Here is a 111,772-nt window from a genome sequence, read left to right as displayed (position 1 = left end):
AGGCAGTAGAAAACATCTCAAACCTTTGCAATTCCTGCATTTGTCCTGTGAAAAAGCTTTAAAATTAACACCATGGCTTAATGCTCTCTTTTCAGCCCTGTTTTGGCTTTTCAAAGAGATGCTGTCAGCCTAATCCTCTTGTGCTTACCCTTAGCATATTGACATAAAACAGACAAATGAAAGCAAAGCAGAGTGAGGTCCCTTTGTCAGCCTGCAGAGATTTGTGGGACCATGGCTACTTATCAGAGCAGCTGGCTTTTTTGCTTTGTCCCTACACCTGACTGTGTACACAGGTGCACTGTTGCATGTGCCAGGATAAGGCTTCCCAGGCTGTAAGAAGAGTACATTCTTATGATGTGATTCCAAAATACCTTACAGATTATGTGCAAAAAGTCATTTATTCACTAAGAGGCTGGAGCCAATATGGTGAATGTGTAAGCCCCCAGGCAGTCTTATTTTGCATCATCTCATGCCCCCTCAGGATATCGCATTATTTGCATTTATGCTGCAGCTTCCAGCAGTCACTTACAAAGGGTGGCTGCTCCCAGAGCTTCCATTTAGACAGAGGAGGATATAGTAAAATTTAGAACTTTTTGGAAATTCTGGTCTCATTTAGGTCTGATATCAGACAGGCTTAAAAACTAGCAACATGCCCCTTGACACTCTGTCTGGGTCTTCCAACAGGACATTTAATTATTGTGCTGAGAGACCACAAAGGACCTTCCAGTAATAAACCCCACCCTGCTGCTCACTGTTGTCCAAACTCAGCCTGCTCAAATTCTGTGCCATTTTGTCATCCTTTAAACAAAAATCCACCCTTTCCTGTTTACAACAAATATACGTTACAATTAACTACTTGTGCTATCAGTTTATAGCCGGGGAAATGAGTAATAATTTATTTGGTCAAAACTGCAGAGTGATTAGTCCTGCAATACATGAACATCCAGCTGGAGCCATGCCAGGGCACAAGGATTAAAAGCAGCTCTTTTTGCTAACTCTAGTGAAAAGGATGCATGGGACACGAATGACATGAATAACATGAAGGTTTAGTTCTATGAATACAGGTAAGAAGGTGAGAACCTGTCCTCCCTGAAAGCACTACACCCCCAGACATTGGGGAAGTGGCTCCTGTTTTTCTCCTCGTTCTGCCTTCCCTAATCAGCAGCACTCCAGCTGCTTAAAGGAGGTTGAAAAAGACTGGAGATTAATTTCTCCTGAGCTGCCTCCAAGGCACAGGGTCCTGGTTAACTCTTTCCCTGTTTGTAAGACCCCCTGTGTCCCTCCATGGGAGCAGTGAGAAGGAAAGGTCACACTACGATCATCAGTGATTGAAGATGGGAGGCTGAATCTCCTGCAGCACCTGAAAAAAGTCTCTCACCACAACCACTTCTAAGACAGCGTTTCTTTATTACCCGTACTATTTGCACACTAAGAAAACACACTTAAGGTTGTACATTAAAAGAGCCTGATGGTTCTTGTCATTGCAGTATGACAGCACTGATAAAGGTAATACACAGAACTAGCCCATATTTGTGTGTCAGCTCTATTTCACACCTTTGTCTCAGGTGTGCTGTGTACAGAGCGTGGGAGGTGCATGTTCAGAACACCTCAGCACGGATTTCCCTTCCCAAACGTCGCTTCTTGGAAACATGAGCAGTTCCCCTGGCAGCACTGGAAGGCTTTAGTGCAGTTATACAGTGTGAGCCACAGCCAGCCAACAGTAAGGACTGAGCAGGATCTTACTACTTGTAGCTCCTCCTTTTACTCAGAAATCCTGCTCTTCCAGAGAAAAACATCCTCTTTCCTATCAGAAGGGCACCAGGAGGAACCATGGAAATTGTGATGCTGATGGTCTGTAGGTGACTCAGAGCACTTTTCCTGCCTGGGATTTTTCCAGCGAAATTTGTGCAATAAAAAGACATTCAGAGTAACCGCCTCATCCCAAGAGATGAAAGACCATGGACAAGTACAGACCTTCCCTATGCTGCAAGGTTTGGGGGCTGCATCACAGCTGCAGTATCATATCTTGTGCTTAAAATGTCCGAGTCACATACAGAAACAGCCTCGAAGACAAAAGGGGAAAGGGCACTAACAACAATCTCACTTAATCCCAAGGTTCTGAGAGCCACTGAGCTGCAAACCAGAAAGCATCACACCCCAGAAGCTCCATGCCCAGGCACACAGCAGCTTTGACAACAGGAGCACTTTTGGGGACAGCTCCCACCTCTGCCCGTGCCCCTCGTTGCCCTGCTTTGCCCCAACCCTTCGTGACAAGAAGGCCCCTTTCCAATGGGAACAGGTTTAGTTCAGCTCTTTCTCATGCCCTTCACCAGTAAAGTGAGGCTGTTGTGGCTGTTGTTCAAGGTCTCTGCAAGAGGAAAAGGTACATTTCACACAGGCAGCTGCCTTGTACTTCTAGCCCACAGGCAGTTGAAAGCACTCTGGCGGGATCTTTCATGACAGTGGATAAGGCTGTTCCAAGTTTCTGGAGATTCTTCAGGAAAGGATAAGAGAATGGGAGGAAACAGGCAGCATTCAGCCTTAAAACAGGCTATATATGGCTCCCCTGGGAGCCCCTGCAATGGGCTATGAATCAGCAGCACATGCCAGCGCCTGCGGGTCCCAGGGCAGCTGCTGTGCTCTGTAAACATCCACTAGGACAATGGAAAGGTCCATAAGGGTGACAAAGCCATGAAAGCCATTGGGATGACTTGTTCATACTATAATCACATATGGAATCTGTTAGCTACAATATTAACAAGTCCAAACAAATCCTGCGGTAAATCCAGATGCAGATCTTGTAGGAGGTGGTAGAAGCATTCTCACTCACCACAGCAGGCTCTCAGCTGAGCACTGCTGCTGCAGAACCAAGAAGAGATGCTTCTCTCTCAGACAGATGGATCACTAATTAGAGCTAGTCCAAATTTAAAATAATTTCTTTCTCTCTTACATGGAAATTCTATTTAATACAGACCCACTGTGTTCTCCTATCTCTGCTGCTAGGCCACTTCTTTGCCAGAAAGAACAGGAGCAAAACTTCATCCCTTTACAGGGAACCAACATCTCCAAACAGAGGGCCCTGCTAGCTAAGACCAGCCAAATTCCCCCAAAGAAGCAGAAGCCTCGAGATACCAGGGTTGCATGCAGACTTGTGAAGTAGAACAGTGCAGATAATATGCACATTTTGGCCTGATTTATGCCTCAGATTCACAGACTGGGAAAAGCTGCACCTTCCCCAAGTCTCTAGAGAGCTGATACCATCAGATTCAGCTTGCTTGAAAGGAACCCCCAGCTTCATGATACAGCATTGGCACATGTCTCTCACTGACACATTGGTGTGCTTTATGTGCAGCACCCTTTCCTCCTGCTGATATCCTCCAGCTGCAGGGCATTCTCCCTCTGCCTGTCTTCTTGTGCTGTCAGCAACCTGGAAAGAACAGCACAGATCAAGAACACAGTCAGTTACTGAGCTCTTCCTGCCAAAGATTTGCCTCTGCCCTTTGCTCTCCACCAGCCATTTAGGATTTACATTTAGGATGGCAAGAAGCAACAGGCCCAAAGACTGGACTTTTCTGGAAGTTGGGCTAGATAAACCACACACAGAGAATAAGCATGGATTTCCAGGGAACAGGGAAAAAAACTGGACACATATGAGGTGGGAGGTTACCATGGCTTAGTACCAGTGTGAGTGGCCTGTGCCTTATTCCCAAGATCCCCCATGTCAGCATCCTGGGTTGTTTGCTCCCGCTGCCTGGGCCATCTTGGGCAGCACCATGGTAATAAAGCATGCTGAAGGCACGTGCTATGGGAGATATGATTCACCTAGCTGATAAATCCTCCCAGTTAATGAACAGCTATGTCCTGCTGTGGCTTTAACAGAGATAACGCAGGAGGAGGTGAAGAGATGAAAGAAAACAAAACGATAGTTTTCTTGTGAGATTTGAAATACATTTTTCCAAAAACTACTTGTTTGGGGTTTTTTTAGCTAAAATTTTTAGAGAAAAATTCTTTCAGCTGAACAATATCTTACCTCCTTTTAATACTACTGCCACTGAAATAGCTCAGTCTGTACAGTGCTTATTAAGACAGATATTAAGAACCCTTAGAGCTGCATGAAGACTTCAAATTGAAAACACCATTGTAAAATCTGGGACAGTATGCTAGGTTTTTGTGATTAAATACTCAAATTAAACTCCTAGTCTTGCAACAGCCAGTTCTACCAGGTGAAGCTTTCTGTGCAAAGAGTCCAGTCTACACTTGGTGCTCTCCAGGCACAGAAGACCTGGAGTCAGGTCTCTTTTGGGATGTGACAGGAAGTGAGTCTCTGACAACCCCTTTTCTTGCCCATTGCCCAGGAGAGCCCACACCAGTCACCTCCAGCTGGGGAAGTGTCCCAGTGACTGCTGCTGTTCACTGACCTGGCCATGTGCAGCATGGGCTCCATGATGTTGTAGCCGGTCATCGCGCTGCACTCGTAGAACACAGCCTTGTACTCCTGCCAGAGAGCACAACAAGCACCCACGGTGACTGCCAGCTCTCCACCATCCCCATTCACCCACAGCCTTGGGAGCTGGCCCACCCTCACCCCAGGAACCCTGCCAAGGGCCACTGCAGTCAGGAAGGTGGCTGCTACCCTGCTGGGGTGCACACCCTGCTCACCAATCCAGAAGGAGATGCTTTTTCAGCACCGGGGGCCAAGCCATAGCATCCAAATGGGAGCGCTGGGGGAGTTGTTTGGGAAAACATCTATCCAGGGTACCTTGATTCCCTTATCTTTTTGTTGTGAGTCCAGAAGTCAGGAAACACCTTTGAAACCCTGTTTCCCCCCACCCAGGGGCCAAGGTGCCAGCAGGAAGGCAGACAAGGGAGTGAGAAAAGAGGCAGGATGATGTTGCGTTAGGGAGCCCTCAAACAGGAAATCAGCCATGCATGTTCCCCTCAGAAAGATTGTAATGAGACATCAATCCCAAGAGAAATACATTAGCCTGCTCAAGGGCCATTGTCTGCTACATACAGGCCACCACCTCGTCCTCCCTTGTACCAGAGGGACCTGGGTACATGCCCACACTGGAGAAACCGGAGATGGGAGGGAGAGAGAAGGTACCATACTGAGAAATGGCTCCAAGAAGGGCTTTCTGCCAGCCAGACTGCCCTGCTCAAAGCTGGGGGGTGGCTGCAGAGCAGGTCAAGCAGCAGAGCACCGAGTCACACCTTTGCCAGCCTTTCCCCCTCCGTCCTGGGCACGTTCCGGGTCTCTCTCTGCACAGCATCCAATTTATTTCCAAGCAAAAAGACCACAGCTCCGTCCTCTATACCTTCCTGCAAAAGAAATAAAGACCCCTAGAGACCACTGGCCACTCAGAGCAGATCCATCCAGCTCAAGCAAACAAAACATTCAGTGGCAGCAGGACCAGGCTCATTAGATCGTTAAAGGGCCATTCCTTCAATAGTCCCAGGGATTTGTGAAAGGAAGCTTGAACTAGGGAAACGTTCCAAATGTTTGGTGTGTTCAGCTGGGATGGTGAGAGAGGGGAGACAGGATATAAGTGCCCCTCAGGAAAATAAGAAGCCTAAAAAAAAAGCATCTTGCCCCATAGGCACTTTGGAATTCGTGATCTGGTAGATCTTCTTAATAAGCTCAGTAATTTTTGTATGTGCAGTCCTGTGTCTAATGTGCAGTCCTAAACTCAATGATTCCTTGCTGAAAATTCACTGGCCGAGCAAGCTGAGCAACCTTCAGCCTTGTAAGCTGTCTCTATTGGAACTGTTATTCCTAGGCAATTCCTGGAGCCCCTTACCTCTGGTCAAACTCTCTATAGTTCCACTGGCTCACTAGAACATGGTCAGAGTAAGAACAGGGCTCAAAGTTTTCTCCCCACTGAAGTGCCCTGGATGACATACAGAACCTGAACAGCTTCAAAACAAAATAAATACACAGATGGGGAGAGGAAAAAGAGACTAAAATATGCAGATTTCATGTGGTTTGATTTTCTGTGTGCTCAGTTTAACCTTCTTCCTGAAAGGAACCTTCTTTTCAGAGGCTGGTTAGGTTTTGAAGATCTTAACCTTTGATCTTTCACGACATAAGTGGTTGTTTGTTTTTCCCCCACAGGCTTGTGGAAAATAACAATATTAGAATCCTCCAACCCATACTTATTCATTCCACTGAGATCTTGGTTTTTTTCAGACTCAGCACAATCAAAACAAAACTGCCCTTGAAAATTTCCCTTCACCTCGTGATCATCTACACACAACTAATTTAAATTATAAAGAGAGGTATTTTTGTATCCCCAAGAAAATATAAGCACAGATAAATGTTCTTAGTGTTGGGAAATAAAATATAGGGGGAAATTCAACAGTATTAATATATTGTTACCAAATTTTAAAATAAAAAAGGAAATAAAAAGGACCACCTCCCTTTCCTGTGCCAGACACCAGGAGATCTCCCTGCCTGAGCACAGGTGGGATGTGACCAAGTTTAGGAGATGCACACAGTGCACATGAGTTGCTTACAAACCCACACTACTGTTTTGGCAGGTTCTGCCACAGAAACAGCCCTCCCTGATGGGCTACCACTGGCTTTGTTACCTTCAACACAAAGCTCTGGTTCCAAACTCACCACCACAGGCATCTGCTTTGATTATTCCGTTCACAAGGTCAGTAGGATTTCCTGACTGAAAAATGTCTCCTGCAGACAGACTGTTGGAGCTGATGTGGAGCAAGGGAGCACCCAGGCCCTGCTCTCACCTGGATGCTGCTCATCCAGTTCCGCACCGCCACGAAGGAGCACTCGGCCGTGATGTCGTACATCACCAGGATCCCGTCTGCCTTCCGGAAGTACTGCTTGGTGATGCTCCGAAACCTGAGCCCAGACACAACCAAAGCATTGTCAGAACCTCAGCTGTGCAGTGGGAAGGGACAGAGTGGGATTATCTGTCTGTCAGTGCAGGCTCTCTGCATGGCCTGGCATGATGTGTCCCTCTGGGCTGGTGTCTGCACACAGATCCCTGCACCTCTGAGACAGGCCAGGCAGCTGTGGGTAAGCAGGAATCTTGACAAATGCATGGTGCTGGGAAAGCAAGAAAGAAGACCTTTGCAGGTCAGGAAGAGAGAAGCAGAAGAATCTATTTGGGTGGGATAAGAAAAGGTAATTTCCTATTAAAAGGGAAACTGATGCAGAAAACATGATCTTTCTCTATAGTCTGGAAGAATCTACAGACTAAGCTGTACCACAGTACAAACTAGGCACGCATAATGTTTGCCCCAGGGCTGCCAAAACAGCAATTAAGAACTCAGCATCAGTACAGTCTGTTTCCACTATTGAATCTATAAATCAATGCCATTATACATAAAAAATCAGGAGCTAGACTCAATTTCCAAGAAAAGCTCCTGCCAGACTTTTTCCTGTCTGTACCATTTAAAACCACAGGCTTGTATTTTGTGAATAGATTCCAACCAAAGCCCATCAAACAATGAACCCAAACGTTAGAATTTGTAAGTACTTTGTGACAGAGCCATGATATAAGCCCCTGATTTCAAACTGATGGAATTAACAATGTAATTTGGGAATTAATAAATGTAGCAAAAGTCCTGAGATCTCAGTGGCGAGCTGTGTATTTCCTGCACAGGATAACAAACTCTCCTATTGCAAGCCAAGAAAACCTACAGCTGTTATCCTCCTGTACTCTTCAGATAGTTGCCTGAAGCTGTTCTTTCTCACTACAATAAGGACACAATATTCTGGCACCTACCCAACTGAGTAAGCACAGAATGTATCTTTGGCAGTCAAGGTGCACCTCTGGAACTGCCAGCCAGGCAAGATGCTCCAGAAGAAACATCATAGATATCATGCATCAGTCTCAGGAAAGTCACCAAGGAGTTCTCCTTGCATGCTCCAAGGGGTTCTTCCATCTCTTCCTTAGATATTTACAGTTGGACACCTCTAGTTAGAAGTCATTACTATTCCTCCAGAAGAAAAAAAGGCTTTTGTTTTTTCCCAGGTCTCCTGTTTGGTATCAGCACTGAGCCAAGCTCTCTCTTGTGGTCACACATCTAAGACCTGCAAGTGCTGCAGGAGCCTGTGCTAAAGGTCCTTCTGCAGAGACAGTTTGGCCTCTGAATTGTGATTTGGCCTCTGCTGCAATCTAGCCTCAATAAAATGTCACCTTTTATGTCACAGCAACTTCCCTTACTGCTCAGTTTCAGCATCAAAATAACCACAGGAGTCCCCTCAGAAATAATTATTTCTTCAGCATGAAGCCTAATTTTGGAAGGGAGAGTTGCTTTTTAATACATACTCCTACTTAGTACATTCCTACCAGCTCTGCATGGTCTAGAGACAGACAGCATCATTGGCACAGTTTAGGATTAGAATATTCCCATGACCTTGGCTGCCCCCTGAAGGCCAGCCTCCAGAACATATTTAGCTCAAAATACCCAGTGCTTATTTTTGTCAGGCCCTTGAGGTTCATGGCCCTCTTGAAATAGCTTTTCATCTTAAGCTTCAAATTATATTCCACATAAAATATAATTCACATGGAGGCAGTGATGGGCCTTCATCTCTAGTAGCAGATGAGGGTCAAATGTATCCTCTACTACTCTGATCCTCACCAACACTGCTGGTAACGTCTAGAGATATCCCATGTTTTTGATGGGGAACCAGTGTTCAGCGTCACTAAAAACTGCAAAATCTCTCTACCAAGGATTATCACTTCCACAAGTCTGTCAGCAGAAGGGGCAGTGAAAAGGGCCAATAACCTCACTGACAGAGTCCAGCAGGGTAGTTCAAATCATCTTCCCCACAAGTCATGCTAATTCAGCTGGCTTTGACTGCTTGGAGCCACAAGCATGCAGGTCAGACATGGAAAACTCCTTTTCTGTCAACCCTCAGAGTGATCTCTCCAGGCTCTGCTTCACAGTCACAGCTTCTGGAAACCCCTGGAACATCCCTTTGCTGCAGGTTCAGCACTGGAATAGCTGTCATGACCTGTCTGGTCCTTCAGAAGCTGATAGTTTCCCCAGGGACAGAAACCAGCTGCATGCACCCTTTCCTCCACTGAGCCTGGCAGGAAGTGCTTACCTCTCTTGTCCAGCTGTATCCCACAGCTGTAAGGCAACCTGGGTGTTATCCACCATTAGACTCTTCACCTGATAATCAATACCTGTCAGGAAGGTGACAATGATTATGAGGTAGCATGGGGAGAGCAGCTTGCCATTATCATGGCCAGACCAGCTCCACTTAATTCAGGGAAATTGCAAGATTGATTCAATACTGGGAGAGGGATCATCTTTACCTCTAGCTGGGCTATAATACAGGCAAAAAAGCATTTGCCCAGTCTGACTTTCCCACCTTCCTTATCCAGGGGAGCCAGGCACCCTATTACTTACCAATGGTTGCATTGAGCTCAGCCAAGAACCTGTCATAGCAGAAGCGGTGGATGAAGGAACTCTTCCCAACACCAGAATTCCCTACAAACACCACTTTAAAGATGCGATCTGGGGAACAGCTGGCTGGTTCCAGTGCTTGGAGCTACAATGGAAGAAAGGCATGAGGTTTTAAGAGCCCAGCTGCAGGCAGTGCTTTGATGTAGGGATTAGGCCCCTGCACTGTAAATCTGTGGAGCTGGAGATGGTGGGAAGAGTGTCAGACTCTCAAGTCCCCAGCAGGTGTTTGAGGAATAACCCCAGGTAACTGCACTCACCCTGGTTTCAGTGCCAACAGGCTGGGCTCGAGGAGGCAGGGGAGCAGCAGCTAAGCCATCTGCATTTTTTCTGCAGTCAGAGTCACCCTTCAAAGTCACCTTAAACCACTCAGGATCTGCTGCCAAGGGCCATCTCTCCTCATCTCTGCTGTTCTCTCCAAAGTTTGTGCTGTCTCCTTCTCCTGTCTTCATCCATACCCCATTGCCTGGGAAGTATTTACAGTTCTTTCTGTTGGGTTCTTCCACTGCCACATCCACTGGGAAGGTGAAGGGAAGGTCCGCAGAAGCCAGTTGTCTGCATTAAAGTCCACAAGCAGCACAGACAGGGTGGGAGAGGGTGAGGAGATAGGGAAAGGAGGTGGTTGCAAATTCCCAATCAACAAATGCAGTCCAATTAGTGTATATGAAGCTCTTGCAGGAACTCTATATATTCACTCCCCACACTCCCTGTGACTAAAGCATCAGTGGCTCCCCTAGGGAAAGAGAGAGTTCACCAGAGCTGTGCTGTACTCATATGTGCTGACAAATATTTCATTAATTTTAATAAAAATTGCCACTTCATTTTTTCAGGAATTCTTTGCCTACTGCTACCCCCAGCAGTGAAAAAATGAGGCAAAACATATGAGAGGTTTTTTAAACAAAAACAAAACAAACAAAAAAGAGCAGTAATAATTACCTCTGTATTTTTATTACTAAATACCTTAAAAATAAATAACAGATTGTGCCCACACGAGACCAGCTTGATGCACTGGGGGCAGAGCTGATGTGGTAGTTGGAAGAACAACTTTCAAGAGAACACCTAAAATAACCAATTTAAACTACTGGAATCACTGCTGAGGGGCAAGGCAACGTCACTGGTTTTCTATGGTTAAAGAACTAAAGCAGCAAGAAGACCTAGTATTAAGCTGAAGATATTTATCTACCACAGATGTCTCCACAGCAGACTGCGTTTGGAAGCAAACTGGAGTGACCAGAGTGCACTACAGTCAGTCTCTTCAGAGGCAGGACATCCCACCCCACTCTGCAACATTTTTCTTTCTATAAGTGCAAGAATCCAAACAATTCTTCTTTCTCACTCCAGCAAGTACACTTCATCTGGGTTGCAAAATTCACTTGCTGCCATGCCTACACTTTTTTCTATGAAAGGGAGCTCACATTCCTGGTTGCCCTCCCTGCATTTGCCTCAAATGCCAGTCCAGAGCCAAGCCAGCTGGAACTTCTCCCTCTTAAAAATGGGCACATACTCTCAGTCTCAGGCTCTTGGGAATGGTGCCCATCTCCCAAGGCTGATAAAATCACAAAATGAGAGATCTCAAGACCCTCTTTAGTGGGAGCAAAGGGGCAAACACAAAACTCTGAACAGTGACCCAGATCTAATGGATTTCTTTTCATGTTTCTCAAGCGACATGGTGTGACACACCACTGGGACAGAGACAGGGCCAACAACTACTTCCCTTCTCTCATCACCTTCATTGCCAAACTTCTCCAACTGTTAAGCCTTTCTAGGAGGTCTATTCCAGCAGCAGCTAGAAGCATCTTTGCAAGAAATAATTGGGGAAGGAGATGTGAGAACTTGGTTATCTGATTCAATGTATAGAAAGTGGCAATCACACACCCATGAAAGAGCTCTACCTCAGAGCTCTGGGCTCAAGAATCAGCCTTCCTGCACAGTCTACCACAATCCATGAGCCAAGGAGCCTCGAGCTAAATCCTTAAATGCTACTACCAGAATTGCAAGCATTAAGGGTAAATTGAAGCTGGAAGAATCTATGCCTAGACCTATGTCTCTGGCTGGCACCAGGAGAAACTGGGGAACAATGAAACTTCGCAGAGACCTGGTAAGAAATAGGGGAGCACACTGCCTTTAAAACTTGTTTGGGGTCAGCAGTTGCAGGTGAGATCCAGCTCCAAGCCAGGTCACTGTATATTCTGCTTGTAGAGTGGGAAAAAAAAGAAAGGGCCTTGGCCACACAGATGTGCTGCCTGCCCTGGCTGAAGGGAGGTCTGGTGTGCCAGGTGAGCATCTGCATAGGTGTAGAGGGAGATGAGCAGGCTGAACCCACCTGGAGCCAGGCCCTCTCCTCGAGGCTTTCAGCTGCCAGAAAGAACCCAACCCTTGTGCAATTTCTGCCCTCTCCCATGCCCCAGGGATATGGACTCTGGCATGAGGCACCAGTGGACAGGATTTGTGCCTGAGGATGAACTGTCACTCTTGGGAGTTGATCCAGTCCTTTCAAAAGAACTGTCTGACTCAGAAAGAGGCAGCCTTTGTGACTCCCATCCCATTAACAGTCCCAGACCTTCTGGTTGATATTTAGATTTCTCCCCCATTGCTGCAGGCAGAAGCAGCAGCAGGGCCACCTCCCTATGGAAATTAGTGAACAGTATCCTCAGCTTCATGCTGAGCCAACGCCACCTGATGCCAAGAGACAGCTAGAGCCATAAAAAAGCTGCCCCCCACCACGCTCCCAAAACCAGCCAGTACCAAGGTGGGAGAACCAGACACAGGACACAGCTTGACTGACAGGGTACTGCGGTGGGCACAGACTGACACCATGGACACGACACAGACACCCATCTAACCGTTTGACAGGCTTGTCCTCCAGCAGGCAACTGCCTAGCACTGACCCTTTCTTCAACAGGGGCTTTGTGTTCTGAGGCACCTGGAAGTTGAAAAGAGAAGGAATGAAGGATGTGATTACAGCCCAGTTCAACCACTCCCCACCTCTGTAGAGCACTTTGGGGAGGCAAGGCTGGAGCCCTGGCAGCCCCACACCATGCAGTGGTATTGCCTTACTAGAAGGCTCAAAGAGATGAGCACAGGGCTTGCTTTTCTCAGTTCAAATAATTTAATTCCTGCAATAAGCCATCACTGTTGCTGCTTTCTCCTTCACTTTAAAATCCGTCAAAGTGCTGAGGTCTCAAACTGATGTCCCAAGCTGCCCCAAACTCCAGTCAGCCAGAGTCTTTATTTCTGTGGTTTGTTCTCCACTTGGTCTTACAGCTGATTCTCTCTTTCCCCACCTGCATCTTTCTTATGCTGATGTTTTGTGGGACAGACCAATTGCCCCTTCCTCAGAAGAAACTAGTATCCTTCCCTGACCTGTACTCACCTAGAGCTGCCCATGAAGCACAGGAAAGGAAGGAGGCAGCTCAAGAAAGGGCGATGTCCATGCTCTGCCTTACACCAACATCCCTTTCTGTGCTTTCCTCCCGCTTACCACAGAGACTGAACACTTCCTACAGCCAATATTTACCAGCTCCTCAGAGAAGGAGGAAGCGAGACAACATCTCTCCCAACCCTCTTCCCTCCATACAGCAGCTTTGCCATTCCCAGCAGTCACTGCTCTGGCCACACAACAAAAAGTGAAGTGAGAGACAGCATGGAAAGGTGCCCATCACATCAGCACTGGGGGAATATCCCATGGATAGTGGGAGATGTATTCAGTCTGTGAATCTGAGGATTTCTAACACGTCCTTACAAGTTATTTCTGGGGAAAAGGTGGAGGAAGAAGGGTTTGCAGTCTGCCAGATCTGCTTCTCACAGCAGATTCGAACTGACCAAACACCTGCAGGCAGCTCTGGACAGGCCTTCCTTCATGCTTTTCAGAGCCTGGAGGACTACGAAGATTATTTCTTCAATAATCTTTATTGAAGACTTATTTAAAAGGTGAAAAAATTAAGAAGCTGTTCTGTTGGTCAGAACTTCCAGAACACCTTTAATGCAATGTAGTCTAACAAAAGGAGACAATCTGGACTCCACAGAGGGCCTGACCCAACTAGGAACTTTGTAGGGAAAAAAACCAAAATATTTTTTACATATAAAACTGATGTTCAAGAGAACCTCCAGCTACAGAAACAATCCAGCACTGAGAGGCTCACAATTGTGGAGTATAAATCTTCCAAGGCAAATGACCCCCAAGTACATAACATTCCTGTCAACACACCCAGGCTGTGCTACAGACTACCAGTGGCTCTCCAGCAGGGACAGAAGGGGAAGTTTTCAGTGTTTGAGCAGCTTCACTCGAGGGCACCCTCTAGCCCCACAAAGAAGGAAATTGTGTTACAGGCCACTGGAGCTGAGTCACAACCTTCAAGTCACCTGCAGAGCAAAAGGACTCCCCCACATTCTGCTCTGCCACCACCTTACCTGGAGAGGGAACAGCACATACTTGGGTAAGAAAGGAGGAACAATGGGGCATGTTTTGCCATTGGTTCTGCCATGCTTTATTGGCCTGCCAGGTTTGTGTAACATTTGGCTTTTCACCAGGATGATAAAGGGATAGATGCAACATCACAACGTGTAAAACATGATGACAAGGATTCCACAACAACACATGTACAAGCATTTTGAATGGGAAAGATTCTGGTTTACCAGTGAAATAAAAATACATGTCAGATATAGTCAAAGTACCAAAACACTCTTCTCAATGAACAGACATGAAATTTGCTCTGTCAGCATAAAGCATGCAAGCATAACTCCATAGCCAGATGGGTCATGGGTGTAAAACTGAACCTGCAACCCCTGGGTCTTAAAAATACCCATCAGTGGTTTGCATATAGACAGAAATAGCCACATGTGACCCAGCCTCTCTTGCCTGGGACAAGAGAGTGCCCCACAGTGCAGTGAAGCCAGGGTCTGCCCACTGTGGCAAGGCCAGAAACTCTTATGAAGAGCAAGGTATTAAGCTGGGAATTGAGAAGAGCAAAGGAGCAGCGACTGGGTTGCTATCAGCCACATACAGCCCAACTCCTCCTTCCAACCACTTCAAAATCTTTGCTATGAAAGAATCTCTGTTCACCACACCTTCATTTCATGGAAATAACTCTTCCCATCACTAAGAGAGGATATTAAGGCCTTGGGTTTCTTTTTATCCTGTAATAGTCTCTGTCAGAGAGTGTGCTGCACACTAGGGATCCCCATCAGAAGGCTGGACTCTCGATTTTGCTTCTGCAAGAAAGTACTGCCATTTTCTCTCCCCCTTACTGTGAGATAGGCTGGGGAGCAGACCTTCTGCAGGTATGTACATGATGATACCAGCATCTCTGCAAGCCCTTGGAACCCTGCTTCCCTGTGGACTGAAATGAGTGCAGCCAAAGGAAAAAACCTTACTCCAGTACAGGTTTCAACTGCCCAGCAAGATGAGCCTTGCTAGATGAGCAATGGTGGTAGGAGGAGCTCACCCTGTGCCTCATTCCCTCCTGCCAGTGCTGGTAGAAGGGAGAAAGCAGCCCCTCTGTGCTGTGACTCTCTCTGCTGGGGTCTGTCTTGGGTCCACCTGCAGCAGCAGGTCTTAGCAGGGGAGCAGAACAAGAGAATAGAGGAGAAGCAGACAAGCTTTGCACACACAGAAGTACATACCTGAGCTGTGGTTTCCACAGGCCACCTGCCCACCCATAGGAACCCACAAGCTGATGAAGCACAACACATGGAAAAAAGAGAAGAAACCATTTTCTTTGCCTGCTTGCACTGGACTCTGCTACAGAGTGACTGTGTTTATGGCTTTTCCAAGAGGGAGCAGGAAGCTCTGGTGTACGTCCACATAGTTAGCAGCTTTAAAAATGAAGATTGAATAAAAAAAAAATCTTCCTGATTTTAGAAACACACATACCTCACCTCTATCCAAAATTGTTACTGACATTATTTTATACCAATAAAGTTCTCCAAGTTCTCTCCACCTGGAGAACTCCAACCTCTGGATCAAGCAGGGCATTTTGTCTCCTATATGGGCACAATCCCTGTGTTTCCTTCCAGAATCCTTTACACACCAGTCAGAAAGGCTCTCACAGCCTTTCCTCCCTGCATATCACCTACTTCCAGACCTTCAGGTGGAGCATGATGGCAGAGCAGGCAAAGACATGGTGGCAGGAATGGGTCCAAGAGGGCAGAACAGCTGTGTAAGTGACATTTGGGAAAACAAACTTTTAAATGAAAATATAATAAGAATTATAAATAGACCACGTATCTGTGCTTATCTTGGCGACTGGGAAAGGCCAGAGATTGGCAGTTCCAGATGAGGGAGATCCTGCTTTCTGCTAATTCTCTGATACAAGGCTCACTGCTGCACCCAGCAGAGTTCACAGGAATGGGGAGCTCCCCAGAGCAACCTCTGAAAACATCTGCTACAAACTCAGGGAGTCCAAAAAACTCCAAAACCTTCCCGTGTCACTCCACGCCCAGTCAGCCAGCAGCACATCTGAGAATCCATCTTCTTCCTCACCACCCAGCTCCAGGATGCATCCAGCTTCTCTCCCCTCCTTGCATGTGCCCAGTGCCTGGCACAACGCACAGACCCCACATGTGCAGCAGGCAGCTCCCACTGCAGCCCTGCACAGGGCTGTGTGACAGTCCCCAGCCAGCGTGCCTTGGGTTAAACCCAGGCAGTTGGCAGCAGCAACCAGCAGAGCTTGCCTCCAGCATGGACTCAGAGGTGCTGCAAAGTCTGTATTAAGCACAACACCAGGCCCTGAGAGCTTTTGTCATTGTCCCCCGTGGAAGTGACAGGCCCCCGAGCGGTGACAGCAACAGCAGCAGATGAAAGGAGGGTGGTTGGGAATTAAGGTTTTCTTTCTTAGACTAACCAGCTTCTTGGCTTCAAAAGCATCTCGCTCATCTCGAAGTTTCTTGTTCATTTCTCTGCTCCAAAGGAAGACATAGGAAAGACACAATGAGATTCTTGTCAAAAAATAAGTGAACCCCAATATTTGAAAGTGAGAATAGAAAGAGAGCTTGGGAACAGAGATAAAGATGTTGTTTATAGCCAGACACATTGGGATTTCTATGTATCCCAGCTGAGGTCATGGGCTCTACATGGTTGCCTTAGCCAGCAGGAAAGACTAAATTCCTCCAGAGGACGGATTACCTCATGAAATAACACAGCCTGCAGTGTGCCAGAGCTGGCACAACTCTGTCTGGACCTAGAAAAACAAGCAGAGTCTAAACACTGCTTGAATACAATCCTGTAGCTTTCCATGGGAGAAATGAGCACAGTGCTGAAACCTCAGGCTTTACATGCATAAGAGCTCAGCATTTCCCTCCAGCCTTCACCAGTTCTCACCTGAGGAGCTCCAGCTGCCGAAGGAGGCTTTGTTTCTCTTTCTGCATGTTCTTGGAGACTCTAAACACATCCCTGGGCAAAAGGTATTTTAAAATAAGGTACTTTAATATTAATTTTAATAAATTAATGGGAGAGAAAACACAAACATCCCTCTCTCAGGGGCACTCATGGTATTCTCAAATACAAGGGCCTGCCTTATGCTAAGAGAATTCAGCAGAAGCAGCACTCTTCTGGGAGCTGGGATGGTTGGGTTGTACCAGAGCTCTCCTCCAGCATGAGAGCAGGCAACTCATCCTCTCTACTTCCTCAGCTGCTAGAAATGGGAAGGATGCTTCACTGCCATCTGGATCTGAAACCTCTCAATGTTTTATATAGGTATCATTAGATTTAACCCAGAAATGGGAACAGAATTGATTAGAAGAGGATCTTTAAAGAAAGCATTATAGAGGGGATAGTGAACTGGAAAATACATGGAGAAGCCTCCTTTAGGCTGAGGAACATCTGTATTTTTATACTCATTTTCTAGAACATACTCCTTTCCCACAAAAGTTAGGCAAGAGGTAGCAATATCACTCACTGTTTAGGCCCATAAAACCATTGGGATGTTTCTTCTTTTCCTCAAAAAGAGATGAGCAATCTTCTAATGAGACCAAGGCTCCTAACTAACTAGGGATACTTTTTCTTTAACTGCTTGTCCACCTTTCCTTCTCTATCCATGTCTTTGCCCTAACACCCTCCCCTTCCTGTTTTTTCCCACCTGTCCTTCTGCTCTTGCTCAAGCTGAGCCTCTTTCTGGAGCTTCTGTAATTGCCCCTTCACTGCCTCTAGCTCCCATTTGCTTTTCTCCAGCTCTTCCAGCAGGTTTTCATTCAGGTGCCGGAGTCTTTCGTTCTGCACACGGGTCTCCAGCTGCTCCGAGTTCAGTGACTGTAGCTGATGTTCCAGCTGCAGTGGGAGAGGAGGAGGAGGGGTTAAACACAGAGGAAAGGTTTTGTGCTACAATCACAACTGTAAAAACAAGCTGAAAAAGCAGATGTAAACAATGAGGCAGAAGGGTGAACTGGAAGGAATTCTCTCTCATCATGCCAGCACTGAGGAACCAAGCAATGCAATTAGGCACAGCTGAGGAAGTGCTTCAGGGAGCATGAGGAGCCTGATGCTGGCAGGCATTGTAGGAATCAGAGTGCAAATAGGGGTCAAAGGAGGACTGGAAAAATTTGGGTGGAAGCAGGGTTGTGTCTGTCAGGATTTATTAAGCAGAGTTGTTGAAATGCATCCTCCAGTTTAGGGGATTCCTGAGCCCATGGCAGCTGAAGGGAGGATATGCTGAGGTGCTAGGAGCATCTCACACTACACCTAGAAAGTGGGTGGCCTTTACTCCTATTAGAGACAGGGCCTGGGGCTAGAGATGTCATTTAAATGCCACCGGGCACAGCTGCACTCTAGGCAGCACTAGAGCACAAGCCCCCAGCACAACTAACAAGCCTGATTTGGGAAGTTCAAAGCCTGCTGCCATGTACTCAGCCAGCAACTCAATTCCTTACAAATGGCTGGCATAGTCTGGGAAGGAGTCACAGACAGATGCAGCCCCAAAGCTGCCCATCTCAGATGACAAGCAGGGCATTCCAAGAGGGATCATAGTGGCACTGCAGTATCCAGTCAGCCCCACCAGCTAACCAGGGCCCTCTGCTGAAGCTGCTGCTACACAGAAACTGAACTTACAGCCCAAAATAAAAGCATGCAATCCATGTTTATAACTAGAAACACCAGGAATCAGGTCTGATAATGGTAGCAGGTGGCAGAGTCAGCCTCCACATTTACACCTCCAGCTTGCCTTTTCTCTCAGCCTACTTTCTCCTTCTCTCATAAAAAACCACAAAGCAACACACTATAGCAGAAGATAAAATGCTTTTTTTCTTGCTACCCTCCTCTCTGCCAGCACACGTGTAGAAGTGTCAAGAGCAGGAATGAATAGATTTGACCTTCCCTAGACTCCTTGAAACACAAGTCTCACCTCTCTCCTGAGGTTGGAAGGGCAAGCCACACTCAGCTTTGCCAGGATTCCTCCAGTCCTGTGGACACTGGGGAATATTTCAGCACGACTGCATATGCTGAGCAGTGGAGTTTAGACTGAAAACCAGCAACTACTGCTTACAGGATCAGATATTTTAAAAAGCCAAGGAACTGGCATTAAATAAAGCACAGCTGTCCCTCAGAAACCTCCATCATGCACAACTCTCCGGTTTATGAGGTCTGCCCATGGAAGCAATGCTGGGGAACAGCACCATCACAGTACTGGTCTTAGGCCACAAGAGGGACCCGATTATCCACACAGCTCAGTACAAGCCTCACAGTTAGGAGCACCAGAACTATTTGAGTTACAGAAGTGTCCATGCAGCCCAAGTATTCTGCTCTCACCCTCAGCAAGAGCAGATGCTACCTAGGAAGAGCATGCCTGAGCTCCTAACTATGGTCCATTCCCCTCACATACCCTTCCCATCTATGATCCCTGGACTAGGGATGCTGGAGGCCACATCTCTGACTATTCCTATAAATGAATATTTACAAGCTTATAGTCCATTTGTTTGTCCAATTCATTTCTGAACTGTGGATATTGCCTGCCTCTTGGGGCCAAAAGTCCAGCACTAATCTCTGTATAAAGAAGTGTGTTCTTCTAAATAAAATTCATACTGAGTGTCCCTCACCTTTGCTGTTGCAGGACTTGGGGAATAACGACTTTGTGTGGACCTTATTCATCACTTTTCTGAGCTCATAAAGCTCATTGTATCTTCCCTCAGTCTCCTTCTCCCCAAAACCTCAAAGTCTAGACTTTCCTGGTTTCTCTTCCTAAGGCAAATTTTCCATTTTCTTAATAATATTAGCACTCTGTACCTTCATACTCGAGAAGGACACAGTGGAATTAGAGGAGACCAGAACTGCACATACTGGGGCACATCAAAGATGTGGGCAGCAGGAAAAACACATGCTCTGTCTTATTCTCAATATCCTTCCTGATGGCACCTCAGTTGTGCTGGCTTTTCCAGCTGCTGGACAACGAGCTGGTGATTTCAGAGAAGTGCTGTTTCATCCACATCACAGCTAGGTATCCAACTGGGATACCCACCTAGTCTCCAGCATCTTGCAGGTACCTGCCATGACTTGTTACTGCAGGGTCACATCTCAGTTCTTCAGACACCAAGGAAAAAGCCATCTGGAATGGACCATCCCATACAAATGTCCATGCTGGGGAAGGCAGGCTAAAGGAAAGTTTGTGCTTTGATCTTTTATGTGACTGACTAATCAGTATGTCAAGTGCCCAAATGCAAGTATACAATATGTACCTCTGTAAGTGTCACAGGGCTGTTCACTCTGGGTCATTTTGGAGTAGCCAGAATACAAAAACTAGAGAAATCTGGCTGTTTTATGTCCATACACATCCTCCTTATACACCACAAAAAGCTTCAAACTCACAACTTTCAATTTTTTACCCCATCTTCCTTGCCAGCATTGCAAAATTGATAGGAAGATTGTGCCAAGAGAACACCAAGCAGGTAAGAGAATGCATGAACAAAACAGAACAGCATTACAGCTGAAGACAAACCAATGATTTGACAAACCATCTCAACACCTTCAGAGACAGGAGACTTCACTAGCTAGAGCCAAATTATCTAGTGCCAAACCCTCAGCATCTGAACACCGTTTTCCATCAGAAAATGCCTGAGCAGAAAGACAGCAGAGGGGGATGTTCTTTGTCAGAAAGGATTTGGATCCCATTACCTTCTTCTGGCGGTAGAGGATTTTCTCCAGCTCCTGCTCTTTGTTGTGCAATTCCTTCTGGAGCAGGTTACTCCTGTCATGCCTCAGTGCTTCCTGCAGAAGTAAAGATACACAGCTGTGCACAACACTAAGCACAGTAAGAGCTGTTCCTTGGCCAGACAAGCCACTATCTCTACTTCAGAACAAAGGAAGGTTGCCCTCAAGCCAAGAGAGAGAGAGAAGGTACCTGGCAGACCAGCCTCTCCCTTTCTGCTTTGATCTGTTGCTCCATTTCTTCATAAAGGCATCTGACTTCTCGATCATGATCTGACTCCTTCCTACAAAACACAGGTGCATGCAGTCAGGAGAGAAAAAGAAACTACTGAAGGAAAGAGGAGCATGGAAAGAGATTCCTGCTAACAGCTGTGTGGCACTGAGTGGGATTTGAACCAGACTGAATGTTATGGGTGAGAACTGCTGTAGAGCAAACCCATGGGAACAGACCAAGAAAGAGTCATTTTATTACAGCAAGAAATATCTTTTTTACTGGTGCATCCTGTAACCCTGTCTCTCCTTGCATCTGAGGCAGGATCCAAGCATCAGCTGGCTGCTGGCAGCAAATGGCCATGATGTTCTCCTTACCTCTTCAATGCTTGTTCCATAGACTCCTTCTCATGATTCACCTCCTTTATGTACGATGAAACACGCAACAGAAACTCCTCAAAATTGGATAAGAGCTCTGGACGCTCCTTTCGTAGGCGAGCCCAGAGCTCACGAATCTCATGTGGGCTGGAGCAAGGATACAAGAGAGAAGGAAAACAAAAAAGTTACTGTGTCATCTTACGGACTGCTATTCCAACTCCAACATGCACTCAGGACAAACTGCCCTTCTCCTGTGACAATCTCTGTTACACCATTACAGCAGAGAGGGAAATTGGACAGTGACAGAGCATGCATGTGGAGTGGGATCTGTTGGGAGGTCAAAATAAAGGAAGTCATCTGAAAGAAGGAAAGAAAAATAATCTAGGAAGCAAACAGAATTATTGCTTTTCAAAGTATGTATCGATCACATATTTGGTGTTTGCATCAAGACTTGGAGAAATGAATATTCAGCAAACCTGCTGTGTGTTATGGTCAAACTGCTATAGTACACAGAGTTTAGCAAACATCACACATCATTGGTGTTTTTCTTCCACTCAGACTGTACTAGTGGCTGCTACAGTCCTCATTTTTTTACAGGTTTGGAAACCACAGCACAAAAAAAGATGCAAATTTGTTCAAGTGTCACATCAGGATAATAATAGAGGAAGCCCTGGAAAAGCAAAAACATCTTTTTCTAAACCTGCAATAACAATTACACTGTTTTGACATTTAACTCATTGTAACTTGAACATAGCACTTACAAATTTCATTCCCAAAGTGTCTTGTAAGCCTGCAGACATCACTTCATGTTTCTTTGTTTCTTTTTAGGTAAGAGCTTTTCAAATTTTTTTTTAAATCATAAAACACTTGGGGGAAAAGTGTTTCTGCCTTGCAAGATAGAGAATAATTATACCAATAGTCAGTATCCAAATAGCTATTTTTCTTTGCCTATGTATTTTTCTCCCTTAGTATTCTTTGGGGAAACATACAAGCAAAACAAACCAACCAAAAAGCTTTTGATTTCCTCTGCCAGTATTATATTTCAACCTTCTTTTCCTGTCCCAAGTTTAAAAAGTTATAGCACTTCATCAGATCTTCATATTTGAAATAAAAGAACATACTGAGTCCTGTTAGGAAATGAAACCATTTCTTTCTAGAGAACGCAGTGAAAATATTTCAGATTCCTGCTCTCACCTCAATTAGCTTCTGCTTGATATTACTGCTTTACAACAGCTGTTTTGGCACAAAGATGTGACATGAAGTAGCTACTGAACACATTGCATAAAACTGCCAGTAAGTGGTCAAAATTAAACATAAGACAATTCCACTTTGGCACTTCTGCTTCTCAAAGCAGAGTTATAAACAGTAGACTCTTTTCCCAGAATGGTAATATGGCCTTTCTCAGTGTCTGTTTTGGCCTGTTTTTTGAAGCATAACAGCTTTCCAGTTGTTTTTTTTTTTTTTTTTTCCCAGACATAAGTTGTTTATCACTAAAACATGCAGGTGCTTTGCATCACAACGAAAATGAGGAAAAAAAAAACGTCTGTTTTGTGACAGCTGTGCCTCTGAAAGCAGCAAACTCCATCACTCTCAGCTTCTGTCTCCAATCCTGTCTGCCTCTTTTTCTAACCTGGACTGCTCCTTGCAAAATGGCAATACAGAGTACAAAGCCTGAAAAGGAGGACAGCCACAGATGCAGTTGGGGACCCCAGGCCCTGCAGGTGTGCATCAGTAAGAACCAGCTATACAAAATGCCTCATGTTGGAAAGCCTGAAAAAAGGCTGGATGGCACTGGGACCAGCAGACTCTACTGGGGCTACATGCAAGGGCATTATTACCAAGTTTCAAGGCTCACAGGAGCACCCCTTTGCCCAGTTTAGTCCAGCACACTCTTCAAGATCATCACAGTGTCAAGCAGCTCCTTGAACACATCCTTCACAGAGACTCTTAGAACTGATTGTCTGAAAATATATGAACAGTCACACACCATTTTGGAACAGAGAACATTCATCCTCCTTACCTCATCCTCCTTACCTCATCTAACCCTCACACGCTTCTTTTCATTTGCTGCCTGTGCTGGACTTGTATGCCACCAGCTGTTCCATTTTACAGCTGTGTTATGAACTTGAATTTGGGAAATTGTGAAAAGCACTGAGCTAAAAGTAATTGGTACCCGATGAGAAAACCCAGACCACACCACATTTGCTACCAAGCATATGAAAATCCAAGGCAGCAGTACAGAGAGGCCAAGCAGTGCTTCAGAGAACAAGCAGGTTGGTTCACCTTCTTGGTCTTTTCTGGTACTTTGAAGTTTTGGTAGTGCAAGATCAAAACGGGGTAGAAGCAATGCCATGCGACTCCCTTACTTACTCTTCAAATAACTGGGCTGCTCCAAGCTGCTCCATCATGGAACAGAATCGTTTCTCTTCATCATCATCATCTGCAGGGTCCAAGTCATCTGACCAGCCTGACTCAAAGGTCTCCTCGTGTCTGGAGTGATCCATTCTCCCAGGCCCTTGACACAATTCAATCCCTATTAACTTTCCTGGTGGAAGGTGAAGAGAAGAAGAATAAATAAAGTCAAATTGGACGTCATTGAATGAGCTGCTATCTACTTGGCAGCCTGACAGAGCTCCACGAGAAGCCTCGTGCATGCTGCTGCTGTAGGATACAGCTCCTGGTCAGCGAAGAGCCTCCGTCCTGACGTCCCGAGTGATGTCAGTGTCCGTTCCGCAGTGCTGGGACTGAAACTGGCTCCCAGCCCAGCCACAGGCGGCCAGGGCTCTGCTCACATGTGTGCAGATGAGCCCCCACCCACGGCCTTGGGCTGCCAGCACGGAAAGTGTGGCATGAGGTCACTGCACTCCCACAGAGCTCCGGCTCCAGCCGCCAATGATCCCGCACGCTCTCTCCGGGACTGTGTGCTCCATGCTGCAGTGCCTCCGCTTAAAACATGGAGAGGAGGGGCTCATTAGCCCTCCCTCCTCATGTGTTCCCTCTGTTCTGAGTCAAGCCCTGTACAGCAAGGACTGCCTCTTGCTAGCATTGTGTAGAAGAGAATGAACTCGCCCTCCAAGCACCTCCTCCTGCCCCGTCCCACGTACAGATGGATTCCAGCTCTCTGGATTCTGTTTCATGCTGAGACACTAATGCCACAAGAACCTTCTGCTATGCAAGGCATGTGACAAATACTGGTGCTGGGAACAAATCCTTCTCAAAGCAACAAATCAAACAATCCTAGCCAAAACACTGCCCCTCATCTGTATACAGAGGTCAGGCCTTCAGCAGCAGCTCCTCATCCTTTCCAAAATGCATCTGCTTGGTTCAAAAGGCAGAAATGACATCCCAACTACAAGACCAGGAGTCAAGGATGTTCACAGAGCACAGATGAGAACACGAAGCTACTCTAAGGAGAAAAATATCCATCATTATTATACTTCAAAGGGCTCAACTTTACCTCTTCTTACCTCCATAAATACAGAATTTAGCTGCTTCTCTCCACTTTTAAAATGTGCTGTAAAAGACTTGCAATGTGGAAGTCCAGGCCCTACTTAGTTAAAACCTGATGAACAGACAGTTAATTAAAGAGAATCATCTAGATTAGGCACTTTTGATGTCTGCTTTTGAGAAAGGGTCATTATGCCTCATTATGTCTCTTTTACAGATGGGAAAATTGAGGTAGAGAATGATCTGAAGATTGTTTTGATTTCCTAGAAGGAGCAAGGAGCCCTCTCAAGAAGCAGACTTGATTGCAGCTTGAACTACTTTTCCTTGATTTGCTCCTGCACACTTCATAAGAAAGACAGCCAGGCCAAATTCTTGAGTTAGGGGCAAAGTCTGAAAAGGATTTCAGTGATGCCAGACAGAGAATAACCATAAAGAAAAGAAATGCAGAAATCAAGTGTTTTGCCTAGACTGAAGCAAGTGCCATGGAGAGAGGCTGCCAACACAGGGTGGTTCCTGACACAAAGAGAAAACTTGCCTACCTCTCCCAGCAATGGCCATCTGAGGCTGTGCCCATGGGACAAATATGTGCCTCATACAACAAGATTTGGGAGTAACCAAGTCATAACACAGAGGGCACTGTGGATGCCAATATGCCAAATGGTGCCCATTCACCTGCTACATACAGTGCTGGACTGGAAAGCTCCCACTCCTGACAGGACTTTTGTTTCTCCCAAAGAAGTGGAACAAGACAACAAGGACAGAGACACAGGGCATGAACAGGTGTAGTCAGCAGGCACTCAGTGGGATAAAACAGTCCCTGTACAGGCTGGCACAATACATAATTTACTGGTTTTATTTAGGGGAAATCTTTGCAACTTCTCCTCTCACAGTGGCTGTTTCTGACCTTTCACATTGCAGCATTAAAAAGCCCTCTCTCCCAAGTTGTGAGAAATCCAGGAGCAAACACAATCTGGGCAATCAGGACAGCAAAACTCAGGAGCCTTTTCCACCACTTCTGAAAACCCTAGACCACCTGTGTTCCCTTGCTTTGACCTGCTCCACTTAGCACCTCTGCATGTCCAAGGAAGGTGCTGACAGGTGCAGATTTTCTGAGACAGGTTAGATTTTCTGAGAAGGTAACTGAGTACCTGTGCTGCTGGGTGAGGACTCTGGTCAATGATTAGCATTCTCCTACTGTCTGGGAAAGACAGCAGTAAGAAGGCAACAAAGGCTTATTTGCCAGTGTTCTAGCCTACCAACAAGACTCCTGTTAATGCCCTTGAACTGCACTGCTACCAGCTGGGAACAGTTGCCAAGGGGCATATTTCTGTGCAGATGAACAACTGATCAGATAGCCAGGCACAGTTTGCTGCATGTACCCTCTCGAGCAGGAAATGTTCTGTGGCTGGCTCTACCAGGTGGGCAGAGAACAGTTGGAGAAGGCAGCACAAGGACTCCAGGAGTGGGATACACACCCACCTTCTCCAGTGATGTCCACATGAGCATGGGGCATTGTTCTGCATAGTAGGTGCAGCTTCAGCAAAACCACTGCACTTTCTTACCAACAAAAACCATCCTGTCACAGGTGGGCTTTTTCCTTCCTCTGCTTCTGTGCAGTCCTTACCTAGACCCATGCTGAACTCCACAGGTGTCAGGTATCCTTTATTATTCTGTTCCAAGCTGTCAAAAACAGTCTCCAGCTGCTCAGGGGTTAGTGGGAGTTCACTCTGGAGCCTCTGCAAATACAAAAGAACAAACAAACTTGAGGCAAAGCTCAAGTCTTCCTTGTATCCCTGCCATCCTCAGCTCTGGCCCACAGCAATGTACCCTTTCAGCACTGCATCCTGCCCAGGGTGTGACAGTCTGCCAGCAGAGCTGAGTGATGACACAAATACCTGTGTGGAGACATTGATATGTTGATTTTTTCCATTACTGGATTATTCAACCAGGACTTCAGAGAGGGAATGTCAGGTTACTTTGTTTGCAGAAAGTTCAACCTGCTTTCTCCCCCACTACAGAAGCACAGTCTCTAGCTCACTGCCTGCCTCCCTCCATTCCTGCTCAGAGGTGGCACTGCCAGCCTCCAGTGACCACTGCTGCTCCAGGAGACCTCTGGGCACACCAGGAGCAAGCTCCAGCTCTTTAGCCAGGGAGGGAGGTCAGACTTGTGAGTATCTGGATGCAGTTCCAAGCTCTTGCAGATCCTAAAGGAAATGTTCAGTTCATAACAGTGAGTTAGCTTTCCTCTGTCACGTTCTGCCTGCTGGGACTGTATCACTACTCCCACAACATGGACAAGCAGCAAAGCAATTCCCCTTCATAATATACATCCAGAGCACCTAGTGTGGAGGGGCACCCAAAGAAACAAAGGGGTGTAGACTAAAACCTCAGCTGTCCATTAAACATGCAGCTTTAGATAAAAACTTTATAAAAATTTGTTAATATAACTGCAAAAACTAGGCATCACACAACCCAAAGCAAAGTGAGTCAATATTTAAAGTGGCATGGACCTGCCAAGTGGTTTTTGTAGCTGTGGGGAAAGATGGGGCAGGAGAAAAGCAATTCACATGTAACCTTCCTGATAAACCTTTGAAACAAAACTCTAAGAACTACAGAGATTTTGTTAACAAGTACTTTTTTAACAGAAAGCAGCAAAACACATTTGTAGAACAAATTATAGTTCAGGTCTAGGGTGAGTTTTTGAATCAGGCTTTAGCTATGATTGTATCACTTTGTTGTCTCAACTTTTTTTTGAGAGGCTGATGGATCATTCATCATGTAGGTTTTTTGGGAGGGGTCTTGTTTTGGGTTTGTTTAAATTTGAACAAAGATTTTTTTTCCCCTCCAGATTTCCCATCCACTTCATGCTTGATGTTTGTAAGAACAGGCACAACTTTTTTTATTTTACTCATTCCTTAGAAATTTTGAATTGCAGTCCCACTTGTCTCAGGAATTCCCTGGAGACACGAGGCCCTCCTGGGAGTTTCAGTTCCTAGCAGCTGTCTGTGCCAGTGTCTGGTTATTAGAAATCTGAATAAGACATAGGCCATATGCACACTTGCCAAGAGTGAAGGCATGCCACATTGTCCCCTGTTTCTGCCACTCATGACTTTACAGATCCTCCCAGGACAGAGGAAGAATTTTTTTCCCCTCACCTGCATGTCCACCTTGGTGATAAAACCCTTCTCATCCTTGTCACACAGCTGAAAGAGCTCCCTTGCCTTCTCAAGCATCTCCACCTGCACATCTTCCAGTCTGTTCATTTGGCTGGGAGGAGAAACACAAGGAGCCACTGCATCCTCCTCGCCCCCTTCCTCTTTTCCTTCCCAGTGGACATATCCCAAGAGCACGCCACTCTGGTTCTCCATCTTCTCAAAGTCTTTTTCCCCAGGGCAGGGCCAAACAGAAGAGCTGTAGGGCAAGAAACATAGAAAACCCAGTCAAACATGACCCTCCGCTTCCAATCCACACATGGTATAGTTAAACACCTTGATGGTTGAAAGAACAGCATCCATTCAGCATCCATATCTGGACACAATAACCTTTGTAGTCCCCCACAACTCAAAATATTCCATGTTTCTATGAACTGAGCAGAGGGGGGAAAGGGAGTTTGTGTCAGAGACACACCACATATAAGTAAACCCTGTACACAAGATGGGTGTAGCTAAGCTTTCACACAGCTGTAACCCTCCACCCTGTACCCAGCACAGGGGGCTCTGCTGCCATCTCTCCTCCTCTGCCTCAGACCCACAGTCCAGTCCCGGTTCTTTGCTTGTGAAAGCCCAGTGCCAAGGGAAGGTTTCAGCAGAGACAAGAGGGTGGGAAGGAAGTATTAAAGAACATAGGTAAATCTGCATGGGAGCACAGTGATAGTTCCACATTGGCTAAGACAGGGCTGAAACACTGTGAGCTGCTCCTCTCTGGTCTTGGTTCCTCTGGGAATAACATGTACTTTTCCTTCTCTTGTTGCTTTTCTGCACCACGCCTTTGAGCGCCAAACCTGCATTAAAACTGCAAAAACCCAGAGTGGGATGGAAGCAGATAGGAGGATGATCTGTGCAAGTGACAGAAGAAAGAGAGGAAGAAATGTCACTCCCAGCCAGTTCCCCTGTCTGGCCTTCCACCTCTGACATTTTCTTGTTAACGCTTTCCAAATAGTAGCTCCATATTTATTTTTTTTTTTTATCCTGTTACAGTACAAAGAAAGGTCAGACAATTCCTACACTGGGAAAAATTTAATAAGCTGGGCACTCCTGACCCCTTGCCTTCAAGCCTCTGTTTTGAGAACTCATGAGCTGCCAAACAGAATTTTAATCTGAAACATTCACCTTCAAAGGAAGGAAACCACAAAACTATGGAGACATTTCAGAGGCCAAAGAAAATATTTCCCATCACTTACAAGTACCTAAAGCAAAAAGGAATGGGAGCACCCATTTAAGCTTAGCACTGTGCCTGTAAAAATGCCTGCAATGCATCCCTACACCAAGCAACCTTCTGACTTACTGATCTCATGGAATCAGACACGTTCTCCAGACAGCTCCTCTTCAGCAAAGCCACCACATTTTTGAAGCCTTGTTGCACTGATTGCTTTAGATTTCTCCGTCTGCAGACCTGTTTTCTGCATTGCAGGGCAGAAGTGAGCTGTGCAAGCAGGCTGAGAGCAGATTTAAACGGCGCTGGACAAAGAGGGCTTGAGGGTTGGGTCGCTTGGGTTTTTTTAACCTCCAAGAAATTAAAAGCCACGTACCGATGCCATGATAACAAACTAATTCTGTTTGCACTCTTGGGACAATGGGAGGATAAAGAGCACGATGGCCAGGAAGAATGTCACATGTGAGAACGATATGAAGCTGACACAAAAGGAGAAGGCAATTACGCCCCACGCTCTTTGACTCCGTTTATTACTGCTGCTCCACGAGCCAGCGGGTGGTTCTGCTTCACAGAACAAGCAGAACGCTTCATTCCCCCTTTCAAATCGGTGTTTTTCCAAGGCACCTCTGTTTCAAATAAATATCTGCTCAAGTGACACTAAACTCTGCAGAAAACTACCTATAAATGGGTACTATTATATGGTTCTAGTCAAGTAAACATCTCTGGCAAACAATAGGCACAGAGTTGGACCCAAGCTTTGTGGAATACAGCAGAGGAAAGAAAGGGAGAAAGCAGCAAAAATAAGAAGGCAGACCATGTTTTTCCCTCTTGCTCTTTCTCAAACAAACCCTCCTACCAAAAATTTTATGTGTTGTGGAGCCAACACAGCAAAATTTGGAGACTACAGTTAGATTCCATGGGTTAGCTGGACAGTCAGTTTGCTTCTGATGACAAGCCTGTGTATGTAAGTAGTAAAGAAGTCAGAAAGAACACCAGCTTACTTTTCATATTCAAGTAAAAGTGGCAAATCTGACCTTGAAAGAAAAGCAAAAAGGACTCAAATATCTTATGTTTCCCAGATTTTACAGGTGATTATGGTGAGGAATAACAGCCACACTGGTGAATGATAATTACTGGATTCTACAGGCCACCTTCCTGAAGGCTTTTTCCAGACCCATTCCTTTTACAAAGATACAGCCTCAGCGCAAGCAGCACCCTGTTCCAGACAGCAGCGGGGGGGGAAAGCAAAAGGGATTTCAAAGCAAGAGCCGTGACAGGATTGTAGAAAATAGCCAGAATAAGAAAGGGCACAAGTAAGAAGTGTTTTCTAAAATATCCCTCTAGCTGCCCAGGACCCCAGAAGTAAAGATGACCTTACTTTCTTCTTATCAGCTTCATCAGTTCTAGAGCAGCCCACACAGTTGACGTCTCCTCAGCTTTGCGGCAGCAAACAAAAGGTGGTGCAAGGAGGATGTTCTGTTCTCTCTCAGAGATATTTTTTTGAAGCTGAAATCCAACCCATTACATCCCTACCTCTAGCATTTCCTCATTTTATCAAAAGCCCAGCTGCATTGCAGCTCCCAAACGCTGGCTGAGTTAAAAGCCTCTTAATTAGAAGAGCTGGGAGCCTGACATGGACAAAAGTCTGAAAGGATTTCACTCATGTAAAAGACCAAGCCCATTAATTCAATGTTCAGAGCAGGAAGTCTCTTGTCCAAGCTGCTTCAAGTGGCTTCAAGCCAGATGTGGCTTTTTCAATGGTGAGACAGCACTTGCAGAGGAACAAAGCAGCAAATAAGAGAGCCCCAGGAAGCAAAATACATGGCAGTTTTAATGGACTTCTCTCCCAGAAGCCTGTGACTGAGAAATTCTTCCTCTCTGTCCCTGTTTGTAAGGCACTGCATGGTGCAGGTGGGGCAAAAAGCAGATCTCAGTCTAACAAGTGCTGTCATACCTTCCCTAGTTACTGCAAAGGACTGGGGCAGCATCTTCATCAGCACGAAGCACAACATCACAGAAGAACCGCTTTGAAAGAGGCTGAGGTCTTTGGAGTGCCAGAGCTGTGGACTAGTATCCAGTGAGGCAAGCAGAGCTGGCTTAAGTGCAGGAAGATCAGCTTGGGAAGAACCATGCTTTCCTAACACAAGGGGCAAAGCAGAGAAGATATGTACAGGCAGCTAATGATTTTGGTCAGGCAGACCTGCCAGGTTCTGCTGGAGAGATGAAGTCAAGCCATCTCCAGGGACAAAGTCACTGGTTGTTACCAAATCTCGTTCTCAACAATTGGTTTTTCCAGGTCCCTTCTTTTGGGAAAGGTAAGAGTCAATTTCCACACCTAACCTGCAGTCAGGACAATCTCTGCATCTTGAGCTGTTGATTTTCGTCATAAAAAGGTGTGCAGTGGGTCACAGCAGAGCTTGTGTAGCCCAGCATCCTGCCCTCAAACACTGGCTGTGAATGGCTGGTGAAGGAAGAGTTACAGCAGGGCAAACAAAGATTTCCTGAAGACATCTGCCAACTAATAGCCACTGTCAGCCTGAGGCAATTCCTGAGCCACGTGGTTCCTTCCTTATCTTCCAAGACACTTGTCCAGCCTCCCTGTGAAACGATGTGAAAACATCCACTGTTCCCATGAGCATGGATAGAAACAGGGTGCCTGTTACAGCCAGTGGGTGCTGACAAAGCTTCATGGGTCTATTTTCAGGGTAAATAGTTTGACTAGCATCAACTTCACAAGAGATGGAGTCCCAGCTTCAGTTCAAACAAATTCTTAGCCACTTTCACCCCTGGGAACTGTGCTGGAGATCAAAAACTCCTTTCCCATGGCCTGGGAGATCTAATGGGAGGATGGAAGTGCCAGAGATCTAGAGGGCTCCAATACAACATGCTCAAATCACCCTGGCATGTAAAGTTTTTCTTCAGCCCTATCTTCCCCCACCCCACAGGTTTGGCTGCTTATGCTCAAGGTCAGCTCTGGTACCACACAGTCCAGGTTAGGGCAGTGTCCAACACCTGAAAAACCCGATACAGAGCCATGGATTACACCAGATAACTCCTGCCATGTATGTGCTGGGGCTTAGTGAGCAAACAGTTCACCTGCTCCTGCAAGACAACTTTCCCAGAGCCTGGAAAGCAAACACAGATCTTCTCAGACACAGATCAGAACAGGAGATTGCCTGCCATAAAGACAGCTAGCACCAGCTCCTGGATTTCTACACTGAGGAAACTCAGACCAGTCTTACATGACTATTTTAACTAGGTTTGACCCGTGCAAAGCTGTGGCAGAAAGTCAGCTGGCTCTCATGGGCTTGGCATTGTCTAGGAAACTCATAAGACTTGAATTTTAATCCTGACTCAGCTGGCCATATGGCCGTGGGTAAGTCACATCACCTGCTATGCCTATAGACTATCAGCTCCTCCAGTTTGGTTTCTGATGCTTGTGACAGCTGGGACTTTAGGACTCAATATCTAGAGACTGATAATTACATGTCAAACTCAAGCATCCAAATAGTTTCAAAGGTTCAAAGCTGAAGAATTAAAAACTTGAACAGAGAAACTGCAAATTACAACAAACAGAAAGAACAGATAGAAGTTGCTTTTCCTAGAAAAGGGAGGTACTGCTTTCAAGGTAGCATTACAGGGTCATCATTTCCTATTTATTGCCTAAAAAAGCTTCTCCTCTTGTAGCAGTGTTAAAGAGGTACAGAAAAGTCACAGATAAAATGCTATCAACAGCCAAACCCTTATCTAGGTGACCCTGACCACCATGTGCACATGACAACTTTGGGTTGTTTTTTTTCTTTTTTTCCACAGTCCAATGACAAGGAGTAAAGGAAAGTGAGGAGTGCAGCCAAATTTCCACAGCTGGTCCTTAGATGACCCTAGTTACTGCAGGGCTTTGTGCATGCACTGAAAACGATGCATTCCTAGCAGTCATCCCCAGTGCAAGGCAATGAATCAACAGTTAATGAAGGAAGGAAAAACTAAGCACAACTGGCTGAGCAGTTTACCCAGGATTACAGAACAAGGCCAATATTTGGGTCCTGTAGAGGGAATTTATAAGGGAAAGCTTTCCTGTACCACTGAATTTTTGGTGACAGATTGGCAGAAGGGAATATTAAAGAAGAATCTTTATAGGTGTACCACAAACTGCAGTGCTCAGATACTTGCTGAGAGGTTTCCCAAAAGACAGCCTCCTTTATCTCTGCCTAAGACAATATTATTAGAAACAACAAAGCCACCCCCATACTAAAGCTAAATATTTAAGCCATTTATTTAAACAAATCAGAAGAACACACACCCTTTCCTTTCTACTCCTGATGCAGAAAAATAAGTCTTCCAACTTCAAAGGAAGGAATTCTCCAGGTGTTTAGGCACACAGTGATCACACTCCTGGTGCATATGCTGGACAAGCCAGGTTTGATTCCCATACATGAGAAGATTCTACACAAAGAGGAGAATGAAGGGCTGGGTAAGGGATCACTGCAGCAGAAAGCTCTTGCTCCAGCACATTACAAATGCACAACCAAAGCAGGCCAAGATGCAGGAGGTACAAAGTATTTGTTGCTTGGTCTTGCAATGGAAGCATCACTCAGGAGCAGGTGAGCAACAGGCAAGTTTTACAAGAAAAGAGCAATAAAAACTTCAGAGGTCTTTATACCATTTTACATCAAACATATGTCAATTGCTGTTTGTTCTACCTACCTTTTGCTCCCAAGGTTTTGAAAGGTAGCTATTGCTATAAGAAGTGCTGGTTGTAGGTCACAGTCACATCTATACATCCCAGATTTTATAGTACTTTAAAATTCAGTGATCAAATATAGGTATTTACAATTATTATCCTAGTTACAGGCAAAAAGCACATATGCATTGACAAAAATCACAGCCATACAAAACTGACCAGGTGAAGGCAGAGCAGAGATCTTGCCAGGGAAAGACACTGACCCCTGTGACAAACCGGCTTCCACAGATGCTAAAAAAGCAAAAGCTGTTCAAAGGAACTGGGTACTCACTTGGCAAAAATTATTTTAAAAGACTCTGCCAAGGCTCAGCCTGAAAAGGCTGCAAGAAGGGCAAAAAGAAAGTAGTTATTTCTCTAGTGTACTTTGTTCAAAATTAATTTTGCTCTTTCCCTTCTATAGGAAATTTATTTCCGCTGTTTGGAATTTGTTTGGGTGGTTGTTGGGTTCTCCCTTCCCAAAGGGAATGGCAGGAAAAGAAATACACTGAAAAATGAGGAAAAACATCAATTGTTTTGTGAAAGTTTTTTCTTTAAAAAAACCTAAGAAACCCATACACACCCTGGGCACAAAGCCTGAAATCAGGTGTTCATATCTAGAGCTACACTTTACTCTCTCTCTTTTAATTGCCTGTACTTGACTGTATGCCTTTAAGGAAACAGGAACAAATCCAGGAACCTTTGTGTTGTTTATTCAGCAGGGGATTAGCTCAGCCTGATAGCCCTGAGCTAACCCGTGCTGCCGTATCGTGGATGACTTCATCATGGGATATGCCAGTAGGATACAGAGGTATATCCCAGAAACACTGACAGGTCCAAGAGCCTTCATCATTCTGAGGAGCAGCTTCAAAAGAGGCTCTGCTGCAATTCACTGTTTCCAAGAGGAATTTACCATTATCAACTTCTTGATCTTGCTAAAAAAATATCTTGACATTGGGAAAGTCGTTTGATTTAGACTCTATGGTCCTATCACCAAGCAACCTGAGAGTGGTAATGGTTTTATTTTTCCATTTCAAGAGGTGAACAAATAAACCTGTTAAATCTGCACTCACTCATGCTTCCTGATTCAACAGCACAACAGAAACCACCAACTGTGCCAATAACTATCAACATAAGAAGTCTGCAACACAGATAGGTATCTACTGAGTCCCAAAACATCATCCTTCACCCCAGAAACTGCCACAAATCCTCCATCACACCCTCGTGCTGCTCCCCAGCTCTGGCATTGCCAGCTAGTGGCATTTTGCAGCTCTCATACTGGCACAGCATTGGCACAGCAAACAGTGAGGGAGAGTTTGCACTGGAACCTCTCCTACTAACTGGGCTCTTGGCTTTGTTGGGTTGTTTTGCTTCGGGAATGGAGAGAGAAAGCATCAGTTTTTCCTCTAATAATATTTGGGCCAAGAGTTAATTCTCAGCAATTAAAAACAAAATCCAAACCACATTTTTTCCATAAACAGCTAATGGTCTTGGATCTGTCAGTGTAACTAGCACACAGCTGATTTCTCAGAAAATAAAGAGCATGCCTGCAATACAACAGCTAGTTCAAAAACAAGTCATTTTCATTAATTCCTTTACTTTATAAAGGAACAGGTTTCCTGAAATTTTTCTTTAAGGAAACAGAACAGATTATTACATCACATAAGGATTAATCTTACATACTTCAGCATTAAGTGAACACCACTAACAGTGCTGTGAAGTTGGAGGTAGATGCTGCTTGGAGTTGAGCAATCAGAAATTAGATCAAGTCTAACACAAGGTATGTTGACAACAAAATATGTGATCTGCAGGGAATACCTACAGACAAGGCAAGTAGGCAGGAGGCAAAGAAACTTTATTTGCCAGCCCAGGTGTGGGAAAAAGAGAATAGAAGACAAAGGACTTGGCACTTGACATCAGATCCAGCTTGGCGCTGGATCATTTTTGATTCAAAGTAAACACTGAGCACTGAGAACCCAGGTTAAGGAGATCCCTGCTCTCTTTTACTCCTCTTTTCCAGGGGTTGTTGGGGCAGGTAGGAATGCCCCATAAGGAAGACAAGATCCAAACCTAATCTGGCATTTAAAGCTCTTCAGGAAATGGCATAAAACCAGGGCAGAGCCTCAACTCATTTAATGGAACATGAGTGGCAACTCTCTCCTGCCTCACCTGCTCCCTTTAGAGAAGGTGGAGTAGGTGGTACCAGAGACAACAACCAGGATTCAGCACCCTTCTGCTTGGCTCATGCACCTTTTACTGAATAGTTAACGTGCCATCAAGCTGAAAAGGAGCTCAGCTGCTGCAGCTCAGCAGGGACACATCAGGAGAAAGGCTGCTGAGGAGACTCCTTTCGCACCCTGCAAGCAGCAGAGGCACCGCGTACATGAGGCTCTTCCCCAGCCTGCAGGAATGCAGCCACACTTGGTGTCCTGCAGACAGAAATTCAGGCTGAAAGCAGGCACACCTCAGTCCTCTGCTGGTGGAGGGCCAGACACATTTCATCAGTGTTCTTGAAATATGTCAAAGGCAAAATTATGCAGGAACAGCTTTTTGTTTAATAAATGGGTAAAAGACTCTAAAGGATACACAAAGCTTCAAATGTTAAAATTTGAGGGTTGTGGAATTGCCTGTGTAACCAATTTCCAAATGGCAGAGATGGTGAAGAATTGTAGCAGTCACCACCTCCTTTAAGAAAAGAATCCAGGAGCCTCAGATTAAGCTGGTGATGGCATTTGCACATCAAACAGGAGGAGGCACTTCTCTACAAACCCTTCAAGTGTGTCATCTCACTGACATGAGATGCTGAGAATGTCACAGGCATTCATGAGCTGCAGAAGTGGCTGTTTCCTTCTGCTCTGAGTTTGTCCATGAAGGACTATTACAAAAAATAGCCGCTTTGGTGAAAATATTCTTTTCCACAAATAGCAAAAAGAGTATCCTAGGACAGCATCATCCCATTTTTATGCTGGGAAGATGAGGGTATCTGCCATTAGCTGCTGTAGGAGACACAGCACTGGTTCAGCCTGGCTGCTCCTCAGCTGCTCTCTCATCTGCAGAAACCCCCCCTCAAAGCACCTGGAATCTTTGACCAAAAGGATGAGAATTTACTGTATTTTCACCAGCAAAAAGTCTAATGAACTGGACTTGGTATTCCAACAGCCAAAGGCCAGGTTTCTCCCCACAACTGTCCTGGTCATCATGACTACTGAAATCCACTCAGTTCTTCCTTTGAGTCCTCAGATTCTAGCCCATGTCATACCAGAACAAAGATTCTCCTTTCCGATAAGAAGCCAAATCTCTCCAAGACAGCCTCACACCTTGTCTGGCCTCAGCAGGGTCCCTTCTGGGCTGCTGTTCTGTTTGCCCACTCACCCAGCAGAGTCACTGCTTAAGTCAGTCACCCTCTCTAGGCTTCTTTTGAGTACTTTTCACCTCTGTTGTAAGAGAGAAATATCTGGTGTTGCTTCATGGAATATGAACTTTCTGCCACCCACCCTCAGGATGCTCAACAAGAAAAGTGTTCCTGGCTTCCTCCAGATGATTCCCAATCTCGTTTTGCCACTTTTTCATTAAATTTCCCAACAGCCACCCACTGACTTGAGCACAAGTCCCTCCTGGCCAGCTGCAAGTTTTTCTCAACCACTTCAGTGCCCTCTTCGTACAAAGGCTAAAAATCCCGTGACAATGCCACCTCACCTGGAGTACCACAAGTACTCAGAGAAGTGCGCAAGAGCCTCGCCTTTGTTGATCAAGATCCTTTGTCTTGAAATCAGCCCCAAACAAAAACTCATAGCCTTATGTTGTCCTCAGACTGCTCCCCAGCATACCCAGGCAGAGATAAAATATCAAACCACAACATCAGACTGCCCAATCCTTTTCTCCTTTCCCCTTCCAAAGGAAAAACTTATTTTAGGTAAAACGTTCACATTGTTTACTGAATACATGTGGTAAACAGTGATTTCTTCTCCAGCTGAGCCAACATGTTCTCTGCAGCACCTGAAATCCCCTTATCCAGAGGGTTGGATAAAACTGCTGGGGGGGATGCAAGAAATTCAAGCATATTTTCCTTATCCCAAGAAGTCCTTCTCCAATATTTTGAGGACTGGACACCATTATCTCACCCCCATTATATTTTCTAGCTACATATTAGCAACAGGATCAGTGGGAAAAGCTTTACCTCTCTGTTCTGAACCTTCAAGATGCACTTAAAAAACAAAAAAGGTTTGCAAACATTAATGATTAGGAATGAGTATGGATAGGATTTCTAGGCACCACAGCTCCCTGTACAAGTATCTCTCTGGCTGATGCTGTATTTGTTTTGCCCAGGAGGGATGCATGGACAGTTTGACCTTTCTGCAAATGTTGTTAAAACAACAGAGCCGAGGCAAGTGGGTGAAGCCAATTTCCAAGAAGATGGTTAACCCATTCTCTGCCTCCCAGAGAGGAAAATTGCCCTGTGCACAGGTGTGTGACACAGTTACCTCTCACCTCTTGATCCACCTGTCAAGAGTGTGTATAAAGGTAAAAATTCACTCCTTCCTGTGAGCTCAGGAGGTGTTGGCTATGCCTGCAAAGCATTTTTCATGAAATACCAGTGTAACCTATGCACTGGAAAAGGGTGAAGTCCATGCCCTGAGTAGAGACACTGTTTGGCTGTCAGACCATTGAGGGGAGCACAGGCAGTCTCCAATCCAAACAGCACCACTCCCCATCCCAAAAGTTGAAAGGATGGGTTTTCATGTGCAAGAATTCCAGGATCTAGTACAAGGTATCAGAAATACCCTCTCCTTTTCTTGTTCAGAGGTGACCATTACAACAATATACTAAAAGCCTAAGACTTCTATGAGACTAAAAACTAGAGAATGTTTTGAGCAGCCACAAGCCTTGAGCTTCTCCTCCACACATCAGGATAACACTGGCACATTAAGGGCACCTGTTCCTGGCATACCAGGCACAGCTTAGTGTAACCAAAGCAAACAACAGCATTTGAAGCAAAGTTGGAAGCAGACGCCGTTTGAGGGGTGCTTTTGTTCAGTGTGTACAACTGTTCTAGAAAAAGTAAAATTAGCGCGGGGTTGGGGAGATATTCCTCTTTGACAAAAGCTGTCACCGAGTCAAAAGCCCATAGCAGGAACAATGATGTGGGATTTCAAAAAAGGGTGGAGGAGAATAAGGGAATAGCTATGTTTATGAGAGATAGTGGGAAATCTCCTGCCAAATGCTTTTAAAGAAAAATTTCTAATTGTCTTCAAAAAGCATTCAGTGGAAAAATGTTAGTTTTTAATCAGACCAGCTCAAGACATTCCTTTCTTAAAAAAAAAAAATTTAAAAATCACAATTTCACACATTCTAATATTCAGCTATTACTCAAAATCAGCAGTTTCCCAAATCAGTAACTCACTAGAATCAGTTAAGCATCTTGCAGAACCACATCAGAACTGAGAGCAAGTTTCTTCAATTCAACATTTGCAAAGACCTCGAGTGATCCAAACTAAAGCATTAATTAATTAAGCATCCAAATCTTTTAAAAATCAATCAATAAATTTTCCTTCCTCTGTCACAGGAAAAACAACTGGTTTTTGCAGTGACATACAATGCCCCTGCACTCAGTGAGCTCCACTCTGCTGCTTTAAAGCAAAAGCAGGAAGTCAGAACAGAAAATTCCTAGGGAGAAACTCTGCTGAGACACAGGAACTCACAGACTCATCCAGACTTCCTGCTAAAATAACTCTTTGCCCAAATGAGAGACGCTTTTCCCTCCCCCTCCACCCCATTTTGTCTCCCTGCAGGTGTCCCCAAATACCTAGAGCAGCAGGCCAGTGTTGCTCCCTTCCCTGGAAGCAGCAGTATATTCCACAGCAAAAATCTAGCGGGGGAGGAACACCGCCACTGTAAATAGAGGATCAGAGCCGGTCCAAGCCAGGAGGTGTGGTCTGCACTGCTCCCTACGCATCCCAGCCCCTTTCCAACACAGCCTAGTAGTCCTCAGTTCAGAAGGCAGCACAAGAAAACCTGCCCTTGAGCTGCCAAGGTAAATTCCTTGTAATCCTGCCTTGCTCACAGCTGCGAGGGAGACGGGTTTGTTTCTGAGCTGCCTCAGGCAAGAGGGGGAAAAGGGGTAAGAAAGCAGATGATCCCTCATCTCCCATTGAGCTTACCTTCCCTGAGAAACTCTAGCTGTGCTTGTACTTAGCTTGCTGCCTTGCCCCCAAGCAATTTCCCCCAGGCAAGGGCTAGAAACCACTCCTGTGAATCCTGCCTCAAGTTTAACTCCAGTTTTACAAGGCTGGCAACCTGTTTCACAAAGGGAAGCACAGAGAGCCCAGGAAAAGAGAGAAGAAAAGCATAAGATGACAGGGCAAGGAGCAACAAAAGCATCATAAAACACCCACCAGGGGTGGGGTGCACACCCCAGGACTATCTCACTAAAGCAGCAAGAAATGCCACCCTCTATCCTGCCACTGACAGAGCACCACTCTATCTCACAGCATCCCCAAAGCAAAGCCATCCCTGCCTGCTGACAGCTGGAGATGCTGATGGGGATTTGTTGCTCAGTGGCAGCTCCAGAGTCTCCAAGCAGCGCAAAAGATGCTCTCAGCTGTGTCAGGTCCTACTAGTTAAACCTGAGATCTTCTCAGGAAAGGTGACAAAGAAAACTAAAAAAAGTGAGTGTTGAGACCCTGCCAGGCTGGCTCTTCATCACCTGGCAAGGTTCTGTGCCCTTTTCTCACCCCTACCCCAAATGCCTCTCTTGCCCAGGAAATAAGCTTTGCCATACAAGTCACGAGCAGGCAACCCAACTCTCTACAGAGATGAAAACCCCCTCTTCCACCAGATTTCCACTGAGAAGGCTCCAGCTGGTACCTGAACAGCAGAGACCTCACCAATATGCAAAGAGAGGAGCTCCAAACAGCCCCATTCTCTCAGAAACAAGCAAATGGGACGTGCAGAAGGCAGACAGGTCCTTCCCTCCTATTTTAAGATGGTTATTTCAAAACCCAGACTAAAAAATGGACATGACGCCTACTACGGACAATCACAATTGTCTTTACTAGATTTAACAGGGCCAGAGTTCCCCTGAGCCATCCAAGAGATCTCTGTGCTAGCAGAGGGCATGATCACCTTTCCATTCCTCACAGGCTCAGCTTTGCCTCAACTGCAGGATCCCAGATCCTCTGGGGCAGGCTCTAACAGTGCAGCTGTGGCAAAAAACCCAATAAAACCAAACCCATACCAAGTGAGGTGTCTGCCTCCAAGCAGGCGAGTTTACTCACCATTTTGTTCACCCTTGCTGCAGAAGTCTTGCTTGACACTGACCCAAGGTCTTGGTTGGGCTGCTGCTAGAACAGCACAAGAAAGAGAGCAAACTGCTTTCCTGCACCTTGCACCCTGTCCTGTCTGTAATCTCCTCCTGGGGTTCTTTATAAAGGTTCTCTTAGTACTGACCACAACAAAAAGGGCTTATAAAACACAAAAAAACCCCCACACTTTGAAGACACATTAATGAATCCTTAGTGTTACATGGATAAAGGTCAGGAAATACAAAAAAGTTATGGTTCCCATAGTAATGCTAATTCAACCATACTGCACATCCTGTGTATTTAGTGGTACACATTGAAAAGAAAAAGGCTTCATCTACCAATGCTTAAAAGGTTTTTGATTTAGTGAAGACACTTGAATACCACCCCCCACACGCAACATTTATTGTTCAGAGCAGTGGATTTTCAGATCGAATTGGATTGAGCCAATCTAAGCATCGCTCCAGCTCCCCATATCTAGGGCAATAGCAAGAGCTCTCAAGCATGATTACAGACTGAACATTATTTGTCCAACCTGAATAGAGGAAAGGGATCCAGGCGTCAGAGTAGCTTGAGTCACCAAACTGCAGATTTGCACTGATGCAGCAGAGCCTTGGTAAGGAGAGAGGTGAGACAACAACCAACCAAGCCCCCTACATCCATAACCAGCAGGTGTTAATCCATTCCTATAAACATTCATTATTCATTCGATGCCAACAGCTTGAAATATCCTGCCTGGTGTCCCACAAGTCTGGGAACAGGTGAGCTACAGCAACGCTGACCTTTCTCCAGCACAAATCCTTGTATTGCTCTGCTCTCCCAGCTCCTGAGGGCTCACCTCCATGCTTTGCATAAAGCCACACCACTCCTGGAGAGGGAACAGCTACAAGTGGTGCATTTGCATTTAGCGGCTTGAGCAGCCTGATTTGCATAGGAAGCGAAAGACTCTTTGTGTCATAGGAAATCCATTAAATCAAAGGGGTTCAAGCACCTCTGCTGGAGCAGAGGATTACCCCTCTGGCTACACATCCTCAAGAAAGGAGAGGTAGGTCAGGCACCTTGCAAACTCCTTAAAGAGGCAAAGAGGATAAGGAAGAAAGAAGGCAGTTTTCAAGCACAGGAGAAAAGTGTGCAACAGAAGAAACATGGACATTTGTGTGGGCACCCACATGTCCTTTCTCCTCCAGTAAATCTAAATTTTTTTCCTAGTTCCCATCATCTCAGATAGAAGGCCACAGTTCAGGACAACAGATATCTCAGAACTTCAAAAACCAAAGCAGAGAGACACAGCTGCTGAAGAGGTTCTCAGCCCCGCTAAACACCTGGTCACCCTCACAGCCCTGCTCAGAGGACACCAAGCTGAGGATCTGCCATGGGGCAAAATCCACACCAGAATCTGCACAGGAACACACAGCAGGTGTCCTTCTACCCACAGAGTTACTGGCTGGCTGTTCCTTCATTCACACCCCTCAGACTCTTGCACTCACCTTCCCTGTTGGGCTCCAGCATGAAGTCTCCACGTTTTAAAGAGGTTTTGCTGCCCTCCCCACAGCTGAAGAGCCTGGCTAGTCCTCTGAGCTGCACAAATTCCAGTCAGCATCTAGCCACACCTGCCAAGGGTAACGAGGTTTTGGTCATGCTTTATCTTATCTAAGCAATGATGACGCTTGTCTTTCTTCTTGGGCAAAGCCCAGCAGCTCAGCACCTGCTGAGGCTGGGAGCTGGGCAGGGGCCAGGAGCTTCAGACTGCAGCAATTCACCCCAGAGCTGGATGGCTCTGCTGGTCTGCCTGTCCCATCCCACAAAAAATGGGCATTCAGTCCACAAACCAGGGCTGTGAGGAAAATAAGGCTCAGCAATACGTACACTTCTCATCTCACCTTCAGCTCAGGTACTGCCACAGGCACACAGCTCACCTTCCCTAAGCACAGCACAGCCCCACTAGTCCTTGCCAGGAGACAAGGCAGTGCTGTACAGGGAGGCAGAAGTCTTGTCTGGCGATAAGACTTCAACATCTGTCATGCTGTCAACCTATAGATCACCTACTACTTCAATTTCCAGCTGGAAATGAGCTTGGTTTCCTCCTCTTCACTTTCCAAAGAGAAGAAGAGGGGAAAATGAGGCAGATAAAAGCATTACTCTTACAAATGTTATGCTGAACAAAATGTAGAGGAATTCAGCTACTGTAACAGCAAAGGCCACCAAGTTTCCGTAGGATGTGTCAGATCTCCCTCCCTGCACTTGCACCTCTGCCCAGCTCCCACCATGCTCAGCCAAGGGTTTACAGCTAGCCTGCAAGTTTTTTGTCTTTTTCCAGAGGCTTGACTCACCTAACTATATCCAAACATAGCTGAAATTTTCCCAAAAGGTTTGCTTTCCATAGCCTAAATGACATATTTAGACCTTCCACAACTTTATTTTTAACACCACGTGGCTACTCTTCCAAAGGTCTGCAGATATCCTGCCTGTTGTTCATTGGAGGAGCCTGAAGTACAAAGCAATAAACAGGCAGATATGTCACTTTTATTGCACAGTTACAATAACTAGGCTTTTTTCAAGCCTTCACTGCACTGCTTTACTTTCACCCAGCACATATGCTAAAGGCTAATTCTTTCAAAAAGCTGTAGGATAGGTCTTCAGAGCTTTCCCCTTATTCATAGTTTCATCTCTCCAGAAACACAGGTTGCCTCAGCCCATGATACATCCACCACCTGCTGTGAGCAGGGACACCTTTACATCTGCCAGGATCTTACCAACACAAGCTCAAGCCAGCCCCAAGCCCACACGGTGCTGGAGCACCACAGCAAATCTCAGGAGGTTCACGGCTCCAAGACACATTTTCAGAGCGCTCCTGCCATCCCCAGAACAACACAAGCCTCTCCTGCAGGGCTTCCAGGTATGTGTAATCCTCAGATATCCTTCTGAACCCCTTCCACACAGATGGGGCAATAACTGATGCAGAAGAGTGATACAGTCTCATACCAGCACAGACTGAAGGTACAGAAGCAGAGGCAAGAGCTCCTCCTTCAGATGACATCTCTGCTAAATTAACTGCAACCACACACTTCACTAGATAGAAAGCAGGGATGTTACAAACCTCCTTGCTCTCACTCTTTTTCCTTGACAGATTTTCTTCCAGTTATGCCAAGCAGATAAGAACACTGTACCCTTCCAAAGCGTTGCATCATATCTCATTTCCTCCAAAACAAACCTATGATTAGATTAAAGCCACAGTCTCTGGGAACACAAGACAGTATTTGTTGCTGCTTTAGTGCTCTGTCACACAAGGTTAAGAGAAAAAACATTTGGCTAAAAAGTCCACAGGGCTTCCCAGCCTTGTTATCCCAACCTGAACTAAGCACAGGAAAGCCCAGCATGGCTCCAGCCTTCATTTGAAAGTACCAAAACCCAACACTGCTTTGGGTGTTGTTTTCTCACAAAGCTCACAATATTTCTTATTCCTGCAGTCAGATGAAATACTGAGATTCAAGCATTCCTGGCAGCTTATACAAACATGCAGAAATCTCCAAGATAATCAGAAATCAGCAGGTTAAAGCAAATTAAGAACTTTATTTAAAAAAAAAAAAAAAGACATTTCACATTTTGGTTTTTTTTAATGTGTGGCTGGTGGCGTTCAAAAGCTTAGGGTTGGCAAACCTTTTGATCATAAGGCAGAGAGGAGCACATGGTGCTCCTTGCCACAGCAGAAGCCTATGGGAATACTTAGTAAATCCACCCCAGTGCTCCTTGCACAGCTGCAGAGGTCAGGTTTGCTTAGAAAAATGTGCATTAGGGGTACGTGGAGCACAATTCTTCTCAGCATCAGCCAAAAAGTTAAAGGCTCGGGGCGTAGGATGAGGATTGCTAGGAAAATATTGAGAGGGTCAATGTGGGCTAAGGGTACCTCCAAGGATACACAGTGACAAACAACAGAAACTCTTAGTAATTGTCACAATTCTGCTGTTCTGCTAGGACAACAAATGAATCATGAGAGATTCAGACGTACAGAGTAAACCAAGTATTTCCCTCTCAGACTTTACACAGACAGCAAGCCAAGGCATCTGGCAGGAAGGAGGGAGATGCTGCTCCACTCAGTGCAAGATGACACATTTTCTACAGCTGAAGTTTCTCGTCACTGTCCTTAAATCCAAGATGAGCTCCTGCAAGCAGGAGAGGAGAAGAGGGAGAATTCAGTCCCCAGAGCAGCCTTATGAAATCAAAAAGATTTAGACAGTGAGTTATCTGCTTTACAGAAACCAAACCTAGTTTGCTGTACAGAGGAATTGATTTCCCTAAAGCTCTCTGACCATGAAGAGCATGGTGCATGGAGCTGAGCCCATGTGATTTCTGTTCCTGTCAATTGTCCTCATCCCATTAGTTAATTTTCTGAGGCTGCCTGGCAAAGTCACGGGGAGCAGCAGTTCCCCAGCACTGTCTGTGTGCTGCTAAAGACAACCCCACGTGGAGCCCTCCTTTGCAGCACCATCTTCAGGTCAGCAGGCAGGAGGCTCTCTATTCAGCAGATGGACCAAATTGGGCTGTGGGGGAGAAATTTTCCTATCTGATGGTGACAAAACAACTAAGCAGACTTTCCAATTGGGTAGTTCATACTCCACACTGTAGCCTGCCATAAGAAGCCAGGAGAAGAGTGATGCTCCAGGGAATGAGAATATTTTTTGCCCAGCAAGGTAGCTTTAAAGACATTTTATACCATTTTATGAAGGATTCTTAAATTTTATATCTCAGGCTTCACATCACTCTCTGGTGGCACACACTGGTGCAGGGTGTCCTGGCAAAGAGAGGATTCTTCCACCCCAGCTCACTGCAGCTTTTCAGAACCTCCTCTGGACCACCTGAACAGGCCAGTGAAAGGACAGACCAAACTGATTATCTGTTTGATCAAAAAAAGCAATTGCCATGTATATATGTATATGTCTATATATATATATTTTTTAATCTACAAATAGCTAGTTAGATGATCCTCAGAAATAAACATAGCTCTAGAACACGAAAAATAAGTTACAATTGCCCCTGAGCCTGCACAAGGCAAAGCTAGAAATAAAGGTTTTCTGAGCCCCCTCTGAGCAGAACAACTATCAGAACAAGAACCCAACAGGTCAGGACTAAACAAGCAAGCTGTGTTTGGATTTCCCTGCCTCCTCAGGATATTCCTAGCACAGCCATCTCCCTGTCTCTGAGGCTAACCTCTTTTCCCCTCGGCTGTTTTCAGGAAGTCCTACAGGAAGGACTCAGGTTCAACACACAAGTTCACCGAAGCGCATCCCGTGAGTACAAGATATTAAAGAGAAAGACGCCGCAGTCCTAGGAGAGGGAAAGCTCTGGTATTTTTTTCCTTCCAGAGAAGGAGAAGCAGCACCAACACAGCTGCTGTAGGAACCTGCAGCATCTCTATATGGTGCAGTGTCATCTGCACCTGCATCACAGCAAGAAAGAATATTCCCTGAACAAAGGATGTTGGAAAAAGGAAAAAGAAAGAAAAAAAAAAAAGACAAGGTCTCCACTCAGGCTCAGCAAGAAAGACCGAAGTTCCGTGAGCTCATATCAAAGCAGCCTGCAGACTGCACAGCGACAGAGGAGGAGAGAAGGCGAAAGAGGCAGCGGCTCCCCCTGCCTTTCCCCACCAGGGCAGCGCTCCCCACCGCGGCACGGCCGCAGCTCCGCCCCAGGAGCGCCGTGTGCGGGACAAGGCGGCGTTGCACAGGAACGCGGATGCTCCAGACCCGTCCGGCACCGGCGAGGGCTCCCGACAGCCGGGACAGGGCAGGTGTGTGGCTGCGGCCGGGCGAGAGGCCCGCAGCACGCCGGGCCCCCAGTCCCCCGCTGCCCTCTCCCCACAGCCCGGCCAGGCAGGGGAAAGGCGCCGGCGGGGCCCTCGCTGGGGCAACCGCTCCCCAACACCTCGGCTGCGGTCCCGGCCGGGCAGAGCCGGCAGCCGCCCGGGGAGGGACCGGCCCCGCAGCACCGCCCCTCACCGCGCTGCCGCCCCGGACTCCCGCACGGCGCTTACCTGGCCCGGCCCGGCCCGGCGGGACGCGCGGCACCTGCGGCCGCCCTGACGGGAGCGGAGCCGCCGCTGGCGCCGGGGCGGCCCCGGCCGGAAATGAGCGCGGCCAGGCCGAGCCCGCCGGGCGGGCGGCAGCGGGAGCCGGGCCGGGCCGCTCCTGCCCCCCGGGACAAGCGGAGTGCCCCCGCCCCGAGCACCAGCACCCCTGAAGGGCCGGCGAGCCGCACACCCAGCCCCGCTCACAGCCACTCCCCCGGGCGGCTTTACGGGAGAAGGATCCATTTCACTGATTAACAGCACCGGCCCGGCGTTTGTGTTACTTTGCAGTCATTGGAGGTTAAGAAAGCTGTTTGCTTTACCAGCTGCATCCTATAATGCTAATTACAGCACTTGTCCCCATCGGGCGACAGCACATAACAAAGTTTCTCCCTAAAGTTTCCGGCTGTCAAAAGCCTGGCCAAAGAGGAGCCCGAGCTCGTAGCGCCCAGCCCAGCCTGTGTGAGGCTCCTGTCCCCGCTCCGGAACATCCCAGCTGCAGCTCGGCCATGCCCAGATCCCTGGGCCGGCACCAAGGAAAGCCCTGGCCTTCCCACAGCCCACGGGCCGCTGGTTTCCGCGCACTCCGGCTGGAGAGTAACGGGGCAGACACACAACAGCCAGTGCCATCTATTGCACCAGCAAGGAAGCACTCTCCAGAAAGACGGGCCAGTCTGCTCAAGAAGTGGTCCCATAATTGAGAAGTTTCAAATTTATGAATAACTTCTTACTAACCCTTTCACAGGTGCCAAACACCTGTATTCCCACAAGAGGATGCTTAATTTCTTCTGGAAATCTGAATCTGCCACAAAGCTCCAATCAGAACTGGACCAAAATCCACCCTTTTCCCACCTCTAGATCAATGCCGCTTTTATCATTACTTTTATTGATAATTGTCGACCTTGAGAGGAACTTGAATGGGCTTGGGCCTAGCAAAACAAACCCACATCATCCAGCACATCCAAAAAATATTTAATAAACCTTTAAACAGCAAGAAAAGCAGCATACCAGAGCCAGGTAAATATATTGAGAAAGTTTTTATTAGAAGATATATTTCTGCCAAAATAAATAGTTACATTTTCTTCAGCAAAACATTAGAAAATAGAAACAGGAGGGGAAAAAAGCATCAACATTTTAATACTGAACTTTTAAAGTGACTGTGAACACTACTTAGTGACATTGCCACGTAAATACATAACTTGTGTATGCTATTGCTGGTCTAGTTGCTGCTCTGACACCAGTAATTTCCACAGGACCTCCACATGTGTTGTGTGCTTAAGGGTCTTCTCAAACTCAGTGGCAGCAGTGGAGTCCCAGGACACACGAAGCTCAAACAGCCCTTTAGATGCTGTTTTCAAGAACAAGAGAAAACCCCAGAAGTGAGAGGTATTGGTTTCAAAGTTACACTTCCAAGTCTTCTGCTTGGAACTAGAGTTTCATCCTCTCCCTGCAGGAGCACTGGTCAGGATCCACAGAGTGAGATGGGTGCAGTTAGGGGCTGTCTTAGTGGAGCTGCCTGCAGGTTGGAAAAGGAGCAATGTCCCACCCAGCAGGCAAGGGAAGGAGGGAGAGGAGAGGGGAGTGAGTCCTGCAGCACTCAGAAGAGTGCAGTCACCAGAGGGACAGGAGGCCAGAGCTCACTGTAAAGGCACAGCGTGTGTTTGGCACTAACAAGCTGGCTGACAGGGCAGCCAGATGAGGTCCATTCTCCCACTGATTTAAGAAGACAGAAACAAAGCCTGAGAAAACTGTTGGCAAGGCCCTCTGACTTTGGCTGCCCTGCCACCCACCACATCCAACATATGTTTAGCAGAAATGGACCCACCCAAGGAATAAAAATGCAGAGTTTTGGGTATTTCTCCCACAATCACTTTGATGCAAGTGAGAGCTCTTTTCCCCAGGGAAGTAGTGAATTACTAGGTAATTTTTATAAATTAATAAAACCACTGGGGAATATAAAAGTACTAGGGCCACCCCAGTGCTGGCAGGTAGCAGATTCTCTTTTATTCTCTGGTCTGAGTGTTGCAGGTACACAGCCTTCCAAGAAGCCATGAAAAAACAATTCCTAGGTCCTAATACATAGTGGTCAGTGTTTTCTCCTATCCCTTGAAAATCAGCTTGCAACAAACAGTATTAGGAGTAGGGCAGGCAGCAAACCAAACCAATTATACTACACAGTAATTGTAGGTTACAGAGCGTGCCATAGGCACAGACTGTTGTACACAAAACTCTACAGTGTTGTACAGGTTAGGGGCTGGTTAGATGCACAACAAGGACACCATTAGCCTTGTTAACAGCAGCAAGTAATAACACAGGAAGGAGAAAAAAAAGTGGATTCCTGAATGCACAAGCCCTTAATACGAAAGAGTGGAAATGGCAAGGGCTGGGACTCCTGCAGGAATCCAGTGAATGCTGTAAGGACCATTGGGCATGGACTACAAGACAAATTTTTGGCCAGGAACCTGGAGAGTGGACAGGCCCTGCTGGGCTGCCCAGCCACACACATTTTGGGGAAGAAAGGATGACTGCCACAGATGACCTTGCTCCTATGGACTTGGCAAGTGAGGGATAAATCAGCAATGGCTGCCCAGGAGATAAATTTGCACACCATAAGGTACACACAGAACAAGGGGCTGAACAGTTTCAGGGAGCACTATCATAATAAACCCTTCCATATCCAATCCAGAGATTTCAAAAACAGTGGGGTCTCATCTAGACATGGCAGCACTGCATAAAAGCCATTCACAAGCTGACACAGCCCTTTTTCTATATCAGTGGAAAAGGTGATCTTCCCTAATTCCTTCATCTTTTGTCATCTGTGATGGATGAGCAGCAAGAATTTCAAGCAAGTGGGTGAAACTTTTCAAAAGGAAAATGAAGCTAGTTTGAGGTATTTTTAACAGATCTGCAGTTCTTTTATCAGAGCTCAAATCTATAAAGTAGCTTTCACACAATAGCCATTGTAACACTTGGGGAATAAAAACAGGGAAAGAAAGGGTTAATACAGAGTGGTATTTTCCCAGTATCGGTTCACACCCTACAAATTAGCATAGGAAAAACAGGAATTTCCTTGTGAAGAGTTAGACCTTTATTTTTAAAGCCAGGCTTTGATTTGTGGTTATAGTTTGAAGTACAAAAGTTTCTCATTGAGAAGTTAATATAATAAATTAAACTACAGATGAGGTGGAACACAACAAAACTCAGGCCTTTTACCAGGCACAGCTGTTGGTCTCTTGAAATGCATGGACCAGAATCCCCAAGCCTTCTGGATCAGAGCACTAGAAGACAGTGGCATCAGCCCAGTCAGCACCACATCAGTCGGTTCTGATGCAAAAGGCAAGGGATAAGGGTGCCAAGCTGCAATTCTTAGCACGCTCTGTTGCCAAGAGTATTTTGTTTCATACTTTAGTGGTTTACATAATCACTCAGTGGTTTTACCAGTCCAGGAAGAAGGGATAAAAAATTATTTCCATCGTTTTCTCCACCCATATATTAACAACAACAAAAAAAAAGGCAGAATCAAAAGGGCAGCAGCTTCTAAACACAAGATTTTCTTTATGCAGTTCTGCCCCTCTCAGATGTTTTTCTTCTGGATAAAATGCCTTAATTTCTTGCCACTAAATATCTCTATGTTCTTGCCAATTGCTCTGTGTGCACTAGGGATAAGATATATGCATTTAGCAATCTAAGTAGCTGTGTGTGCCATTCTCCCCAAGAAGGCAGTCCAAAGTGGAAGAAAAGAAATCCCATACCAAACCACAAAATGAACGCCTTTTCTCAGTTCCAATTTTCACCAAATTCATCCTGTTCCCACTAAGTGAGTGTGTTGCTGGTTCACTTCCACTAACACCTAGCATTTTTTTCTGTGGGCTTTAAACAATCACAAGATTGACTTGTTTTGTAATTGAATGTTCTATTCCGATTTCAGAATCCTCCAATTTTTTCTCTTCCTGTAGTGACTTCCCTGTTCCCTAACTGACTAAATTATGCAAAGCTTAAGACTAAATCTGACTGCGTAAGTGCAGGCCTGCTCTGTAAGGTACACAGGCCCTTGTGTTACATGGGTGAGTTACATTCAGCAAGGGCAGTGGGGTGACAGTCTAAGTCACAAGTTCATTATTGTGCTGGCATCTCCTGGGCAGAAGCCCACTCCATTGCCTCCCAGCTCGGCACAGCCACTGCAGGAAAGTCCTGATGCTTATCAGGCTCCACACAAACATCAAAGCCATGCCCAGTGCACAACTGTGCTCATAGGAAACAGCACCCACCCCGTCTCACCCACACTGCTCATGAAGATTTACTACTTTTTCCAGTTATTAGCACAACTTCTGGGTTTATTTCCCCTTCTAAATCTAAGGTGCAAAACAGAGTCTATTAAAAATCACTATTTCACGTATAGGCTATAAAATCAGCTTCAGATACCCTGTCCTGCTCCCCAGCAAAGACAGCATATGTTTGTTTTGGCCATTGCACACTGTTTGTGCTAGGAGAGGTAGAAGATGCCTCATGTAGCAAGACAGGCAGCAGAAAAAGATACCAGGAGCTGGGTTTCTCAGAGTGTGAAGACCTAAACTTAAGTCCATGCAATCCCCACACGGAGTCATGTCTCACCCTGTGAAGAGCAGGGAGTTCATATTTCTCACACAAAGCCACAACCACACCACTGCTGAGAAGGCAGTGCCTCAAGGCAGAGTCCTGCTCTGCTACAGACCCACTAGCTCTGGTCTTTTAAGGGACAAGACAAGGAGGAGCCAGTTCCAAGTGCCTGCATGTGCATCAACAGTCTTCACTTCTCATGCTCCTGCTACTGCTGGCTGCAGAGCCTGTGAGCTACAACACCAGACAGGCAAGCTGTGATGCTGGTGTAGCTACAAGCCTAAATCCTTCTCATTCCAAAGCCTCAACAACTAAACTTTCTGAGCAAAAGAGAGACAGAAGCCTCAGTTTGGCAGGAGATCCATTCCATATCACCCACTTGGAATTTGCCTCAGTTGTACAGCCCCTTAAGGAGCAAAACACAACTAACCCCTGTAATAGGCAGCCACTTCCCCAGCACTTGCTGTGACAATCCACCACGAGCCTCTCAAAAATAACATGCTCTGCACAATTCTCATCTTCCTACAAGCATTTCATACTGCTTCAGCTGCTAAGCTGATCCTGAGATAGCCAGGCTGAACTTTTTTCAGGGCAACCCCACACCAATTCCATTCACAGAGTCAGGAATAGGGCCTCAAATTCAACATGTTTCCCTGGAAGAAAAATCTGTCAAAATTACTTCTTTAAATAAGCTCAATCACGTAACACTCAGAGTTCAAGTCACAGCAGTTCCCTGAGGACCCCAATCAATAAGGGAGTGATGAGGGCACCATGAATCAGGGAAAATATGTAACTTTTCTACACTTCTGCAGTTCCAGTATAGTCTACTGAAGGACCAGCTCAGGCTTCCAGTGTGGATGCAATTCACGGAGAGAGGAAAGGACATGGTTTCAGCAAAGAAGAAAGCCAAGAAGAGATTTGAAAGCCAAGAGAACAATTGTTTTGGCAAAAGGCTACTTCATCTTTCAGGAGCACAAAGAGCTAAGGGTTGTCAGATGATTTAAGGAGAGAAATCAAGACACATGCTCTGAAAAACCCAGGGAGGTAAAAGCTGTATGAACTTGAGAGCATCATCTACATCCTGGTTATTTGGCGGTAAAAAGCCAGTGGCAATTCAAAGTGCACTATCTGGGAGAGCCCAGCTGGGTCAGCATCAGCCTGGCCACAGGCAATGGCCAGGCCTCACCACAAGTCTAGAGCAAGGAATCAGCCTGTGTGTGTGAACACAAAGGTCCCTTGCTTGGCCCAGTGGGCAACAAATGGCTACAGTCAATTCCACCAGTCTCCATCCTGGGGAAATCCCCTTTGCAACACAAAGGAGCAGGGGGCAGCCTGCTGCTGAGGGATGAGACTGGTCCCACCCTGTGTCCATACTCCTTCCCACCCACCCTCATCCCCTCACAGCAGCAGGCTCAGAAGAGTGGCAGGCACTCTTTTGCACAGTTTAGAGGTGGAAGCTTTAACTGAAACCCTTCCCGAGGGAAGAGGGAGGCTTGCATGTCCACGTTGATGCAGAGCAAGCCTAGCATGAGCTGGCGCTGGTACTCCTCCCACTTCATCATGACATCAGAAACCGAGCGGTTGCTTCTAATCCACATGGGCAGTGCTTCACCACAAGGTGGTGGGGGAGAAATTGGCAGCTTCTGGGGCCCTCCGAGCTCGAGGTGATAGTAGAGCCTGAAAGGAAAATACATGCAAAGACTCAGTACCTGGGAAGAGACTTGAGCAGGTCACCAGACTAGAGCTCCAGTACCACAGTCCTGTTTTGAACTAAATTGACTACATGATTGTAGTGAGAAGTCTCTGTGTGCCCATTTTCCCCCCTTACATCTTTCAGTTATTTGGAGCATGAACTCTTTTTGGTAAGAATCACACCTTTGTACTAGGTTCAAACCACAGCTGGGACCCCCTGACTACTACTGTCAAAGTTTCCTATTCTGATCCACTCAACAGTCTTGCCCCAGCCTCAAGCCAGGGACTATTGCAGGAGTTGAGTCCAGAAGCACAGGCACACATGCACGCCCAAAAGCACTCAGTCTCATTTGGAAACTCTCTTGCATTCCCTGGCCATCATATTCCCTCGTCCCAAAAACCAGGCTGAGATATTTGAGGTAGAAGTGGTCATTTGAACACAAGTACTTCTTGGAAAGGACTTTCAGGGGATCCTGGCCCAGCAAATGCCACAAAGACAAGCATCTCTGTCTTCTAGAAGGAGCACGAAGTAAGCTGGCACACTGTTTTAATCAGACTTACATCTTCCAACCTACTGCTATAGTGACAGCTTCATTACAGGGTCTGCCCTATAATGGGACAAAGGAAGGGGACCATGTGCTGAGTCTATCCAACAGTTAAGGTAGCTAAGAAACCATGGACCAGATTTGCATTTCAGCATAAGTCCATTTCTTTTGGTCGATTTATGCCATATTTGCCCTGCTCCAGTGGAATAGAGTCTCTAGAATTCAAAGATGAAAGTGGAAATGAAGGGCTCCTCCGCAACAGTGCTGTGAAGAAAAGCAGCCATACCTGGCTGAAAGATGGCTGCCCAGTTTCTTCTTCGCTTTCTTCACAAGATAGTTGCAGATTTCTGTCATCTGCTCCCTCATCCATCTTATATCCTCAGGGATATCTGGGAGCCATTCCAGCAACCTGTAAAGAGATGGGAGACAACCATTAGCTGGGCCACACAAGGGAATATGATGAAAAGAACACCAGCTCCAAAGTCTCTTAAGACTCAAAAACTTATCACCATTTTCTGGAGCAAGTTCTAGCACATAGCAATCTTCCTTCAGGCTGGAAGTAGGGGCTGTAACTAAATGACATAGGAAGATAGGAAACATTTAGGGTTCTTGGTTTTTCTGTTTTTGTGGGGGTTTGTTTGGCTGTTCTTTTAATTCATGTCTGGGAATTGTCAGGAGCTCCTTCCCCAGGAACACCAGCAGTGCAGAAATAGATAGAATCTCACTCTCTGTCCCTTCAAACACTACAGCTACATCAAACACTCGTGTGCACTGGGAAAAGCAGTGAGGGATCAGCCCAAGGCTTACCTGACAGTGAAGGAAACTGCAGACTCCAGAGGCAGCATGTAGGGGACCATCATGGCTGTAGCCACACGCACAGGTAGCATGTTGCTGAGGCCAGTCAAGAAACTTCTTCTTTCAGCACAAGCCTCCAGGAGAGCTGAAGGCAGAAGAAAACATGGTTGAATATCCCCAGTGGGACTCTCTTTTCTTGTCATACCTCAGAAGTTACTCAGCCTGAGACAGCTACCTCCTACTTCTTAGGAATTCTCGCTGGGGTTAGTAATTCCCTGAGCACAGCTAAAACTAGCAGCTTTCAGTCTCCAAAGGAGTGAGCAGCAAGACTCCCTCCTCTCCTTACCATGCAGAACACTGTCAAATGAGTCAACCTCTCCCATTCAGCCTCCACAGTATAAGCCATGACTTTATCTGAGACCCCCAATCCATCTAACCCTCAGCAGGTGGCATTTCAATCCCTGGGCATGACCAACCCCAGCTATACAAAATAACCACACATCCTAGTAATCTTCTGAGGGAGACCAGGCAGTACAGGAAGATTACCTGTGATCTCTCCCCTTTGAATCATACCTTGGTTCAGTCTGGGAGGCAAGTGTTCAAAGATGTGCTCTTCAACAACAGCAAGGGTAGTGTTGTCCTCTAGTTGGTCCTCAGCTTCTGTTTCTTCCTCTTTCTTCTCTCCTGGTGGTGCTTCTATGGCAAGGAGAGGACGGGCAGGACTTGGACGATGAAGGAGACCTGAGAAGAAAAGTTATACTGTAAGGATGACACAAACCAGCTGCTCTGCCTGGCCTTTAGACTGTAAGTCCTTACTTCACCCTAACTCTGCCCTCAGGCTGAGGTCATGCCCAGCCTCTTTAGCTTGTGTCCATCTCTTGTAATGCTTGCCACAAGGAGACACAAACCTTGTTGGTTTAAGTTCATTCTCTCCTTCCCCATCAGAAGTTCTCACATTTCCCCTTTAAATTCCGCAGGGTGCCGTTTCACAGAGTTTTGTTACTATAATCTGCCAGTCACCCATCTCGCAGGCAAGATTTCCCTCCCGAGTGCAATCCGTTATCCCGGTCCGCATCGCTGTCCCTGGACACGAGGTGGCAGCAAGCGCACGCCCAGCGCTACAGCGGCTGGAGGCAGGAGAGCAGCGCCCAAGTGTTCGGCACCGGGGCTCTGAGGGCAGCACCACACAGACCCAGTGGCACACGGAGAGCAGCACGGTGTCTGCAGGAGGTCCAAAAGGCACTGCTGCCCAGCAACTGCATTGGTAACTGCAACGGTCACCTCTCCTTCCTGAAGTGCTCAAGTAGACTTAGTGAGAAATCCATACCCTAGTTCACATTTCAGTTCCCCCCTTCCTCCTTTCATATGCACCATTAACTACTCTCAAAGCCAAGGCACCAAGCATGGCACAGAACAGGCAAGTCAGTGCACCCTACGAATAGCCAGTGCCTTACCGTTCTTCTTCAGGAAGTGCAATGCATCTCGATAGCCCTGCTTGCACATGTCCCGCAGCACCTGTGGGCAGAGGAAGGAAAGTTCCATGTGGAAACTGGCTGAGCAAACACCTACCACAATGCCAGCTTCAAAAGAATTCTCCTGACTCCTAAGCTATCCCAAGAACAAGTCTCATTCTTGCCAGCCTTGCTCAGGCTATGAGCAGGAACGGGAGGTATAGCATCAATATACTGGCTATGGGAATCACAGGACAATTTAGATTGGAAGGGACACCTAGAATCCTACCTAAGCATGGGAAAAGACTTGCAGCTACCCCATTGCCCCATCTACAGCTGGTGCTGCTATGGGCACCCCTCAGGCAGTCACTCTGACAAGCAGCCCAGAATACTTCCCTGCAATTCCAGGAAGAGCCATTGTATTTACAGATAAAGCCAGCTAAGACTAGAGAGGGGGTGGGAAGAAACTTGCCTAACTAATTCAGCTCATGAATCCATGCTTATTACATCCAAAGGTCAGGACTATCTGGTACTTGTGTCTTCCCAGAAGTACACAAAGTTTGCAGTGCTTCATACAGGCAGCTCCACCCTTACTTTAAAACACTGAAGTGCACATTGATTCTTATGGCCAATACATCTTTGTTTATAGTGAGTCTGGTTTCCAGGCAAAGAGTACAGAGAGAGCAACATGGGAATACTTTCCAAGCAACTGCTACCACCTAAATTCCAGATGTTCAAGTAGAAAAAGAAGACAAACCCTTGTGCAGGTGCTCAAGGTTTAGCAAGTCAATGGGTTGATAACTGAGGATTAAAGACAAGCACAAGTGTCTGGAATCTTCTCCTGCCAAAGTGCACATATTATAGACAGGGTCTGAGATCTGTGGTCCCCAAGTTCTGGTGTGGCCAGGAAACTCACCTGTGGCTCTGGAGGAAACAGGGCCTTTGAGAGGCGGTAGAGGTTGCGAAGGTTGAACTGGATGCTTGTATTGGTGACTCTCAGCTCATGCATGTTTGTGGAACTGTCCCGTGGGCAGATATCGCTCTCTCCCGAGAAAGGAGACACTGTGATTGTGTTCTTCAGCTCATATTGGGGCAAATTGTCAGAAATCCCTCCATCAACATATCTCTGAAATCAAGACAAATGCAGTAATCTTCATTCTCACAACTGATCGAGCAGTTTTTTTACTGTGTCCCTTTTCCTGTTTGTGCCAACTTGGGAAGAGAATGGAATATATACACCAGCACTGGAGGAGTAAAAACCAGCGATAGCACAGCTGTATTGTTTGTAACAACTCCTTTTGCTATGTGCTTTTTCTTGGTCGAGTGTGCTGCTCACAAGTGTTCAGTAAGAAAGGCATATTCACTTTCTGTGACTGCTGACTTATATCTCATCTCTTATGTGGTCTGACTGTCCAATTAAATAATAACACACAGCAATAACCACCTGCAGTACGAATTAGCACTGATCTAAGCCGTCACACTGTGACATTGTGCCATTTTTCACTTGTGTTTAAAATTAATAAGCTCAGACACAAGTCCCCACTAGCAGAAGGTTTGTTACCTATGAGTAAAACCAGCTGATTTGTTGCTAGCAGACTTATCTAGCAGCAATCCCAACACATACATACAGACTGGGAATCAACTTGCTGTTGTATGATAAGAGAGCACAAGGGACTTGGGTTTTGCTCTTAACAGGCACCCTCTTATCAAGAGAATGTTCTGTACTTCAGTACCATAAACACATTTGCGTTACCCTTGCAGGAATGGCAACCCCAGTAGTAAGTTCTCAAAACATTCATTGGATACTATAATTACACAAGGAGCTGAGCAAGAGGATCCCTATCACAGGTTCTGGCAGAGTAAGCAACATGCAAAAGATAAAAGGAAAAGGATGTCCGTCAAGCCAAAAGAGGAGGAAGCTGGGGATCTTTGTAGAGCAACAATTCCAGCTCTTGTGAACCTCAGTTACAGAAGAGTTCTGTTGGTTTTGTATCAGGGTTGATCCTGCAAATTTGCTGCCTGGATCCACTTCCTTCCCAAATATAAATCATGATACAGGGGTTATGCAGCCCCACAAATAGCACTTGTAAACATCTTTCAGCTCTCTGCTGGGTGAGAAGCTTAGCCAGTAGAGGCTAAACCCAGGCAGAGCACAGAAATGCTGATTGAAGGAAGAGGTGCTCCCTTCTGCATCCTGCTTCCTCTTGTCTCACAGGCAGACTGACCAATTTGCTGCACAATGCCTAGGAAAACACCAGATGTGTTGCCTGGAGGGTGCTTTGCACTTTGCTCTCTCTTGCTCTGGATGACAGACAAGACAGAGACCTCAAGCAGCTTCTCTGAGCTTGGGGAACAGCTCACACACAGGTTTGTGGGCTGAAAGCAACTACATTCAGCTATAGCAAGCCAGCTGCCATTAATGCAACAGGGTCAGGATGGACTGCACATTCCCTTCTTGGGAGGCAAACTAAATCTCAGGGCTACCTTTGCATAGAGCATACAGCTTTAAGGCAGACAGTTTGTGATTACAGTTGTAGGCTACAGCAGCCCAAACTCAGAGCACAGGACATTTTATCCTCATGGTAGCCCTTGCTCACCGAACACTGTATCAAGACAGGCACCCAGAGACTCCAACACCAGCTGAATTTGGACAGTTAAGAAAGTGGAAGGACAGGATAGATTAAACTCAAGGATAAGTACACCCTCTCAGAATCAGTAACAAAGCTTGCTCACAAGATGTTTTCTTATAACAGAGCTGCCAACAATCAACTGAACCCTTTCCACCATCTAAAGTGGGCATCAGTGCTCCCTAAGCCCAAAGCAACCACAGCAAACTGCCATTGTCATCCTCTTCCCAAAGCTGCTCCACTGAGAGCCAGACTAGGCACAGCTGGAGCTGGAGACATCTGCCTGACTCCCTTTGCAAGGATGAGATGCCAACACTCTGAGGGGGATGAGAACAGAGCAAAGCAGGCAGCATGCACTTTGTTTAAAGAAAAAGGAGGTAAGCTTTAGCGCTGGACAACACTAGTTTTGCAGTAAGGATGCAGAAGACACGTTTCCCTGAGGGTGGCAGCATGATTACACAGATGCTATTAGAAAAAAGACTCAACTATACCAGAGCTGACAGGCAAAGCCTTCTGACTGACTCCACAGAAATCCAGGAGTACACGTGCACACCCCGCTCTCTGGTCCACTGCTTCTAAGCAATGCTGATTAACATTCCTCTGTTAAGCTCAGCTGCCACTTCTTTGGATTTGCCTGAACCTCCAAGTTACCTAAGTGTAACCACTCTCCAGTCTCCTGCAAAGCCCAGAACTGCCCAAAGACACAGGCAACTGGAGCTACCAGCTGCCTGCAGGCACGAGCAGCAGCTTTAGGGGATGGTTCATAGACTGGGGTGCCCACTTCCATTTCCGTATCATATCCTCCCATGCACAGGTCACCTCACTCACGTGATTTGACAATCAGCTTGCCTGGATTCATATCACCCACACGCTGCAGAAAATTCACAACTACAGTGTGACAGGTCAGTTACTGACTTCTCCGCTTCTTAATAGTTGTTGGGTTTTTTTAACTTCCTTGCCCATCTCCATCTACTCTATGAGGATACCAGGTCTCAGAGAAGTGAACAAAGGAAAAAATTTAGGAGGAAGGCAAAATATGGATTTTGCACCTTGCACACAGTAACATGGCCTTGAAAACTAGTCCATGTGCCAGGCCTGTCAGTTTATCCTGTGGCAAATACAGTCACCACAGGCATGCTAGGAACCATGCATTCCTGTTTCAAAACCATGTCCCAAGCTCATACCAACCCCATTTAACCTCTCACCTCATCAGCAATCCCCCTTCACAGCCATGCTTTTCTGGGGAAGAGGCAGGAATTAAATTTCCTCATCTCATATTTCCTCCCCACCTTATCCCATGAGAAGCTATCCCTCAGTGTGCCAGGGCAGCTGCACATTCCAGAAACCCTGATGTTGTACACAGTTCTGGAATTGTGAGATTTTTTCCTGATGCACACTGACCTCAATTAGCCCCAAAGAGATGTAAGGCAAGAGCCACTGCTATGGTCCCACCAGCTGAGGGGGAAAAGCCCTGCCTACAGTTGCTGAGCAAATACCGAACCATTATTGATTCTGTCACCTCTCTGAAGGGCTGGATAACGCTGGACATCTCCTCTGGGTCATTTCCCTCACCAACATGCTTGCACAGGACAAAACCAGCCAAGCTGTGTGTTATGCAGGAGCAAAACTGACCTCACTTTTAAGGACACAGGTAGCAATCAGAGCAGATTTGACGCTGTGCTCTGACAGAGGCACTTTGATGAGACCACTTATAGTAAATCAGGGCACATATTTTATAGCAGTTCTCCCTCTCACTTTTGACTGTGTAGTTTGCAAAACCCCTGCCTTTTAACATTAACCTGTTAGCACAAGGGAGGCCAAGCTCAACCAGGAGGCCCTCAAAGCATGACTGCAATATTCAGAAATGCTGAAACTATGCACAGCTTTCACATGTTTTCATTTCTAACATGCAAACACAGAGAGATAAATTGCTCTTGGACAGCTTTGGACACAATTTAAAGAAAGCTGTGGAGTGCAGCAGACCATTATTCTCAGAGAAAAGACAGGAAGAACTCCATGGAAAAGAGGGCCAGTATCCATACCACTAGTTAAAGTCCCACAGAAAGTGTCAGGCACATGGGAGAGGGACTACACTCATGACTTTTATCCTGGGCCCAACTTCTTTCCACATGCAGACAGCTGGAGCCTCAGTGATGGAAAGTGTTGTGCCATGCAGCCATGAGAATGCTCTGCTAATCCAGACTGCTCTGTATTATGATATGTTAAATCCACTGGTCTTCAGGACATTTACAGTCAACCACAGGCAGCAGTGGAAAGAAGGCCAACCCACTGCTGGAAGTTGTTTATTTGGGAATTTCTTGTGTCTCTTCAGATAAATGCTGCCAGCAGGCATGCAATAATATTGTCCAAACCTACTCATTAGTATGCAATTTAATGAAGGACCATCTTAGAATCTTACTTACCACTCCACGCAAGGTTGGAGGTATCAAACCACAGTAGACAGGGATAAAAGCGCTGCAGATACAGGCCTGAGGGAGAGAGATTCAGAATCAGATCAAAGCCTACTGAAACTATTACTGTTCTCAGAACACCACGCTGGCATGTGCTGACAATTATAGTCCAGTACTAAGGACATTTGGAGACCAAAGCAAAACAAAACTGCATGCAGTTCCTGCCCAGCCCTCTGCAGTAAGAGTCCATTCACCTGGATCAGCTCCTCCTTGGAATTGAAGTCTGACAGTATCACGTTCTCTCCATCAGACACCCGTGTCAGGGAAATACCCAAACGTCCTGCTGCAATCTCGTGCCCGTTATCTGGCACCATCTTGGACAGGGACATCCGAATGGTCTTCACCAAGTTGAAAGAGGGGTGGAGTGGGCCCAAGAACCTCTTCCGGGCTTCTTTTGACACCCGAATAATGCTGGCGCCAGCCTCACCTGCAACAAGAGAAAGACCAATGCACCATGAAATGCTACCAAAACTTGTCTTCTTTACAAAACTAGGCACAGAAAAGCCTCATTCCCAGCTTTCCCCAGAGGTTTCTCCCCACTGGCTAATACACAACTCAAACCAAGAGGTTATTTACAGGGGGTGTTACAGATGTCACGCAAGTTTGCTGTCTTGGCCCTCACACACCCCCCATCACAAAGAGCTACCCTCCTCTAACTTATGTTTTATGAAGTCAAGGAAAATCACGTGCATCTGACTAAAGCCTCACTTTTTTTTTGGGTCCTGTTGCACTGACCAGCGCAAGGCTGATACTTCTACAGCTTTGAGCTTATGGATAAATCCACTTCAAAACATATTCCACTACAACTTATCCAGTAAGCATCTTTTTCCTGACAGGAGAAAGAATCATCAGTCAATAAGTAAAAGTACCAGAACGAGAAAGCTGGTGCTTTCCAGCTAACTGATCCCAACTCTGCTGTGAATGTCAGCCACATCTCAAGTGAGCAAGATGGAGTAACGCTCCATCATGGAAACAGAGACTTAGTTCCTCCTGCAGAGCCTCTGATGTCCCATCCCTTCCATATCCAGTGCCAAAGCACTAAACTAGGCCCTGATGGCAAGCAGGACTTGTGAAGGAATGCTTGCTTTACCCTTTCACAGTGACCCAGCTGGGTTTGAGGAGACATCCCAGCTGCACAAAAGGGAATGTATCTGCTAAGCCCATTATCTCAGTCACTAGGAGCTCCATCTGGCAAGCATATCAGAGCTCTCCAGTAGGAAAAAAGAGATGAGAGGAAACAAAAATACAAAACTACAGCATCCAGCATGTTGCCTTTGCACTCAGTGACTGCTGCCTCCACATACATCCAGCCATGGTGAGATACAAGAGTTATTCTATACCAGCTAATCACTGCATTCCAAGGAATGTCAGGAACATACATGCAACAAAAATGTAAGGGGAAGAATTAGAGAAACCAGGAGAAAAGAAACATGATTTACAAATGAAGACTCCTCTCCAATCAAACTGAAGGTCATTTCCTAGAAAAGGACAAAAGATTACCAGTTCAAGCCAACTGGAAGTCCCCTCATTTTGCTCTCCCACTCAGTTTTTCAACTGCACAAACAAGGCAGCAGAATGAAAGAACTCGTTAGACTCAGGTTAATAAATACAATGAAGATAAGAGCAACAACCCTCAATGCTATATTGACACATCCCAATCTTTTGCAATACACGTGTGCTAGCAACATGTTTTCCATCAATGCAGCCTGGAAACGTGATTCTGGGCTTAGGAAACCCACCAACACCAGTAGCTCAAGCACGAAGAGAACTGGACCCTTGACCATGACCAGAGACTCTGAGGTCAGGATTTTAGGCACTGTGAGGTAGCAACTTAGCAGAAAAGCCAAAGTTCCCCCTCTGAAGCAATTTTTAGCCCTATAATCCCAGTCTTCTGTCCTAGAGCAATGTTTAGCAGTCTAATTCTGATCTTACTTACCCAATTAGCAGTAAGCCATTGAGCCCAGCCTGTTTCAGAAAGTAACCACATGGTTCAATACCCTTCCCAACATGAAAGAAGTCAGCTTCACAGAAATACACTTGATAATCACTGAAACATTTGTACCCAAAACTCTTCCTAAGACACCTTCATGTCTGTCAAGGGGAGGAAAGACACACAAACTGTGATTGAATAAAAAACTGAAGGAATCCCCGCCCAGCACCTTGGTCACAAGACCCTATAAAGGAAAATCCTCTGCACTGAGTGCCTTGCAGGGAATTGTTGGCTTGGTTGAAACCTCCAGTAGAAGAGTGGGTGTTGAACGAGTAGTTGAGGGGAGACTCCTGTGTGCAAAAGCCATGCTGGGGAGAGTGTGGGTTATCCAAGAGATGGTGCTTAGAGAATGATGCTTTCAGGCTGGGCATCTCAGTGTGCAGAAGTACATGACAGTAATACTGAAAACAACTGCAACTAAATGGAGCTTATGACTGTTTGTACAAAAATGTGAGCTGGAAGAGGTTTGGGTTTTTTTAAGAAAAACAGGACAGCAAAGCCTTCTACGCCAGGAAACAGCATTTGAGGGGATCCCCAAGTTGCAGCTGCCTGCTCTACCAGTGTTTCATTCCCAAGAGGGCAAAGTGAGATTATTGCTAATTAGCAAGTTCATTCTTTGAATACTTTCTGGGCGTTTTCTGTTCTGGATTCCTTTTATACACATGGGCATCCATGCATACCCACAGGAGCTTTGAGGCACTTCTGTTTAAAGACATCTCTGATTCTGTTGGAATCATGTGCACCAAAGCTGGATGTGGAATTGCTCTGTGGGAGTGCATGGGCACAGGGTCACCTGCAGCACCACCGGCTTTCCGGGAAATAAGGCCAGCTGAGGGGTCAGCCAAAGAAGCCAGGTTTATGTAGCAAAATCCATGATAGATGGCAAGTCCTCTTGGAAATATATTTGGCAGGATAGAAAATAAGTGATGGTATTTTAATCCTGTTACTACCAGAAGTGCTATTCCAGGAAAACCAGCTCAAATTCTGATTGCAGTGTCTCAGAGGGAGCAGCCGAATTAGAGGCAGTCAAAAGAGACAACTCCTACAGGGGTCAGCCAACAGCTCTCGATTATTTCTAGGACTAGTCCAGTGCCAAATGCAGCCCTTAGGAAAGCTTCTCATTGTTTTTTATGGATCTAGTGATTCAGGACACAGTCATGTGAAAAAGCTGAATTAAATTTATATTTCCTTATTGAGGAACACACCACAGGGCAGAGGCAATCCCTAACAGTTAGCAGCATTTGCTGTGAAAACATTTCATTCTTGTCACACCAACTGATTAATTCAACACCTTTCCCTACACACATTTATCAATATTCCAAGCCAATATTTCTCAAAAATGTTGCATCAATATATGCAAAATATTTCATTTTCATTAGAAGACCTCTACCCCCACCACTGCCCCACTGGGTGTCGTTACACATAAACCCAAGTACTGCAGGGCTATTGTCCTTATCTGAGTTTCAGCTGCAATGACGCAAAGGAGCATCACACAGCCGTGTCCTGAAACACCCCAACTTGCCCCTTGTAGCCACTGCAGATGACAAATCAACAGGGGGATAGCAGCTGGTCCCCCTTTTCTGGCAAGGGACAAGACAGTGGCACTCATGGGAAAAGCCTGAAGGCAGTTGCTAGTTCACATTTCATTTTTAAGCGACATCAATCCAGCTTCACATGAGCTTATTAGCATAGGGTTAGATTGTTCCCTTTAACAACCGACTTCCATCTCTATCAGTCATGCTCAACTCCAAAATAACCCAGTAAGTCAGTCTGTACTGCTTGGCACCTCCTAAACTCTAACCTGAAAAGCATTCAAGCAGCACGTGCTATTTATAGCTGTAAACAAACAACCCAGCAGAGCAGCCTGCTGTTACTCTGCCTCTGGAAGTTGGATCACCAAAAACTGATGTTAGCCAGGTAGCTGGAAAGAGCCTTAACTGCTGCTAAGGGCTCTGGGATGAAACAAAGACTACTCCAAACCTGTGCAGTGCATGAGGAGCATCACAAAGCTTCAACACTGCATGACAGGAGGGGTGACAAATGGGGAAGAAGGGGCCTCTCCAGACCCACAGCTACAGCAGCAAGGCTTTGGCACCAAGGGCACCGTGAAGGTCTCCTGCTAAACCACGTTAGACCATATGGGTATCCATTTGCCAGCCAGTAAAATGACAGATGACCCATGAAGTATTTGAAATGGAAAAAAGCACCTAAGACAACGACAAAAATAGGAGCAGAGCAAGCTAAATAGGGGGAAGGGCATTCTGAATATTCAACCCTGCAGCTCACCCATGACACTGCAGGTCTCTCTGGGAGACCTCTGTGTCAGCACAAAGATCATGCTCTGTGCCAGGGACATTCCCACTCCCTGCCTAGTGCAACAGTAAACAGGATACAAACTTCCAGGAAAAGTTCTCAACAGGGATGGAGAGCAGAGGACAGCACAGAGAGCTGGTGGATGCAGGGATGGCACTCCCTGTCCCTGCTGGCAGGAGGCACAAAGAGGTCACACCCGACTGCAGATTCCATAACTTGCCTGGACTAGTGGGGCAGGCAGGAGACTGCAGATCCTCACTAAACCTGCTTCTCATTCAATACCAACAAATGGACTCCTTCCTACACATCAGCAACACTCCTCCCTCCTCATTCCCATTACCCAGCTAAGGCTCTAGACTGGGCCAGCACACCAACAGCTTTGAAAGGAAGCCAGCTAGCAGAAGGAAGCACAGGTAATTTTGATATTCCCCCAGGACCTCAACAGCCCTATGCCTTGTTACTTTGGGATCACATGACCAAACTATTTTGACTGTAAGATTTTCAGGACAGGAGCCCTGCCAGCCCTGTGTACTACAACCAGGTACCTCATTCCAGAACTCCTTAAGTTCTGCTCAGCTCTGTTCCAGGGAGGTTTGTGTGATACTCAGCATGGATGTCCCTTTTAAGAGTCCAGAGCTAAAATCTTCACACTTTGCTGTCAGTGCAGCTGGTTGCTGAACCCTGCTGGAATTGTCATTATCCCACTGGTAGATCCCAGTCTGGATGTGAATTTAGGATAAGTCAGAAGGGATTTATCAGCATTACCTTCCCCAACATTAATTTATCTTGGTTGCCCATCTCTTGCTATTTCAGCTGTTCTGTGCCACATACATGGAAGAGCTAAAAGTCAGTCTCTGACAATGAGCAGAGATTTCAGGAGAGCTATTCCATATTCTTCCAGGGCACACATCCTCAAGTTGCTCCAGCTCAGCATGCACAGCTCCTGCACTTGCTTCTTTTCTAAGTACTGAGAATAAGCAATGCACATGCTTTCCTGCCTGGCCTCTCCCAGGAGATGATATAGTCCTAATTATAACACAGTCCTGTCACCAGTCCAAAATAAACCCATAAAGCTATAAACAAGAGGCACCAAAACAAAAGTTTTCAAAGTGACATCTAGAAAATAATTAACAGAGGACTTTACTGGATGCTTCCTCATGGATAGTTCAGATAATCAGAAAGTACCTGTTTGTTCCCAAGGAGCAGTGCACAGCAATGTGCCTGTGACCCAGGGACAACCCCAATTCTTGTGGGAAATGACCTCAGTTTGTGAAAGATCCCACTGCTTGGGTGGACTTCTGTTCCACTTTCCATGCTCATGCTGAAACAACCCAATTTGCACTTACGGTTCCAAAAGAGCAAAAACCAGCCAACATTTCAGCCAAGCTGAACAAAGGCCAGCTTGTCCTGAATGGGAACCTGACCCAAGATGTTCTCTGACGATCCATCAGAGAGGCTCAAGAGATGTCAAAGGGATCTCCAAAGACAAATCTATAACAGCAGGAAATAAAGAGCAATGTTTTACAACCTGCCCTCATAAGACATGTTCAGGTCACAGGTATATCTCACTGCTGGTGACAGCTCTTTAATTTCTACTGAAATCCTGGACAGACACCTAAAAGCACTGGTTGTGGAAAGAATAACCCTCACTGGCCAGAAGTTGTAAAACTGCCACTATTTGGCACAAACAAAAACTACCAATTTTTAAACATTTGAGGCTAGGAGATGGCAGCTAGCTAGCAGTGAAGTCTTTAAAAGCACCAACCCTTTTCACAACTGTGCACATCTTCCTGTAAGCCAGTTTGATTGAGAAACACCATGTACCAGAACTAGATGTTCTTCTGGGAGTTCCCTAATTTTTGTTGTTCTGATGTATATTTTTTATTTTATTTAAGGTCTTCATTCAATCCTCCTCTCCAACTATTTTGTCATCAGGTAAGAAACAGTTCAGCTCACTTGGCTCCAGATAAGACATACAGGAAGGAAACTTTTTATTTTTGGTGATACATTGAGGTAAACACAGCTCCCCTCACAGCCACACCCACTCAGTCTGCAGACAGTTCTACTGCTTGACCAGCTGTTCCCTGTGGCAAGATCAGGGGCTCTGGCAGGGATTTAACCTCTGAGTCCAACAAACAAACAGTTCTGTAAAGGAGAGTTCTTGGAAAGTCTGGCCACCAGCTGTACGTAATGGTGTTTCTCCCCCTTTGCTCGGGAATGAGAGGCACTGACACCCTGCTGGAGCAACTCCTAGGGATCCCTGCTAGACTACAAACAGCAACACCTACTCTGACCTTACAGGTGGGGCGAGTGCAAACACCAAGAGAAAGAGACAGCTTTTCAAGTAAGGCCAGCTCTTGCAGCCAGAGGCAGATGCTAAAAGAAGGGCTCAGCCCACAATACTTTCAGATTCTTCACACTCAGCATTGCTTAGACTAGCCACAAACTGTTTAGCACAAGACACACTGTGCAGCAGGAGGGCTAAGTAAATTCAGATCATTTGCAACTGCTTCAGAACCAGAAGCCTCCCTCTTAACGTGTTAATCCCAAGATGTTTGCTTTTCTATTTCAACTGGGGGAGGAAGCCATCAGTTAAGTTACCTGTTTAACTAAAGCCAAACCAAAAGGAGACATTTTTCCCATTTGAGCCAAAAGATATGGTTAGTGTGCTCTAGGTACCAGTTGATAGATGAACCAGAACTATTGCCACATGCTAGATACGAGGAACAAAAGAGGAAGATCTCCTTTTAAGTTGCCAGGGTTTTTACCTCTTGCACAGATCAGCTCATGAGGCAGCCCACAGTGACTGCCACATGCCCATCCAGCAGCTGGTACCTGCAGGGTAGGACCCTCATGCAAGCCCAAGTGCAGGTGCATCACTTGTACCTCACCTTAAGGCCCAGTGCTCTGCTTTGTACAGAAGCAAACAGGGAGGAGGCGTAAGAACTCATAGGCTTGATGAGGTCTCTAGCTACATTTTTGCACTGGACTTAATGAAGTGTTGGCACACCAAAGCCTTACTAGAACTGCTGTTCTGCAAGTCGAGACTTGCTTTGTTTCTGTGGTCAGGACGGGAGCGCTTATTTTTGCAACACAAATCCGAAAACAGCACAGCTGCTGCTGCAAAACAACTGACATGAATGGCAGGAGGCAGCTCAGTGCAGGCAGCCAGCCAGGATCACTCTGTCACAACCACAACAGCAACACCCAGCAGTCTAACCTTTCTCTACTGTAATGCCCTAATATGAGACTTAATGCTGCACTTCTGTTCATAGCATTAGAGAAATTCAGTTACGTAACAGTGCATGAAAAGGAAAAGCTGCTCAGGACCCCCAGCAAACTGAACTGAAAGCCATGTTCCATCTGCATCCATGCATCAATCCCTGTCAATGCTATAGTGCAATTCAAACAGCACGGGATAACAAGAAAAGTGGATTCACAGGGTAGACAAGGTGCATCTCAGATCCCTGCTACTCACTTTGGACCAGGTAATACTGAGTTTGAAGCAATTTTTTTAAAAACAAGTACTCATCCAGAGAAAGCTAGTGGAGGGGAGAAACAGACCAAAACACATGTTGTAATGAGAAATTACTTTTCTTCTCTGGTCTGCACAGAGGTAAAAGTGGAACCACATCCAAATCTCACTTTGTGTTAGTAATTTTCACCTAGGTGAATAAAGCCCCCAGTTGCTGTCATTCTGAGAGGGAACTGGCACAAAAAGATCAAGTTTCACCCAAGTGCACAATGTTGCACACACCGTTCACATTCACTTCTCAGGCATCACACACACCACTAGAGAAAGTGGAACTGTTTCCTCTTCACAGGGGAGGCATTACTAGAGGATAAATGTTTTAGAAAGAAGTCAGGGCAGGAGAGTAGATACCTTTGCCAGGCACCACAGATCCATAGAGCCAAAAGCTGGAGTTAGCAGTCATCATTTCTACTTCCAGTCTGAAGAAATAGCTGTCACTCCAGCAGCCTTTCAGCTTTATCACACACCAGCCATTACCCTCGGCTGGCTCACCAACACCAGAACAAAGCCCACACACAGCTTTTGGTGGCTATCAGCCTAAGCCCTGCAGAAAACTTTCCTGTGTGCTTCCAGGTGGCAATCGTTTCATGTTCAGAGATGGCACCAGAGACATGGCTGGGTCACAGCCTTTCTCCCTGTCCTTTCCACTGTACACTTGTATGACTGCTAAAACCTTGACACAGATGAGAGGAACAGCCCTCATACTCTCCACTGGCTCTCAGCCTGCATCATGCCCAGCTCTCGTGCTCACAAGGCTCACCAACTGCTCCAATCCACGCCAAGCCCCTCCCTGAGCACCTGTGAGTGCACAGCCTGCTGGGCCTGCTTTGCCCTCCCTCCTCAGGAGGTCAAGTGTCACCTTACACCCCAAACTCTTCCCCACTGGCCCTGGCATAAGCAGGGCAGACTCCAGCAAGGAAGTGAGAATCAAAAGCTTAGTTTTCAAAGCAGTCCTCTGGGCAAGGGGTGTTGGCATTTGGTCTAGAATGATTCTCTTTTTATTGGAGCAGCATCAGGCAGGTCACAAGGATAGGCTGTGTACCTTGGGAACCATGGCAAGGATATCTAGAAACTGATGCTCCCTTTCTTTCAGAGACATCAGCAGCAGACCCCCAGCCAAAACATGACTGCGTTCTGAAAACAACTGCATGAGAAGGACAGGAGCTGCTCACAGAGGGTTGCACAGACCCCTGCAGGGGAAAAGCCTCTGCTCAGCCCTTCCTGCAAGGCTGAGCACACAAACAAGAACAGCAAAACAGATGTTCAGATGAACAGTTGACACATGAACTCTTCTGTGTGCAAAAACAGGGCTAGTAGTTACATGCTTCCCTTCAAAATTGTTTTACTAATCCTAGTGCATAGATAGATAAATCAATGTAAGTATCTGTGCTGACAGCCAACTCTGAAACAGGACTCCAAGTTTTTCCATGCATAGCATAACTATGGCAGCCTCCATAATACACTGGATTTTTTTTTTTTTTTGCCAGGCCCAGCATTGAATCAGCAGCATTCAATGCAGCCAGCAAGACTGGCTCTTGTAATTAACATATGTAAAGGGATTCCTGATTCATTTACATCCTCAGCTGTCACCTGAGTTGTCACTCTACTTCAGGATGCTAAACAAGATAATCCACAGGAGTGGCAAGATCAGAGATTGCCAGAACCTCCAACGCAACAATGATATTCAGTCCTTTAAATCCTAAGCCTAAAAAAGGCCTCCAAAACCAACATCCATCCAAACAGACTTCAGTGTATGAGGAGGAAGAGAATAGCTCATCCTCAGAAGAAATCAGGCACAGCACAGCTAAAAGTCTGGGAAACAGCGGCAAAAGACACTTCATGAAGCTTGCAGATTCCAAAGGTCTTGTCAGGCAGAAGTCATCAGTGCGGATTTGGACTTTATCTGTACCAGAAAGCATGACCAGTTCAGTTCTGAGGGAGTGCCAAAGGGCAGCACAAAGCCCTGGGTTCTAATAAAGCTACCAGCTCCCACATCTGATGTAACACACTGCACTGCAGATCAGCACAACCCCGGGGAAAGGATCAGGCCTGCCACAAGCAGCTGTTGTATCAGAAGTGACAAAAACTCTCTCCTCCATTCCTCTGGCCTTTGTAGCTACAAATGGCAGGGCTACAGCAATCTCCAGCAAATTTTCTACACTCCCAGGCTCACTAATTCCCTCTCTCCTATGTGCTTCTTGGAAGGGATTTTCCACTGCCTCAGACTTTACCACTTCAAGGACATATTCTGCCTTTTCCCAGGGACATGGACCTATTTAGGAGCTTCCACATGGAATGATTTCCTCTACCCCTCCTTTGCACTAGCTCTCACTCTACTTGCTTGACAAGGCACACAGCCCAAGGTACATACATATACACAGGCCCTGCTGACTCCCACATAAGTGAAGACACATCCTGACTTTCACTTCAAGTCCCAAGAACACCTAGCAGAAAGGAAGAGGACAAGTATTAGAGCTGGGCAACAAAAGTGAAGTGCAGAGAGATCAATGGAAAAGTGGTGACCACTTTGGAATTCAGCCACGATTAGGGTTTGCATTGCAAAGAGCAAGGTGAACAGGAGTCACCCACTCATACCGCTCCTTGGAGTAAGATTTCTGAGGTTTTGCAAAGGCCCTGTAATTAGAAGGCCTGCCCATTCCCATCTCCAGAAAGAAGGAATGCTGACTAATTACCATTTCCAGCCCTTGCACGGTCCTCTTCAATTACAGTGGATACCAAGCATAGAAGTGGAAATCCTCTACAGCCAAGCCAGGGAAAAGTTCGTATGTGCTTCATGGAGGGCATAGAGAGAAACATGGAGAAACCCAGAGTGAGCAGGGGCCCAACATCTGAGTGCAATCCCAAGCTCACTGCACTGGAAGGTAACACACCCCCCTGACACACAGGAAACAAGCACCACCAGATACTGGACATGCAGGCAGAGCTGCTGTAACCATTGCTGCAGCAGGAGTTTGGAACTGAACAACACAGCAAGAAATTTGAGGAAGGCTTTTTGATTTATCAGGACTAGACTTCCAAACACAATCAGTAAGTGAACACAGGACCCTGAAGAGCATACAACAGCTTCTCCTATTTTACATGAAGGGCTTGCAGTTGCTTTGAAGAGTTTAGGGAGCCAAAAGGCAGGGACAAGTGCAACAGCTCAGACATGCTCCAGGTTCTAGAGACTTGCCAAACCTATGGGTCCCAAGAATGACCAAAGACCTCTTGTGCTGTTGCCAGTGACACTGCACAGCTGCTGCCATGGCTGACAGAAAGGCTGGGCACTGAGCTGCTCTGCACACCTGCTGTCTATGTGGGGTGCCAGAAGAACAAACACATGCCTTGGCTTCCCTTGCACTCATCCAATGAGATGCCAGGAAGAGCACCCTTCCTTACAGAAGCTTTCTTATTAGAGCCAGGCAAACAGCAGGAACAAGCTCCTTCCCTCCTATCAAAAGGTATTGCAGGGTGCTCTGGCTGCCAGCTTACTCCTCCAGACACCTGATCCCACAGCCCTGTGACTGCTGAGGGCACTGATCCAGGCTCAGCAGCCTGTCCGCCAAGCCAGCAAACATTTCCGACTACGTCAGCACAGAACATCTCCCCTCCACCTCTATTTCCACACAGGAAAAAGTTTTACCACTTCCAAGAAGCACCAGAAGGTTTCCTATGAATTATATCCATATCTCCAGGTAGGTACATAAAGGTATCTCTCCTTCCTGGGCTGAGGCTATTGACCAACAACTTTTTCTCCAAGGAGGGCCTCTGCAGGAGGTACAAGTGCCTATCTCCTGTGTAAGGAGGGACCTGACTACTGAGACACTACAAAACTTTGCTTTGTGTCCCTATGGAGATCCATAGTTCTCTCCACACAGCCACAGAAGACAGCATCACATATACTTCCCCCTAGGAGAAGCATCCTGATTCATGCTTTGGCCAGCATAAACTGGCATTGCTCTGAGGATTCCATAGACTCTAAGCTGCTTTATTTCCCTCTGTCAATCTGGGATTTGGTGTTAAGATTATATAAAAACAGAGAAAGTAAATCTCCACAACCAGTTCTTAAGCCTTTTCAGGCACATAATCAAATTGCAGAAGCACAGCATTTAAGATGCTGATATTGCTAACTATCTCAGTTTCAAAAGGTTTTGTTAATCGGGCTCTTTTTTTTTTTTGCTCCTGCTACCCAATGGAAAATGTCTCTACAGTTCAGTAGCACATTTCCTGGTTGTCACATGGTGACAGCTGACAAGCAAACCTAAATGTGAAATAACTTATTTTATCTCATGTCAAGCCTGAGACAGAGTTTTGGTTAAGATAGCAATTTAAAATAATTAAAAAATAAAATGCTGCAAACAACGCAGGAAGGGCTCTCCAAAGAGCATCCCAAACAATGCTACTCAGTCTAGCAGACACACAGTGTCCTTTCTGCATTCTTAGTACTAAAAGCATCTCCTCAGTTTGCTTTTTCAGTTTCTGTCAACCTTGTCATGCTTTAGGAGAATAGCTAACTTCCACAGATGGGGTTTGATAGCCAGCTTTGCATTTGACAGCAGAACTTACCCCTTCCCCCCAAAATAGAAGCAATTCAGCAGTTCCAACCCACCCACAGATAGGGCTGTCTAGGACAACATTCACATGCCAGATAATTGGGATGCTGTTGGTTAACTATGAGTCAGAGGGACCTTAGTACCAGCTCAAAGACAGCTTTTCAGTGATTACAGCTTCACATCCCATCACTTACTCAGGCTGCTGTGCTCCCAAAGCAGGCACAACAAATCCCACAGCTCACCAAAGTGAGATTATTCCAGACCTTACCAAAAATACATTCCCTACTCAGTATTAGGGATAAAAGAATCCTACAGTAGCTGCACTTTATCATTCCTCATGACTGAAAAAGGATGGTCTCACCACATTGCATAAGCCAGTTTTTCTCATCCAGGCCAGTGACTTTCAGATCTACACAGAGGTGACCATCCTCAAACTCCACACCTAGAATTTGCCAGGAAAGCTGCAGGATTTAAGGTATGCACAAAGAGGAGACTGCAATGCCAACATGAAAACTTTTCACTTGCTTTGCATATAAAGGTGCATTTCCTGGAGTGCTGGACTCCAAGAGCCCCAAGAGACAGTAGAGGCATGACAGTGGCTGTTTTCCAGAACACCTTTGGGGCAAGAAGCTATTTATGCCACAACTCTGCACTATGCACAGTCAAGTAACTTGTAAACACAGGAGACTGCCCAATGCACCTTGATAGCCACACAGATTATTCTAGTGGAAAAGCTGCACTGCTTTGTCATGCCAGCAAACAGAGGAACCTCAAAGCTGGAGAGAGAGCACTTCAGATGCAGGGCAACATCACTGTTGTAACCTTCAACAATAAATCCAAGATCCCTACAACTTAATGGTAAAGTGCTTAACCAGAGCTTGGCAAGGTCATATCAGACTGCAAATACCTCCTGATCTCTTACATAAATGTAAGGTGCCCTGCCTAAGTAATATGCACGCCCAGTGTTGTTTTCTTTAGTATTCTCAAACATGCCTTTGAAGCCCACACTGTGCTCTAAAGGCTGCAGATCACTTGGTCAGAGCTTTCAGTTCAGTGCCAGCCCATAGCAAAGCCTTCCAGTCCTACACAAATGATGACAGAGGGGTCTTTACTAACAGAGAAGGCAGAATGAGTTCACAGGCAAGCTAAAGAGATGCAAAGGCCAGAGGGAAAAAGCTGGAAAAGAAAACACTAAGTGGGATTTTACTCTCTGAAGTCAAGGATGATTTCTGCTCTCTCTGATCAGGGTCTCAAAAGACTGAACTCAAAGAAAAACCCCCAAGGAAGAGGTTTTGCCACTCCTCCCCTGCAACTATTTGTTTCTGCACAGTGGAGTCTTCTTGAGCTCACAGGCATGAGGACACTAACTTTATCTGCACACAGTCAAATAAGCAAGGCTTCTACAAAATTCCATTTGTCATTCATCCAGAGACACTATTTAGCACTCCAGTTTCATGAACAGGGCAATAGTGCAAAGTAGCAGTTGCCATAGGATTCAAAGCCCATGGGCTACCACCTGCTCTCAGCAGCACAGCAAACAGAGGTACTCAGGACCCTACAATAGCCTGTATGAAAACGTACTGCTCTCCTAGTTCAGGCTTAGCTGTAGCTTCTGCCTGCCCTCTTTTACTCCTATGATTTCATTCTAACCTCTGGACCTCTGTGTGGAAGCTGCACTGTCAGGAGGGTTTATGACACGGACAAGGTACGGCAATACCACAGCCCAGCCATGCACTCTGTGTGCTTTTACTTTCAGAATTAAACTCGGTCGCCTTAGAGCTGCTCTCTACCCAAGATACATGTCAGTCACGCAGGTGAGTCAGAAGAAAACAATTCTAGATAAGTCAAACAGAAGACAGAACTGGAACACTCAGACCCAAGCCTCGACTAGCTTTGAAGAGCATGGTTTGCCCTCCTTCAGGAGGTAGGTGAAGGCTTCCCCTAACCCAGTCCTCTTAATAATGCCTCCCACTGTACCTCACAGGGAGTGGGAAAACCTATTCTGATTCACAGAAAGTTCTCTACCAGGCTGGATGTCTCCCTCAGGGCAGTGCCTGACACACCATGGATGCCCTGGACATATAAATAGCAAGGACAAAGTAGACATAATAACGGGATTGCTCAGCACTCAGGATGGCATCTGAGCAAGGCAAGGGATTTGGGCACTACCCCTGTGTCACACTTCTGCCACACCTTCCAGTGGCAGAGGGATCACCCAGTTGGGGAACTAATTGGGGACTCACCTCTTCAACAGAAGCAACAGCAATTAAACTACTGAATCCCTGGCAGCTACCTGCAAATGAACCCCTATGCAAGAAGGGATTAGGGATTTTTATCCCTTCTCCACAGTAAAAGTTGGCACCAGGGCACCACTACAGCCTTTGAGATCTCGGACTGGGGTCCAAACAGCTTTTAAGAGTTTCAGAAGTTACGGCTGCGCTTCACTGGGCATTTCTACAAACAAAATGCTTAGGAAGGGAAACTTCAAACCTAACCACAGAAAATGCTAACTTTTATTGCATCAGGGTTACATCTCGAAAAGGAGTGCTGTGAGAAAACACCTGTCAAGGTGAGAGCTGCAAGGAATAAACAGCTCTGGCTGCCCTTGGCTCTAAGAGAGGCTCATAATTCTCTGAGACTAAATAGATATAACTGATTCTCTCACATCACATCCCCCTTTCAAGCTTAAGAATTTTTTCTGCATTTGTTATTCTCAACATAAAAGCTTCAAAGTACAGACCCTAACACGTGTTTGTTGACTTCCTCCCATATGAAAAACGACAAAAAAGCCAGAAGGCACCACAGACCATTTTCTTCAGCTGTTCCCCAGGCACTACACAATGTGATTGCTTCAGAGATAACTTTTTAAGGTTATTCCTTAACTTGAAAACAGAGACAAAATCTAGCTAAACTGGAGCTCTTGCAGAGGGCAAGGGAATTCCTCAGTACCCAAGACTCCAAGGAATAACCCTCCTTCAGAAATAAATATGCAGATTGAAGGCTGCGCTACTCAGAGACGCTGCCCGACTCCCATCCGCACACACAAACTCGGTGTCTCCATCTCCAGCCGCTTCACCTCCCATCACAGCCACCAAGGGCCGGTGCCCGCACGGCTAGAGGCTCCTCTCCTCACCCAGAGCCCCACCAGACCTACACCCAAGCCAGGTAAACCCACGCACCGAGCCCAGCAAGTCCCCATTACGTGTGTCTGTGTGTGTGTGTGTGTCAGAACCAGGACCCCCGTGCTGTTTTCCCACCATCAGGGGCCTCTTGACCTCAGCCACCCGTCAGGGACCGGAGCGGGGGGGAAAGGCCTTAAAAACAACACGCCGCTCGCACTTCGGGAGGAGGAGGGCGCAGCGCTATTTACACTCACATACGTATATACACCCACATCCCCTCGCTGTTGCTCCAATTAACAAATTAGCAGTAACGAAGGGATGAGGCGAAGGAGCGCCGAGCTCGGCCCGCGCTTACCGAGGCAGGCGCCGCTGACGAGGGCGGTGGCGGTGAGCGCCCCGGCCGAGGCGCCGTACACCTTCTTGGCGTTGGTAACCAGGAACGGGGCATGTTCCTGCAGGCAGCTGGCCACGCCGATGTGGTAGACCCCCAGGAAGCCGCAGCCGGCGAAGGAGATATTCCAGGTGGAGTCCAGCGGGAACATGGCCTCCGCGCCCCGCTGGAGGCGGAGGGTGCCGGGGGGAAGCAGCAGCGGCCGCGGCGGTGCGGTGAAGCCGCGGGTTTGTTCTCGCACCGCCTCGGGACGGGCGGGACAGCCGGGGAAGCGCTGCTGCCAAAGATAAGCTTAGGGAATACGGCAGGGTTTGCCGCTAGGAGAGGTGTGCCGGCTGCCAAGTTTATATGCGGCGGCCCGGCCCTCGGGCCCGCCCCCGGCATGGCCGCCGCCCCCCGGCAGCCCCGGCGCGGGCGGGATCTCCAGGCCCCTCCTAGCCAACCCTTCCTCCGGTGAACTCCTCTCCCTCCCGGCCCAGGGGCATTGCGGCCGCTCGCCGAGCCAGGGCTGCCCTGGAGCGGCAGGGGCCGAGCCAGCTTCTCGGAGGAGAGTGTTGCGGCTGCAGCCGTCCTTCCCTCACGGAACATCCCGGTTCTCGGCGTCTGCTCCAAGCCCTTGGGGTTGCCTTTGTTTTCCAGGGATTGGGCAAGAAACGTGAGAGAACGGAAAAGCTCTCCCCTTTCACAAAAAGGAGTCAGAAGAAGGCGAGTCTTGCCACAGCAATAGGGCAAGAACTGGGAAAAAGGCAATCCCCCTGTTCCCCCTCAACAGCTTTCTCTGCCTCTTAACTTAGAATCGTTGGGAGGGACCCACAAGAATCATCGAGTCCAGCTCCTGGACCTGCACAGGACGTCCCCAGGAGTCACACCATGTGCCCAAGAGTACTGTCCAAACACTTCTTGAACTCTTGTTAAAGTCTGTGTTGTGACCACTTCCCTGGGGAACCCGTTCCAGTCCTCAACCACCCTCTGGAGGAAGAAACTTTTTCTAATATCCGGCCTAAACCTGCCCAGACACAATTTCAGGCCATTTCCTCGAGTCCTGTCACTGGTCGCCAGAGACAGGAGAGCAGTATCTGCCCCTTCTCTTCCCTTCACAAGGAAGTTGTAGATTGTTGTATACTAATCACCAAAACAGCACAGTTACTTACCTTTGCTAAACTTTTCTCAACATTTTTTTTCCACATGCCTCTAAGCTCACTAGAATGCTTCTATTTAGTTAGGGCAACTGTGATTTACAGCAGTACTTCTGCACAAGATCACCACAGAGCAGCACTGGGTGAGAGGTCAATGCTAGTAGAGGATCAAAATAGATTTCAGAAGCTGTAAAGATCCCCTTGCCATAAATAATACAGTCATCCAAATCATTAGGTAAGTATGAAAGCTTATAGAGATATCAAAAAAATCAGCATAGCAAGAGAAAGAGCTGCTTTACTCAAAGATAGGAAACAAGATCAGCAGGAGGAATGTTTGAGGGATACAAGACAAAAAGCATAAATTTTAATGGAAGCAGCATAGGGCAAAAAGCACTTTCTACCAAAGTTTAAGAAACTGCTTAATTGATCTTGCATAAAGCAATTTAAATTAGTTTTCTTATAACTGGTCAGAAGTTTCTCACTTAGGATAGTGTTATACCTGTCCTTAACAGCTTTTTCACCTCACCTAGCGGAGGTCATCCAAGTAGCCCCTCTTCCTGTTCCTTCCACTCTAAACATCCTTTCAAATCATATGAGGGAGGCTAATACCCTCCCTAAGGAGTGGCCATCCAGGCTGCAAGAACAGCTGTTTAGTGCCTCAGTCTACTGCCTCACAGTCTGGTGATGGAAGCAACTAAATTCAGCAGCTAACCCTAGCATAAGTCCAATATTTGAGCTCAAGTTGGACATCATACTCCAACCTCTACAGACAGAGCACTTTTTCATTGAGTGTTTGCACTTTGCTTTCACCAAACAGGCAGGAATACAGCTTTACCTTTCTTTCAGGTCCTGCCCCCAAGCCCACCATCTCACCTAGCTGTCACAAACTACCCTTTATACATATCAACATCCTGGCATACAGAAAGAATTAACCCTACTTACATTCATCCTGTCTTTACACTCACCCTTCTCTCCCTTCCTCTCATACCTCTAGTTGGTTTTGTAATTTACTTCCTCCCTTGCATTTGATGTGGTTACGTAACCCTTGTCAGCCCTCATCTCCTCCACCCTGGCGCACTTGAGCCTTGAGTCTCTTACAGGCCCTTAACACCAAGGCCATCATGGGGCTTCCACCCCATGCTTCTGATGACACAGAAAGGTATTTTCCTGTAGTCAAACCCAAAGGAAACATCCTGTCTCACCTTTTCCAGAACAGGGATGGTTCTGCAGAAGAACTGGTCACCAGGCTGTAACTTTAGCAGAAGTCTGTGGCAAAACTGACCACTGAGCCTTGTCTGCAGATACCTCCAAACACTACAGGAACAGGAACATCTTCGTTTTGGAGGCAGTGCTGCTCCCTCTTTTTCCACCATTTCAAAAGCCTTAATGCTCCTAGCACGTCTGGAAAACAGAAACAACAATGCTGCGACAATTCTGGAGTTAGTTTCACTTGATTTCCCAACAGCAATCTCATCCTGAGTTGTTTACATCGGTCTGCCTTGGCCCTCAAGGTTACTTATTTGAGGAGGTTAATGCTGCCCTGTTGAAACAGGTCGATGAAATGAACCATGTGAACACTCATCTCTTGTGGAGTGCTGCCTGGGTACTGGCACTAGCAAGCTGACAAACAACTGTGCTTTTCTTAAAAATAAATTAACCCCCAAAATTAATCTCTTTTCCTCCATTAAGAAAATGCTATGGTTCTGCTATTGCTCACAGTGCAGCAGTAAGCCAGATCAGCTAGATTTACAAGGCAGCTTTTCCTGTGTGTCAAACTCCAACTGAAACTCTTCAAATCCACTCGTGCCCCTACAAGTTGAGATGCCATGGAGACAGTTTTACATGCAATCTCTCCTTGTTGTGTGTTTATTTTCTAGCCTAAAGAATGGTGAGCTCTTAGTACTATGAGATCATAACATATAACCAAACAATCTGCTTTTCCAGCCAATACCTTGTGTTTTTTGCTGGCCATTGGGAATTCAAGGGAAGCCTGTTACCATGCTGATTCCAGAATGTTACTTTAGTATTGCTGTCCATAGTCAGCCAGAAAGGCACACCAGCCGTGAATGAACTCAACACAAATGCTCTTAACATCACTGGAAAGCTGGAGTTGTCTTTTTCTTACCTCTGATGTTTGTGTACATCAGGTCATTCCACAGCAGACTCTTGGCACTTGCTTCATAGGAGCATCTCCTGAGGCAGAGGAGTGGGTCTGCTCTCTTGGGACTGAATTTTTCTTCTAGGAAGAGAAAATCAACCATCTCTGCCCCTATGTAAGTCAAACCTACTGAGTTCAGCAGGCCTGCCTGCATGCAGCAGCTTGCAAAACTGGGCCTTGGTAGTAAGAGTGAAACCAGTTGAGAGTGGCCCCAGGGAGCCATTTGTTATTGCTTTACAGTAGTGTCCAGGACATTCTCCCTGCTTTCCAAGTAGTGGAGATGTCTCCTCCCTCTCTCTGCCCCATGGTGTTTGTAAGAAATGATTTTCAGTGAGAGCTGGTTTGAGATGGCACGGCCTTTGCGTATCAGTGAGGAAAGCCTCACGTTTCAATGTCAAGCCTATGACTACATCACTCTCCCGTGCTGTCAATTTGGTAATGATCAGTTACCAGTGTAATCTCCAGGCACAAGACTATCCCTCCCTTTCTCTTCAATGCCCTTGAGCCTACCTTTTATGAAAAATTCAGGAAAATTCTCTATTCTGTTAGGGCACTAGGCACAAGTCCAAGTATTAGCAGGCACTAGTCTTCTCTGAGACAATCATGGAATACAATGCACCCACCTCACTAGTACCCTTGTCTTTGGAAATCAATGGTAAGTCTGAAAGGGCATCACTGAGACTTGCAAATTCAGATCAGTGACTCCAGAGCAGAAGCAAGGAATCCCATCTCCTTCACAGCTGAAGCTCATTGAAATCAGAACAGAACAGTGAACTCCATGCAGAGCACCAAACAAGTGTGCAACAGACTTCCAGGCACATCACTGCTCATGTACAAAGCAAGCATCAGGTGGCAAGTTTCATAAATAGGTAAGAAAGGGGGAAGGAAGCTTAATATAGGTTTGATTTTGTATTGAGAAATGTTCACTATGCAGAGGTTTTAGCAAATTCTGCAAAATATGTGTGAAATCTTGGAGCAGAGCCGAGCCATGCCCTGACCTTCTCAAGGAAAACCTATGAGGTGGTTATGTTACATTGGCTCCTTGTGGCGCTGTGATGAGAGCTCTGTTTTCAGTGCTTTCCCTAAGAGTTGCCCCCAGAAGTTTCTTCTCAGAACAGTTTACCAATTAGCTGTCCTCTTCCCCAGAGCAGGCTAACAGTTTTCATAAAATTATGCACTTTCACAAAGGAGTTTAAAAGTTGTAAGGAGACACCCACCACAGATCAGGTCCATAATTCAAGGTTAAAAGGTCATATGGAGAAGATAGAGAAAAACAGTCAAAAAGGAAGTCCAGATTTAATTGCATTCCTCCCCTTATCACCATAGCCAGCAACTGGCACCACAGGTTTCATCCCACAAGCCTGGGCACAGCAAACTCATCAAATAGCTCCGTGCCATTCAGACAAATTCCTTTGTGCATGGAAAAACCCTGAGTGTTGTGCCAGGGCAGTCCCTTCCTGTGTAAACACTGCTGGTGCTCTAGAAGCAGCAAAGCAAGGCACTACTGGGGAGGGGGAGAGGCACCTGAAATGGAAAAATCACCAAGAAAAGCAACACAGCCCCAGACACAGATCCCAGGGCTTGAGTCTGACAGTACACTGAATGAGTGGTTTTCATCACTACCAGATCACCAGGCTGGCACTCAAGAGACAAAGTAGATGAAAGCACTGTTACCTCCTGTACATTTTTCTTGCAGCAGGGACAGAGGGGCAGTAAGGGCTAGTTGCTTAAATCATGGCCATTTTGAGGCTCCAACTTCCAACTACTCTCTCGCTTGGCTAAGAAGTTTTGGGTGTTATCTCTCTGTAGTGTACTGAAAGAAGTTTTTCCTACTTGGATTTCACCCATCTCTACTCCCAGAACTACTTGCCCTGCTTTGTTCCAATGACTCATATGAACATAGCTGTATCAGCAATCACTTTTTTTCTCCAAAAACAACTACACTAGAAAAGCTCTTCAGTATACAGGCTGCAGGGTATCTTTTTGACTACCTGCACAGACGTATCACACATGCAGTTTGTACTCTGTGTACACTGACAGATAAAAGACTTCCACAAAAAGCCAGGGTAAGCTGCCTGCCAAAATCATCTTCTAGCAGTAGACACTTTATAAAACAAAGCAAAATTTACCTTCCTCTCAAGCTGATATGTTCTTCTCAGCATACCAGAGATGTTTCAGTTCTCCAAAAACACCATTCTCATGTTTCTTTGTTTAGATAAAGGGACAATTTATGTCCTGATAGCCCAAAACAGCAGAACTCTGCATTGATCTGTGTCCCACAAAAGCAGTTAGGGTTCGTTTTTTTTTGTTTTTTTTTTACAGACTCAAGCATATGGAGGTAACAGGAAACCTTAATCAACCATTTTATTGGTGTTGTCCCTAGTTCTTGGAAATCTGACAGAAATTAAATTGGTGCTTTTAAATACTTAAAAACCAAATTACTATAAATCCAAAATAGTTTCTGGACTAATTCAGGCCTGCTGTTCATTCAGTCTCACATTTTGGAATTGAATAAACAGATCCTGGAAAACTAAGTCCTTTTATTGCTGAATAGATGAGCCACTTCACTGAGTAACTACGAGCAAATTAGTATGGAGAAGGCTAACATCACTAAGATTGTTTCCACACATTGTTCAAGAAACAGCAATGTCAAAACAAGCATCTAGGTTCACACAAGCTTTGCCATTTCCTCAGTACTCAGAATTGAGTTCTATGGTCTGTCAGAAAATTCACACACTTACTACAGACAGAGATAAAAATCAAAGCTGTGTCAGAGCTATTTTAAGAACTGCTGAAGAGCACTTGTAATAACAATAAACACAAAAACATTTACAACAAAGAATTTTAATAACTTCTCTATAACAAATAATTAATCAAAGAGGCCAAATCCCATGTCATCATCAGATTCTTCTGATTCCTCCTTCTTCTCTTCTTTCTTCTCCTCAGCTGAAGAAAAAAAAACAAGTGAATGGTCAGTATTAACACTGCACTATAGATTTTCAAGATACAAGTTTTGGTGTTCTCAGCTCCCCTGGCTACTGGTATCTCATTCTCTTCCAGCAACCAAATACTCTGAACAGATATAGACACTACTGTTGCTGGGATGTCCTTTACACCACCAAGTCTCTTTCATTCTCAGTTCTAAGCAAGACCAATCCTGAGGCAGATAAAGAACAAATGCCTCTGACTGTCCCACAGAAAAGTAACTGTTGAGTTGACATTTCCATCACATACTGAACTGCCAAAGTGGGGAAGCCCTGAAATGTGGACTCAGTTGCTAAGCTGTTAGCAGAGACAAAAGGAGATGCCCTGTAGCCACGCCTCTCCACTCACACTCACCGGCAGCAGGAGCAGCAGCTGCAGCAGGAGCAGCAGAGCCCCCTCCAGCAGAGACTGCCACCGCTCCCCCAGACGGCATGCTGGCAAGTTTTCCATTACCTGAATGGGACACAAGAGAAGCTATTTATTTACATGCTCATCCCAAACACAGACATTAGGGGAAATGGAAAAGTGAAGAAAAAAACAGATCCTGTCTCATGGATTCGACCTGTCACTATCTGCCGAAAGGAACAAGAGGCTGCACCTGTGATAAACTGTTCTGTGGAAAACACTCAGGAGTTTTAATATTCACAAAGGTTTATCCCAAGAACACTGGCAGCATATTATTAAGCTTCCTTCTGTACACAAAAGCTCTTTTTTCCAAAAGCTGTCAAAAATAGCAGCAAACATCCAATTTCACACACCCACATTGTTCTCTGAATACAGCACAGTAGCGCAGAGAGTGATAATGTACCTCAAGTGTAACATACTGGCAGCACTGGCTTCCCCTGCTTTTTTTTCCCTTTAAGGGTAAAGAGAACTCTGAGGGCATAACTGGATCACATTTACAGGAGAGAAAGGGAAAGATTGATTTATTTATGGCAAAGAGTACAGTATTTTAAACAAATTCTTCAGCACCCTATGAACCCTATTTCATCTCCTCTGAGACTTCTGATTTCTGCTTGTATTTGGAAAGCCAGCTAGCTCTCTGGCCTCTTGTCTTTCACATACCAAGGCTCCCTTGGCATTCAAAGGTGACGTACACACTATGTTTGCCTGTAATCCAGTTTCTGGGAATCAATTTCTAAATAATTCCCTGTTACTTCAAGATCTAATTAAACTAGCAAAGTAAACAAACATGTTTCATATGCATGTATGTTCTAAGAAACAATTTATTTAAAGTATTACAGAAAGAGACAGCCTGTGTTGCAACCACATGTATAATAGCTCTCTTAGGTCTTTCAAACCACATGGATAGAAATGTCCAGTGCCTGCTCCTGACCGCAAGGCCAGGCAAAGTCCTGGCAACCTTTGAGCAAAAATATGCCTGCAAATTCCCTTGTGCCTATACACTTACAAAAAAGCCCCAAAAAACATTAATCAGAAACCTTTGCACTACCTCAGTTCTGTTTTACTTCAGCCCTATGACCCAGTCAATTCATGTGAAAAGTTCCAGCTTCAGTAAGAGCACAAATTTCTGTGGAAATCAGCCCTTAGAGCTGTCTCATGGAAAAGGAAAAGCTGGACTCTGAGAGCTCTACAAGAGATGTGCACTGGAGATGCTTGTGCTAATCACAGAGGGTGGAGCTGCACTCCAACACCAACTGCCTGTTCTTCATGCTTTACATCACTGGTGCACACAAGTGGGTAAAACACAAAACATCCCCTCGAGAACCCGAAGGACAGCTCAGTCTCTTATCAACATGTCCAGAAAACTACATCATGAGCAGATTACCAGTAAGCTCATACATGCTTAAGTTCTCCGGTTTAATGTGGTCCACAAGCGAAACCCAGCAGGTACTGGCACTGACCTGCAGGGAATTAGAATGGACCTGATTTCACTCAGTTCAGCTGTGATCCATGATGCTGAACAGTCAGTGACTTGGCAGCAATTCTACACTCTCAGGTCTAGGTTATCCAAGTAACAGAGGCAATTACCTGGGTCACTCAGAATTTACTTACCCTGGGCAATTACATCTTCAATGTTTTTTCCATTCAGCTCGCTAATAACCTGTAAGTAAAATTTAGAATGTTAGAGCTCCCAAATATGAGAATAAGCTACATGTAAATGAGTACTGATGAATCATCATATGCAGTGCCTCCATCCTGCTGCTTATATAGCCCAAAAATTCCCTACTTCTCAGTGCCAGGAACAGAACACTGACATGAAAACTTCAGCTACGTCTCCAATACTTTAAGCATTTTCATGAAATCTGTTACTGAATTCATAATTAATCCAACGATCTTTTAAAAAAGAGGATACAGAGATGCTGTGGAACCAATTAGGAAGCCCCACCAACAGTGTAAGTCACTGAGGGACTGTTTACATTTCTTGCTTAATGCCTCCTGGGAGGCTCTGAATCACTGGGTTTTGGACGCAAAACCACAGGGTCCCATTCCCAGCCCTCCTAAATGTTAAATGCCAAGCTACTATAACCTTGCCCTGTAACACTGAGTTCCAACTTTAACTTTACTACCAGTGTTATATAACCAGGGATGACAAAAACAACCTACAAATCTCAAAACTGCTAAAGCAAGCACTTAAAAACAATGCTCCAGAACTTACTGGTGAGTCTCAGTTATTGAGTCAGTGGTCAAAGCAAAAGGGCTTCAGTAAAGAGCTTTTAAACAAGCACCTTCTGCTTACACAGAGCACAGGACGTGTGAAACTACGTGCCTGCATGACTGATCCATCCAGGAAAAAGGTGCTTTTAAAACCTCACTACATTTCAACAGGCTTAAGATACAGACAATGCAGAAATTAATTATGATCAAAACAGATTCCAGAACAGCTTTCCAAATACTGAAGTATCAGAGAAAGCAATGCATTCATTAAGGTATAGAACCTAAAGGAGCAAAAGACCTGGCACTTAAATAGGAGCACCAAGAGTTCAAATCAACATCTCTAACCATAGTAAGGATGCTGCCAGCTCAGCCAACCCACTGTCACACTGGGCCTATAGTAAAACACTGGGGAAACAATTTCTTTTTACCCTTACCTCTCTGGAAACACTTCACATACGAGTATGGGACAAGTGATAAGATCATTTTATTGGCTCTTGTTTTCACCCCATGCCAAATTATTTTCAGGTCCACAATGCATCCCAAGAAACATTCTAATTAAGATACTCTCTAAAGTCTGTTTTTCAACACAACTCCTTTGATAATAATTTCCAAAATCTTCTTATATATTATCCTCAAATACCTTTAATCTCCATATTAGGATTTGCCTATATTTCTTGGTGAGGAAACAAATGCTCCTTTGCAGTATACTAAGTAAGAATGTGTTACAGCATATCAGGCCTTTAAAAGTGTTAGGTTTGAATTGATACTGATAAAAATAAGAAGTGAACCTTCAGTGCAGACTATACACGATGTCAGAACATTTTCAATGCATCCTTATAAGCAGCCACCATCTCAATGAGGATTATTAACTACCAGAAGTCAGCAACATACGACAGAGACCTTTACGGAGGATGGGTATTGAATAAGGAAGACTTTTAACAGAAGTTGCAAAAACTTGTGACTGGCTTAGCACTATTTAGAAATAACACTGGTAAGAATCAGTGAATGTCTGAACAATATAAGAGCAGATCAGTAGGGCGGCAATGGGAACACTGAAGCCAAGGAAACAGCTCCAGTGTTTGGTGCTGGCTGGGACATCCGGAATTAAGAGGCAACGCCACCTTGTTCATGCGTTCATCGTCCGTCTCGATGCCGACGCTGTCGAGGATCTTTTTCAAGTCCTTGGACGTGGGGGACTCGTTGCCTCCGAGCACAGCGAGCAGATAAGCTGCGACGTAACGCATCCTGCAGACAGGAGAGCAGAGTTTCGGCACGGCCGCATTACATATGCTTGGAGTAAGCTCATCCCTTCTCCCTCCGAGCCACAATTCTTTGACTCCGCTCCTAAATGCGAACCCGCGGCCCGCGAGGCCACGCTCCCCAGACTGTGCCAGCGCGGGCCCGGCACACGCTCCCGCCCGCACCGCACACCTCTCCCGAAGCAAAGCGGCAACGCGGCATTGCCGCCCTGGCGTTCGCCTCAGCCCATCCAGCGCAGGCCGGGAACGCACATGGCCGCCATTCTCCCCTCCTACACCACCACCCCCCCCCACCACCCCCGCCCGCCCCGAGTGACCTCGCCCGAGCCCCGCGGGCGGCGGACCGGCGCGAGTGGGCCGGACGCCACCATTCCTGCACGGGGGGAAAGCGGGGAGAGCGCACTGCGCGCTTACTTGGGCGGCGGCGCGGGACAGCGGCCCGAAACGTGCGCTCGCGACGGATGGCGGCGGAGAAAGCGCGGGGCAGGGCCTCGGCAACGCCTTCTTCCCGCCACCCCTCAACAACGAGAGCTGCCATTGGGCCGGGCCGACGGGCCGCGCGCAGGCCCATGGGGAGCTGCGCGTGCGCCAGCGCGGCCGGTAGCGCGTGCGCAGAGTGCGGGCCGCCCCGCCCGGCCGGGTTGTGCGGCCTTGTCGTTTGTGTTGGGATGCTGTCATTCCCCAAAATCACGAGTGACAGAGTGAATGAGATCATCGAGACCAACCTGTGACCGAATACCATTCTGTCAACTAGAACATGGCACTTAGTACCACATTCGGGCTTTCCTTAGACACCTCCAGGAAAGGTGGCTGCACCACCAGCCCAAGCAGCCTGTTCCAACGCCTGACCACTCTTTGTGTGGACAAATTACTCCTGATGTTCAACCTAAATCTCCCCTTAATACTGTCCTCCAGCTCTGGAATCCTGCCCTGCCCTGGCCTGCCTTGCCCTGGCCTGGTAGGGTCAGCACAATCCCCCTCCATTTGTCCCATGAGCTGGGTTCTGCCACCAGGTGCATGGGAGGCAGATCCACACACAGAATCCTCATATTTGTTTATTTCGTATCAGCGCAGAGATGGGGCAGTGGGTGATGGATCCAGAAAGCCAGTGCCTGTCTCTGTGCGTTTCTTCATGGAAATAATGGTCAAGAATTGGAACAAGTTCCTCAGGGAGGTGGTGGAATCACTGTCCCTGGAGGTGTTCTGGGAACAACTGGACATATCAGTTAGCTTTGGTCTAGTTGTCACACAGTCAGTGGTGAAACTTGATGATCTTAGAGCGGCCAGCAGGATTAGGGAAGTGATTATCCCTTGTACTTGGGACAAGTGAGGCCACACCTCAAGCCCTGTGTCTAATTCTGAGCCACTCACTTCACTACAGACATTGAGGTGCTGAAATGTGTCCAGAGAAGGGCAATGGAGCTGGTGAAGGGTCTGGAGAACAAGTCTTCTGAGGAGTAGCTGAGGGAGCTGGGGGTTCAGCCTGGGGAAAAGGAGTCTCAGCGATAAATGACCTTGTAGCTCTCTACAACCACCTGAATGGAGGCTGTAGCAAGGCAGGGGTTGGCCTCTTCTCCCAGGCAATTAACAACAGGACAAGAGGACATAGCCTCAAACTGTGTCAGGGAAGGTTCAGGTTATACATTTCTGTGAATTTCTTCAGAGAAAGGGTGATTAGACAGGGAATGGACTGCCCTGGGCAATGGTGGAGTCACTCTCCCTATAAAGTATTTAAGGAAAAACAGGACATGGTACTTACTGCCATGGTCTAGCTGACATGGTGGTGTTTGGTCATGGGTTGGACTGAATGACCTTGGAGGTCTTGTGTTTTCCAATCCAAATGACTTTGTGCTTCTGTGAAATACCTCAACTCCATGTATGGATCGGCTTCTTGCACACTGGGTGACAGAACCCTCTTGTGGGAAAGCACACTGGGGCAAGGCTCTCTGCAGGAGAGACAGGGCTGCTCTCCTGTGCTGGGAGGCTGGGAGGTGTTAATCCTGTGGCAAGGTCTAGCCATGGAATTATAGGAGTCACCACCTGTGCTCGATTCCTTGATTTCCTGCATTAGGGAAATGAATAGAAATAAAAAGTTAACACTGTGCTGAGTCCCAGAATCAATTAGGCTGGGAAAGACTTCTGAGATCATCAAGTCCAACCTATGATCAGACACCACCATCAACTAGACCTTGGCACTAAGTGCCATGTCCAGTCTTTCCTTAAGCACTTCCAAAGACGGTGACTCCACCACTTCCCTGGGCATCTCATTCCAATGCCTGATCACCCTTTCTGCGAAGAAATTCTTCCCGATGTCCAGCCTGAACCTGGACATCAGCTGGAGAGCATGTCCTCTTGTCCTGTCACTTGTTGCCTGGGAGAAGAGGAAGAGGATGACCCCCACTTACTACAACCTCCTTTCAGGGCAGCCACAGCCCTGCACCTTCTTGGGCTCGCCCTGCTCCATTTCTCTCCCTGGATTTGTATGGAATGAGCACGGAGCTGCCCGTGCCTCCCGCTCCCTTGGAGCCCAGGGGAGCTGCACCGGGACCGGCTGCGGTGCCGTGACCATGTCAGGCAAATCTCCTTCCGTGCCCTTGCTGCGGCAGCAGGACAGGACGCCTGCATACGGCTCCCCCTAGCACCCGGCCCATGTCCTGCAGCCCCGGCACCTCCCCCGTCCCGTGCCGCCCCGGATCGCGGCGCAGCTCCGAGAACTTTTCAGGAAGTGGCGGGCAGAGCCTGCCCTGCCCAGCCCAGCCCCGGCTGCAGAGTGCCCGGGGCCGGTGCGGAGCGGTGAGAGCGGCGGGGCCGTGCTGGGCCGGGCTGGGCTGGGCTGCGGCTGTGCCGGGCCTGGACAGTGCGTGGGGTGACGGGGCCAGGGCACAGGGACAGCCCGGGATCCCTGTGTGTATCCGTGTGCGGGGCTGTGTGTCCGTGCGTCCGTGTGCGGGGCTGTGTGTCCGTGTGTCCGTGTGCGGGGCTGTGTGTCCGTGTGCAGGGCTGTGTGTCCGTGTGCGGGCTATGTGTCCGTGTGTCCGTGTGCGGGGCTGTGTGTCCGTGTGTCCGTGTGGGGGCTGTGTGTGTGCAGGGCTGTGTCCGTGTGCAGGGCTGTGTGTCCATGAGCAGGTATGTGTTTTGGAGTGTCTGTGGCACCACAGGTCTGTCCCTGTCTCTTTGCCCCGACGCTGCCTCTGGGGCTTCTGGAGCTGTGCTCTGGTTCCCTCACCACTGAGAGTTTTACAAAGCTGTAGCAGATGGTCTGTTTTCTTACACGTCTGTGAGGGGGCTATGTACGTGTTGTGCTCAATATCTTTGCAAGGAATGCTCACCTTTATGCTAAAGCTGTAGTTTCAGATTCAGATTCAGCGAGGACACAGCACAGTTTGCGAGCTGCCTCTGGGCTCTGCTTCCTGTTCTTGTCCTGACATTTCTGTTCTTTCAGGGTGAAGCATTCCTGCTCTTTCAGGGGGTGATGGATGCCTCCCCCAGATTGTGCCTTGGGAACATCAGTGCTGCCATGTCTCACAGGCTGGCAGTAAAAGCACTGCACCTCAGGGTGTTGCTGGGGCATTAGCTTGTTTCTGCTGGCCTTAGACAGCAGCCAAGTTTGTTCTAATTCTGCATCAATCAAAAGAAACTTCTATTTACCAGCTCGATCCATGGCAGTTTACAAAGAGCTCCTGATATTCACTATGAGCTAGTATAGTTGCCAAGCTCAGGAGGTGTTGCTCCTGCACCACTTTTCTATCCCTGTCTCTGTCCCTGACACATTTTCTTTATTGCCCTTTGTCCACTTGCTTTTATCCCATTGACACTGAGTTTCACAACCAGGTTTGATGAGGGCCTGCCACAGTCTGTCCGCCACCTCTGGGCTCTGCTTCTCTCCCTGCCCCAGTTTTCTTCTTCACTTGTAAAGCTTCCCACTAAGGCACCTTGAAATCTGCATTAGGCAATAGGCATTTAAATTTATATCTTTTAAGTTAATATTGGTCTTTATTCTGATGGTGTGTAATTGCTCCGTTCCCTGCTGAGATGTTAGCTGGAGAAATTCAGAGGTTTTCCCTGGGAGGAGAAGCCTCTATGACATCTGTTACACTGCATTTCTGTGCTCTCTGCCTCCAAAGCTTTCAGTAACATACATGTAATCTTTCCTACCATCTTGCTGTGATTATGAACTGTTTCCAACCACTCTGGACTGGGGCAGGAGCCTTCATTGTGCACCTGTGTTCTTTTCCAGAGCCATCTTTCCTCCTCGCCTTTTCCCAGCTGCCTTATGCCTGCCTGCCTGGCAAGTCAGAACATGTCTGGACCCTGTGGATGAGATGCAGAAGATGGCAGAGCTGCTGGGGCTCAGGGATGAGTGTGGGGAGGGGACTTTGGGGGCTCCTGCCCTTGCTGGCTCCTGCCTTGCGGACAACAGACTGAACCTGGATGTTTATCCTGACGGCTGCCGCCGTTTCCTCCAGCTTTTCAAGGAGCAACAGGGAGAGGTGGTCCGGGTTGAGTTCCTCCGGCTCAGCAGCAACGATTGCCTCCTTGACACCACACTGGACAGCCTTCCTCATCTGAAGCACCTGAAATCCCTGGTGCTTAAAGGTAAATTCCGGGGCCTGTCACCATCTAGCTTTCCTAGGCTCAGCTTTTTGTTAATCCTTCTCTCCACATCTGCAGGACAACCTGCCCTTGGAAGTGTTTTGTTCCAGTGCCCCTTTCCTCAGCTTTGGCTTAGCCTTGCTCAGAGATGAATGCAGGTTTCAACAAGATACAGCTTCTGGACTCTTATTTCCTCCCTTTGTTTCTACAGCTGCCTGGGGACTGGGTTTTTGGAGTCTAGTTGGGTTGATGCTGCAACATTTTCTATAGCATTCTTTAGAAGAAGAGCATTTTTTGCAGTTATGCAAGAAGAGGGGGTCTGAAAGGTGTTGAATCTTTTGGTGAATGTTCAGCCCCTCTTTCATTTTTGAGACTATAATAAACTATCTTTGCTGTGTTTCTATCTGAATCAATCCATGCTTGATCCTTGCTTACTGTTAGTGACTGTAGGTTTAGCAAAGTTCAAGACAGACCAGAAGAGGCTGTTCAACATTTTATCTAAAGTAGGACACAGGGTGTGCATGAAATTTGGCAAAGTGTAATAATTTTTAGGGCTGTAAATATTAGATCATTCTTGACTGTCTCATCTATTTATTGTGGGAGGATCTCAATGCAATTTGTGTAATTTCTGTATCAGCCTGAATAATTTCCTCTTTGGGAGGTAGAATTTTAAAAATAAATGAGAAAGAAAAGGGGGAGTTTGGGAGCAGAATTCTGGGCTCCAGCTGAAAACTGAAAAGTCTGAAGTTTGTTTCTATATCATGAATTTCTCATGTGAATATTTTGATTTGTCTTTTCCTCCTTGAGTAAGGTGGCAATAACAACAGTACCTTTTATCAGTCTTGTTTTATGACATGAACACACACCCTGAGCATCCTGGAGTGCAGTAAAGCAGTTCACTGAGATCTTATGTAAAAAGTGCAAGGTGCACTCTTCGTTTGGTTGTTCTCATTTATTACCATTATGCAGCATTAAAAAATGTTTGGTGCCCTCTGCTGTATATGGATATAAATAGAAAACAGTGGAGAAGGAGTATGAAACAATGAACAAGTGGAAAAATTTGAAGGTTTCCTTTTGTTTGCTCAAGTTATTTTCTGGGGTGCAGTCCTTCTCCAATTTGAGTGTCACAAGCTGGGACGTGGAACTTTCATTCTTCCCTCTCTGTACTGTCTGCCCTACAAAATACTGAATTACCTACTTTTCCCCCCACATTTTCACTGCTTTCCTCATGTCTGCCTACAAAATACTGAATTACCTACTTTTTCCTCACACATTTTCACTTCTCTTTCCTCATGTGTGCCCTCCAATCTTGCAAGGGCAGATTTCAGTTCTCAGGGCTGTTTGCTTCTCAACAGCAAGGACTATTTCCTTGTCCATAAAGTGTTGTGTGTTGGCTATGGTAGTGAGGAAGAAGTGGGGCAGGTGAATGGGAGGCTTGGAGGTGTATGGGCCACTCTGCTGAAGTCTAGTAAATGTCTGGGGTGGCCTGGCTCATTCTGAGCTTTGACTCCAGATGTGTTTAGCAGAGCTGTACTGGTTCACTGTAGCATCTCCTGATTTTATAACAGCTCTTCACTGTTACACCCCTTTCACTGATCAGGAAACTGAGGCATGGAGCAGAAAACTCACTTCTCTGAATACTGACCTCTACCTCCACTTCCTTCCACCCAGGTGGCCATGCTAGGGATGAGTTTGGTTCCTGTCAGCATGGCTCCCTGACAAGCTTGCCACCAGACTTTGGAAACCTCAGCTGTCTCACCCATCTGGATCTCAGCTTCAATAGACTCTCCACCTTGCCAAACTGCATTCTCCACCTCCCCAGCCTCAGTGTGCTCCTGGTGAGCCACAACAGCCTGGTGACACTTCCTGAGGACTTTGGCCGTCTGAGCAAACTGACTTTCTTCTCTGCAATGAAAAATCAGCTGAAAGACTTACCTCAGAGCATTGGGGAGCTGTCAATGCTGCAGGATCTGGATCTCTCAGAAAATGCTTTGGAATTGCTCCCTGAAGAAGTTGGGAATCTGCACAACTGCACAGAGCTGGATCTCTCTGGGAATCGCTTACTGAACATCCCAGACTCCCTAGGTATGTATTTTATTGAGGAAGAGAAGGACATGGGCTGGCCAAGCGTTTGGTACATCCTCTGAGACCCTTGGTCTCTATCCCCAGAGTTGCTAACACAAACCATGATATACAGGAGCCAAATGGAAGGGGTATCTACAAGGATCGTGCTTGTTTCAGTCAGTGCCTTTGAGCATTAACAGCTCTCTGAACCACACTTTGTGTTTCTGTGAATCAGTGACACTGCTGTGATTTCAATACAATTTACAGTGACTGGCTGGTTTTGGGTAGCACCTAGGGCTGGTAACAGAAGAGCTGAGGTTTGATGGGATGCAAATCTGGGCTTGAAATCTCATTGCCACTGTGGACCAGTCCACAGAACCAGGCTCTGACTTCTGCTGCCCAGCGTCCCGGATCATGTATTCCTTTGTGACCAAGATTGTTTTTGATGCTGTTGCAGAAGATTAATTGTAGCTGAAAATCAGAGGATAGAGGAGATGGCATTGCCTCTCAGCTAATTCCTTTCACTCCTTTATTTTGTGAGCTAAAGGGATGCTAAGCTTTTGTGCTTTTCCCTCATTATGTGTGTGTTTACATGGGCTGAGGAGAGAGGGAGGGTTGGAGCTGACGTGCAACACAATTAACAGCACAGATGGGGGGCCACTTCTTGTTCCAACCTGCAGCCAATTTGAAGTCTCTGCGTCGGCTGCATCTCCACAGCAATCTCCTGGTGACAGTCCCTGCCTCACTTGCCAACCTGCCCAACTTGTCCAGACTTGATCTGCAGAACAACTGCCTCCGTGCCATCCCTGCTGAGATCCAGGCCTTGCCATTCGTGCACGTCCGAGGCAATCCCTTGGGAGAAACTGAGCCATCCCTGCAGGCTGGTAATTGCAAGGCTTCTGCTGCTGTGTGTTCTGCCCAGCTGTTCCCTCACTCAGCCCAGCATGGTGTAGATGGGTTTGGATTAGAGAAGACAAGCAGGGGGGAATCAGATCAGCATTTGTTTCTCTGGAATAATTATTAAGTTGTAAGATACAGACAGTACTACTTATGTTTTTATGAGGCCTATCCCAGTCTGAAGGGCTCAGTGGTCCCTGTAATTGGGCTTTCTCAGTAGGGTTTTACAATGAAAGTGAAAATGGGACTCAGAAAACAGATCAGGAGAGGTCCTTAAAGGGGTCCAGCCTTTTTAGCAGAGGTCAGCACCAGTTCCTGGACTTGCTGCATGACCCTAAGGCTGTGGTGGCTCCTGCTAGAACCTCAGAGAGCAGCAACTGCTATGCAGTTACCTCCTGCTTTCCTGAGGTTCACAGGCTGCAGAGGAGCAGCTCTTTGTCCAAGAGGAAGGTGATGAAATGAGCAGGAGTCTGATCAGGGTTTCCCAATGGTGCTCATGTTCACAAGAGCAAGCACTGGTTCCTAGGGGTGACCTCAGGCAATCAAACGTGGCCCTGAGAGCTGAAATATTTTCTGTTTCCCTCTGCTTCTGAGTTTCCCTAGGGGAGAGCCAGCATTTTCAGTACGTCTTGGGACCTCGAGGCCTCATGCCATCCTCTTGCTGTAGTGTGTTCTGGAGCCCACTGCAGTGTGACAGGGATTCCATTAGCGAATTCTGACAGATTAGGATTAAGCCAAAACTGTTCAGCCTTTTCTTGTCTACTTTGGTTTAAGTAACCTCTATCTCCTTCTTCTACCCAAATCTTATTGCCACAGATAAATCCAGTACCAGAAAGCTAAAAAGACTCTTCCTTGCATCAGGAGAGGGCAGGTAAGCCTCTGTTATTAAGAATTTATATTACTGTGGTGTAAAAAGATCCCAGACAAGGTGCATGGTGGGTATTGCAGGAATGTATAGGAGCCTATAGCCTCAGCCAGTCAAACACAAGTATGAGATTCTTCTGTTGATTTTTGGAGGGCTGAAGTCACTGCACAATGTCATAAATTCATGCATTTCTTCTGGAAGCTTTACTGTCACCTCTGAAGGCTGCAGAGTGGTTCTGGCCTGTGGCATCCATTTCTACTTTCCTCCGGGGGCTGCCTCTGGTCCTCTGCGGATCCACTTCCGATCCCTCACCCCGGATCCTCAGTGGGTAAAGCTGAGACACCACGATGTCCTGCTGAGTGCAGTCCTGGAGCTGCAGCCTCATGGGGTCCAATTCCAGCAGGTGAGGATACACTCAGGTCACCTCCTCATGAGTCTGCTTTGCAGTAGCTCAGTAGAGTTTTCTGAGAGCACATTTTGGGACTTGTGAGACAGTTATCTCCATCCCAGGTGCTTTTAAGTAGCTGCAGTACTGCCTCTCAAAGCCCTGCTGCAGAGAATCAGGAAGGACACACCTTTGCCTTCCCCACTGCTCCTGACAGAGCTGAGCTATAACCTTTCTCACTCACAACCCCCCTGCTCTACCAGAGGCTAAGTCCAGCATCTGGCCTCAGCCTGAAAGGAGAATGGTTTGCATCCTTCTCTAAAAGTCTGATTATGTGGTTTGCATTCAAGATGGAGAGTAGCCACACCACCTACTAGCCCTGTCGTGGCTGACAGCAGCTCACTGCAAAAGTTTTGTCCTTTCTGCTCAGAAGCTGCTGAACTTTTCCTGCCATCAGAGTCCATAGCAGACCTGACATTTCCTGTCACCTCCCCAGAGACTGCAGGGCAGAGCAGGTTCTTTGATTCCCTGCATACAGGCCATGCCCTGCTCTCCCTCTTCTTGTCTGCATAGGGAGCCACAGAGCAGAGCTGGGCTTGGTTTTATCCTTTCAATTTCTATCTCATGGGAATGCTTTTTTTTGCCAGGAGGTGCAGATTTGGATGCCATATATCTCACCTCAAACCCTTCACCAGCATGAGGTGGTTGTTCGGACCTTCAGTGGGCAGAGTTGGAGTGATTTGAGAACACGAGTGAAGCGGAAGAGAAAATCAAAGGTGAGCAGATTGAAATTACTAGTGACACAGTTTGTTCCTGTTCCCCTCTTTGGCTGTGCCCAGCCAAGAGTGAACCTATTTGAAACATCTCATGAGCTGTGTTTTGACCGGCTGCTATAAACGTAGTGAATTTCAGCTCCAGGTTTCCTCTCTCATGGAGGGGTGTCTCCTGAAGTTCATGAGTTGCAGCCTGCCATGCTTCGTCCCTGATCTAGTACTTTCTTCTGCTTTGCTGGTGCTCATTTTCCTGCTTTTATTGTATTAAGTTATATGCCTATATGTTTTCTTCTTTGTTCTCTGTTACAGAAGTGTGTGGCTCACTGTTGTGTCCTTCACTTCTCTTGGTTCCTTGTTGTGTCTCGACTTGTGCAAAATGAATGCAAAGTGCCAGCAGAGGGAACATTGCTCTTTTCCAGTGTGGATCCAAACATCAAAGTGATCTTTCCTCCTGGAGTCACCAAAGAGCCTCGTAGTGTCAAGCTGCAGGTATGCATGCTTTTTGGTGAGCTCTGGTGCAGCTGTTTTCTCATGTCCAGTACAGAACCAAACAGCAATGTCTGCCCTGGGGTAATTTATGTCTAGACACAGTTACTTCATGGGCTGGCTCATCTCAGATCACCTCTTTTAAATCCCCTGCCTGCAACATGGCTGTGCTCTGTGCTGCCTGCCCTGTGTGGAAAAGGGATCTCCAGCAGATCAGTGGGTAGTTGCTATGAAGAGAACACAAAAGATTTTGCTGCTTTTTCTCTTGCAAAACTGACCCTAGCAAAACAGCTGAGTGAGAATTGGAGGTGGTGTGGGAATCTAATGTGGATCTAATTGTAAAATCACCCCACTAAAATTAATTGTTCTGTAGAGCTGCTAGGTGCTCTTGTAATACTTTAAGTCCACCCCAGCCTGACAGATTGGCAGACTTCAGCCAAAGTTCACTGTGCTTTATTTCTCAATGGGCCCTGCAGCAAGAGCAGCAATTCCCTGCTGGGTGCTGGAGGAACTGAATGAGCAGTGTGGGAATTTGGTGCCTGACTGCTCTGCTCACTGTGCTGTCTGCCACATCCAGGTGCTGCCAGTCTCTGCAGAAGAGATACAGGAAATCACAGCCAATGCCGGCTGCAGAGCCAGTCCCCTGCTCTACCTCTCCCAGGACTCCACGGTGGATTTTCTCAAGCCAGTGAGAATTCAGCTGCCTCTTCCACCCGGGGTCACAGGTCAGCTTATTCCCAAAATTGACAAAGGGAAATGCCATATTTGGAAAACCACAAATGGCAAGAGAGAATTTTGCCTCTCCTGTTGTTAATAAAGCTTGCTGCTTTTCCTGCAGGAACAGCAAGGTGTGTCTGCTGACTGTGTGGTGGTGGAGAGCGGTGGGAGCTGAAGGTAGTTCAGGTCCATCAGATCAGGGTTGGGGTTTACAGACCAGACATGCTGGGAGAATGGTCTTGGCAAAAGGATTTCTCTGCCAAGCCACATATGTATTTAAACTGCTGGTTTTACTATTGGATTGGAGATGCACTCCTGCTCACTGAGGAGATGCATTGTAAAAGGGCTTTGATTCATGATTGGGAATAGCTTGAAGCAGGAAATGAACATGCTGCCTCCAGGGTCTGCCTTCTCTTTTCCTTGCATATGAATCAGGTATTGAACCACTGCATTAAAAAATGTATGATTGTATGCTAAGCCACATCCCACTCTGCCAACTGCTAAAAAACAGCCTCAGTCATGCCAGGGATTCCTCTGTTTGCTGAGGCTCCTTACTCCTATTTTCTTTGACCTCTCTGGTTTTCTGATGAGGAAATACATGGCCTTCATTATAACATTACCTGGTATTTGTATGCCTGAAGTGCATCAGGATTGAAAAATCTGAGATGTACATTAGAAAGAGATAGAACTTAATTAATAACCCTAGATTTTTGAGATGAGAATTGTCTAATGCATCTGTTGGTGAGAATGAGCACACTATCATTTTAACTCTGCATATTTTGCCAGAATATCCCAAAAGCAATGGGATAGCCTGGTCATTTTATTGCTGCTCTTCTTTGACTAAAGTTCAGTCCTGGATGCCAAAAAGAAGGCCATGAATCCTTATTTGGCGGCTTTAAAAAGTAAATCACCCAAACCTGTGGCTGTTTTTGTAAAACTATGAATAAAGACTTCTGCTTCATATAGCGTCTCTTGATCATTACTGTCTTTAGGGCTAAATTTGGATCAGTCAAGGCTGCATATTCTCCATGGTGACCTGGAGGGCCAAACCTGGAATGACATTACCAGTGAGGTGGTGCTGGAATTCACCCATCTTTATGCAGTGTTTGAAGTCACTCACTTCTCCTGGTAAGTGTGGGATTAATCCTGCGGAAAAGATGGGATGTTCCTATGCCTTGCTTTTCTCACACTCTGACCAGAGGCCATGACATTAACTTTATCTGTTCCCTTTTCCTTTTGCAAGTCAGGCCCAGCATAGCTCTTTTTCTCTACGTTTCATTCTTTCCAATCATGTGGGTGTGACAGTGGCACATTTCTCTGTGCAGGGTCCCTCCTTTTTTTTTAAATTCCTTGTCTCCAGGTACTGGCTGTGGTACACCACCAAGACCTACATTGGAGGCATTGCCAAGAAGGTCTATGAGCGGCTGCGTCTGTACCAGGTGAACTTCATTGCACTGCAGAGGAAGAAGGATCCTGAGCAAGTCCTGCTACAGTGTGTCCCCAAGCACAAGGTGTGATCTGGGTTGCACTGCCCTGCTCCTGAGCTTCCCAGACTTCCCTTTGTAGGATGTAAAGGCAGCAGTGCACCGAACGGTCCTGTTCATTGCCCCAGAGTCATGGCTGGTGTGTGCTGTCACCAGACTGTTGGTGGTGTGATAGGGACTCACAGGGAGCTGGGAGAAGGAAAAAACTCATTCTGTGCAGTGGTAGATGCCATGCATTGATTTCCTCCCCTGCAAACCCTGAGGACTGAGCTGCTAAACTGAGCTAAACCACAGTTACTGGCCATGTATATGCTATTATCATCCAGCAAACATGAGGCAAAACATGTTGGCTTAAATTTAAGTCAGAGTTTACACATCACTTGTCTGACATGGGCTGGTGGTGTGGGCAGCAGTGTGAGTATGAGTGTGCAGCTGTGGAGAACATGTTCCTTGGCAGGCAGTGCAGCTTGGTGAGGTGAGAGTTATTTTATCAGACTGCCACTACTGGGCTGCATATCCTGCTCTGCGTTAATTCTCTGCTCTGATTGCTCCTTCTCTTTACCTGTGCTCCTGTATTGAAGTGACCTGTGGACACAAACATCTGCAAGGATTTTTTATAGGGGGTTCTGAGCTAAAACTGTCTCTAGATGAGGCAGCAATGACACTCAGAGTGAGATTGTTGTTTGGGTGTGTCTGTAATCCTGCTGGGAATGGTCGTGGAGTGAGAGAGGTTTACTGTTAGCCAATACAAAGAAGAATCTAACCTGGCTCTTGCACTGCCACTGTCATCACAAGCTACAAAGTCAAAATGAACTTTCTGGTGTCCTCAGCTGTGTGCTATTGTAGCATGTGTTTTTTTGCAGAGAAAATGTATTTGAATAGTGAGTGGGATTTGGGAGCAAACAAATCCCTCCTCGTGTTTGAAGTTAAAAAGACCTGTTAAAAAGACAGAGACACTGCTGAAAACGCATTTTAATGGGTGTTTGTTTATTTGTTTACATCCTTTTCATGTAAAATAGTCCTCTGTGTTGAAGGAGGGAGGAACATCATGGGTATAGAAATATGGGTCAGGGGACAGATGTGCTTCAGACCAAACACTGTCATCCTTATCAGGTTGAGCCAGTGCTGAAGAAGCTGCAGGACCGCTATCGAGGGCCTGAGCCATCCGACATGGTGGAGATGTTTGAGGGAGAGCAATTTTTTGCAGCATTTGAGCGAGGCATCAGCATTGATATGGGTATGGCAATACTGGGCTTCTGCTCCTACCTACCTACTTCTTGTCCTGCTCTGGTCCTAGACATGTTTCTGCTGTGGGTTGTACTCCTCCATGGCATTCCTCTCTGTCTCCAGCTCGCCCACTACTCACAGCAGCCAGCCCCTGGACATTGAACTTGTCACATTCTCTGGTCACACAACTTTTCTTTCTACTTTTCCTTATGAAAGTGCTGTTTGCATACTTTCATTTCATCTCATGCTCTTGTAAACCTGCAGAGGGCAATAGCAAGGTGTGTTTATTTTTACGACTGATCTGCTTCTGCACACTTTTCTCCACAAGTTCAATGCCTCCTGCTTCTCTGCACAGATCGCCCCGACTGTGTGGATGGACGTCTCTCATTTATTTTTTACTCCCACTTGAAGAACATGAAGGAAATCTATGTGACCTCCCCTGTGGACAGAAAAGGCCAAGCTGTAAAAGGCCAGGTGAACAACCAGTTACACTGACTTCTTGTTTCCTCCTTTGTTGTTGCTTTTACAATATTCGTCATAATAATCTCTCAGCGCTGGGCATGACTCTTTTCCTACCCTCTTTGCATTTCACTGACTAAACTCTGAATAATCAAGAAGTGTAATCTTGAAGGATCACTCATCACTAACTGACTTACATTCCTACCATTAATTTTTGGGGTGCTGGCAGAAAATCCATCCTTTATGGCAGAGCCTCAGTGCTCCTCCCAGTTACATGTAACTGTGAGGCCATATTTGTGGGCTGAGGATAGATGAGAATGCTGAATTCATTCTTTCCCAAATGTAAAAGACATTATGCCAATAGGCTGGGCCACTGTGCTTGAGTCAGAGCCTCACTGCATGCTTTCTCTTTGCAAAGGTCTCTTTCTACCGAGGGGCAGTTCCAGACAACATCCCTGAAGACGCCAGCAGGAGGAGAAAAGGTCCAGACTCCCTCTGGCTTGCTACTCTGCCCATCAAACTGCCTGTGAGTTATCTCCTACAGAAAAATTAATCTAGATGGTGTAAGAGCATGGCATTCCTGCTCAGCTAATTTTGTTTTCTTCCATGAGAAGGCATGCAATGAATGACCACAAGAAATAGCTGCCCAGCCATGTCATGGTGGAGATTTTACACTCCCCGTGAGCGAGCTCTTCTGAAATAAGAACATGAAGAGCTGGGAGTGGTCTCCACCTCTCCTGCTCATCTCGCACAGGCTTGTTGGATGGGTGGTCAGAGAGTCAGAGAGGGCGGATCCTTTGAATAAATGAGAAAGTAGTATGCAAGGAAGCTCAAGGAAGCTCACTGTAATTAAGGGAAGTGTCTGTTTTGTTTATAAATTAGTCACACAGCTCATGCCACAGGAAAAAAGAAAGGAATGGGATGAGGTCGTTATGCTGGATTTGAACATAGGCATTGAGTGTAGGTATTCTGGTGTGAGCTTTAAAGGCTAGGCTGTATATTACAGTGAGAAATGCAACTTTGCTTATGGAATTTAAGTGACATTTGAGAAGCCTAAAACAATAAGCGGAATGCTTCCCTTCCGATCACGTGTGATGATCTCACATCCTTTTCTGACACATGCAAGCTCAACTGCAAACCTAGACTAAGTGCTCTCTTACTGCTGGGGCAAATTATTCTTCAGGGATGGGGCTTATTTTAAACTGCTCTGTAAATGCAGGAAAGGAAATTTCCAATGTTAGCTATGACTGTGAGCGCTACAATTTGATATTTTCCTAAGGCAGTGAGCATTACTGCCACTGCCAGTGTGAATCCTCCTTGCTTCTTACAGACTGACCCTTCAGCCCCAAGAACTTCTTTTTCCCTAGTAGAAGGAAAGAGATTTCACTGTGGAGACTGAGTGGCCAGACACTGTCCTCTACAAAAACAGATGGTAGAGGAAAAAACGTTCTTTCTCTCTCTTCTTTGTGACACAGCAACTGAAACCCCGCTGGGATGAGAACCCTGGTCCCCTGAATGGCTTCTCCTTCCCTCCCTTGAACCTGGGCAATGCTGAGACTGGGTACCTGACACAGGCAAACCTGCTGAGCATTGCCAGGCGCGTGGGAGCTGACTGGCAGAGCATCGGCCTCAACCTGGGCCTGACCTACCAGCAGATTGAGCGCATAGGATACAATAACAGGTGAGATAGGACACAGTAATCAACACTGATGCATTATATCTGTCTGTCCTATCTGCAGTGCAATAGTATAAATCCATACTTGGCTGGTTGGAAGTTCTTCCACTGTAATTGTTTCACTGGATTAAAGATGGGTTGATTAATGGTTCTTCTGAAAATAATACCTTTTATAATGGGAAACTGATGATTTTCCTTTGCCATTATAAAATAAAGCTTTTTTGTTTGAAAAAAAAAAAAGTGGGAAATAACAAACCTGATGAGCTTTTTAGTTCAGCTGAGTTGCATTCCTGTTTTGTTCTATGATCAGATTCCTGGCCAGACTCCACCTCTTACAAAGAGAAATGATCTATGGCTTTAATTGTGAATATCATTGTAATTCAAAAAGAGCTTGTGTTACATCATGGGACATGCAGCCTGACCAAAAAGCCAAAGCAGTAGGAGAGAATTAGACTTGTTATGATCAAACTAGTGTTCCTGTAAGGAAATGACATTCAAAAGCAGAATGCCTTAATTTGCTGTCTTTGCTCCTTTGTTCAGAGAGGACCTCAATAAGCAGATCCTGGACATGCTTTTCTCGTGGGCTCAGCAGAACTCAGAGGATCCAGGCTGTGTGAGCAAGCTGATTGCAGCCATGAAGGAGAGTGGCCGCCAGGACATCGCTGATGAGGTCGAAGCCATCATTGAGCTGGGGCGGCAGAAATACAGCGAGTCCATCCGCCGGGTGGGGCTGGAGCAGGAGAGCAGCACTGAAGACTCTGCAATAGCTATGGTCTAGCACCTAGTGGAGAAAAATGTGGTTTGTATGGGACCTCTCTGGATACTCAGGGTGGTGGTGCCTGGGGGCTGCTCCCTCCTCAAGGGCCAGTGTCTTCCTGAGGAGCTGGGCATTGATTCTCTCGGGTCCGTTTCTGCCAATCCCAGGAAGTTTAGAGTGCATTTATGAACCTACTTCCACTTTGTGACCTTGAGCTTTAGCTTTTAGAAATGTGGAGAAATTCAGAGACTGAAGTGTCTGTCTGACAGCTGAGTAGTGGCTTAAGTAGTGTTTGATGAATTAATAATCATGTTACATATATTTATTCATAACTTATTCCTGAAACTGGAAACACTGCTGGAAACACTGGCTGTGAGCATTTGGGTCCTTTTGCACTCCAGTGCTTGACAGGGGAGTGGAGGTGCAGTCATGTTGTGAAGGCCTGTGATGTGGTGCACACTGGCCATTTCTGTTAATGATGTGTTCTGCTCACATGAAAATGTGAACTGTATTCCCCATGAAAATGTCTTCTATTTTTTTCCAAATCTCTTCCAATTCCCTCAAGTCCAAACAAAACCTAAGCATTTGTGGGGAGGAAAGAAGAAACTGACTTCTAGAAAAATTGCTCTATTTTTTTTGGTTTTACTCCAAAAGCTATCATGAAACAAATAGCCTGCTGCACCTGCAAGCTCCTTTTTAGATGACACCTACATCCTGCTGATTTTTGACAAAATTAATTTTTTATTTTATTTTTTAAAAAGTAAAAATCCGTTACTTGTTCTGGGAGAGACTCTGATTTAAGTGAAATTAAATTTCCCTTGCAGTTTTCAAGGGGTAGTCCTCACATTTTCCCAGTGAAATGTGACTGTGTAGTAGTGAAGGTGTGACCCTCCTGAAGTTTGGTGAAAAGCATGGCTTAAGTTTGCATTTTAAAAACTGGTCTGACCAGCTACGAAATAAGGCACTGTTGTGGGTTTGGCATGAACCATGTTGAGCTAACTTCTCAGTTTTTCAGCCTGAATATCTTGTATAGGGCTGGAAGCATTTACTGATTTTTTAGCTACTCAATCATTTATTACTGAGGTGCCTTTCTCTTCCTGTTCCCCATCTCATAAAGGCCCTCAGTTAATGACCCACTAATGACAGTAGAAAATTATATGCAAGATTTTGAAAGACTACTGTCATTTAAGTAAATTCAAGTCTTTCAAGACAGGTTTGAATTCAACATAATTCTTTGAACATTACTTAAAGAGCTGTTCTTAGTCTGAAAAAACAAAAGTGTATTAAAAAATGCCAGGTTGCACCACCCAAAGTCAACAGGCAGTTGGAGGTTGAATAAATCCTGGCATTTTCTTCCCCTCATGAAGAATCATCGGTTGCTTCCCTGATGCTGCTTCAGACCTGCCATCAGTATTACTGAAAGAGAGGCATAAAATTGTTCTGCTTTTTGTCTCATTTAAGGCTGTTCTAACATCACAGTCTACGGAGTGTTTACTGTCCAGTTCAGAGCACTGGACAAGGACTTGAGACAAAGACAACAGATCTGGGTTGTCACCTAGGGCATAGGGACTTCCACAGATCTGGTTTCTTAGGTTGTGCTGCTCCAAGTGTCATGTTGGGTTCAAGTCAGCAGTGCTCTTTTGAATGTACATTTGCTCTTGTATTCTGTGTCATGTGTTATTGTTTGTAATTTTCATGGATACCAACAAGGTATTTGTTCTTTCCTCCAGTTTTGGAGAGATGTATTTGAGCATATTGCTCTCCTTGGGAATAAAATCAGCACTTAACTGTTTCACAGCATGGTCTGCTATTCCATAGATGCCTTGAGTTAGATGGAGACTGGTGACTTTAGACCTGCTGGCAGGAGAACACAGGTGAACTTGGCTGTGCTATGCAGAAATAGGAGAAGAGCTCCTGTTTGGGTACTGCTGGTTGCAAAGCACAGGACAGACTGCCGCTGAGTTAATGGTGTCCCTGGAGGGTGGCTTTGCTGCAGTAGGGCTAAGCCAGGAAACACTTCAGGGAATGAGCTGAGGTCCAGGTAGAGCAAGTCTAGAGAGCAACAAGGCTAATCTAGAAGGGACACTGTGAAGGGTAAGCCTGTCCTCCCATGAAGGGGAGGGAGAAGTCTACAGGAAGCACAAGATGGCATCCACAGCCACAACAGGATGAAGTTTGGCTGCACTTAGCTTTCTGTTTGTGATAGTCAGGTCAGAGCTGAGCTAGGCAATGCTGGAATAAAGAATAGGTAGGCTGGACCCGGCGGAGGATTCATCCAGTCTTCAGCAGAGCTACAGCTCTTCCAGAGCACAGCTTGGTGCCAAGAGAGGGGAAGGTTAGTGCCAGGTGTTCAGGTCACTCTCATAATGGGCTGCAGCCAGGCCAGGGGACAGCAGACACCAGAGCCCAAACAGTTTCATCAGTAGAACAGCTCTTCAGGATTTGGGCTGATAACTTAAGGAAAGGTAAGTCTTGTACCCCAGACAAGGCTTGTTATCTCCAGTCTTTCCCTGCTGACTCATAGCCACTGGGCTGGGCCTCCTTGCATGGATCTGGCTTTCTCCTTGAAGTGACACCAAAACAAGCACCCAGCTGAGGACACCGAGGTGCTGGCGGGAAATCAGAGCAACTGTTCAACTGCTCTTTCCGCAGCTGACTTGGCAGCAAATATTTGAGCTGGATGAGAGTCAATGGAAAACATTATTTTGAGGTGTGTTATCTTTATCAATAATCTCTTTGAGGCACAGTAAGTCTTTTATAAGCTTGTAGCTGCTATGGCTGATAACAGTTGCAGGAGATGGTTGAAACGGCAAAAGAATGAAACTGGCATTTATCTTTTGAATCAAAATATGGCATTCGTTTCTGATTCCTGTCATGAATTCATCACATGCTGGAGTGGTATCTTTCCCTTTCCAGCTATCTGGCTTTTCCTGGTGCCTAATAGGTGTCTTACAGTTACCAATGATCTGGCAGATTTTATGGTTTTTACTATGCATGATTCCATGTGTCCAAAATTCTCCCAAATAAATTTTTGCCAGGAAAAGCCTACCTACGAAACTTTTTAAAAGTAAAACAAGAAATTGTTTGGGAGTAGGAACATTTTTTTTCTCCTTTTTTGGCTGTAACATTTATAGCTTTCTAAACCCTTTTCTACTTCATAAGCCCTTTTCTACTTTGTAAACTTGCAGATCTCCAGCAAAATGACCTTAAAATTATTAAGAGAGAAGAAGAGAATCTAGATGCATCCCCAACACAAGCGAACTGAACTATGAATTAAAAATTTAATCACTGCTTTTGTTTCCAGGGCTGTGTCACATTGCACTAAATCTGCAGATGAGCCAGGGTTTATTAGTAACAGAGGTACTGCAGGTGGTTTTATGGAAAATGCAGAGTTCTCCAGTGTCCCCACTGGGAATCCCTCAGCCCTGGGGAGATCACTGCATCCCCTGGATAGTTTCTGTCCTGGTTCTGCACTGTGCAGGGGTTTGGAGAGCTCTGGCATTGCACACCAGCTGGGCACACTCTCACCTGTGTCCAGGAGCATCCAAACCCCTGGGGGTGGATTCCCAGGTGATGCCTCAGGATTTCAGCTTTTATATTTTTCCTATATTTGCAGTCCTGCAGTTCTTTAGTGTATAATTCTAAACTCCATATCCAATGGGAGCTACAGCTTCCCCATTTTGGTCAGACACACCAGTTCCTCTCCAGGCCTGGGAATCAAGGACTCCTCACTGTCTCAGACCCTGAGAGATGTAAACAAAAGTGAGTTGTGGGGAGAGCAAACTTGGGGTAAATGACTTCATTACCTGAAATATGCAAATGGACCAAACTTAGAAAAGTGTGAAAACCTGTGATCTATCATCCATTTTTTGAGTGTAGCCCCTGGGAGGCTTCATCTGCCCTAAACGTACCTGAAGGCACTGCAATAAATATAACGGCTTTTATCCCCTTAATTTTGTCTGGCCTCTGTTTTTAGGTAGTCCCAACAAGGCATCAGTTGCTAGGTTGCTAGGGGCCGTCGTCAAGCGCGGTAGTGTCGTAAAAGTGTCTTAAAACGGTTGCTAGGGCCCATTGTCAAGCGCAGAAGTGTCGTAAAAGTGTCTTAAAACGGTTGCTAGGGCTGTCGTCAAGCGCGGAAGTGTCATAAAACGGTTGCCAGGGCCCGTCGTCAAGCGCGGAAGTGTCCCAAAACGGTTGCTGGGGGCGTCATCAAGCGCGGAAGTGTCGTAAAAGTGTCGTAGAACGGTTGCTAGGGCCTGTCGTCAAGCGCGGAAGGGTTGTAAAACGGTTGCTAGGGCCTGTCGTCAAGCCCGGCAGTGTCGTAAAACGGTTGCTAGGGACGGCCGTATAGCACAGTAGCTACCCGGAGACAGATCCGAGTGAGATGCTTTCAGTCCCTACAGCTATTAATGAAATAAAAATCCTGAGAAATGCAAGCCCAGGCAAAGCTCAAATCAGTTTATTAATTCCATAAAAAAGACAAGGAAAGCCTGATTGCATTCTGCAGGGGGTTAAACTGTTTGCACAGTCCTGTCAGTAAAATCCCCAGTAAAAGACCTGACTGAATTACCAACTTTAGAGTGAGCCCTCTTGGGCTGTGTCCAGCTTCTCTGTTTCCCGTGGGCAGGCACCAATACTGTAAAACTGAGCACATCCATAGGATTGCCCTGGTAAGGGAAAGGAGATCACTGTGGTGCACTGAGGACTGGATGGTTCAGCCATGAACCTTCTGAACTTGATGCCAAAACTGAAAGAGTGTTAGAAGATGAGAAGTTTGTAAGATTTCTTGCTGCTTGGGACACACTTATGTCCATACCTGACAGTGTCATACTGCTGTTTTACAAAAGGGAAAGAAAATATGATGGCCCCTAATTTCACTGTTTTCCTCCCAAGGGAGGATCACCCTGTTTTCAGCCTTTAAAGCAAGAGTAGCTTTCACTGGGAAAGGGAGTGGGGCTGACTTTCAGTCACTGGTGCATCAGAACCCCAGCCCAGGGCTGTGTCAAAGTGAGCCCACCACGCTTATCAGTTGATGTTGTTGAAAGGAAGAAAACACTTGTTTTCTGCAGTTAAGTGTTGTGTTCATTTCCAGAACTCTGCGGAACTAAACTGTGTGTCCTTAAAGCACCATTTTTTCTGTAAATCTGTGTCTTGAAAATCCATGAGGAGAGTTTGACTCTTGTTCCAGTTTCCAGCTTCTTTGAAAGAATTCAGTGACTGGGAAATGTAGAAACTGGGTATGCAATACGGCCATGCCTTTATTCTTCCTGCCTTGCAGTAGGTCTGTAGGTTGAATTCATGCAAAAGTTAGTTTTGGGAGTCTGGAGCTAAGATCCTTCTGCTTGCTTTGCTCATTGACCACCAGTGCAGTTCTTATCTTTTCCAGACAGGAGATGGTAGGACAGGGAAATACAGGGGCAGGAGGAATGCTCAGATATGAGTACTCCAGAGGGTTTTAAACTCTTTTCTTACAGTAAAGTGTTGCATCTCCTGGGAAGGATGAACACATGGTTGCCATCCGCTGTTTCTCAGCTAGGTGGCACCAAACGAAACAGTCCAGTATCACCTGCAAATCAGCAAAAGTGGGTACTTTTCCCCCCCACATGTGGAGTTCTAATGCTGACTCTTTGCTGTGGATTGTTTGAGGCCAAAACATAAATACTGTGTTCAGAAAGTGGCTGATTTAATTGGTGGGGAAACAAATCCTCTAAAAAGCAAACAAATAAATAACAGAAAGCTGAATGTATTCCCACATGGAAGGACCAAGAGATTTGGGGCTGCCTTTCTCAGGCAAGAGTTGAATCAGAAGCAACAACTGAGCATGTGGAGGAACAGAGCAGGCAGAGGAAGTTGATCAGACATCTCTATCTGATTTCTCTAGAAAAGCAAGATGGCTGGGAATTGTGTTTCTGCTGAAGCCCTGTGGATAAGAGGAGACCACAGTTGCAAGGGTCGAAGGAGGTGGCTGTTGCTTGAATCACTCCTCAGAGCCATGTGGCTGAGCTTCACTCCTGGGCTGAGAATTCCAGTGGTGACCCAAAACAAACCAGGCAGCACCGCTCAAAGGTGTAAACAGGATTTCTAATCTGGACATGTCAAGCTTGAAACCATCTGCTCTGCCCTGTTTTCACTGTGTCTCAGGCTGAGTACACAAAGTCCCGTGTGCTGGGTCACCTGGTGGAGCCACATCTTGGGGCAGGCCCTGCGTGGTCACAGGAGGCCAGGGAAGATTGAGCACAACCCAGAACAGCCTGGTCAGCTGGAAGAGTTCCTGCCCATGCTCGGTGAGTTGGATCTTTGAAGTCCCTTCCAACCCAAACCATTGTGTGATTCCATGAAGCTGGGCAGATTTGATTAAGCTATCAGGACATGAGAGCTTAAGGGAGGCTGTCTGCAGACAAGCAAGATAATATTCATCATCTCTTAGCTCCAAGCTGTCCTAAGTTTCCATGCTTCTAAAACTCTACCAGGTTTCTGCCACAGGCCAGGCCTGGTCTTCTGATGGTGTTTAGCAACGCCAGGTTTAGAAACAGCAAATCTGCACACCCAGAAGAGAGTGGGACTTTTGCAGAGGCTGGCTGCAGCCTCGATGGGGTCATGTATTTCTCCCTATCCTGTGAAGAAGAGACCTGGCTGATGAGCCTGGCTGGTTAGGTTAATTCTGTTTTGTTGGGCTTTAGATTACAGTGAGAAGTAGGACAGGAAAACTGGATGAGGGAGGTGGTAACAGGATAGCTGGGGGAGGACATGAGCTTAGGTATGAATCTTTACCTTGCTGCTTCTTCAGCCACATCCTCAGAAGATTTTACTTTCTCTGGAAGCAGTAATGGTTCAGGACAAATATTTTGGGTTTTCTTCCCTCCAGGTTGGAGAAGAATGGAAATACTTCTGATTCTTAGCATCTCCCCAAGGCCAGAGCTGAGAACAAGCATGGCTTGTGATGTTGATTTTAGCTGCTCCCTCCCAACATTGCAAGTTTCTGTCTCCTGGTGTCCGCACAGCCTTCACGTGTTGCAGGAGCATCAGGCTCAGTGACAGTCCTAGTGAGGCTTTCATCCTGATGCATTGAAAGAAGCAAGAGCACAGGTGTCTCCCCCTCAAAACTCCCTTACAACAGAAAATTCTTTGCAATCTGGGCAGAGTAAAGAAAACCCTGCTGTTTAAACAGGCTATTTTGTGACAACTGCCGTGCACGAAGGAGAGCTGGAAGGCAGAGGCAGTCACAAATGGATCTGTCAGCTTTTTGGGGTCCTAAAATATCATGGCCCTGGAGGAGCTGTCTGCAGCTCTTGGTGAGGCAGCAAGCCTGGGAACTGTGATTCTGCCTGAGGTCCAGCTGTTTCACCCTTGGTGGGGTGACAGTGTCCTCAGCATCCACTTCATCCTCCATCCTGGCAGCACGGAGCAATCTCAGCTTTCTGCTCCCCAAGAAACAGCCATGCAGGTCACTGCCAGGGTAGATTCCACACAGTTGTGTGTCAGCTGCTGAAAGGGGAGCTGTGGAAGGTGAGGAATACTGAAAAATTCTGGAGCAAACTGCATTCTGTGGCACCCATCTACACTCTTGGGCCATGCACCCCAGGGGAAATCTGACACCACTTCTGCATAGGGACAGATGCATATAGTGGGGTGCTGTGGGTCATTTTCTCCCTGGGTTGAGGGGAACACCCTGCTGGAAGGCTCCCAAGGCAATAGGTGGCTGCAGCTGCAGGCTGCCTGCCAGCAGCTGTGCCCAGAGTGGGATGTGAAGGCTGATCTCACAGCCAAGACAGCGCCATTCATCGGCACTCAATAAACAAAAAAGTGCCTCGCTGTTTTATCCCGGAGATAAGCACCGAGGGCATGAGGTTGCTTTCCCTTGTGTTGTCTGTGCTGAGCGTGGGAGTCTGTGTTGGCTGCCAAAGGAGCAGAGGCACTGCTGCTGTGGCACATGCTGGGGACAGGCAGGGAATGGGGCTGCTGGCTGTCAGGAAGCCCCGAGGCTGGAGCCTCATGAGTACTGGGCACTGTGAGATGCTGGTGCTCACTGGAGGCTGCCAGCCCTGCAGGACGTATTCAGGAGCTGGGCCATTGTTTAAGCCAGCTCATGACATATTACTCATTA

General features: G+C 46.4%; 4 protein-coding genes and 1 non-coding gene across 10 annotated transcripts; 1 reads left to right on the top strand and 4 right to left on the bottom strand.

Moving 5' to 3' along the window:
* Positions 1–1,387: 1,387 nt before the first annotated feature.
* Positions 1,388–47,082, bottom strand: CRACR2B (calcium release activated channel regulator 2B). 6 transcript variants are annotated; one of them, XM_033062846.1, is made up of 18 exons: positions 47,019–47,082; positions 27,760–28,015; positions 26,229–26,340; positions 23,528–23,702; positions 21,158–21,304; positions 20,763–20,853; positions 20,537–20,629; positions 17,517–17,704; positions 16,760–16,831; positions 16,284–16,338; positions 12,285–12,364; positions 9,702–9,996; positions 9,388–9,529; positions 9,080–9,161; positions 6,748–6,862; positions 5,212–5,319; positions 4,419–4,495; positions 1,388–3,427 (listed from the first exon to the last, which is right to left on the bottom strand). In XM_033062846.1, the coding sequence occupies exons 2-18, from the start codon at positions 27,970–27,972 to the stop codon at positions 3,343–3,345; spliced, it is 2,130 nt and encodes a 709-aa protein (XP_032918737.1). In that variant the 5' UTR covers positions 27,973–28,015; positions 47,019–47,082; the 3' UTR covers positions 1,388–3,342. The 6 variants fall into 6 exon arrangements, with proteins under 6 accessions (XP_032918737.1, XP_032918739.1, XP_032918740.1 ...); XM_033062848.2 differs by lacking the exon at positions 47,019–47,082 and adding an exon at positions 42,478–42,549; XM_033062849.1 differs by lacking the exon at positions 47,019–47,082 and adding an exon at positions 40,967–41,040.
* A 991-nt stretch (positions 47,083–48,073) lies between these two features.
* Positions 48,074–77,504, bottom strand: PNPLA2 (patatin like phospholipase domain containing 2). Its single transcript, XM_033062614.2, has 9 exons — positions 77,094–77,504; positions 61,423–61,655; positions 61,181–61,246; positions 57,047–57,256; positions 56,134–56,194; positions 55,253–55,420; positions 54,692–54,824; positions 54,171–54,293; positions 48,074–53,324 (listed from the first exon to the last, which is right to left on the bottom strand). The coding sequence occupies exons 1-9, from the start codon at positions 77,278–77,280 to the stop codon at positions 53,060–53,062; spliced, it is 1,446 nt and encodes a 481-aa protein (XP_032918505.1). The 5' UTR covers positions 77,281–77,504; the 3' UTR covers positions 48,074–53,059.
* A 5,747-nt stretch (positions 77,505–83,251) lies between these two features.
* On the bottom strand, positions 83,252–87,804 carry RPLP2 (ribosomal protein lateral stalk subunit P2). Its single transcript, XM_033063798.2, has 5 exons — positions 87,701–87,804; positions 87,149–87,272; positions 85,425–85,473; positions 83,763–83,861; positions 83,252–83,369 (listed from the first exon to the last, which is right to left on the bottom strand). Exons 2-5 carry the CDS (start codon positions 87,269–87,271, stop codon positions 83,293–83,295), a joined length of 348 nt encoding a protein of 115 aa, XP_032919689.1. The 5' UTR covers position 87,272; positions 87,701–87,804; the 3' UTR covers positions 83,252–83,292.
* On the bottom strand, positions 85,164–85,296 carry LOC116998396. Its single transcript, XR_004418377.1, has one exon. It is a non-coding gene; the product is annotated as a small nucleolar RNA SNORA52 (small nucleolar RNA).
* A 2,178-nt stretch (positions 87,805–89,982) lies between the features above and the next one.
* Positions 89,983–105,460, top strand: PIDD1 (p53-induced death domain protein 1). The gene is made up of 16 exons (XM_033063840.1): positions 89,983–90,079; positions 91,524–91,882; positions 93,551–93,964; positions 94,624–94,827; positions 95,657–95,711; positions 95,907–96,108; positions 96,738–96,866; positions 97,173–97,352; positions 97,927–98,074; positions 99,059–99,194; positions 99,427–99,577; positions 100,664–100,787; positions 101,133–101,251; positions 101,655–101,762; positions 102,712–102,917; positions 103,452–105,460. Exons 2-16 carry the CDS (start codon positions 91,609–91,611, stop codon positions 103,687–103,689), a joined length of 2,688 nt encoding a protein of 895 aa, XP_032919731.1. The 5' UTR covers positions 89,983–90,079; positions 91,524–91,608; the 3' UTR covers positions 103,690–105,460.
* Positions 105,461–111,772: the final 6,312 nt, after the last annotated feature.

The sequence above is a fragment of the Catharus ustulatus genome, chromosome 6 (genome assembly GCF_009819885.2).
Source record: "Catharus ustulatus isolate bCatUst1 chromosome 6, bCatUst1.pri.v2, whole genome shotgun sequence".
In the NCBI taxonomy this organism is placed as follows: Eukaryota; Metazoa; Chordata; class Aves; order Passeriformes; family Turdidae; genus Catharus; species Catharus ustulatus.
Note: the sequence above shows the minus strand (reverse complement) of the source record. Positions and strands in the feature narration are given on the sequence as shown.

Bases quoted from the DNA above. Each gene is read 5' to 3' on its own strand.
- RPLP2 (XM_033063798.2), bottom strand. From the start codon at position 87,271: ATGCGTTACGTCGCAGCTTATCTGCTCGCTGTGCTCGGAGGCAACGAG. The intron at 83,862-85,424 runs GTAAGTAAATTC...TGTCCCATTCAG, and splicing joins TGAAGATGTAATTGCCCAGG to GTAATGGAAAACTTGCCAGC. The intron at 83,370-83,762 runs GTGAGTGTGAGT...TTTTTTCTTCAG, and splicing joins AGCTGCTGCTCCTGCTGCCG to CTGAGGAGAAGAAAGAAGAG.
- PIDD1 (XM_033063840.1), top strand. From the start codon at position 91,609: ATGCAGAAGATGGCAGAGCTGCTGGGGCTCAGGGATGAGTGTGGGGAG. The intron at 98,075-99,058 runs GTCAGCTTATTC...TACTGTCTTTAG, and splicing joins TCTTCCACCCGGGGTCACAG to GGCTAAATTTGGATCAGTCA. The intron at 100,788-101,132 runs GTATGGCAATAC...TTCTCTGCACAG, and splicing joins AGGCATCAGCATTGATATGG to ATCGCCCCGACTGTGTGGAT.
- CRACR2B (XM_033062845.1), bottom strand. From the start codon at position 30,373: ATGAAGCTGATAAGAAGAAA. The intron at 12,365-16,283 runs GTTAGTCTAAGA...TTCAACTTCCAG, and splicing joins CTTTTGAAGCCAAGAAGCTG to GTGCCTCAGAACACAAAGCC. The intron at 3,428-4,418 runs GTCAGTGAACAG...TGTTCTTTCCAG, and splicing joins CCCATGCTGCACATGGCCAG to GTTGCTGACAGCACAAGAAG.
- PNPLA2 (XM_033062614.2), bottom strand. From the start codon at position 77,280: ATGTTCCCGCTGGACTCCACCTGGAATATCTCCTTCGCCGGCTGCGGC. The intron at 61,247-61,422 runs GTGAATGGACTC...TCTCTCCCTCAG, and splicing joins CCAAGGAGGAGCTGATCCAG to GCCTGTATCTGCAGCGCTTT. The intron at 56,195-57,046 runs GTGAGTTTCCTG...CTCTGCCCACAG, and splicing joins TGTTTCCTCCAGAGCCACAG to GTGCTGCGGGACATGTGCAA.